Below are 117,243 nucleotides of genomic sequence, written 5' to 3' on the forward strand. Positions count from 1 at the left end.
CCTGCATTGGCAGGCAGGTTCCTTACCACTAGTGCCACCTGGGATGCCCACTGTGTGCCATGTGGGATCTTATTTTCTCAACCAGGGGTGGAATCTGCACCGTCTGCATTGGAATTGCTGAGTCTTAACCACTGGACCACGAGAGAAGTCCCCCAGTCTGTGCTAGCTTTTAATCTTTTCTGCTGCAGCTTCCTCACCTCTCTCAGCCATCATAATTCTCTAAAATTGAAGAGAATTAGGGCACTGCTCTGGATTAGACTTTGGCTGAAGAGAATGTTGTAGTTGATTTAATCTTCTATCCAGACCACTAAAACTTTCTCCATAGCAACAAACAGGCTATTTTACTTTCTTAGCAGTCATGTATTCACTGGAGTAGAACTTTTAATTTCCTTCCAGAACTTTCTTTTGCATTGACAACATGGTTAACTTTTTGGTACAAGAGGCCTAACATTTGGCCTATCTTGACTTTCAACTTGCCTTACTAAGCTTAATCATTTCTAGTTTTTTATTTAAAATGACAGGTGTGCGATGCTTTCTCTTTTTTTGGCTACACTGCATGGCTTGTGGAATCTTAGTTTCCTGGCCAGGGATTGAACTCCTGGCTCTAATTCTAAACACTGGACCACCAGGGAATTCTCATGTAATTCTTTCACTTGAACATTTACAGGCCATTGTGGGATTATCAATTGGCTTAATTTTAGCATTGTTGTGTTTCAGGAAATAAGGAGGCCCTAAGGTCAGGAAGCAACAGAACTGGACATGGAACAACAGACTGGTTCCAAATAGGAAAAGGAGTACGTCAAGGCTGTATATTGTCACCCTGCTTATTTAACTTATATGCAGAGTACATCATGAGAAACGCTGGGCTGGAAGAAGCACAAGCTGGAATCAAGATTGCCGGGAGAAATATCAATAAACTCAGATATGCAGATGACACTACCCTTATGGCAGAAAGTGAAGAGGAACTAAAAAGCCTCCTGATGAAAGTGAAAGTGGAGAGTGAAAAAGTTGGCTTAAAGCTCAACATTCAGAAAACGAAGATCATGGCATCTGGTCCCATCACTTCATGGGGAATAGATGGGGAAACAGTGGAAACAGTGTCAGACTTTATTTTTGGGGGCTCCAAAATCACTGCAGATGGTGACTGCAGCCATGAAATTAAAAGACGCTTACTCCTTGGAAGGAAAGTTATGACCAACCTAGATAGCATATTGAAAAGCAGAGACATTACTTTGCCAACAAAGGTCCATCTAGTCAAGGCTATGGTCTTTCCAGTGGTCATGTATGGATGTGAGAGTTGGACTGTGAAGAAAGCTGAGTGCCGAAGAATTGATGCTTTTGAACTGTGGTGTTGGATAAGACTCTTGAGAGTCCCTTGGACTGCAAGGAGATCCAACCAGTCCATTCTAAAGGAGATCCATCATGGGTGTTCATTGGAAGAACTGATGCTGAAGCTGAAACTCTAATACTTTGGCCACCTCATGCGAAGAGTTGACTCATTGGAAAAGACTCTGATGCTGGGAGGGATTGGGAGCAGGAGGAGAAGGGGACAACAGAGGATGAGATGGCTGGATGGCATCACCGACTCGATGGACATGAGTTTGAGTGAACTCTGGGAGTTGGTGATGGACAGGGAGGCCTGGGGTGCTGCAATTCACAGGGTCGCAAAGAGTCAGACACGACTGAGCGACTGATCTGATCTGATGTGATCTGATAAGTGAAGAAGTTAGACCACACATGACATTTATTAAGTTCGTTGTTTTGTATGGGCCTGGTTTGTGGTGATGGTTGTTGTTCAGTCACTAAGTTGTGTCTGACTCTTTACGACCCTGTGGACTGCAGCACGCCAGACTTCCCTGTCTTTGCCCCCAAACAATTATAATAATAACATCAAATATAACTGGTCACAAATCACCATAAAATATAATAATCGTGAAAAAGTTTGACATATTTCAAGAATTATCTAAAATATGACACAGAAATATGAACAAATGCTATTGGAAAAATGGCACCAATACTTGTTCAACATAGGGTGACTGCAAACGTTCAATTTGTAAAAAACAAAAATACAGTATCTGCAAAGCACAATAAAAATAATAAAACAAAGTATTCCTGTATTGTTAAGTTTATTGATTGGTACTAAAGTTTTTTAAAGCATTTTTCAAAGTATTTTTAAAAATGTGTCATTTAAAAAAAAACATACATTGGAACTTCCCTGGTGGTCCAGTAGTTGAGAATCTGCCTTGCAATGCAGGTGACGTAGGTTCCTTCCCTGGGGAGGGAACTAAAATTCCACATGCCATGGCCCAAGTAAAACTAAGCCTAAGCACCACAACTAGGAAGTTTGTGTGCCCCACTGAAAGATGCCAAATGATGTAACAAAGATCCCGCATGCCGCAACTAAGATCTGATGCAGCCAAGTAAATGATTTTTTAAAGCCATACATTATCTCTAGATAAAACCAAACATGTGTGTGCCTTTTCCCCCTAATAAAGTGGTTTGCGTATTTCCTCTTCTCCAGAGATTTTTGTCCTAATAGCTTTCATTGTTAAGTAGAATGTGTTCAAGGACAAAAACATTTAAAAGACTGAGGGAGTATTGATGAAATAAGAAAGGCAGAAATGGACTTCCCTGGTGGTCCAGTGGTTAGGACTCTGCACTTCCACTGCAGGGGGCTCAGGTTCTATCCTTGGTCATGGAACTAAGATCCCACATGCCATGCAACATGGCCAAAAAAAAAAAAAAAAAAAGCAGAATGTTGATAGCTCTTTCATCTGGGTGATAAGTACATAAAGGTTCATCAAACTATTAGTCTCTGTTAAAAAAAAAAAAAAAAAAGACACTTCCCTCTGTGAGTTTGCATGGCTCTTAAGAGAATGCCAGCACTCCTAAGCATGGATGGTCTGCAAGACCAGGCCCTGACAACTACACGGGCCTCACTCTCCCCAGCTCCCCCTGTGCTTCCTGTCTCTACTCTCTCTACTTCAGAGACACTGGACTTCTGGGCCAGTTTCCTCCCACCCAAGAGCTCTGGAACCTACTTTCCTACTACCTGGAAAACTCTCCTCCTTCCCCCATCTGGTTAGGAGTACGCATCCTTCAGATCTGAAAACAAACATCACTTCCCCTAGGAAGTCTTTCTTGAAAACACTGACCAAGTCAGAATTTTACTTTATCTTGTGGGTTTCCTTCAGAACATTTTAGCAAGTTTTAATTTTACTAGTAATGAATAACAATAGCAAACATTTAATGAGCACTTACTCTGTGTCAGGGGCTGACCTAAGGATTTCAAGGATATCTGCTCATTTGATTCTCTCAAGGCACAGAAAGTGGAAGAAACCTGCTCAAGTCCACATGGTTGGTAAAGAGACAGAGCAGGACCCGGTCAGTTTGATTCCAGATCTGACATCTCAACCGTTCTCCTCGGCTCCCTTTACATGATGTAAATAATATGCATCTCTCCTACCAGACTATTTAATTCCTCAGTTATAGATATTTGGTGGCATAGACTGAATTCTGTCCCTGCCTCAAATTCATGTGTTGAAGCTCCAACCCTCAATGTAACTGTATTTTGAAGATAGGACCTTTACAGAGGGAATTAAGGTAAATGAGGTCCTAAGAGCAAGAACTTAAACCAATAGGACTATTATCCTTCTTTCTGTCTTAGTCTGTTTGGGCTGCTATAACAGAACACCATAGACTGGATAGATTATAAACATTTCTAAAATTTATTGCTCACAGTTCTGGAGGCTGGAAAGTCCAAGATCAAAGCACTGGCATATTGGGTATCTGGTGAGGGCCCACCTTCTGGTTTACAGTTGGTGATCTTCTCACTGTAACTTCACATGGAGGAAGGGGCAAGGGAGCTCTCTCTGAACCCTCTTTTACAAGGGCACTAATCCCGTTCATAAGGGCTCTACCCTTATGATCTAATCATCACAAAGGCCTCCTCTCCAAATATCCTCACATTGGGGATTAGGTTTCACATATGAATGTGGGAGGGAGGGGGTAAACAAACATTCAGTTTATGGCACCTTGTAAGAAAAGGAAGAGACAACAGTGGTGTGCACGAGCAGAGGCAAGGCCGTGTGAAGACACAGGGAGATGGCAGCTGTCTGCAAGTCAATGGAAGGATTGAGGAGAAGTCAACTCAGTTGGCACCTTGATTTTGAATCCAGCCTCCAGAACTGTGAGAAATAAATTTGTATCGTTTAAGCCACCCAGGCTGTGGTATTTTGTTATGGCAGCCTAAGCAGACTAATACATTTGGTCTCTTCTTGTTTGCCATTATATGCTTTGTACTAAACACCATGTCTAGCACACAGTAGGTCCTCCAAAAACATATACTTTGGTGTCATCACCTTCCTTGACCCTTTCCCTCCCCCAGCCCTGGTTTGACTGCCCTTTGGGGGCTTTATTCATTATACTTTCCATTTGGTTCTGGAAAGATATGTTTTAAGGTCTCATTCCTTTCTAGAACCTTAGTCTTTTAAAGATTTTGAAGGGCTAAGTCTTTCTAGGATTTGGCACAGGTGGCATGTGATTTTGAAGTTTCATAAATATTTGATCAAATGCAAGTTTTCTGACCCCTAAACATGAGCCCTGGTTCAAGACAACCTGAGTTCTAAGCTTCATCTCTACCTGTGCTTGCATACTGAGCCTCAAAAATAAACATGGCCTTGAGTTTCCCCAGAGGTCAAAGCTTAGGTAAAGTCCATCATGCTTTGAAAAGTACAAGGTCGTTTTGATGCCTGTTATGAGCACATGTGCAGCTGAGTTGAACTCCTGAGTCTCAGTCATCTGCCTGGCTCCAGCTGGACTTCGTGCTATCCCTCAGAAATACTAAGTTCACTGCTCTCTCAAGGGCTTTATACTTGCCACAGGAGAATACTTCCCCTATATTTTCCCATTGCAAATATCTGGACTTAATTTTCAGTGTCTACACCAGAATTAAGGCAGGTGATGCTGATTACAAGGAAACAACTCAGTTTCAGGGCACTAAGGAAGAGAAGAGATGCTGTTGTTCTATTAGTTCATTTAATCCTCTTGACAGTCCTAAGAGGTATTTATTATCATTAACCCCACTTTACAGATGAGGAAATTGAGGCCAAGACTGGTTAAGTAACCGGCTAAAGGTCTCAGAACTAGCAAGTAGCAAGGCCAGAACATGAATCCAGGCAGACTGGATCCAGTGTCCAGCTTCTTAACCACAAGGTTCTCTGCTTCTCAACATAAATCAAGTGTAGTTAGCATAGGACCTGGCATGGGATCGCTGTTCCATAAGCCATAGGTATTTCTCTACTCATCTCAGCCAGCTGACTCTTCTAATCTTATAATACGACTTCCAGAATGAAGCCAACAACCCTTCCTATTCCATCTTGCCAGAACTCAGGGTCCCTCGCTCCATCTTCTCATGCTTGCACGTGCTGAGTAGCTGGAATTGAGGGCTTGAGTAAGCGCTGGGTTCCAATTCAGGCTCCATGATTCACTAGCTCTGTAAGCATAGAAATGTTTCATCCATCCCAGGGTCTCAGTTTCCTTACCTGTAAAATGGGGACAATAACAATTCCTATACCCTAGAATTAAAAGGATTTAGTGAGGTGATACATGCAGAATGCTTTCCACCTCACCTGGCTCATAAAAAGTGTTCAATAAATTGTCACAATTATGATTACAGGCTTCTCAGTGAGAAGCCACCAAAGATTCCAAGGCTGTGAAATAGTCTCCCAACCACCTTTAGGGCCAAATTTGGGACCAGATGACCTCACTGCTTACAGACAAGGCTGGTTGGCTGAGAAGACTTTTCACCTCATCTAACATAGGATCTGTGCTGTGTGTGGTTAGTCACTTCAGTCATGTCCAAACACAGGATCTACTAGACACCGAATTCTTGGAGGCAATGTGGTATAGGGGGTGCTCTACTGGGTCTCATAGATCTGGATCTGAATTCCAGCTTTGATTTTCCTCAGGGCCTCAGTTTCTCCATCAGTCAAATGGGAAGGAAGCAGTGTGAGGAGAGATTAAGATGTGGATTTGGATTCAGAAGATTAGGTATCATTCACTCTACTCCTTGCTCAACCATGGACCAGCTGTGTGAGCTGAGTGTCTTCACCTCCATGAGCCTCAGTTGTCTGCTTTAATGGGTGCTGTCGTCATTCTTCTTCCTGGGGTGGCTGTGAGGATTCCCCAGGACCATGTGTGCCCTCTCTCTGGACACTAGCTGTTAGCATGAGAGACAGTATATACCAGCTGTTAGGAGCTTAGGCTCTAGAGTCAAATTGCAAGAGGAATTCGATTCCAGCTTTGGCAATTACTCCTGGTGAGATCTTAGGGAAATCAGCCTCGATTTACTTATCTGTGAAGTGAGAAAAATAACAGTAAATATCTGATAGAACTTGTTAGGAGGATTCAATCAGATGATGCATGTAAAACACTTTAAACTGGCCTGGTTTGATGTTAGTGGCCAAAAACCAGCAAAGATATCATGATGCTGAGTTTTAAAATATCCTTTTCTAAAATGCAAATGCATTTGCCCTGAGGAGTTGAAAATATGTTCTGGGCCTTCAGGATGGGAATGGTATTCAAGTCTAAAAACGACAACAAAAACTAATCAAACAAAAAACCCCAAACAAAAACCTCATTTATAGATGAAGTTAAACCAAGGTCAATGTGACCACATCACACCCGATTCCACATCTACAAGATCAATCCTATTTAACTGTAGTGTAGCTCGGATGTTGAATTCTCACCAGAAAAAGGTCCGAGTCCCGGCAATGCCCATGTTCACTGTGGAACCTGAGACAAGTGACCACCTCTAGCTCTCCACGTTCAACCTGGCTAGTAACAGACGCCCTCACAGAGCTATTTACCGACAGACGGATTCAATGAGATAAGAAACAAAGAAAGGGCTTAAAGTCGGAGCTACAGTTAATATTGCTACAGCGCCTGTCTTTCCCCTACTATCTGAAGGATTATTAGCTCCCACGTGCTCAGGCACTCGCCTTCGCAGGTCTCGGTTCCCACTGCTCCAGGATTCTCTGAGTCACGCCCCCCTCAGCACGGCCCCTTCCAGTTCCTCCCCCCATGCCACACCCCACCCCCGTTTCTTCTCTAGCCGCGGGAAAAAGACGCCAAACAACACTCGCCAGAACCCCGAAACTGCAAAGACGCAAAAGAGACAGAATTCTACCCGCCGCCCGAAACCGCTAGGCTTGGCTCCCTCCGGCCCTCTGATCCATCAAAGGCGAAGAAGCGAGCCTCGGGACCAATGAGAAGCGGAAGCGGTGGAGCAATGCCCCGCCTCCTTAAAGCGCCCTCACCCCTGATTGGATGTGTCCAAGCTAAGCCACTTAGGAGTGGGGCCAACCTATCCACCGTGCTATGCTGGCAAGGATAGTGGGAGAAGAGAGGCCGCCGACCAACCTCAGAACGGCATGGTGTGTCAGCACCAAAACGCCGCCTAATCAGAAAGCCCACTGGCCGGGTTCTAACCCGGGGCAAGTTAATGGCAGGGCAGCGTAATGGGTCATTCTCTTTACGGTGTAGCAGCGGTTGGCACGTGAAGTACGCAGTTAAATCCCGACTCAGCTGACTGTTAAGGCGTCAATGGAGCACTGACTGCCGACGCTTGTGTCTTCTGTTTCCCTATACTCCCGGATGGGGCAGGGTGCGTTCTGCAGCCAATTAATCGTTCAGCAGGGCAAAAGGCGGGAAAGGAGAGCTACCCACAAGCATTCAAAGCCTGGCTGCCTTCCCCCCCTCCCCTCCCCCATCCAATCACACTCATTTCTCCACAGATTGTAAGGGGTTGAGAGAAAGGTGAAAGACTTTGCAGTGAGAGTTACTCAGGATGGTAAGACAGAAGCAAGAAAGAAGTGATATCCCTGAGCCTTTACGGAGGGAGCTTCCAAGGTGATGCAGATGAAGGAGGTTCAGTCTCTGAGAGGATGGGACGAGCAATCTCCGCAGCTACAAAGCCTTGAGGACCAGCTAGTGGATGAGATCTCAGCCTTAGAGGCCTGAAGCCTAAGTCCGCAGACCAATCAGACTTAACGCCTCCTCGCCACAGCGCTGGCCAGGTGGGCAAGAGCTTGGGCTCTGCAGCCAATCAGCGGAGGTCGCGAGGCAGAGGCGGGGATTGAAGGGCGAAGGGAGGGCAGGGAGTGGAGCCAAGAAAGAGGGTGTGGCCAGCACTGCAGCCAATCAGCTTCTGCCTCGGATTCCCTGCGAGACCAGCAAGCTATGCACGCGGTCAGGCTTCGAGCCATGAGCCTCGCGCCGCTCCACTTTCTAACGGCCACTCGGGTTTGTGCCGCCGTGAGTGAATGTGAGGCTGAGTGGGGAGAGGAACAGGGCCTGAGTCAGTAAGCATCATGGATTTTCTTACTTTTCTCCGGGCTTAGACCTGGCTCAGGTAAAGCTGAGGTATGGGGGCGTGAGTGGTTTTCATGAGGAGGAAGATTGGGAAGGAAGGGTGAGGGCTTTGGCCTCTAGGGACTCCTTCTTCCCTGGAGAGGCTGGAAATTGGGTCTCTTGGGCACTGTTGGGCCCAGCTGGGCAGAAACCAGGCCAGCATGTCCTATGAATTGGTCCGTGGTCCCTGAGATAGCCTGATTTGGAAATGTGTTGTGGGGCAGTTATAGGCACTTGGAGCTCTGTGTGGGGTCACTGGCCATGAGGTATGGCCTCTGAACCATCACAGGTTGTCTGGGTTCTGGACTGAGCCTGGATCTGGTGACTAGAGAGGTCTGTGACTCTCCAGAGGTTAGTGGGAGTCTTTGACCAAGAAATGAAACTAGTAAGTACTTGAGAGGCCTTCTGGAGTTTCTGGATCCAGCCTGGACTGAGAGTCAGTGTTGATGAAGTCAAAAGCCCAACAGGAAGTTGTCAAGAGTCTTTGCATCCTGGCTGTGCTGGGAACATGTGGCTGCAAGGCTTTGGGGGTGGGGAGGTCTCTGGATTCCAGGTTGGGGTGCTCACAGAAGATTTTCCAGTACTGGGTACAAGTTGGACAACGTGGCCAAGAGGTTAGGCCCGTGGTTTTCTGGAGGTTCCAGGGAGAGGAGGGTGTCTGAATTCCAGCAAGTTGTTTGCCCTCCATGAAGTATTATTGACTTGTGGTGGCTCTAGACAGAATCAGGATTGAGTTGTGTCTGGGACCTTTTAGTTCCTGTCCCCATTTTTTCCCCCAAACTGTTTCTGGTCATTTCCAGAAGATATCAGGTTATAAGCATGGGGTGGGGGCTTGGGGAAGATGGATGTTGTATTGGACACAGGAGGAGGTGTGTGAGATATCCTGCTCTTTAGGAAGTCACCCATGCTGTCTTTACTGAAGATTTTTATACTTATGGTGCAGGAAGTTGATATCTAATTTCACTCAGCTGTTCAAGTTGTACAAAGTATTAAAGCTTTCAGGGTGCTTTCATGTACACCCAGAGTTCTCAAACCAAAAGTGTAGTGCAAGGGGGTAGTTTATGAGTGGATTACAAGGGTCTATGAGCTCCTGGAAATAATCGGAAAAACTGTATGTGTATTGTTGGGGCCAGGGGTGGGGAGGGAAGCAGCCACAAAGAGGAGGAGTGGATCCTGTCCAAGGATGGTTCAGAGCAGTCTGTGACTCTATTGTCATTCATATGCAAAATGGTATGAGAATCTACATTTTTCTGATGTAAAGAGTTGATTTCATAACATACGATTTTAAAAAGGATAGTGACCCCCTGAGAGGTTAACAGCTACTAGATTAAAGCAGGCCCTCCTATTATCTATTCGGAAAAACTAGAAATGGGAGATTTTCCCTCTTCTCCCCACATCTGGTGTTAGCGCACACTTCAAGGTGTCTCACACACTAGCCTGCCTGTCCAAGCTCAGTCTCCATGCCCCTCCCACCCATTCGGGGCCACACCATTCTGAAGAGTATAGATCTAGGGTTGAGGCTCATGTGAGCCTGGGTAGTGGACCATTTGGACCAGGAAGTCAGGGGTTTTGAGTTCCCAGAGTATGGTCTAGAATTGGGAGGTACAAGTGGGTACTTCCTAGATACCCTTGGACTCCTCAGCCCAAGGGGAGGGACACAACTAGAGATCAGAGTGGTGCCCTCTGTCTGGATTTGAGGCAATATGGATATTCAACACTGGTTTGGAAAGTAGTCCCTATGAGGAAGTTGAAGGTCTCAGAAGAGTTAGCCCCAAGTTAAGGCTGAAGAAGAAAGCTGTCTATTGTGAAGAGGCAGTGGAACCTAAATTGTTTTTATTTCTAGTCTGGTTCTTTTGCCACATAATCTACAAAAAGTGTGCTATAATAGGGTCTCTATGACCTAGATTCAGCTCACCTGCCTATTACTATATCCGTATCTTGGGTTATGTAGAACATAGATTTAAGGGAAGAAAGAAACGCATTCACTCTGTGGCATCTCTTCTCTGGTATGTCTTGGATGTACTTAACTAAAGAATGAACACTTCAAGTTTTCTGTAAGGTTTGGGTAATTGGTTTTAAGCTGTATAAAATGTGGGAAGTTTAATCACCTTAATTTGCAGAAAGCGATATGTCTCTGGGAAGAGTGGAAAGTTCATAGAACTTTCCTAAATTGAATCTTGTTTAACTTGACTTTGGAGGTACTCAATATTTAATACATGAGACAAAGGGAGTATTTTTCATAAAACAAATAAGCATCCCTCTAATTGGCATATTCTGATGGTTTAGCTTTTTTTTTTTTTTTTAATTAGTTTATTTGGTTGCACCAGGTCTTAGTTGCATCACACAGGATCTTTCGCTTTTCCTTGTGGCATGCAGGATCTCTAGTTGCATAAGAACTCTTATTTGCAGCTTGTGGGATCTAGATCCCTGACCAGGGATCAAACCCGACCCCTCTGCATTGGGAGCACAGAGTCTTAGCTACTGAGCTACCAGGGAAGTCCTCTGATGGTTTAAGTTTTAATTATAATATTTAGAGAGAATCTGTACTTATGTTGCTATTTTGACATTTTTTACATCAAGCTGAGTTGTGCTTGAATGGGCTTATGGTCAGGTATATCAGTAAGAATAAAAGATATCAGATTTCAAACTTTATTTAGTAATATAAGTATTATAAAGGACTGAGAGGCAAAAATCATACCTCCTTTTCCCACATACTTCTCTTCCAATTATATCCTATGTAAACTTTCCTGCCTACTCCACTCTATCCCAAGATGCAGGCTTGTGTCCACAAAACCTGTGGTTTCCTGGCTCCACCCCAGAGAGACAACTGCAGGAGATTCCTATTGAGTCAGCCTGGCAAGTGGAGGGTGGGCAAGGTTTTTGAGACTTGTGGGGAAAGAGAAGAGAAACACAACATTCTCTGGTGGTCCAGTGATAAAGAGACTGCGCTTCCAGTGCAGGTGGCAAGTCTTCAATCCCTTGTTGGGGAAGTTCCTCATGACTTGTGGCCAAAGAAAAAAAAAGAGAAACAGTCAGCAGTGTGCTTACCCTTCCAAGTCAAAGTGGTACTTGCTTCTGCTTGTCACTGCTCAGTGAAAGATGGTTTGGACTGTGCAGTCAAGAATGTAGGCAAGAAGAAGGGCTGAGGTGTAGAGGGCCCGACCCCTCTAAGGAGGCAGTCTCTAAAGGGATAGCCTTAGATGAGGGTAGACACCAAGTGGGAGGGAAAGATGGGGTTTCCTAACCTCGGGGGCTTTAGTTCACTGAACGGGGAGTCCCCTCACCCCTTACCCTCCCTGTTAGGTTTCCTGAAAGCCCACAGCCCTCCCTGTCAACTGCATTTGGATAAGAAAATGCTACTCTTTGAGCACAGCCTCCATCTCTTCTGAACATCAATGGGCAAACCACCAGTGGAGGAGCTGAGTCATGGGCACATGCTGTAGGCCTGGGAAGTGAGGGGGACCCCACTCCACTGGGTGATGACGTAATCTTCCAGACCCCTATACCTACACTTGGGGTTCCTCCTTTGTGGCTTCCCCAACTTATTCCACATCCTCAGAGAGTGTGTATTTCTGTGTGGGAGGAAGGATGTTTTCCCTCCATATACGTACACGTCAAGGATTGGTATTTTTCTGTGTCCAAGTCAAGGGTCTTTTATATGGGTATTTCATGGGTCCCTGGGTGTGGTGGTGTGAGGAGTTAGAAAGCTTAGAAATGGAAAATATTTAACGACCAGAGTAGCAAATGAATACAACTTCCCCATTTGCATTTTCCCTTTCACTCTGACTCATCTTCCCCTCTCCCCACACTATTATTGCCCCTCCACTGGCCCCACCCATTGGCACACCCTGTCTGATCTAGGAAGGGATAACATCTGCTTGGACCCAAGCTAGAATGAGAGGTAGAATGAAGGTATGTTAGGTCTCAACAGAGTAGAAGGGTGGTCTGAACATTTGAGGGTCCTGAAGCCAAAAGGCGAAACAGGAGTTTTAGAGACATAATCTTTGAGTCTAGGAGGGAATCAGAATCTAGCAGAGAAGCCTTGGGGAAAGCAGACTGGGTCTTGTCATCATACCAGCCTACCAGTGCCGGACTTGTTACTCTTCTAGTTATTTATTAGGCATATATGTCAGGCACATATCGTAAGCTATCTAGCAATACCTGTTCTATGCATGAAAAATCTGCAAGAAATAATAAGAAACAGAAAAAGAAATGTGAGTTTCTCAGACCTCATCTTTTCCCCAGGTTAAGTAGTGCTAAACTGTGAAAAGAGGGCAAATCTCCGAGGACCTTCATCCCCTGGGCAGGAAGTCAAAGTAACTCCGCAAGTCCTGATTTCAGAGAAATGTCATTTGTCATCAGCCCAAGAAAGAGTTTTTCTCTTTGGAGACCACCGCAGGCCCTTCCTGGGGTTGCCCCCTTCAGAGCGTGATGGGAGGATCTGAGTCACTCACATACCCTGTCCCCAGTGATGGCCCAGATGACCTGGGTCATTCCCACAGAGGAGTGGAGGCTTCCCAGTACCAAGTCAGAGAGAGGGAGGAGGAGGCATGCTTTTGGCCCTCTTTCACTCTCTTCTTAGAATCCAGATGTTTCAGTCCTTTTTACTTTTGAGGTAGTATAAAGAGCTTCCAGCTGCTAGAACTCTACTGACACCTCTAAGAAACAGAACTAATACTATTTGAATGATGCTATGTACCGAGAAACCACTTTCACATACATCGTGTCATTTCATCTTCACCCCACCTCATAATGAGGTAGGCAGAGCTTCTCCCTATTTCACGGATGAGGTAACTGAGGCTCAAAGAGGTGACTTGCCCAAGGTGACTCAACTAGTAGGTGGCAGAGATGAGAGTCAAATGCAGGTCTGATTATCCCAAAGTTCTTATTGCTTCAGATATGCTTATTTGACTCCAGAAATTCACAAATGAAATAAGAAGACCAGAGGTCAGGAGGCAGAATGCTTGGGTTCTGGGAGAGGAGTGGTCTCTCCTGGAGGGGTGAAACACAGCGAGGGGTGTAAGACCACACCCCTTGGGGGACTGTGGCAGACTGATACTTGGGACACCCAATGGAAGACTGTGAAGTCAGGGGCGGGGCTAGCTCCAGAGTAGGGGGGCCAGGAGCCCCAGCAGCAGTTCAGAGCATGCGGTGTCCAGGAGGAAGCTACAACCGGTGAGTGGTTACTTCTCCCCAACTGAGACTTTCCTCCCATTACATTCCTCTTTCTGTCCACTTCCTGCCAGCCTGTAGCCCTCCCTGTGAGGTGTCCAAGTAGTAATTCCTCCCTCCTATGGGGTCTGTACTCAGGGTGAGCCTACACTTAGGAATATGCCTGCTGGGCTCCGGGACACTTAGGTCTGTCTCTTTGTATCTGGGTTCCCAGTTCTCTTCTTAAAAGCCAATGTGGTGGTTTTGATGTGTGACAAACTTCTGCCTTATTGGGTTCTGTCTTTCTAATCTTCATTTTTGGCTTATGAAAAACAAAATTGAACCGTCTCCTTATCCTTATCTTGAGAGGAAATAGCCTCTCCCTCCATAGTTTCCATTTCCCTTTTGCCTGCTTCCTCCAGGGTCAAAGCCTTCTCCATCTCTCCATCCCTGGGTGAGGAGCCTTCTCTCCTGTGAGTTCCAACCTGCTCTCTTTATCTCACTGCATGGGAGCTTTTGGTCACTTCCAGTTCCTTCTCTGAGGATGGTTTCTAGAAGTTTCATCCTGAGGGAGATGATCAGTTGATGCCTTGAGCCTGCTTTCTGCAGCTACGACCCCATCTTGCTGCCCTTTTTTCCTCTCAGGACCCTCAGCTCCACATGACAGGCTTGCAGGAGGAGGACACACTAGCTTTCTAAACTCCCATGAAACTGTGTCTGGCTCCACCCCTAACTTACAGGGCTGACTGGGTTTTGTGGTGATCCTGTCTGGAATGAGAGCCGGGGCCTACTCAGGGGTCTTTCCCTGCAGAGGAGCTTGGAGAAGCAGAAATATCAGTGTCTGCTCTCCCTTAAGTCAGACATTGCCAACTGGCAGGACCCATCTATCTACTACTTGAGATAGCTCTTCAATGTCCGGTCCTTGCTCTTTAAGTCCTGAATTTGGTCTAATTTCCACTCTCTCACCACCTCCACCCCTGCTATGATTCTGAACAACCTCGGGTTTTCTCTTGGGTCAGTTTATCTGCTCCATTCAGGACAGAGCTGATTCAAAGCCAGCAACTCACTCTTTCTTCCCTCACCTCCACAGGCTTGAGTATGCGGTTCCTCCCTCCCCTTTTCACCATGGACCCTACACTGTGGCCTTTCTCTCAGAACCTCTGAGATTGGTACCCAGGCAAGGCACAATGCCCCTGTCCCCAACAAGACTGCCTAGTCCCTATGCTTCTGATCGGCTGGTACGGCTAGCAGCCAGGCTCCGGCCAGCACTATGTGATACCCTGATCACAGTGGGCAGCCAGGAGTTCCCTGCCCACAGCCTGGTGCTGGCAGGTGTGAGCCAGCAACTGGGTCGCAGGGGCCGCTGGGCTGTGGTGAAAGGCATCAGCCCTTCCACCTTTGCCCAACTTCTGCACTTTGTTTATGGGGAGAGTCTAGAGCTGCATCCTGGGGAACTGGGGCCCCTTGAGGAGGCAGCCAGAACACTGGGGGTGCAGTCCCTGGAAGAGGCATGCTTTAGGGCTCGAAGGGACATGGCCAGAGAGGAGCTGGGTCCAGGGCTGAAGAAACAACAGGAGGAGCTAGAGAAACCCACAAGGGACTCGATGAGAGGCGTGGGGGCCTTTGGGGAGAAGCAGAGACCAGAGAAGTTTGTTAGGGCTGGTGGGAAAGAGCAGGAGACGTTGCACAGGCCGCGGCCACCAAGAGAGAGCCCTGACACGGCAGAGGCGATTCTGGAGGGTCGAGGGGAGCAGATGAGACCAAAGGAGCAACTCCACCAAGCCCTTGTTGGCCACGGCAGAGTCGGTGGGAAGCAAGAAGTAGTCATGTGGTTGAGGGACAGTGCAAGGGGCTCTGAGGAAAGTCTGCGGGAGTTCCCTGGCCCCCTTCCCCCAGCAGGTTCCTTCCAGACTGGCATCACCCCCAGCCCTTGGTGGGCTGAGGCCCCTTGGTTGGGGGAGGGCCAGTCTGCCCTGTGGAGCATCCTTCTGTTGCCGCCTAGATATGGCACTCCCTTCTCCCATAGCATCCCTATGACTGGAGCCTGGCAAGAGGTCTGGCCTCCGGACCAGAGGTGAGTTGAAGGGCTTATGGAAGACCTCTGGCTGGGAGGGAGTGGCTCAGGAGAGGCAGCAGTGATGGGTGGAAGATTACCACATCTCTTATCTCTACTATACACTTTCTGAGTTGAGGTAGGACAAGAAGCTGTCACCACAGGGCAAGCCAAAGCCCAGGCCCCATAGAGCACTTATGACTCCTCCCTCCCCGGAAAGGGGTCCGCAGGATCCCAGGTGTAACCAAGGCCGTAACTCTTCCCCATCCCAACCCCAGGATCCCACTGTCCCTGAACCTCCACAAAGGCCTTTGGAGCCAGAACCAGTTGGCCTCCTCCAGCCCCACCCCAGGTAAGCCCCTCACTGCCTGGCATGCACCCTGTAACGCGGTCTCGAGCCTGAGACTGAGGCCAGGGCTCCAGGAGTCCAGCCTGAGCAGGGCGCCTGCTTCACTGTTCCCTCCAGGTTCCCTCCCCCAGGTCCCCACACAGCTCAGCCCTGGGGAGACGGAAGAGTCTGATCAGAGGCGCACAGGTGAGTAGGGTGAGGGAGCTTTTGCCTCAGTGCCACTATGGCCCCAGCCTGAGTGTTCCAGTGACCTGGCTCTGGGAATCCCAGCCCTGCCCTCCTCTGCCTTTTGTTCCCACAGGTGAACTAGCAACCTGTGTGGGTCAGGTCGGCACCGCAAGCCATCCATCTCTCCCACACCCTCCCCCACCCACTCCTGCTCGGTCTCGGCCCTATTCTTGCTCTGTCTGTGGGAAGAGGTTTTCACTCAAACATCAGATGGAGACGCACTACCGTGTCCACACAGGTATGGGTGCCCTGCCCTGTACAAACTGCTTCCTTTCAAACTCCAGTGGGCCCGCTCCTTAAGTCCCTTTGTGAATGCTGTGCTCCCGAGCAACAACCTTGCCCAGCTGCCCCTACCTACCCCTAGGCGAGCCTTCATGCCCTTCTTCTTTGCTTTATGAGCCTTCCCCTCCACCTTCCCTAGGAGAGAAGCCCTTCTCCTGTAGCCTCTGTCCCCAGCGCTCCCGGGACTTCTCAGCCATGACCAAGCACCTGCGAACGCACGGGGCCGCACCCTACCGCTGCCCTCTTTGCCAGGCCGGCTGCCCCAGCCTGGCCTCCATGCAGGCGCACATGCGCGGCCACTCGCCCAGTCAGCTCCCGCCGGGATGGACCATTCGCTCCACCTTCCTCTACTCCTCCTCCTCGAGGCCATCTAGGGCCTCGACCTCTCCCAGTAGGCCCTCTTCCTCCACCACCTGACGGGGCGTCAGTAACTTCTTTGGCTTCAGCCAAGCTTACAATTAAAAAGCGAAAGACGGGCCGGCGAGCAGGCTAGGCTTCTGATTCCGTACCGCGGCTGCGGCAGCCTAGCCAAACTCGGCTCCAAGAAGCGCTGCGGTAAGGGCGCCAGGAGCCCTCTCCCAGACAGCCTCCGGCCGCGGACCTGGGCCAGAGAGCCCCTGTGGGGTGAGGGCAGTGAAGTTTGCACGAGTGACGGTTAACTGTGCGAGGACTGGCGATTCATCACCAAAATAAAGAGTTTCCTGTGCTCTCCTCTCGGGACCAGAAAGTAGAGTCCAGATTTTCGTCTGTGCGCGGGGGGCAGCCTTGCCCTTAGTCCTGTAGCGGCCCCTGGTGGTTCAACGTGGCGGCTGCCACCTCCGTCTCCCGGGGCTTCTGATCCTCCCCTCGAGGCAGCGGGCCGCGAGGACAGGGTGGTGTCCAGACCGACTTCGCAGCAAGCCCTGTGTGGAAAGGCTGTGAGAATCCAAGTTACTGGTCCCTTTCACAGCAAGCAACTGCGCGCCAAGTCTGAGTCTGGGTCGTCTAGCCCGGGACTCGAAAGGAACGCATGCTATGCTCTGCTTTCAGCCACCCGACTCCTTTCCGGAGCACAAGAGCCGAAAGGCCGCAGCCCCTCCAGTATCTTCCCTCCACGCCGTACGGAGCGGCCGCCGGGTCAAACTCCAAACTGAGGCGGCCGCCCCTTACCCAGCCCACGCCTCCTGCAGTCGCGAACTTCATCTCCCAGTGTCCCTGAGGGTCCAAGGCCCGCTGCACTCTGGGAGTGGTAGTTCACGCGGGCCGCTGGCCTCGACAAGAACAATAGGAGGAGTCTGGGGCGAGAACCACAACTCCCGGCGGCCCGAGAGATTGCTTTCTGGGCCGGGTCAGGCTCCCATAGTCCCAGTTCTCGCGGCCCTAGCTCGCGGCGGAAGGAGAGAGGTGCTCGAACTACATTTCCCGGAGATCCTTGCGCCTCGCCCTCTCCCGCCGCGACGCGGGGTCTAGGCTCTTTAGGTGCGGTCTAAGGGTGACCAGCCGGCCGGCCTCGGACTCCCGCTCCCGTGGTGCCCCGCGCGGCCGGCCCAGCCCCTGGCTCGTGTCGGCCCCGCGGCGGCGCTGGTTGTTGTCGTGAGCCTAAGCCGCCCCGCCCCTCCTCTGCTCCCCTCCCCCCGGCCCTGCGTACGGGCCGCCCCTCCCCCCGCCTCCCCGGCCCCTCTCACGGTGCCAAGATGGCGGCGGCGGCGGGCGGCGGCAGTTGCCCCGGGCCTGGCTCCGCGCGGGGCCGCTTCCCGGGCCGGCCGCGGGGCTCCGGCGGGGGCGGGGGCCGCGGCGGACGGGGCAACGGGGCCGAAAGAGTGCGGGTAGCTCTGCGGCGCGGCGGCGGCGCGGCGGGGCCGGGCGGAGCCGAGCCCGGGGAGGACACGGCCCTGCTCCGTTTGCTGGGACTCCACCGGGGCCTGCGCCGGCTCCGCCGCCTGTGGGCCGGCCCGCGCATTCAGCGGGGCCGGGGCCGGGGTCGGGGCCGGGGCTGGGGCCCGAGCCGGGGCTGCCTGCTGGAGGAGGAGAGCAGTGACGGGGAGTCCGACGATGAGGTGAGGCAGTCGGAGGCGTCCCCAGCGCTGGGCGGGGCGGAGGCTGGGGGCTTCCAGGGGTCTGGGTGGCCCCGAGGGGTGATGTGGGGAAGCGGAGTCCTCAGGGCTTTTGGGGAGGGAAAGGGCCCTGGAAATAGGCAGGGGAGGAGGTAGGTAGGCTGTGCGGAGCTGTCGGTGGAAGAGGCCTCTGAAAGTGGATAGAGAAGCCTGAGCTGCCGCTGAGCACTTCGGCTCGAGGCAGGTCCTGCAGAAGTGTCCTGGGCTGATCCTTCTTGGTAGTTGGCAAAGCCAGGGCTGGAGAGATTTGGGCTAGGAGGCTATGGGACTGCATGCCCAACCAGTGGTGGTTGACAGCAGAAGCGTGGCTTGAGTGGACGCGGGCTAGCCTGTGGACCTAGGCTGTGGACGTGCAAGCTGCCCCACCCGGCCTCATAAGCTCCGACACATCACATTTCACCAGTGCCCCAATTCTTCTTCCGACTAAAGTGAAGAGAGGGGAGAATGGTGGAGGGCTTCCTCTTGGGGGCAGAGGTGCAAGAGACATGGGACGTAGGTGAGACTGGGTACTCCAGCAGGTATGAGTTCAATTCAGAATTTATCATTAGTCTCTCAGAAAGGGCTCGAAGGTGTGGGTTGTACTGCTTAGGACGGTTTGTAGCCACCTGAGTGCTCACGGCAGGTCATAATACGATGAACTATTTAATACATGTACATGCACACCCCACTTGAGTGCCCCAATTCCCATTTTTCATTCAGAGAGAAACAACAGCTTGAGAGGGTATAGACAGAGGTTCTACTTTTTTCTGAGTTGGAGTATGAGAGAATATGAGGGTAGTGGCTACTGCCTGACTTAGACCCTGTTCTGTTCCCTTTGAGCCAGTGGACCACTGATGGCTTGTGCTGGTGTGGTCTCAAACTGGGGATGCAATTTCAAAATACATTCTATCTCCATCCCTGGGAAGAGATTGTGTATTTTTGCCTTTCACCTTCTAGTCTTTTTAGTTCATTTGTAAATAGGGATACGTTAAGGGGGAAGCTGGGGATATTCCTCAATATCTGAGTCTCAGGCTAAACAAGGGTTTTAGCACTGATGCTGTTTCTCCCCTCCACCCCTGGTCCCCTAAATCAGGAGTTTCAGGGTTTTCACTCAGATGAAGATGCGGCCTCCAGTTCCCTGCGCTCTGCGCTCCGATCCCAGCGAGGTGAGTGACTGGGAAACTCTACCTCTGTAGCTTTATAGGAATGTTACTCTTGCTTTTTGTGTCAGCTCTGCCCTGCTCTAGAGTCTCTATCAGTTACCAAGTGTGTTCTGTGTCAAAGCCCCAGCTAGGCTGGGCTGTTGGGGAAGCAGACAAGTCAGAGTCCCTGCACTCCTGGAGTCTTCCTCTGTCTGCAGGGCCAGCTTGACCCATCTCCCCACACCTATTCTCCTTTTAGGTCGAGCCCCCCGAGGTCGGGGCCGCAAGCATAAGACGACCCCCCTTCCGCCTCCTCGCCTAGCAGATGTGGCTCCTGCACCCCCAAAGACTCCTGCCCGGAAACGGGGTGAGGAGGGCACAGAACGGATGGTGCAGGCACTGACCGAACTTCTCCGGCGGGCCCAGGCACCCCCAGCCCCCCGGAGCCGGGCATGTGAGTCCTCCACCCCGCGTCGGTCTCGGGGACGGCCCCCAGGACGGCCAGCAGGCCCCTGCAGGAAGAAGCAGCAAGCAGTAGTGGTGGCAGAAGCAGCTGTGACAATCCCCAGACCTGAGCCCCCGCCTCCTGTTGTTCCAGTAAAACACCGAACTGGCAGCTGGAAGTGCAAGGAGGGGCCCGGCCCAGGACCTGGGACCCCCAAGCGTGGAGGACAGTCTGGGCGAGGAGGCCGTGGAGGCAGGGGCCGGGGCCGAGGCCGCCTCCCCCTCGTGATCAAGTTTGTTTCAAAGGCCAAAAAAATGAAGATGGGACAGTTGTCCTTGGGACTTGAATCAGGTCAGGGTCAAGATCGGCATGAGGAAAGCTGGCAGGATGCCCCCCAGGGAAGAGTTGGATCTGGACAAGGAGAGGGCCCCTGCTGGAGGAAGGAGCAGAAGCTGGAGGAGGAGGGAGAGGAGGAGAAAGAAGAGGAAGATGAGGAGGAAGAGAGAGCTGTAGCTGAGGAAGCAATGGTGCTAGCCGAGGAAAAGGAAGAGGCAAAGCTGCCATCACCACCCCTGAGTCCTCCAGCCCCTCCACCTCCTCCATCCCTGCCACCCGCTTCAGCGTCTCCTCCATCCCCACTTTGCCCTCCCCCCCCACCTGTCTCTCCTCCACCCCCACCAACCCCTCCACCGCCTCGTGCCCCGGAGGAGCAGGAAGAGTCCCCTCCTCCCGTGGTCCCAGCTACATGCTCGCGAAAGAGGGGCCGGCCTCCCCTAACTCCCAGCCAGCGAGCAGAGCGGGAAGCTGCTCGGGCAGGGCCAGAGGGTACCTCTCCTCCCACTCCAGTCCCCAGCACCGCCACAGGAGGCCCTCTGGAAGACAGCCCTACTGTGGCCCCCAAAAGTACCACCTTTCTGAAGAACATCCGACAGTTTATTATGCCTGTGGTGAGTGCCCGCTCTTCCCGTGTCATCAAGACACCCCGGCGATTTATGGATGAAGACCCCCCCAAGCCCCCAAAGGTGGAGGTCTCACCTACTCTACGGCCTCCCATTGCCACCTCCCCACTGGCCCCCCAGGAACCAGCACCAGCCCCCTCTCCACCCCGTGCCCCAACTCCTCCATCTACCCCAGTCCCACTCCCTGAGAAGAGACGGTCCATCCTAAGGGAACCCACATTTCGCTGGACCTCACTGACCCGGGAACTGCCCCCTCCTCCCCCTGCTCCTCCACCGGCCCCACCCCCACTTCCTGCCCCTGTCACTCCTTCCCGGAGGCCCCTGCTCCTTCGGGCCCCTCAGTTTACCCCAAGTGAAGCCCACCTGAAGATCTACGAATCGGTGCTTACTACTCCTCCTCTTGGGGCCCCTGAAGCCCCTGAGCCAGAGCCTCCTCCTGCCGATGACTCTCCAGCTGAGCCTGAGCCGCGGGCAGTGGGCCGCACGAACCACCTCAGCTTGCCTCGATTTGCCCCTGTGGTCGCCACTCCTATTAAGGCTGAGATGCCCTCCCCTGGGGCTCCAGCTCCAAGCAGTGGGCAACAGCCTCACGCTCAGCTGCAGCAGCCCCTACAGGCCTTGCAAACCCAGCTGCTGCCCCCAGCACTACCACCACAGCAGTCACTACTGCAGCCACAGTTACAGCTGCAGCCACCGCCACAGCAGGCGCCACCACTGGAAAAGGCCCGGATTGCAGGCCTGGGGTCCTTACCACTGTCTGGTGTGGAGGAGAAAATGTTCAGTCTCCTCAAGAGAGCCAAGGTGCAGCTAATCAAGATTGACCAGCAGCAGCAGCAGAAAGTGGCGTCTTTGATGCCGGTGAGCATGGTGCTTTGGCCAGGCCCCTGCATCCAGTCACTCAGACTCAATTCTCTGCAGTCCCTTTGCCTCCTGGCTCTCAGGACACCTTCTAGCATTGCAGGGAACCCTCCAAGCCAGTCTTTCCCTTGTCCCCCAGCTTCTTGGGTTCCTTCCCTGGCCCCATTTGTCCTCACTCTCCAGCCTCTGACCCTATTTATTCCCCCACCAGCCCAGCCCTGGAGGGCAGATGGAGGAGGTTGTGGGGACTGTCAAGCAGATCCCAGATAGAGGTTCTGTCAAGTCGGAAGATGAATCAGTGGAAACTAAGAGGGAGAGACCATCGGTATGGAGTGGGAAGAAGGCCCTCTGGGGAAGACTGGCAGAGGGAGTATGAGGGGCAGCTCTCCACAGGTATTCCTGGTTTCTCCTCCCCCAGGGCCCTGAGTCCCCTGTACAAGGCCCCCGCATCAAACATGTCTGCCGTCATGCTGCTGTGGCCCTGGGTCAGGCCCGGGCCATGGTGCCCGAAGACGTCCCCCGCCTCAGCGCTCTCCCTCTCCGGGATCGGCAGGACCTCAATGCGGAGGGTAGGGGCGGGTGTGTTGTGGGGAAGTTTTGACAGCTGTGTCAAATTTGGGGGTGAGTGAAGGAATCAAGAACCTGGGAGAATGGCAGCTGAGTAGGGTCCTTTGGGCCAGGTGGCAAGTGGGTTGGAGTGCTAGATCTTAGAGCAGACTTGGGAGCACCTGGAGCCTGAGCATGGTGGGAAAGTTGAATGGGATCTTGGGGAGGTCAGGGGACCAAGGTAGAACTGTGCTTTGTGGCTCCATTCCCACCTCTCCACTGCACTAGATACATCATCAGCATCTGAGACTGAGAGCGTCCCATCCCAGTCCCAGCCGGGAAAGGTGGAGTCAACAGGGCCCGGGGGAGACTCAGAGCCTGCAGGGTCTGGAGGGACCCTGGCACATGCACCCCGGCGCTCACTGCCCTCCCATCACGGCAAGAAGATGCGGATGGCACGGTGTGGACACTGTCGGGGCTGCCTGCGTGTGCAGGACTGTGGCTCCTGTGTCAACTGCCTGGACAAGCCCAAGTTTGGGGGCCCCAACACCAAGAAGCAGTGCTGTGTGTGAGTAGCTGGGGCGCAGGCTCCGTTCCCACCCATGGTTGTCAGTCACCCAGGCCTCCTGCCCCAGCAGAGCAGTGGGATTGGCATCCTTGTGGAGAGCTTCCTCTCTTCCCCCAGACCACCAGTCCCCTACCCTGGTGACGTGCTGCTCCCCTCCCCAGATACCGGAAGTGTGACAAGATAGAGGCTCGGAAGATGGAACGGCTGGCCAAAAAAGGTAGCGAAGCTTGAGCAGCATTTCTTTACACAGTCTTACTGAGATGCATGCTATAGAGGAAACCACGTCTTTCTCTGCTCTCCTCCCTTTGTCTTTGCAGTCCACCACCTTTGTCGTTTTCCCATCGTGCACTTCTGTATCTCCCGTGCTTGTTCTCTTCTGCGCTTTTTTCTGGCTTTTCTCCATCCTACTGTCCGAGTCCTTGGCTGAGCTCAGATCTTACTAAGTCCCCTGTTCCCACAGGCCGGACGATAGTGAAGACGCTGTTGCCCTGGGATTCCGATGAATCTCCTGAGGCCTCCCCTGGTCCGCCAGGCCCACGCCGGGGGGCGGGAGCTGGGGGGCCCCGGGAGGAGGTGGTGGCCCCCCCGGGGCCCGAGGAGCAGGACTCCTTCCTACTGCAGCGCAAGTCAGCCCGGCGCTGCGTCAAACAGCGACCCTCCTATGATATATTCGAGGACTCGGATGACTCAGACCCCGGGGGTCCCCCTGCTCCTCGGCGTCGGACCCCCCGGGAGAATGGTATGAATTGTTTGCTGCTTTCGGTATCAGTCCTGTGTGTGGAAGGGTTAGGACTCCCCAACCCAAGGCTCTGTCAGTCTCCAGGAGAGTGACTGAGTGAAGAGAAGGGCAGTTTTAGTGGGCAGGGAGAACGGGTGCGGGAGGTTTTCAGTAGGTTATTGAACAAGGCTCAAGTCGTCATCATGGACTTGGGCTCATTAAAGGCCTGGGGATCTGGAAATCACATGGGGGTGGTCGAGGAGGGGGGATGGGGCAGAGAAGAGGGGGATCCTCACCACTCCTGTGTCCTGCCTAGAGCTGCCAGTGCCAGAACCAGAGGAGCAGAGTCGGCCCCGCAAACCCACCCTGCAGCCTGTGTTGCAGCTCAAGGCCCGAAGGCGCCTGGACAAGGTCAGCATAGCCCCCACACCAAGAACCTGAGCCCTGTGTGAGGTGTGGCTCCATCCCAAGGAGCTTCCTGGCAAGTCAGGGTCACAGGCTCACCTGAGTGCTATAGTGTCTCTGTCAGAGGACAGGCCCTGCGTGGGTGAAGCAGGCATCTCTCTGTGGAAGGCCAAGTAGAGTCTAGGCAAAAGGCAGGGTGGCGTAGGCTGGGGAGAGGGCAGTGAGAAGTTGGTAAATGGTGGGGCTGCAGCCCTCTTAGCACCACTGTCCCTCCCTAGGATGCTTTGGCCCCTGGCCCTTTTGCCTCTTTTCCCAATGGCTGGACTGGAAAACAAAAGTCTCCAGATGGTGTGCACCGGGTTCGTGTGGATTTTAAGGTATGGCATAGGGTGGTGGGCACTGTGCTGGGAAGAAACGTGTTGGTTACGAATGAGAACCTTGGGCTTTAAGTTTGGATCTTGCTGTGTTCCTGGCTGCTCTCTGATTCTGCATCTTCTCTTCCCTCAGGAGGATTGTGACCTGGAGAACGTGTGGCTGATGGGTGGCCTAAGTGTACTCACCTCCGTGCCAGGGGGACCACCCATGGTGTGCTTGCTGTGTGCCAGCAAAGGCCTGCATGAGGTTGGATCCCTTTCCCCTCAAGTCTCCATTAGCCCTGACTGCCTGGTGTTTGGGCCCTTTAAAGAGGGTCACCCTCCCTGGCCTCCTGGCCCCTCACTCTGTCCATTGTTCACTCTCCCCACTCCTAGTTGGTGTTCTGCCAGGTCTGCTGTGACCCTTTCCACCCATTCTGCCTGGAGGAGGCCGAGCGGCCCCTGCCCCAACATCATGACACTTGGTGCTGCCGCCGCTGCAAGTTTTGCCACGTCTGTGGGCGCAAAGGCCGGGGATCCAAGGTTTGGGCACAAGGGCCATGGCAGTGGCCGCATGGAGGAGAGGGGTGTCTCTGAGCCGGTAGGTTTTACCATTACTGTCTTTCTCCGATATCCTGCAGCACCTCCTGGAGTGTGAGCGCTGCCGCCATGCTTACCACCCAGCCTGTCTGGGGCCCAGCTACCCAACCCGAGCCACACGCAAACGGCGCCACTGGGTGAGAGATGAGGCCCCCTCCCCTGGCTTTGGAGCTCTAATTAATGCCGCCACCACCCCAGGATTGCTCTAGGCCAGGGCTCTTGGGGGTGGGAAGGTGGAGGTCCTCTTAAGAGTTTGATAAACATCACATGGCCTCTTCAAGAATTTTGCACAGATAAGATTTCTGTGCAGAATTTATATGTAATGGTTTTACAGGCTCATGGATTCCGTAGTCCCCAGTTCACAGCCCCCTGCTATAGCCTCATCTCTTCTGTCTCTGCGAGTCTCCACACTTCATCTCTCTCCTTCCCTGCTGCTTTCCCTCTCCATCCTCCGCTTCACCTCTCCTGCACACCTGTTCTCCTTACCCATCCTTCTGCATCTGTCTTCTGCCCACTCGTCTTTGCCCCTCCCCACTTCACGCTGCTCCAGCCTGGTGTCTGGTTCTCCCCCTAACATTGCCCTGTCCCCCTAGATCTGCTCAGCCTGCGTGCGATGTAAGAGCTGTGGGGCGACTCCAGGCAAGAACTGGGACGTCGAGTGGTCGGGAGATTACAGCCTCTGCCCCAGGTGCACCCAGCTCTTTGAGAAAGGTGGGGACCTGGCAGGGGACCGGGGCCCCGGGGGCCACCGGGGAGTGGGCCAGGTTTCTAGACAAGCATTTGGAAGAGATTCTCTCTGCTAGTATTTCTCCACTCTGTTCTCCTCTGGAGCCTTTCTTTCCATTCAAAGTACTCTTTTGTAGGAGCCTATCTAGTACTTAAGAGAGGGACACGGCTCCTCTGAGGGCAGTGGGAGTGGAGGGCTTGGACCCCACCCTCATGGTGGTCCCGGAAGTACCTCCTAGAACCTTAAGTCTCCGCTGAGCTCTCTGAAGACCTGGGCTTCCTCGTTGGCTCAAGCAGCAGGTTTAGCAAGGCTCTTTGCGTTGTGAGCCTTTGGGGCTGCAGAGTTAGGAGAGCATCCTTATCTTTAGCCAGCCTTTGGGGCATGGTAGGGACCCAAGTTGGGCAGGACAGGGCAGCTCGTGCAGCAGTCGTGGGCCAGCTGGCCTCCATGCCAGGCTGCTGAGGGCAGCTCATGGCACCAACCCCTCTGACTTGCCTCTTCTTGGTCTAGGAAACTACTGCCCGATCTGCACACGCTGCTATGAAGACAATGACTACGAGAGCAAGATGATGCAGTGTGCACAATGTGACCACTGGGTGCATGCCAAGTGTGAGGGGCTCTCGGGTGAGTGGACGGAAGACTGGGGTGTGGCCTCAGCCCTGTCCTGCCCCTTGCCACAGGCTCTCAGAGGACAGCGAAATGTTCTTAGTGACCTGGGGCGGTTTGAGAACTTCCATGTCACTGAAACCATTTTTCTTTTTCCTGCCCTGGCCATTCTAGATGAAGACTACGAGATCCTTTCAGGGCTGCCAGACTCGGTGCTGTACACCTGTGGGCCATGTGCTGGGGCCACACACCCTCGCTGGCGAGAGGCCCTGAGTGGGGCCCTACAGGGGGGCCTGCGCCAGGTGCTTCAGGGCCTGCTGAGCTCCAAGGTGGCAGGCCCACTGCTGCTGTGCACCCAGGTCTGCGGGCCCGGATGACTGGACGGGAGGGGCCCAGCCCAGCACGAGCCCTGCTGACTTCCCCTCTTTGCAGTGTGGGCAGGAAGGACAGCAGCTACACCCAGGGCCCTGTGATCTGCACGCTGTGAGGCGGCGCTTCGAGGAGGGCCACTACAAGTCTGTGGTGAGTGGGACACTGAGGAGCCGCTGCGTGCCTGGAGGAGAGGATTGGGGTGGGGGCTCGGGTCCTGACAAACCCCCTTACAGCACAGCTTCATGGAGGACGTGGTGGGCATCCTGATGAGGCACTCTGAGGAAGGAGAGATGCTGGAGCGCCGGGCTGGAGGCCAGACCAAGGGGCTCCTACTGAAGGTGAGCTCTTTGGGGGCTGCCCTCAGGGTGGCTTGCATGGTAGCAGGGAGGAGAGAGTGGGTTCCTGCCCCCACCACCTCTCCTGGGGAAGATAGTTCTTCTCATCCTGTTAACCTGCTCCCCAGCTGCTAGAGTCTGCGTTTGGCTGGTTCGACGCCCACGACCCCAAGTACTGGCGACGGAGTACCCGGCTGCCGAAGTGAGCAAGACTGGGTAGCAGGAGGGGAACCAGGGAGTGAGGGCAAAGGCAGGGGCACCTGGGAATCCGGGGTCCAGCTGTACTGAGAATAGACAAGGAGCAGGGTTAGGGTCTTGGAGGGCGTGGGACCAGGATGAGAGTCCCCAGTGGTTCTAGATGAGCAGAGACTCAGATTGTGTGGTTAATTCTTTCTTTGGCTGTACATTATGCAAGCTGGTGCTGGGGACAGCAGTGGGCAAGCCATGTTTGGGGGGTTGGGCAGGCACTGATAACCTGGACAGTTAGGGCTTTGATGGGGAGGCCCAGGGGCTGTGGGAGCTCAGAGGAGGTGCCTGCCTAGGAGCCTCAGGCCTGAGGCTTTCAGAGAAATGACATCTAAGCTGAAAAGTGGAGGAGACATGTTTTGGGCATGAAGAACAGTATTTTATGTGGCAAAGGTGGCACGAGAGGGTCTGGCTTGTTTGGAAGGCTGAGAGAAGTTGCACATAGAGGACAGAGGGGTCATGGCATAATCGGGTTGATATTACGGGTGGGCCCCAGCCCAGCACCCCTCGATAGATGTGTCAGAGGCTGACCCTGCCTGTCCACAGCGGAGTCCTTCCCAATGCGGTGTTGCCCCCGTCCCTGGACCACGTCTATGCTCAGTGGAGGCAGCAGGAACCAGAGACCCCAGAATCAGGGCAGCCTCCAGGCGATCCCTCAACAGGTACTGGGCAGTTGGGGCTAGAAGCTTGATCACTTAGTTGGTGGGCCAGGCTCCAGGTCCTCATTCTTGGACCGTCCTTCCCAAACCCCTACCAGCTTTCCAGGGCAAGGATTCAGCTGCTTTCTCACACCTGGAGGACCCCCGTCAGTGTGCACTCTGCCTCAAATACGGGGATGCGGACTCTAAGGTGAGGGCTACTGCATGAAGACCCAGGTTGTAGGGTCTGGTCTCTGACTCCTCCCCTCACACCACGACTCTGCCCCCAGGAGGCGGGACGTCTCCTGTACATTGGGCAGAATGAGTGGACACACGTCAACTGTGCCATTTGGTCAGCCGAAGTGTTTGAAGAAAACGATGGCTCCCTCAAGAACGTGCATGCTGCTGTGGCTCGAGGGAGGCAGATGGTGAGGGCGCGGGCCTGAAGAGGGGGCAGTTCTCGGGGACTGGGGTGGGGTCCAACTGCAGTAGAGACAGCTCTGGTTTCACAGTCTCTGCCACAGCTTGTCCTTGGTGCCTCTTCTGGCTGTCCAGGACTCTAGTGCTGCAGCGAAAGCAAGTCTTTTCCTATTTGTGCTCTCTGGCTTAATGTGGGCCTGAAGCCTCGGAGACTAAAAGTTAGATGATCTCCTGTTACTAAGCTTGTGTGGCATTTACCTCTTACTGCATCCCTGTGAGGTGAGGTACTGCGTGGGAACCCCCCCTCTGTGTGGTGCCGCCAGCTCACCCTCAGGAAGCAGGATGAGAGAGACCTGCCACAGCGGGCAGATGCGAGGGTTCAGTGAAGTAATACTGGCTCCGCATTAGAACAGTGTGAGGAAACCTTAGCTCCTGTTGTTTTTCTTCCCGCTGCAACTCTGATTCAAGGAGTCTGCGCTTGTTTTGATGTATGCCTGGGCCTGGATGCCACTGGTGGGGAGTAATGTGCTGTTGTTCTGTGAGGTGCTAGGCTCGGCAGGGGCCCAAGAAGTCTTTGAGGACAGCGATGCCGGGTGTCAGGCCCTGGCTTCCTCGCTTAGCAGCCCCTTCTGCCCATAGCGCTGTGAACTCTGCCTGAAGCCTGGTGCCACAGTGGGCTGCTGCCTTTCCTCCTGCCTCAGCAACTTCCACTTCATGTGCGCCCGGGCCAGCTACTGCATCTTCCAGGATGACAAGAAAGTGTTCTGCCAGAAGCACACAGACCTGTTGGATGGCAAGGTGGGCCCTCACTTTGGGGACACAGTGCCCCACTGCTCGCTCTCTCCTTCCTCTCAAGGAGCCCCGTAGCCCCTCGGGCCTCACCCAGCTGCTTCTTAGTATCTCTTCCTTGTTCCCTTACCCTCCGCCCCCAGTGCTTTAGTCAAGCCCCTTGACTGACCAGTCTGTGGAGTGAGCCTTCCCTCACATCCCCCTCACCCCCTCACCAATCCAGCAACCCCATTTGCCACCCACCTCCCAGGAGATCGTGAACCCTGACGGTTTTGATGTTCTCCGCCGAGTCTACGTGGACTTTGAGGGCATCAATTTCAAGCGAAAGTTCTTGACGGGGCTTGAACCTGATGCCATCAATGTACTAATTGGTAAGCAGCTTGCTTTCTCCCCTCATCTTCCTGACCCTGCCTAGGCCCGCTCTCCTGACCTCTCCCACCCACCTGTACCATAGGCTCCATCCGGATCGACTCCTTGGGCACTCTGTCTGACCTCTCAGACTGTGAGGGACGGCTCTTCCCCATTGGCTACCAGTGAGCAACCCAAGGGGCGTTGGTGGGGCTGGGGGCTTCCAGGGCTGGATCTTGTTTCCCAGGTTGTCCTGACCCTTTTGTCCCACACGCCACCTCCCCCCACCTCCCCCCGCCCCAGGTGCTCCCGTCTGTACTGGAGCACAGTGGATGCTCGGCGGCGCTGCTGGTATCGGTGCCGGATCCTGGAGTATCGGCCATGGGGGCCAAGGGAAGAGCCCGTTCACCTGGAGGCAGCAGAAGAGAACCAGACCATTGTGCACAGTCCTGCCCCTTGCTCAGGTACAGCCTTGGAGCGCACGCATTTTCCTCCCTGAGTGCTGCCCTCCGCAAACAGCTACCCATCAAGCATTCTCCTGTGCCCTAATGGAATCCCAGGATGTTTGCCATTGTTCTGTTTGTTGTGGTGGTGGTAGCTTAAGATTAACTTCATGCCTGAAGTGAGGAGAGAGTTAGGTGCGCCCTAACTGCTTGTGAGGGTGGCAGCTTCTGGACAAATGTAAGGAGCATTTATGGCCACCTGACTTGGGGCTCCGTCCTTGTGTTATGCTCCCCACAGCCCCTTGTAAAAGGGAAAAGCTCCTTTGTACATCCTAGAAAGGGCATAGTGGTGGAGCCAGGATTCAACCCTAGATCTGCTCATTTCCCAAACTGACACCTTCCCCTCCATGCTAGCGCTTAGGGCCGGTTGGCAGGAAGCACAGAATGGGCTCAAGGACTGGTAGAGAGAGAGGTCCTGGTGGGCCCAGTGGGAGGAGGGAGAGATGTGGATCGTGCTTGTGGGCAAGGTGTTTGTTCTGGGTTGGAGCACAACATGGAAAGAGGGTATGGCCATCCTGGCTGGAAACACCGGAGTATTGGGAGGAGGCAGCAGAGATCAGCTTGTACAGATTGGGTGGAGCCAGGTAATGGGGCACCACAAGCACCAGGATGGGGTGGATGCGTTTGATGTGGCTGGGATATGCAGCGCAAGTAAGAAAGTGGTAGGGCTGGCCGTGCTGGAGGGAAGGCAGTACCCTGAATGGGTACTGAATCTGGGAGGGAACAGCAGGCATCCAGGAAGTGAGGAAATGGCAAAGGATGGGTCACAAAGGGACTCTGAGCCAGGTGTATGGAGAAGTCAGAGAGGTCTGAGACCTGGGCCATGACTGGGAACGCAAGCACCTTGTGCCCAGGTCAAGGGCCAGACGGAGGTGTGGGTGCCTCAAAAGAATGAAAGGTGTGTGAGCAGAGGCTTTCACAAGGAGCCCCCGCCACCCACGATCCCATTCTCTTGCCTCTCTAGAGCCCCCAGATCATGTGGACCCCCCGCCAGATACAGATGCCCTTATCCCTAGAGCTCCTGAGCACCACCCACCCGTTCAGAACCCGGACCCCCCACCTCGGCTGGATCCAAGCAGCGCCCCTCCTCCAGCCCCCCGCTCCTTCTCGGGGGCTCGAATCAAAGTGCCCAACTACTCACCATCCCGGAGGCCCTTGGGGGGTGTGTCCTTTGGACCCCTGCCCTCGCCTGGTGTGTACCTGGAATTCCTGGGGAGGGGTGGGGCAGGGTGAGGCAGGAACTCCTGGCTGACACCGACCCTTCTCCCTACAGGAAGTCCATCTTCTCTGACCCACCACATCCCTACGGTGGGAGACCCGGACTTCCCAGCTCCCCCGAGACGCTCCCGTCGCCCCAGCCCTCTGGCTTCCAGGCTGCCACCTTCACGGCGGGCCTCTCCCCCTCTCAGAACCTCTCCTCAGCTCAGGGTGCCCCCTCCTACCTCAGTCGTTAGAGCCCTCACACCTACCTCAGGGGAGCTGGCTCCCCCAAGCCGGGCCCCGTCTCCTCCACCACCCCCTGAAGACCTGGGCCCAGACTTTGAGGACATGGAGGTGGTGTCAGGACTGAGTGCTGCTGACCTGGACTTTGCGGCCAGCCTGCTGGGGACTGAGCCCTTCCAGGAAGAGATTGTGGCTGCGGGGGCCGGGGGGAGCAGCCACGGGGGCCTGGGGGACAGCTCAGAGGAGGAGGCCGGCCCCACCCCCCGCTACGTCCACTTCCCCGTGACTGTGGTGTCCGGCCCTGCCCTGGCCCCCGGTGCCCTCCCTGGAGCCCCCCGCATTGAACAGCTGGATGGAGTGGATGATGGCACCGACAGCGAGGCCGAGGCAGTCCAGCAGCCTCGGGGCCAGGGGACTCCTACTTCAGGGCCAGGAGCAGGCCGGGCGGGGGTCATCGGGGCTGCAGGGGACAGGGCCCGACCTCCCGAGGACTTGCCGTCAGAAATTGTGGATTTTGTGTTGAAGAACCTAGGGGGCCCTGGGGAGGGCGGTGCTGGACCCAGAGAGGAGCCCCTTCCCCCAGCACCTCCCCTGGCCAATGGCAGCCAGCCCCCTCAGGGCCTGCCCCCTAACCCAGCTGACCCCACCCGGACGTTTGCCTGGCTCCCTGGACCCCCAGGGGTCCGGGTATTGAGCCTGGGCCCTGCCCCTGAGCCCCCGAAACCTGCCGCATCCAAGATCATCCTCGTCAACAAGCTGGGGCAGGTGTTTGTAAAGATGGCGGGGGAGGGTGAACCTGTCTCACCTCCAGTGAAGCCACCGCCTCTGCCCCCTCCCATGCCCCCCACGGCCCCCACTTCCTGGACTCTGCCCCCAGGACCCCTGCTGGGTGTGTTGCCAGTGGTAGGGGTGGTCCGCCCTGCCCCGCCCCCACCCCCCCCTCCATTGACGCTGGTGTTGAGCAGTGGGCCCCCCAGCCCACCCCGCCAGGCCATCCGTGTCAAAAGGGTGTCCACCTTCTCTGGCCGTTCTCCACCAGCGCCTCCACCCAGCAAGACTCCCCGGCTGGAGGAAGATGGAGAGTCCTTGGAGGACCCCCCCCAGGGTCCAGGGCCTTGTGGCAGTGGGTAAGTGAGTGGCCAGGCTGTGGAGTGGGAGAGAGGTGGGCAGGGGAAGGCAGTTAGCCTTCTTACGGTGCCCCTACCCCAGGTTCAGCCGAGTGAGGATGAAAACGCCCACCGTGCGTGGAGTTCTCGACCTGGATGATCCTGGGGAGCTCACTGCGGAGGAAAGCCCGAGGTGAGTGGCCAGCCTCCTTTCCCTGGAGGCTCTGGTACTGCTGTCCTTTCCTCCTTCTGACAGGTCTCTTCTCACAGGCCCCTTCAGGACCGGTCCCCTCTGTTGCCACTTCCCGAAGGTGGTCCTTCCCGGGCCCCTGATGGTCCCCCTGACCTGCTGCTTGAGTCCCAGTGGCACCACTACTCAGGTAAGGACCAGCCTCTCTCTCTCACTGCCTCCCTCCGCCATTCTTGTCTCAGCTGAGTAACTGACATACACAATTGGTCCACTTTAAACACTCCCTGGGTATTGCACATTGCACACTCAAAGTGGATACAAGCCTGAGGTGGGGTGCTACGGTTGCAGAGATACCCTTAGGAGCTTGTGGCCTGTGGCAGAAACAGACACATGCCTGTCCATTGTCCCCAAGAGGTCAAAGAAGGGCTTCAGAACTTCGTGTGCCAGGGTCAGAGGGTTAGGTAAGGTACCTAGTAAAGCCAAAGATGGGGTTCTGGGGATCATTCAGAAAGGGTTCAGCCCACTTGAGACCCAGAGGAAGGGCAAGAGCAGTAGGGAAGTCAGAGGAGAGTGGTGTCCAGAGGCTCAGGGAAGGCAGTAGTCGGTCATCCCAACTGCTGCAGAGGCCACCATGCACATGGGGTCTGGGAAAGGTGTACTGTCTGTGCAGGTAGCACAGGGTGGGGAAGATGTTGTGTCAGAGTCCAAAACTGAAGACAGTGGGTGATGAGGAAGCCAGAACAAAGCCCAGGCACCTCACCAAAAAGCTCAGCTGAGAGTCTTGGGTTGGGGGAGAGGGTGGGACAGACTTACAGGGGTTTTGTGTGAGGGCTGTGAAAGCAAAGGCAAGAAGGAAGTTGAATGGGACTCATGGATGGAAAAGGAGGTGGGAGGAGGTGTGGCAGTCAGGTTTGAATTGGAGACCCCTGAGACAGAGAGAAGGACACGAGGAAGGTGTACAGGCATATCTCGTTTTATTGCCCTTCAGTTATCAACATTTTTTACAAATTGAAGGTTTGTGGAAACCCTGCATGGAGCAAGTCTTATCAGTGTCATTTTTCCAACAGTATTTGCTCACTTTGTGTCTCTGTGTCACACTTTGGTAATTTTCATAATACTTCAAACTTTTTCATTATCTGTTACGGTGATCTGTGATCAGTGATCTTTGCTGTTACTATTGCAAGAAGATTACAACTTAATGAAAGCTCAGATGATGGTTAGCATATTTTAGTGATGATTAAGGTATGTACATTGTTTTTTTAGCCGTAATTCTGTTGCACTTTTAAGAGACTACAATGTAGTGTAAACATAACTTTTATATGCCCTGGGAAACCCAAAAGATTTGTTGACTTGCTTTATTTCAGTATTTACCCTAATGCGGTGGTCCGGAACCGAACCCGCAATATCTCCGAGTTATGCCTGTACTTGCAGAGATAATGAGACATCAGGATGCAGGATGGGGCACTTGAAGCAGTTCTGGCTGATGGACTCAGTGAAGCTGGAAGGGCAGTGCTCTGCTGGTCATGGAGGGCAGGGGGAGAGGGAGTGGGCTCCAGCCGAGTAAGCTGGTAATTGAGCAGCCCAAGGCTCAGAATTTCTTGTGGCCCCAGTCCTGTTGGGATGTGTGGATTTTCTCCATTATGTAGAGCTCAACTGCTGAGTAAGGAAGTGGAATGAAGTAGACTGAGACTGTTTAGCTGAAAGGCTACTTACAGGGGTCAGAGATGGTGTAAGGAGGTGGTAGTGACCGTGACAGACAGGTCCCTGCCCATAGGGACCAGACACATTTTGCTAGAGGAAACCGACATGTAATTAGCAAGTGTACTTCAGCTTAGAATGAGCGCTGTGAGAAAGAAGCCAGTGAGAGAGTGCCTGGGCGAGGCCTGTGTCTACAGACTGGTCTGTGTAGTTGTGTTCAGGGAACAGAATGGAAGTGAGGGTGGAGAAAGGTGGAAGAAGTCAGAGAAGGACCCTGGGGCACTTGGAGGCTTGGAGATGATGTGGGTCACACAGCAAGAGTTAGGTTTAGTCTTGCTTAGGGCCAGAGGGTGGGCATATGGGCAGGTTGGCCCAAAGAAGTTATGTGGGGAAGAAAGTATGGCCATGTGAGTCCTGCCTCTCCTAAAATGTGCTCCATTCAAAACATTTGCCCCCATCCCACTCATCCTAGGTACAGTGGTCGGGCCTCAGTTCACATCCTGCTTGAGCCAATAGCATCATTTGGTGCACGGATCCCTCCCTTCTTGAAGCACGTCCTTTTCCTGGCTTCCAGCCCTCTCCTCCCCTCTGGTTGTGGCTCATTGTTCTAGTCTGTCAACTTTCGTGTGTCCCAGGACCCTGGCCTTGACTTCTCTATCTCCACTTACCCCTAAGTGCTCTTGTCTATCGTCCTGGCTCTAAATCCTATCTCTAATTCTGATAGCTCCCAAATTGCTAGCCAGGCTCCTATATCCTGCTGCCCGCCTGCCATCTCTGCCACAAGTTGAAAGGGGAGGTTTTCTAAGACGGATCTCTGACTCAGTGTGTCTTAAACTGAGTTCTTGACTTTCACTACAAACTTGTTTCTCCCTTACCTTCACTGCTTCAATCAGTGGCCGTTGTATCCTTCCAGTTGTTTAGACTCCACACCTGGAGTTGTCCTTAACTCTCCTCTTTCTCACATCCACATCACCTATGTTAGCTAGGCCTGTCTGTTGTAGCTTTAAATTCTTTAGCCCTTGAGAAGTCCCTTGTAGTGTACATATGCTTGATTCTGTGAGTATGGGCTTTCTATAATACTATATTGGTAATCTTTGCAGAAATGGGGTGCACATTAAAAAATTGTTGTTTAGTCAATAAGTCATGTCTACCTCTTTTGCGACCCCATGGCCTATACTCCAGCAGGCTCCTGTGTCCATGGGATTTTTCAGACAAGAATACTGGAGTGGGTTGCCGTTTCCTTCTCCAGAGGATCATCCCAACCCAGGGATCGAACATGCATTTCCTGCTTGGCAGGCAGATTCTTTACCACTGAGCTAACCTTAACCCTAACCCTAGCCCACTTAAAAAAACACATGTGCAAAAGTTCTCCAGTATTTTAAATTTTGTGTGAGATTCAGAAGAATGAGGAGTAGATGGGCATTTGTGACAGACTGAATTTGAGTGAGCTGTGAACATGTCCTACAGAAAAGGGACCATAGGCCCTTTAGAAGACGTAATGTCCATTCTGTAGGATTCATTGGGCAGATATTGCAAGAGGAAGGCCATTAAATCTAGTAACTGTGCTTGTACCCGAGGAGGAAGGGAAGGCAGAGGGGAGCCAGGGACGTTTGAGTCAAGGAAGGGTGACCCTCCCCAACTCTGATCTGCTCCCTGGGACCAGGTGAGGCTTCAAGCTCCGAGGAAGAGCCTCCATCCCCAGAGGACAAAGAGAACCAGGCCCCTAAACGGGCTGGCCCACACCTGCGTTTCGAGATCAGCAGTGAGGATGGGTTCAGCGTGGAGGCAGAGAGCTTGGAAGGTGAGTTGGAGATAGTGTTGACAGGGAGGGGAGATGTTCCATAGAACATTATCCTGACAGCTCTGGCCCTGCCCTCTCCCCAGGGGCATGGAGAACTCTGATTGAGAAGGTGCAAGAGGCCCGAGGGCATGCCCGGCTCAGACATCTCTCCTTCAGTGGTAACTGAGGGGGTCCACAGGGATGCTGGGAGCTGGGATGACTCCCAGTTGACAGGATGGGCCTCCGACATGACCAATGTGTCTTCACCGTTGACTCCCCAGGAATGAGTGGGGCAAGGCTCCTGGGCATCCACCACGATGCTGTCATCTTCCTGGCAGAGCAGCTGCCCGGGGCTCAGCGCTGCCAGCACTACAAGTTCCGCTACCACCAGCAGGGAGAGGGCCAGGAGGAGCCACCCCTGAACCCCCATGGGGCAGCCCGCGCTGAGGTCTATCTCCGGTGAGAGGTCTGGGGTGTGGTGCCTGGGTCCGGGTAGCCCTAGAGGAGTTCTCAAGGGTGGAAATTCAGTCTGCACAGATTGGAAACTGAGGTCTGAGGAGAAGACACTAGGCTACTCCAGAAGTTGTTTCTGGAGACCACATCAGAATGAACCCCGTCTCTTCCCTTTTGCTGTGTCTTCAATAGTAGCAGTATTCTTCCTGCCCTACCAGCAGCAGGCCCAGGCCAAAGAATAGATGGGTAGCATCTTCCTGAGAGAATGGCTACGAACCTCCTTCCTTTCCTCCCTCCCACCTGCAGCAAGTGCACCTTTGACATGTTCAACTTCCTGGCCTCCCAGCACCGGGTGCTTCCTGAGGGAGCCACCTGTGACGAGGAAGAGGACGAGGTGCAGCTCAGGTCAACCAGGTATGGGGGGCAGGCCAGGGTGTGCTGGGGGTGGTCTGGAAGGGCCCAAAAGAGGGTAATCAGGGGCAAGAGAAGTCATTTCTGGGTACCAGCCTGTGTGACACTGCCATCCCCCACCAGACGTGCCACCAGTCTGGAGCTGCCCATGGCCATGCGCTTTCGCCACCTCAAGAAGACATCCAAAGAGGCTGTGGGTGTCTACAGGTTTGTGGGGTTGTGGGGAGGATGCCCCTGGGTGGACAGGCAGGTGCCCTGGTCAGGGGCTGCCTTGGTTCTGTCCCCCTGACCTCCCCCTTGCCCATCCTACCCTGCAGATCTGCCATCCACGGGCGGGGCCTGTTCTGTAAGCGCAACATCGATGCCGGCGAAATGGTCATCGAGTACTCTGGTATTGTTATTCGCTCTGTGCTGACTGACAAGCGGGAGAAGTTCTATGATGGGAAGGTAGGCTCTGCCAGGCCATGGGAATGAGGCAGCTAAAACAGGGCGGTCCATGGGAACAGAGCCTCTGACGTCCCCACACTGTCCCTGTAGGGCATTGGGTGCTACATGTTCCGCATGGATGACTTTGACGTGGTGGACGCCACCATGCATGGCAATGCCGCCCGCTTCATCAACCACTCGTGTGAGCCCAATTGCTTCTCTCGAGTCATCCATGTGGAGGGCCAGAAGCACATCGTCATCTTCGCCCTGCGCCGCATCCTGCGTGGTGAGGAGCTCACCTATGACTACAAGTTCCCCATTGAGGATGCCAGCAACAAGCTGCCCTGCAACTGTGGCGCCAAGCGCTGCCGTCGCTTCCTTAACTGAAGCAGTAGCTGCCTGCCACTCCCTCCGCTGCCATCTTGCCCCTAGCCTGGGGGCTCCCTCGTCCCTCCCAGAGCATCTCACCCCCACCCTCATGTTCAGGGTGGATGTGGGCATGCAGGTGGCGAGGGCCCTGCCTCCACCCCTCCAGCCCACCCAGCAATCGCCCCCTTCTTGCCCTGGGGGCCCAGGATGTAGATATTGTACAAAAGTTTCTAAATCCCTTCTTTTCTATGCACTTTTTTATTTAAGGGGGTGGGATCCCAGGTGGGAACCCCCCCACAATAAAGTCTGTCAATGTTTGGAGAGGTCGTCTTCCATTTGTATGGTGCTAGGGACAGGTAGGACCTCCTGTTTCTCTGTGCCCCACACCCATCCTGAGCCAGGGAAACCTGTCAGCCTGAACAGGTAGGTAAGAGGGCATGGTTCAGAACTAGAATTGTGGGGTCTGTGAAGGCTCAGAGCTAAATACAATACCTGTTCTGGGTTAGAATTGAATTAAGTCCTTGTGGATGAACTCTCGCTGGGGAGCAGGGCCTTTTCTTAGAGGGGACCCTGGTTGCCCAGAGGTAACCCACAGCTGGTCTTGTGAGGTGGGATTGGCCCATTCCGTGGGGGTGGGATTAGAAGGGGAATCGGGATGTCTTAGGTTTTGGCCCAATTAAGACTTCAGGGGTGGGGAGCGGCATGCAATATCCTAGTTTCCTGACGGGAAATCAAACCCAGGCCCCTTGTAGTGAAAATGCAGAGTTGGAACTACTGTGCTGCCAGGAATTCCTAATTCATACTGTTTTAAGAGGGCTCTTCATGAGGCCTGGAGACAGCAGCACTTACTTCAATAGAAACTTTATTGAATACTAGGCCAGGCAAGCCCCTGATGAGCCAAGTTTGGACAGCACCTGCAGTGCATCTGCCCTCCCTATCTGGGCCAGGTGTGTGCCAAGCTGGCCCAGAGAGGCAGAGGGCTCCCGTGCCACCACCATCTCAATCAGAGCCCTCAGAGGTGAGCGACTGGGCCGCAGTGAGTAGGCGAAAGTGGACCAGGCAGCAGGCAGTCCGTATCTTGCAGCCAGGTGTCGAGTGGTGCCACAGGCCATCCTCCCACCCGGCCCAGGCTCAGGGTCTAGCAACAGGATCAGCTCCTCCAGCACCTCCAGCTCATCCAGGAGGCGAGACAGGGGCTGCGACTCCAGGCTTGGCATCTCTGGGAGACAAAGTGAGGAATGAGGTAGGGGGAGTTCAAGCTTCCAGTCCACCTCCCCATCCTTGGTGTATCCTCAACTAACCCCTGCCTAGGAGTGGAGACAGAGAGACCTCCTTCCATGAGTCCCTTGCCTCTGAAGTCTCCAGGGAGGCTGGAGAGGACAAGTGCAAGAAGCGGGTGTGGGTGTCAAGGTCGCTGCAAACCAAGCTAGGATATGGGTGTTGGACTGCTTTCCCTTGGTCGAGGCGACGGTGGTGCCTTTGCAGGGCAAGCAGGATTATGGCTGAGGTCACGAGCAGAACTAGCACTAGGAACAGGGCAAAACTCAAACTCGGCCAGGCTTGCTGAGGGGCTTTGTGCTCAGAAGTCCACGAAACACTGGGAATCCCTGGTGAGCTGGGCTCCTGGGAGCTAAGGATGCTCGATTTTCCAGGTGTCAGTGGGCAGGGCTCTTTGTTAGGGACAGGCTTCTGGAAAACAAGGGGTTGGAATAAAGTGCGAGGCATGCCCTATTTCTGAATCCTCAGCACAAACCTCTCATCCTTACGTCCCTCAATGGGTCCACATCCCCGCCTGATCCAGCCCCCGCCCCCCGCAACCCCCGACTCCTTTAACCCAGGCAAGTCCTCTCCAGATACCATGTCCCCATCCCTACCCTCTTCAGTTAAGCTACTCCCCTTCCCTTAATAAGACCCCACCCATCCGATCCCAAGTCACGCCTCCAGTTCTCGCCCTGCTCCTTCAAGCTGCACACCTGCCCAGGCCCTCTGAAACCTAAGCAGTACCTCTCGGCAGGGCCGCCCAGTTCCGCCGCGGCTCCCCGAGGGAATGGGTGCCGTTGCTCCGCCGCCACAAAGGCTACATAGCTCCGCGCTGTTTGGATTGCACTGTCCAGGAGGACACTCTTGGAAGGGGTGCATTACGTGATTGCCAGCATCATCCAGCCCGCAGTTTTCCGAAAACTCTAGGTCTGGTGGGAGAGAGTCTCATGTGCTCTTGTCAAGCCGGCCTTCTCTGCGCTAGCTACGCCCTTTCATCTAAGCCCTATCCTTGCAGGCCCCGCCCCTTGTACGGTACTCACCCAACCTATCAGCGGACGTGTCCACCTCTATCCCCGCCCCATATTATCTCAGGCAGCCTCCCAACCCTCTCTACCCAGGCCCGCCCCTTAAATTGTCCCGCCCACTTTTTCCTCATTGCTCGGTTCCCGCCTAATGGGTCACACACCTTCACCTTCACCTTAACCCACACATCTCCCTTCGTCGCTGGCTTAGCCCCCATCCTCACTTGTCTACGCACAACCCACCGCCCCTACCCCGAAGCAAACCTCACAGGCCGTAGCACACAGACCTCGCCCCTCCCCTCGCCCCCATCACCCTTTAACTCCGCCCGAACATATGCAAACGCCCAGTTCCCCACTCCTCACCCGCGCAAGGGGGCGGCCCGAAGCGCTGCAGGCAGCTGCCGCAGCACCGGTTGTCAGGGTTCCAGTACTCGAGGCGGCCGCAGTGCTGAGAGGCCTCCCAAGGCGCCGCCTGGGCCAGGAGCAGCACAGCAGTCGGGAGGAGGCGTAGGGGCCCCATCCGGGAGGAGCCTGCAATCTGGGGGCCCCTGACCACACGACTTCCTGCACAGCGCTTCTGCCGCACTTGCCAGGAAACCGGGGCAGAAGAAGGAAGCAGTGGATGTGGAGGCATAGGATCCTCAGTCCCCTTCAGAAGCCAGGAATCTATCCCCAAGCCCCTAGTCCAACTCCTGGCCGGTTATCAGAAAGGCCATAAGGCCTTTGAGATCGCTAGAGCGAGGACTCGAGAGCCAGATTGTGTGGATTTACAACCTATCTCTGCCATCTTCCTGCCCTCTTTTCCCATCTGTAAAATGGGATAATAATAGTAACCTGTCTCATAGGGTAACTGGAGAAGTAAAACTATGAGTGAAAGTAAAGCATTTAGAACAGTATCTGGCATAGAATACCTACTTCAATCGCGGGCAGTGGGCATGGAGGACCCAATCCTCACCCACTACACACTCCCACCCAATGCCCAGCAACCCCTTACCTTAGTTCCTAACCATAATCTCCTCCAGATTAGGAGTCCTCCAACCTGCTGCAACCAAGCATCTCCCTCGAGAGTCATCAGCCAGATGTGAAGTTTCCAGCACAAAGGCAGCCCCACCTATCCAGTCCCACTTGGGGATTTCTGGGACCCTGGGTGTTCTGCTTTTGCATCTGTTGTTGGAAGTTCCTTGGCTGAGGTTGTGGCCAGAGCCCGGACCCACTTCCCCTTTTCACCAGATGTGGGGGTGGAAGGAAACCAGCCCACAGCAAGGCTTAAGCTAACAACAAAGCTCTAAACCCTCAGTATAGAATTTTATTAGGGGAGGGGCAATAGAAGTTCCCTGTGTTGAAGGTGTTACATCATGGAGACCCGGAGTCTGGAGAAGATGTCACTGGGAAGTTAAGGGAACTTTGAGGAGGTGTCCTGGCCAGGAACATCTGTGCCTGCCAAGGGTGGAGGGCAATGGGGTCAGGGGCTCAGAAACGGCCATGCCGGTGGTCTGGAGACCGTCGTCGATTTCTTTCTCGGGGACGGTGGCCAGTATGGGACCTTGGGGGTGACCTGGGGACATAGAGAGGAGGGTTAGAGCCATAGGGAATGGTGTGCAGATACTCCAGTTCAGCCTCCCTGCTCAGGGATAAATCATGGCAATTGATGAAGTAAATAGTTCCTGGGGGTGGCCTCAGGATAGGTGCATAGGGGCTAATCTCAGGACTGGAGATCGAGGATGGACTTGGGTTTGGGGTTCAGGCTGGTTTAGGGGTTGAGACTTAGATGCTGACCTTCAGATGGGGCTGAGGGCTAGTCTTAGGGCTCAAAAGGCTTGAGACACTTATTGGGGCATAGGATCAGATTCATCTCAGGGTTCAGGGGGCTTGGGGTATGAGAAGTCTTGGCAGGCTGGTCCTGAAATACCTGCGCCTGGGTCCCCGCCCGTAGAGCTGCCGCCGGAGGTCTCGGGAAATGGGTCGCAGGTGCATGAAGTTGCAGAAACCACCGCGGGTACATTCCCTGGGTAAAGGATAAAAACATGGATGAATGGATGGATTAGGCCACTGTCACTGAAAGCCCCCTCAACACACAACAAAAGCCTGGGAATTCAGGTGCCCATCCCACTGCTGTACTACCATACCCCATCTCATACTGCCGACAGCACGACTCCCGGAAATCGGTGACGGGAGACAGCTCAGCATGCACAGCTTGCCCGTTGAACCAGCGGTTATTGAGCTCAACCACTGCCCGCTCTGCATCTTCCTCACGCCGAAACTGAGGAAAAGTCAGTCAGGGTGAACAATCAAACTCAGAAATCTTCAGAGGATTAGCTAGCAGCTCAAGGGCTGGATGGCTTTTAGTGATGGACCTCAAGCTGCGAGGCTTCAGTGGTGACCTTTAGGCACTGAAATGCCTTCACTTCTGGGCTCTGGGGGGACAGCAGGCACCTTGACATAAACATTGCCCACGAGGTGATCCCCCAGGTTGTCGCACACATTCATCTCTTCAATCTCCCCGTACTTCTCCTGCAGTTCGGTGAACACTTCCTGTGGAAGATTAGGAGGAAATCAGCTGAGCTCCCGGCTCACGGGAAACTCAACCCACCCCCGCCAACCCTCACCTCGAAGAAGTTATCATAGTGTTCTTGCACCTCCACGTCGCTCACGTGACCTGGAGGAGGGGGCAGGGTGGAATCAGGGGGCGGCCTGCTGGGGGCTGTCCGCCCTGCCCCCAACACCGGCCGCTTACTCACAGTGAGATCCGTCTGCGGTTTGGGCGGTGTTCTGTGGATTCCGATACAGGTTGAGCAGCACTATGGTCTGAACAGAATTTAAAAGGGGCAGGGCCTGAGCTCAGAGGGCGGGGTTATGTGCGAAGGGGTGGGATATGAAGGTTGCGGGTGAGACCTCGCAACAGAGAAAAAAGCATAAACATCTTGCGTGCCTCAGCAACGCTTGTCCCTCAGAGAACCAGAAGCGGGGGTATCTAGCAGAGAGGGATAGCCCAGGGGTGTGGTCTGTACGTACGGGGGCGTGGCCAAGTTCCTGGGAGAAGAGCCTGAAGGTTGGGGGAGGAACCTGTAGAGGTCCGACAAGAAAAAAACCGGGCGATAGGGTGGGCCCTAGAAATCCGGAAAAGGCGGGACCTCGTGATGATGGACAACAGAAGGGGAATGGCCAGGAGGCGTTAACCCCCCAGGCTCCGCGCCGCGTCTCACCTGGCTGAAAGTCGGCTTGTTGTGAAGCCGGGAGCACCGGTCCCCGTGCCGGCAGGCCCCGATCTTAAAGTAAAAAGAGCAGTTAACCCTGAAAGAGGTGCAAAGACAGAGGTGAACCGAGGGCCAGGGAGCTGGACACCCCAGAAACACCGATCCATGCCGCCCAGCCACCAGGTTGCCAAGTGCCCCGTCCCCGGCCCCCCGAGGGGCCACTCCCTACACCCATTCTCACTTGTCCTTCTCAGTCCCGAATATCGATGCTAAATATTCAGCCATTTTTACCCAAACCCTCCAACTCTGTCTGCTATTTATGTCATTTCCGTTGTTTAAAAGCATTGGGAAGTGTAGTTCGCTGCCTCCGGACACTCAGAAACTCCCTAGTGCGCTTGCGTGATGGAGGCTCGCACTCTCCGCACAGGCTCACCCAGTGGAGTTGCCTGAAGGCGCATGCGCGCGGCGTTGCCTCACCAAAAAAACTACAATCTCCAGAGAAACTTGGGGCATCTCGCGCAAAAGTCCGTGGTTGAAAGTGGCAAAGGGGCCCAGACCGGAGGAAGTTAAGACTCCACTGGTGAGTCGGGGGTCGTTTCCGCACCCAAATAAACATAAAGAGCGTCTCAACACAGTCAGCTTGCTGGTGGGGCCAGGGGTGCCCCTCTTCCAGAAAATCCACCCTTCAGTTTCTCTCCCTTTTGTCCTAATAGGGGCGTGGTTGTTTGTGATCCTTGGATCTGTCACTTAGGGTCAGGACTTGGGTCTTGCCCCAGACCCTCGGAAGACCGGCCCCAGCGCAACTATGAACTTGGAGCGGGTGTCCAACGAAGAGAAGTTGAACCTCTGCCGGAAGTACTACCTGGGTAAGGGCCGGTATCCTAGGGTACCCGAAGAGAGGGGGCGGGACTAGAGCGCCTGATGGAAGAGGGTGTGGGGGCCTGGGTTCTTGGGTCCAGAGGATGAAGTGGCAGGGGACGCCGATTCTTCGGTCCCAAGAGAGGAAGGGCCTGAGTCTTGCTGAAGGAGGAGACTGGGACCTCAATTTCTGGGTCCCAAAAGAGAAATGTTGCAGGGGCTGGACTCCTGGTTCTGACAAAGAGGTAATTGAGGACTAGGATTCTTGACTCCCAGGGAGGAGCCAGGATTTCTGAGTCCCTGATAGCAGAGAGATCCATTTCACTTAGGTTGTGGGAGAGGATCTTCCTACTGGACCTTTCAACAGGTGGGTGTTGGGAGGATCCTCATTTCTTCGTGTCCCAATCTTTTTTCTTCTCTTTAGGTGGGTTTGCCTTCCTGCCTTTTCTCTGGTTGGTCAACATTTTCTGGTTCTTCCGAGAGGCCTTCATTGTCCCGGCATACACGGAGCAGAGCCAAATCAAAGGCTGTGAGTCCAGGGCACAGATGAAGGGAGGCCATCAGGTGTAAGGAGGGGGACTCAAGAAGCCCTGGTGGGAGGGCATGACAGAGGGTCAAGAATCCTGGAACTTTGTGGAAGAGAAGAGAGGGCCGGTCTCAGGGAGACCACAGAGCAGGTGGAGGCCAACCTTTCCCTTCCTGTTCCCTCTTACAGATGTCTGGCGCTCAGCTGTGGGCTTCTTCTTATGGGTGATTGTACTCTCCACCTGGATCACTATCTTCCAGATCTACCGGCCACGTTGGGGCGCCCTTGGGGACTACCTCTCTTTCACCATACCCCTGGGTACCCCCTGACAGCTTCTGTATAGGCCTGAGGACCAGGATGGGCTCCTCTACTCCAAGCCCACTCTCAAGCCCTTAAGACTTGTTCCTGTCTCCTATGTTCTCTGCTGACATCCCCCAATAAAGGACCCTAATTCTCAATATTGACTTCCTGGGATCTTTTGGAGATTGAAGGATAAGATGATTTGGGGTGTTTGTTTTTTGTTTTTTTTTTTGCCCGCCATGCACACACCTTGTGAGATTTTATTTTCCCAACTAGAGATTGAACCCAGGCCCTCTGGGCACTTGGCAGTGAGAGCATGGAGTCCCAACCACTGGACTGCCAGGGAATTCCCTAAAATAATTATTAATATTCAGGAACATTTATTGGTTGCTTACTTTGTATTAGGCTTAGTGCTTCAAACATGATGTGCATTAGTTTACTGTATACTACTCATAACTCTCAAAAATAGGAAACTTCTTGCTTGGGAACACTCTTTTACAGATTTGGAACCAAAAAAGTAAGAGTACTTCCATTAGTAGGGGCTGTTATCCTGTACTGGTAGTATGTGAATTTGAAAATATTTACTTTTCCACTGGGCTTCATTATTCTCATCAGAAATGTGGATCACAACACTACCCCCTAGAATTTATCTGGGCCAAGGCACATGTGGTAAACGTAAGTTCCCTATTTTCTGAAGGAGACTGTCTGTAGCAATAGGCAAGTATTCAATTGCTTTATTAGAGACGGCTTCTTTGACCATCCTATTTAAAGTTTCAGTCCCCCTCCTGGGTACTCCCCATGTCTCTTTCAGGCTATATTCTTTTTCCTATTACATTGCATTTAAAATGTTCTGCTTGTTTATTGTTTATCTTCCATTCTCTATAAGCTCATTAGGGCAAGGATTTTTATCGTTTTGTTCACTGCGGTGTCCCCAGTACCTAGAGAAGTACCTGGCACGCTAATATTCGCTAAGTGAATGAGGCTAAACTTGAAAAGAGATTAACAGGGAGCTAGCTGGCACCTAGCGAGTGCTCAGTAAGAGGGAGCCCCGCCTAACCCCAGATTTGTTTTCCTCTTAGGGATAAAGAGACTTGCACGGTTAAATAAATCCTGTTCAATAGCTAAACTGATGTTACTCAAAGCTTCTAACTCTCCAAGTTCTAAGCAGCAGCCTCGCGATGCTCTGATCCTTCGTTTCCCACCGTGCGTTACTTTTACCGAGTCTCGGAAGTTAGAACCATGTCCCAGGAAGAGCCCCGGGATGTCGTTGGTTTGTTTCCGGAAACCAGGCTCTAGGAAGGTGGGACTGAGAGCTGGGAGCCGACACCGGCAGCTATTAATTGGCCACGATATGGGATTGACGGTTACACTGACTAATGGGAACAAAGAACTGCCGAGAGGGCCCGCCCACAGAAGGAACAGGAGGAGGTGGCGGCATCCGCGTCCGTCGCGGCCGGACACTGCTCAGGGCGGCGGACTGGCTACACATGAAGCTTACCTTTGACCTCTCCCCGTCTGCCTCCGGCCTTGACTTGTGACATTAGGCTCTTTTGGGCTCCTCTGGCCCAGCTACCCAGATCCCAGACCCCAACCATGTTCCCGGTGAAGGTGAAAGTGGAGAAATCAGGTGAGGATCCCGAGGTTGGGGGCAGGTAAGGGAGCAGCGGACTGATCAGGGTAAGGGAGCCCCATTAAACAGGATTATCGCGGTAAGGTGGACTGCGTGACTTCTCCCTGCAGCCCATATGACTACCGCTGTCAGGCATCGATCGAGCGATTCTGGCCACCTTGATACCCTCCCGAACTGTGTTCAGGATAGGTTTGAGGCTATGGTGGTGGGCTGGCAGTGTGGTGCAGTCCCACATGGGGAACCCGAACCGTGTGACTCCAAGAAGGACTCTTTTCTTGGCTCTGCCTCCATTTCCCCCTTTCTGGCAGTGGTCTTGGGTCAAGCATTATGCTGATCACCTGAAGTACAGGAAAGCTTTTAATCTTTGCACTCACTGTATCCCAATAATCCTAGGGGATTAATAATTCCTATTTCCTAGGAAGTAGGAAATATAGATAGGGAAACTGAAGCTGAGAGAGAGGAAGTCATTCTGGTTTTGGGCCAAGCTGATGGGAACCCAGGGCTAGCATGTTATGGGTGGTGGGAGAGACCTGGAATCCAGACCAAGTAAAATGACCTGAGATAGTAAATGCTATAAGTGGTCAATAAGAAAAAAAAACAAGAGAAGGTAAAGAGATCAGGAGTGAGGCAAGGTGAGGGAGAGAGTGATAAGTGAGGGAACAGCAAATCTGACGAAGGAAATGGCTTTGAAATGGCAGAGAAGTGAAAGATTTCTCTGGCATGTTCAAGGGCCAGCAGGGAGGCTAGAGTGGCTGGAGAAGAGCAAGTAAAGTGAGGTAGAAAGGTGAGGAGATGAGAGCAAAGAGGTGAAGGAGCGGGGCAGATCTTGTGGGCCCAGGTTATGACTTTGGCTTTTGCTCCAAGGGCAATGGGGAGCCAAGGGAGGGTTTTGAACCACAGAGGAAGTCTTTACAAGATGCCCCCTCCAACTGCCAAAAAATGCCCCAAAAATCGTGGGTGGAAGAGTGAAGGGGGTCTGACCACAAATGAGGGTGTTGAGGAAGGAGTAGGCAGGGTTATGGAAGCCTGTGAACACCAGGCTGACCACTAGGACTCTGCCTCAGGGGGCACTGCAGAGTTCTGGAGCATTCTAAGCAGGGAAAGTTCGGGATCAGGTTTGGCTTTAGGAAGATTCCCTTTGGCCACCTTGTGAAGGGTGAATCAGAAGGGGAGACCGAGGCTGGGGACCCAGGGGGAGGAAGGGACACGACAGATAGACTAGGGAGGTGGGAGAGGGGAGAGACCCTCAGGAGACAAGTAGACAGGTTGTGGGGTGGGCGGGGAAGGGAGAGCAGTGACCATGTTGAGACCGAGAAAAGGACTGGGTGACAATAGGGATATCCCTGAGATGGCAGTCCAGGAAAAAAGGATACATTTAAGAGACTGAGGCCAGTGTGGGACCCAGTCCGTGGAAGGAGCCTGGGGGGATGTCCAGGGGGAAGTGTCCGGGAGTCCATGGGATCCCAAGATCTGAGGTTCAGGAGAGAAGCAGGGACTGGGGAAAGACACTGGGCATGATCCATACCTTGGCTCCTACCCAAGGCTCTTTGCTAGAGAATCTCAGCTGCTTCCAGCCCCACATCCCCACCCTGTCTCCTCTGAGTAATGTCTCCTGGCCTCTTCAGGAAGTCTCAGCGCTGGCTAGTCATGTCCCCGAGTGTCCTTCTGGGCTCTGAGCACTGGGTCAGAGCTCCTATTATTTGGAAGAGAAGAATGAACACAAGAAATGTAAGGAAATTTATAACATTATCACCTCCGTAAGTTCTGTGATGAAGAGAGGCAAACACACAGGTTCTTAGGGCCAGGCTGGGCCTGTGGCATGCAGGAAGGTGGGCCCAGATCTCATTTCCTAGGGGGAAGAAAGCCCCAAATGGGTATTTTAGGTGAAATCTTCCAACTATTCAAATGTAGTCATCTCATTCATATTTAACAGATTTGAAATAACCCCACTACCTCAGCAAACGAAGTGCATCTTGGGACTAGATTCTGCACCCAGTTTGAGCCCCTGCCTTATAATATCCACTCTGGAGCCAAATGACCTGGTGTACATCTTCAGCCTTTCAATTTTCTAGCTGTGTAACTTTGGGCAAGTAGCCTATCCTCTCTGTGCCTCAGTTTCATCATCTCTGAAATGGGGATAAAAATCATATCCACCTGCCAGGGTTGTTGTAAAAACTTGATGGGTTGATAAACATGACGTGCCTGGAACAATGCTTGGCACATAATAAGCTTTCATATACAGCATAGGTTTATTTAAACCTCAAAACAGTCCTAGCAATAGATATCATTTGGAGACCCATTTTCAATATGAGGAAACAGGCTCAGTGAGGTAAGGGATTCACCTTAGGTCACACATGAGCATGTGGGTCAGTCCTGGAAGCCAGAGCTCTTGCTCTTTAGTAGGCTCTGCCCACTATACCCTCCCAGCACGCCTGGCCCAGCCAAACGATTGGATATGCATGCCCTTCCCTGGTCCAGCAGCTGCCCACCTGGCTTGGGCCTGGGAAGTGACTCCTGCTTGGTACCCTCCCTCTTCCCCAGAGTTGGAGATGGCCAAGGCCCGGAACCAACTGGATGCTGTTCTGCAGTGTCTGCTAGAGAAGAGTCACATGGACAGGTTGGGATCTGACCCAGGACAGGGTCACGGGAAGTTGGGGGCCCTAGCGGGTTGGGACCCTCTGGTTGTGGGTGGGACCCCAGAGACTGACTTAGGAAGGAAGGGGCCCAATGGATGAGGCCACTGGGTACTTTCCCACCCTGGGCCCTGGGAACCCTGAGCATGCAGTTCTCTTCTGCTACCAGGGAGCGTCTGGATGAGGAACCTGGGAAGACCTCCTTAGACACCCACAACAAGTAAGTTTTATTGATGGGATCTGTGTCTGAGGGTTTGTGGTAGATAACTTCTTTCCTCATCTGAGCCCTGACCCCCGAGCCCCGTGCTTTCTCCATCACAGTCTTAACCATTCTTCATGTACAAAAGCCATTAAGTAGCAGAAACATAGGTCCCCTGATGATGGCACGTCAGCCTGCAAGGGTTGGGACCCAAGGCCTCAGGGTTTGGTGGGATCTCTATGAGCTCATTCACAGTACCCCCAGGGTGCTCTTTGAGGGGTTGTGAGCAGGCATTCATTTAAGGGCAAGCCTGCTGACATGACACCCTGTCTCTCCCCACAGGGATTGCTCCATCACGGCCACCGGCAAACGGTAAGGTGGCAGGGGCCCCACCAGCTGATGAGAGGTCCCTAGTCCCCACCCCGATCCTGATGTACTCCCTCCCCACACAGACCATCTGCCCGATTCCCCCACCAGCGGAGGAAGAAGAGGAGGGAGATGGATGAGGGGCTGGCTGAGGGAGGGCCACAGCGATCCAGTGAGTAGGCGATGGCGTTCGAGGGCGGGAAGTAATTGAGGGGGCTAGGCAAGGATGTTCATACCCCTCCTACTCACCCCACTCTAGACACGTATGTGATCAAGCTGTTTGACCGGAGTGTGGACTTGGCTCAGTTCAGTGAGAACACACCACTGTACCCCATCTGCCGAGCCTGGATGCGCAACAGCCCCACAGTGCGCGAGCGTGAACGTTCACCCAGCTCGCCGCTGCCGCCCCTGCCTGAGGATGAGGAGGTGAGATGGGTCCCGCCCAGCAGCCAGGGAGTGCAATGGGTAGGCAGTCACAAGGCACCCTCCCTGGCAGACAAGAATACCATGACTCCTGAATCTGGTGAGGCACACAGATAGGAACCCTTAGGCCAGGGCAAAAGCTGGAGTGCCCTAGAGCAGACAGACATGGCTTTCTGGTCTGAGAGGCAGAGGAGACAGGGTCCCTGGGTAAATAGATGTGCTCTCCAAGATCAGAAGTCACCAAGAGCTGAGAGACTGGGCAGGGGTCCTTAGGGCAACCAGGTATAGCCACCTGGTCTAGGGGAGCAGATGGCAACCCCCTGGGCTAGGAATGGAGGTCTCCATAGATGGAGGTCTCTGTGCTGGGCAGGAATGATCAGGGGTCCCTGGTTTGGACAGGGGTCCTTGGAGCAGACACATGACTCCTAAGTACAAGTCCCTGGAGAAACCTTCATGTCTTTTGTTGCTGGGGAAGGTGTGAAATGTATGCCCCTGACCCTCTTCTCTGACTCTCTTGGGTCTGGTGTGGGGTCCTTGTATCCCCAGGGTTCCGAGGTCAACAACAGCAAGAGTCGTGACGTGTATAAGCTGCCTCCACCCACAGCTCCCGGGCCACCTGGGGACGCCTGCAGATCCCGAATTCCATCCCCGCTGCAGCCTGAGACCCAGGGTACCCCTGATGATGAGGTGAGTATGCTGGGCTGGCTCAGGGCCATGGGGCAGGTGTTGTGGGGTGTGAGCGTGGTCACCCAGCCTGGCTTCTCTGTCATGCAGCCCTCCGAGCCTGAGCCCTCACCCTCCACGCTTATCTACCGTAACATGCAGCGCTGGAAACGTATCCGCCAGAGGTGAGCATCCCCCCACCAGCTTGTTCTCCATGGTCTCTGCTCCAACTGCTGAGTCCTCCCTCTGCCTTCCCCCAACCCCCACTGCAGGTGGAAGGAGGCATCTCATCGGAACCAGCTACGTTACTCAGAGAGCATGAAGATCCTACGGGAGATGTACGAGCGACAGTGATGTTCCCCTATCCCCACCCCCATCCCAATAAACATTCCCCTCCTCCACACTGGTCTCCATTTGCTACAGCCTATCCTTCCTGGATCAGACATAAAGCAGTTTGCACAGCTCTAGCACATTTATTGGGGGAGTGGGCCTAGGTAGGGGATGGGGCATCAGAGAATTTGAGGAGGGAGAAAGATTGTAGGGAACTGAAGAAAGTGGCTGCTTGGTTGGGTCTTGGAGAATAAGGGGAGGGGTGTTGTGGTTGGAGATTTGGGGGTCAAGACAAAGTGACTGAGGAGTTCTGGATAGCGTGAGATATCTGTGCAGACTCTGGGGAGGAGGGGTGGGTATCTGTACAGTTTGAGGTTGAGGGTTCTGATTGGCTTAGAATAGGAGTACATGGGTAGGGTCAGAAAAGGAGTTCAAGGATCTGGGAGTGGCTGGCCGAGGTTTCAGGTTAGAAGATGGGTTGGAGGGAGAGGGTGAGAAGTGGTGTATCTGGTTGGAATGAGGGGAAGGATCCAGAGTCTTGGGGACCAGGCCAGGATGGTCCAGGGTGAGAGGTCTGTGCAGAGTCTTGGACATTTGAGAAGGGGGGATTATGCTTGACTGGCCTAGGGTGGGGGCAGGGCTGTCTACACCATAATCTTTGGTGGCAGATCGGATTGAAATGGGGTGAGGGGATGTTTTTCTAGAAAAGTCAAAAGGAAATAGGGAGTTTGAAGTGGGGTTATATGCCAAGTGGGGTTGGTGGAGATGAGAGACTAGCTGAGGGATTGTGGTTGTAGGGTCTGGAAGTTAGGTGTCTGGAGATTTGAAAGCACGAGAGAGTGTGAGAGCTGGAGGGTCAGTGGAAAGTTACCAGGGATGAGTAGGTTGGAAGGTTCAAGGCACATCCCAGACTGGGTGGGCGGGTAGTCTCGGCGCGCGCTGGGGACATCTGGTTGGGCGGAGTCAGGTCGGCTTTAAAAGGGCGGGGGCGCTGAGGCGGCTTCCAGGGTTCAGGTGTGCCCTGACCCCTACTTGGCAGCCGCCCCGGGCGGCGACTGCAGTGGGGCCTGGGCCGGCGCAGGTGCGGCCTGGATGGAAAGGACGCCCTCAGGGGACAGCGCGGACGTCACGGCCGCAGGGTCCACGCCAGGCGGCAAGCGGTAGCGGCGGTGGAACTCGCGCGCAATGTATCCGTGCTCATCCTGGAGGGAGAGAGGCTTGAGAGGCTCCGCCAGGTTCCCGTAGGTGCCCCGCCCCTCCCGCCTGCGGATCCAGCCTACTCGTTCTGGCCCCGCCCCCGCCAGCGGGCTCACCGGGCGCTCCTCGTGGCGCGCATGAACTTCCACGTGGTCACCAACCACCTTGACGGCAATTTCCTCGGGTGAGAAGTGTTTCACATCCAGCAACACCGAGAAATGCCCGGGGTCGGTCGATACCTGCACACAACCTGATGGTCATCGGGCGGGGCACGGCTCCCGGGGGCCCAGCAAAGGCCCCTCCCCTCGGCTCCCCTTTGGTTCCGGTGCTGCAGCCTATCCTGGCCTCCGGAACTGGGGCGTCCCCTTTCCTACTCTTAGCCACCCAAGACCTCTTTACCCAGAGTAACTGGCATCATCCCTCCCCCTGTAGCCACCGGGGATTCCCCCTTCATCCAGGGTGATGAGGGTCCGTCCCTCGCCCTCCAAGGTCAGGGACCGCTGCCCTCATAGGGTGAGGCCTGCCGGCTCCCCCGGAGTTAACAACCTCGTAGTCCGTGTATCCTCCTGGGCACTGACTCCTCAGCCTCCTTCCCCTCAGAGCCCCTAGGCCCCTTACTGCTCCACCTCCGCCAGAAATCGCCAAGAAGCCTCCTCCCGGATTCTCCAGAGTCCTCTTTCTACCCTCCCGCTCGAGTTACGAGATTGCTTGAGCCCCCAGCAGTTATTAGTACTCCTCCCCCACTTCTGAGTGTCCACACCCCCCTTTCTCAAGTTGCAGGACCCTCCTTCCCCTCTGCGTGTCTCCATGAGACACACACAGTCACCACCCACAGTCTCCAAACTCTCTTCCTCAAGAATAACAAAAAGTTTCCTCCCCTCCCCCGGAGTCACTGGGAGCCCCACGCCCTTCAGAATGACTGGGCTCCCCCTTTTCCCCAGATACCGTGGGTCCCCAGCCTCCTTCAGAATCACCAAGACACCCCTTCAGAGTGAGCATCCCCACCCATTAGGAACCCAGCCCTTACACTCCTCTGGGACGTGAGACCCTCCTCACACCGACTGGGCCCTCCCACCCGATTCAGGGAAACGACCTCTGAGAATCCATACTCCGGCAACTCCGGAAGCCCCTCTGGCCGGACTCTCCACCCCGCTCAAAGTCAAGGGACTTTCCTTAACCCCCCTCAGGGTGACCGAGGACCCCAGCCTTGGAAGTAGTCGGGTTACCACCCCTCCCCCAGGTCTGCACCTGGGCGGTAGGCAGCGCCACGCTGGGTGCACGCAGGTAGTATGGGGCCAGCGCGGCAGGGCACAGCGCAGCCAGCTCGGCCTCCAGCAGCCCCTCGCCGAAGCGCTGGTCGAAGAGGCGCCCGGGAGCCGACAGCCCAGGCAAAGGGGCCGAGGCGCGGCGCAGCCAAGACGGCTGCACAGGCACCGGGATCTCCATCCTGCTCCGCCGTCGCCCTAGGCTCCGCAGTGCTCCAGCGAGCGCCGCCGCTGCTTTATAGTACGCCCTGTGTCCGCCCCTCGGCGAGCCGCCCGGGGACATTGGGACCGCGGCCAGAGCCGGCCATTAATAGAGCCTTATTTAGACAGCCCAACAATGACTTGGCCATTTATTAAGCGCCTGCTGAATGCCAGCGAGGTATCATTCCCTAATTTCCCGAAAGAAAAACTAAGGCTGAGGAGGAGGAGCCTTGCCAAAGTGGGGTGCAAGCGTGGCGTTAGGGACCTACAGCCTGAGAAACCCACCAAAGAATTCACAGTCCCTTTAATCCACCCCCGCCCCGAAGGTGCTCTGAGGATGACGCAGATGCCGGTCTTGGGAGCAGATTCCTGGTTAGAGGGAATGCAGTAGCTGGGCCAGGCTGTCAGAAGGACACAGAACAGACCCTATTCCCATTTGACCAGGGCCCTGGACCCAACCCCCGGCAAGCCGGGCCTAATTCTGTGCGTCTGACTCAGCCTCGGGTGCGCTGGACAGCGGGGTCTGCCAGGTGAGCAGCAGCCAGGGGGCGCGGGCAAGAACAGTCCAGGCTGGCCCCGCGGGGGCCGCACGCTGGGGCCCGAAATAGCTCGTTATGATCCAGCCACCTCGGCGGGGAGCCCAGGCTTGGCACTTGGAGCAACCAGCTGCTCCTGGAGCAAGACGGAAGTGGTTAGAAGATCGGGAGGGACTGCTGGACTGATGAAGGGACAGCGGCTAGAGAGGGGGTAGGCTCCCTGATGGCCCCTGCAACGGAAAAATCCGTAGTTAGATTGGAATCTGGATGAGATTTAGACAGCAAGACGAGGGGTGGTTAGAATACAAGACTACAGCAAAAAGAGAGTCCATTGGAACCTCCTCCTAACCGCGAGCCCAGCCTCGGATCCTTTCCATTGGTCCATGGGCTTGCCAATTACTGCAGCTCGCTACCGTTCCCCAATCAAACATGCCCTCTCATTCCCGTTACAGCCAATTGTGAGACACCTCCCTTTGGCCATTGTCAATTACTTTTATTTTCCTCTCTATCATTGGTCGCCTTAGAGACCGCTCTCTTCCCGCGCCTGCAGTCTCACAGAGGGGCGGGGTTATAGGGTATTGCTAAGCGACAAAGATGCGCTCCGGGTGAGTCCGGTGACCTAGCAGAGCAGGCGGAATCGGCGAGGTAGCTGCAGGATGGACTTCAGGTGATGGATTACAGGAGGCCTAGGGAGGATCAAGGGTGAGAGTAACACAGCCTAAGATCAGGTTTGCTACGGTCCGGAGTCAACTGTGCTCAACCTTACTGGAACTACAACTCCCAAGATGCTCCACAGCCTTAAGTGGCTCCGACCTTGGACTTTACCACTGCGGGGGTTTCATAGCGTTTTATGTTCCGCTAAGTGGCCCTAAGGGCTTTTTTTTTTTTCCTCTAAAAGTGTCCGGGGGAACCCTGGGAATTAAGATTCGTAATTTTGAATTTTCTCCCATACTACCACGGGTGTCTTGCTTAGGCGGAGCCCAGTGACTATAGGAATTGTAATCCATCTACCCCTCTCCTTAGTGTCCCAAGGACTTATGGGAAATATACAGTGATAGGGTTTAGCCTTGGATCTTCTCCTGACTTCCACTTAAGAATCACCTGAAACACTGCAAAACAGATGTATGAAGATGCCCAGCCCCCTTCCAGGTATTCTGATTCTTTTGATCTTGGGTGAGGACCACGCCTCTGTATTTTTAAAAGACTCCTCTTAGACTGGATCCAGGGTTACGAATCACCAACCAGCAGTTCCCGGGTTCTCTTTTGAGACTGCTCCAAGGACTGGTGGGAATCGTGCCTCCAGTGTCATTATCTTGAATGTACAGTGGTGCTTCATGGAAATTTTAGTTCGTCTCTTCCAGGATTCCGTGGGAACCGTAGTGTGGTTTGAAGCCACACTGGCCATCCTGAAGCCAAACCTGGCATCCCCAGGTGAGGACACCCCACAGAGAGTGCTGTGTGCCAACCAGTAACAAGGGAGTGACGACTAGAGGGAAGGAAGACGTGATGAGAGATGGGGGTGAGAGATTAAAAGGCCTCTCCTCTCTTCCCCATGGCCTTGCCCTTGTCCTCCACCACTTAAATCCCTTGTCACCTCCCCAATCACTCTGAGTTGTTGCCATTGTGGGATGTGTTTCCTCTCCTCTGGACTGAGATTTCATTTGTGTCTTCGTTTCCCTACAGGGATGACTCCTCAGCCTCACTTTTTTTTCTCTTCACCTCCTCTATATTAGACCCTGAGCCCATCCAGATCCCAGAGATCCAGACTTCCAGAAGCTTCCAAGCCTCTGGCCACAGGCCCCAGCTCCCCTGAGCTGTTTGAGGAGTCCTGGCCATCCAGCTCAGGGACCCCTTCCCCACCCAGCACCGCTGAGGGCCAGATAAGAGCCTCCCCGCCACCCATCGTGACTGACAGTGGGGACTCCGTGGTGGCCAAGTAAGTTCCAGTAGCTCTCAGGGAAAAGAAGGGTTTGGATCAGTGCGAGGGGGCAGACATCCATAATAATCATCCTAGCCAGAGCTGCACTTTTAGGACCATGCTTCATTCATGTTACCAAGCGCTCTGGAGCTAGATTCAAATCCAGGCTTTATCACTGTACAATCCTGGCCTCAGTTTCTTCATCTGTAAATTGAGGATATTAATAGCACATATGTTCTGGGTCTCTTTTAAGTTTTCGATGAATTACCATCAGTACTGCATCTGTAACAAATAGTGAGCCACATAGTGAGCACTTGGATTTGTAGGATCCAAGTTCAGCTGCTATAACAAGGAGTCCCAAATGAATCGTGCCTTAAACAAGAGTGTTTATCAATATGTCTCCCTCACGTAACAGTCCAGGCAGAAGCAACCAGAGCTGATATGGCAGCCCCTAAGTGAGGTGTCAGAGACACAGTTTCCTTCTCTCTTGTTGCTCTCCCTTCCCTAGGCTGTTACCCTTTCCTTCATGGCCCATAATGGCTCCCAGCCACATCCACTTTCTAGAATTGCATCTTGTGGTCAGGAATATACATGGCCATAAATCTGCAAGGGTATCTGGCAAATGTATTTATAGAAGAGTGGCTGTGTCCCCAGGGTTATATCATCTTACATAATATTGCATTACTGTATAAGAAAGGAGAACAGATGCTGAGGATCAACTACCAAATGTTGCTATGGTGCGACATATACATTGACTATTATGATTATTATTATTATTATTGGGTGCTCCTCATCCCACCCACCTCCCAATTCTCTGATGCTCACAGGTACATAAACCGGTTCCGACAGGCTCAGCCCACAAGCCGAGAAGAACGCCAGTCTGCAGGCCCAACCCCAGCTGACTTTTGGTGGCTGCGGCCTGAATCTTCAGACCCTGGCAGTCAACTTGCAGCAGGTACCTGCTTCAGTCTCATCTCCTCCTGAGCAATACCCCTAGCAGCTCCTCTATCTGCCCCCCACTAAATCAACTGGGGTATCTCAACAGGAGCCAGTGAACCAGAAGGAAGACCCAACACAGCAGCCCTGACTCATGCTAAGATGGCCAGTGCATCGAAGGCTAAGGCTGTGGCACCCCTTCAGGAAATAAAGCAGGTGAGACTGCCACTCACTTCTGTCCCTCCTTGCCTGGACTGATAGCACCAGCCCTGAGACAGAACTAGAGTCAGAAATTCCCTGGTGATCTAGTGGTTAAGACTCTCCACTTCCAATGCAGGGTGTGCAGATTCAACCCTTGGTCAGGAAATTAGATCCTATATACCACTGCATGGCTCAGCCAAAAAAGAAGAAGGAAAAAAACCAAACAAACATGTAGTTAGCATTAGAGTCAACCCCCAATTCAAGGAAGCCTAAACAAAAAAGGGAGGCTTTGTTAGCTAGTGTAATCAAGAAATCCTAAACTAGATGCTTTTGAGCATAGCTGAATCCTGGTGATTGAACAATATTGGGAGGAACTCAACTCTCATGGCTTTCGGTTCCTCCTTGTTTGGCTCAATCTCAGGTAGGCTTTCCCCTCAAAATAGCTAAGATGTCTCCAATAGCTGTAGGCGTCTGATATATTTGATTACTCCAGTGAAAAGAAAAAGCTTTTCCAATAGCTCCATCCAAAGCCCCAGGACTTATTTTCATTCGCTCATCTTTGTGAGCCAGTCACTGTGAACTGGAGGACAGAGCACTGTGACTAGCCAGGCCTGATCAGGAAGGTAGGGTCAGCCCTTCTACTATAACAGTGATTACACTGAGGGTTATGGATCCACAGAGGGAAACCTGGTCTGTCTTGCCTGAGGAGGAGCAGATTGTCTGCCAGCATGTGAGGGTGCCAGGTGGAATGTAGACTTGCATTCAGGCCCTCTGTCCAGAGCCCCTTTCCCAGAAGCCTTTGCGATGGGGACTGAGCTCTGACCCCCTCTCACCTCACAGAGTCTCAATACATGGAACTCATCCTTGCTGGACTTGGAGACACTGAGCCTGCAAAGCAGAGCTGCCAGGCTGCTCAAACGCAGGTGCCTCCCCCACCCGCATCATCCTCCCCAGTCCATCCTCTCTGGGCCCAGGCTGCTGCCTCTGAGACCCCGGTGGCCTCACTTCTGCCTTCTCCCTCTAGCAAGGCCTCCGTCTCCTCCACCTCCTCCCTCAGCCCCAGCGATGGCGGCAGCTCCTCATTCCCCATCAGCTCTGATGGCCTCTCTCCCTTCTCCATGACCTTCACTCCTGACTCCATCAAGGACCCTGACATCACGGCACAAGGTGAGTGCTGGGAGGCGAGGATGGGGGCAGTCTGGGTGCAAATTCCAACTTTTCGACTTATAGCTCTGTGACCTTGGGCTTCTCTGTGCTTTGTTTACCCAGCTGTAAAACAGGGATAATAACTGTATTCCCCTGCTGTAGGTGTCATGAGGATTGAAAGAGTTGGTGAATACATGGAGCACGCAGCATGGCTCTGTTAACAGTACCTATCGTGGGAGGACTTCCCTGGTGGTCCAGTGGTTAAGACTCTACACTGCCAGTGCAGGGGGTATAGTTTCAATCCTTGATCAGGGAACTGAGATCCTGCATACTATGAGCCGTGGCCAAAAAAATTAAGAAAGCATACGCAGTAGCTCCCATGAGTATGCAATTTCTCTCTCTGCATCCTGTCTGCAGTTCTGAACATGAAGCTCCAAAATCAGAAGGCTTGTTACAAATTTGGCACCACAGCTGATTTGGCAGCAAAATTTGACCTAAACAATATGAAGAGTATTTATATATCTATCTCATTTAGGATGAAGTCATCCTTTTTTATTGAGGCATAGTTGATTGACAATATTCTATTAGTTTAAGGTAGACGACATAGTAATCCAAATGTTTATAGATTATACTCCATTTGAAGTTATTTGTGGAGATGGTGATTTATTGTCCAACTATAGCCCACCAGGCTCCTCTGCCCATGGGATTTCCCAGGCAAGAATACTGGAGTGGGTTGCCATTTCCTTCTCCAGGGGATCTTCCCGACTCAGGAATAGAATCCATGTCTCCTGCATTGCAGGCAGATTCTTTGTCACTTGGCCACCAGAGAAGCTCTTAACATTATTAGGTTAGCCAAAAAGTCCATTTGGTTAGTGAATACATTATTCAGTAAAGTTCTTGGTGAGAATGAAGAGTATGTCTTTTATTTTCACTTAAAACCAAACAAATTTTTTGGCCAACCCTATATTCTAAACTATTGGCTATCTTCCCTGTGCTCCACAATATATCTTTGTAGCCTATTTATTTTATTTTTTTCTTTAGCCATGGACTTTATTGTTTGAATATTTGCAATTATTATTCTATACACAAATGTTAATTTCTTACAAAACTCTGTATTCCATATTGCTAGGTCACTTCACTCTTCATTTTATGTCACATTTCCATCAAGAACTATTTCCCCAAATCACAATCTGCCTGATTGTGTGTTGTTGTTCAGTTGCTAAGTTGTGTACGACTCTGTGATGCCAGACACTAGCCCACCAGGCTCATCTGTCCATGAGATTTTCCAGGCAAGAATACTGGAGTGGGTTGCCATTTCCTTCTCTGCCTATTTATTTTATACACAGTAGTTTTTACCTCTTATCCCCTGTCCCTGTCCCACCCTTCCCCTGCTTCCCTCTACCCTAACCACTAGTTTGTTCCTTATATCTGAGTCAATTTCTGTTTTGTTATATTCATTTGTTTTATTCTTTCAGTTCTACATATAAGTGATAAAATACAGTATTCATCTTTCTCTGTCTGACTTATTTCACTAAGCATAATATCTTCCCCCCACCCCCAGAAAAGAACCATTTGTGTTGTTGCAAATGGTAGAATTTCATTCTTTTTTAATGGATGAGTAATATTCCATTGTATATATACACCACATCTTCTTTATCCATTCATCTGTTGATGAATACCAAAGTTGCTTCTGTATTTTGGCTATTGTAAATAATGCTGCTGTTGGGGTGCATGTATCTTTTCAAATTACTGTTTTTATTTTCTTTAGATATATACACAGGAGTGGAATTGCTGGAATGTTTGATAGTTCTATTTTTAGTTTTTTGAGGAATCTCCATGCTGTTTTCCATTGTAGCTGTACCAATTTAAACACATTCCCATAAACACTGTACTACAAGGGTTCCCTTTTCTCCTCATCTTTTCCAACGTTTGTTATTTGTGGTCTTTTTGATGATAACCATTTTGAAAGATATGAGGTGATTATCTCATTGTGGTTTTGATTTGCATTTCTCTGATGAATAGTAATGTTGGGCATCTTTTAATGTGCCTGTTGGCCATCTGTCTTATTTGGAAAAGTGTCTGTTCAGGTCTTCTGCCCATTTTTTTTTTAAAAAAAACAAAACATTTTTATTTCGTTTGTCAGAGCCTGAGTCTGGAAACACTCATGGAGTCATCCTATGGGGATGGCACTGACATTGATAAAATAGTCTCTGCATCAGAAGAGCTACCATATGCACAGGGTTAAAATTACTCACAGCTCAGAGTAAGAGGAGGAATAATACAAAGTGGGGCGGGGGTGGGGGTTGTCTAGTGCTTTTCCAGATGTGAACCTGCTTCCACCTGCGCCCGCCCCCTTCCTCTGCCACAAGGGCCGCTCGCCACTTGGGGCTGCTGGGCAGCGAGGCCAGGCACCCAGGAAATGGCCTCAGTTGTCCTCAGGCAGATTCTACCCATCTTTTAATTAAGTTTTTTTTTTTTTTATGTTAAGTTGTATGAGCTGTTAATCCCTTGTTGGTCGTATCACTTGGAAATGTTTTCTCCCATTCAATAAGTTGTCTTTTTGTTTTGTTGATTGTTTCCTTTGCTGTACAAAAACTTTTAAGTTTAATTGGGTCCCATTCATTCATTTTTGTTTTTGTTTCCTTTGCCTTAGGAGACATATCTACAAAAATATTGCTATGCCATGCCTATGTTTTCTTCTAGGAGTTTTATGGCTCAGATCTTACATTTAGGTCTTTAATCCATCTTGAGTTTATTTTTGTATATGGTGGGAGAAAACGTTCTACATGTAGTTGTCCAGTTTTCCTGAAGAAGGCAATGGCACCCCACTCTAGTACTCTTGCCTGGAAAATCCCACAGACGGAGGAACCTGGTAGGCTGTAGTCCATGGGGTTGCGAAACTTCCCTTTCACTTTTCACTTTGATGTGTTAGAGAAGGAAATGGCAACCCACTCCAGTGTTCTTGCCCGGAGAATCCCAGGGATGGGGGAATCTGGTGGGCTTCTGTCTATGCAGTTGCACAGAGTCGGACACGACTGAAGTGACTTAGCAGCAGCAGCAGTCTAGTTTTCCTAGCAGCACTTATTGAAGAAACTGTCTTTTCCCCATTGTATATTTTTGCCTCCTTTGTTGTAGATTAATTGACCATAAGTGTGTGGGTTCATTTCTGGGTGCTTTGATCTATTCTATTCATCTGTGCCTGTTTTTGTGCCAGTACCATACTGTTTTGATTACTATGGCTTTGTAATATAGTCTGAAGTCAGGGAGTAAATATTCATACTATGAATCTTATGAAATTTTTGTAAGTAAAAAATGGTTGAATAATGGCAATTTCACACGTTCAGCTATATACTAGTGTGTTTGAATCTGATGTTCTGACCCAGACCCCTGTCAATCCTATACATACCTAGCAACTTGACTAAAACATGCTAAGTGTTGAACTCTCAAATTTCTGCCCCTGAGATTTCAGAGGTTGGGTTAAAGATGTGGGTTACTGTTTTGTCATCACTGTTGTTACTATTACTCTGTGCCCCAGTTCCTGGGATGCAGTGGTAGCCAGGAAAGATTCTCTCCATATCTCATGGGACTCCCATGAGTGGGGACAGGCAAGCAGAGAGAACAGAGTGCTATTTGTGCATTTGAGTGATCTTGCCCAAGCTGTCCCCTGATTCTTTGATCCATCCAAGCTTCTCTTTTTATTCACTTCTCCTTCCTGATCCTCAGTTTCCTCATCTGTAAAATAGGGATAAACCTACTACATACTTCATAAGTTTTTTGCAGAGTAAATGTATGTATTCTTTTATGCAACACACATTGAATACATGTTGCGTGTGAAGCCTTTGCTCGAGATTGGGGATTCCTTAATGAACCAACCATACATGGTCTCACCTTCACGGTCCTCACAGAATAGTGAATGTGGGGCACAGAATAGCTGCATAACTCCACAAACAAATATAAGTAGAAATGAGGGTCATGCAGGGGAGACTTGTGATACTGAGATGTCAGAGAAGGCCTTCCTGGAAGAGGTGCTATCTAAGTGGAAACCTGAATGATGAAGGTGAGGACTATAGCCCTGTAGCCTGTACTGAGGTGGGAGGGAGCACAATGCAGATAATGAACAAGAAAAGGCAAGAACCAGGGGTAAGGGTAGTGTGAGATAAGGTGGAAGATATTGGCAGGGGTCAGATTACATGGGGCTGCATAGCCATGTGAGGCATTTGGTTACGATCTACTGGGGAGCCACAGGAGGGTTGTGAGCAAGGCAGGGATAAGATCTTTACCAGGTGTTAGCAAACTCCCTGTTGGTGAGAGACAGACTCTGGTAGTTTGGCATGGGCCAAAGCCTGAGGAACAGAGTAAAGGGAAGTGGCCAGGTCTGGAAATAGAATCACAGGATATAGAGGGGAGGGGAGGAGAGGTCCCGGATGCTGCCTACTACCCTGCTTCCCCTTCTCTGTGCAGCATTAATAGGTAGGGCTTCTGAGAGATAATGATAGCCATACTAATCATGACTCATGAAATGATAACCTGGGTGATGGGAAATGATGTCCCTTTGTCCCACAGGCCTGAGGATAGGTGGTGACCCTGCCCTTAGTCACTGCTGTATCCCCAGCACAGTGCTGGGCACTGGGATGGAGCACAATTTTGCATATATTTATTTTCTTTTATGCCACATATACTGACACCAGGCCCTATTCTTGACACTGGGGATCTGGCAACAGCCTGGCAGATAAAAACTGCTGTCCTTGTATAGCCGGCATTGTGAGGGAGAGATGAACAATGAATAAGCAAAGAAGTGTGATCTTTAGTAGTTAGAAGGTGATAGGTGCTAAGGAGAAAAATGGAACAGGAAAGAGGATGGAGGGTGGTAGGGCTGGGCTATTGCAATTTTGAATAGGGCAGCCAGGGATGGCCTCATGAAGAAGGTGGTACTTGGGGAAATACCTGAAGGACTTGGAGTTAACCCCGTGGATGCATAAGTGAAGAGCCTTCCAGGCAAAGGGAACCACAAGTACAAAGATGTGCTTTTTACCAGGAGAGAGGTACAGCCCAGGGAAGATTCTAAGTCAGGAGGGCCCTGACTTGACTTAGGTGTTCACAGGCTCCCTGGACTGTGGATGGAGGCAGTTTCAGAGGATGGGAGAGAAGGGAAGCCAAGGAGGAAGTTGTTATGGGGTTGGCAGGTGAGGGTGGTAAAGTGGGGAGATGTAGGCAGATTCTGGAAGATCTGCCCTGGTCCCTGCTGTGACCACTGTGTCCAGAACAGTGCCTGGCACTGTGCCTTACAATGTGCCTGGCACATAGTAGGGACTCAGTAATATTTGTTGATGATGAAGAGTCAAATGATGACAGGTTGAAGCCCATGAGGGCTCTCTTCTCCGATTCTGTCCCTTCCCCCATTTCCCAATCTGCAGGGGACTTGGGACAACATCTGGAGAGCCTGTCTGAATAACCTGGTACTCAAAGGGTGTGTGCTAGGCTATCCTTGCTCATCACCCCAGCCCCTACCTTACCTCTCTTCCCTCTATTTCCTCCACAGCAACCCCAGCACCTGCCCCCATCCCTACTCCTGCCCCGTCCTCCTCCCAGGCACCCCTGCGGCCAGAGGATGACATTCTGTACCAGTGGCGGCAGCGGCGGAAACTTGAACAGGCTCGAAGAAGCCAGGGTGACGGAACCTGGGTGCTGCCGCAGACCCCTGCCCTCACCACCTCGGTGAGATGGAGGAGGGAGGAGCCTGAGTGGGGTGTGGAGGGAGGATCCTAAGGGAAGTTGAAGGAAGGAGTAGGCTGAGAGAGACTGAGGACTCTCTACCTTTTCTCTCCCTCTCAGGTCCCTTCCCCCATCTGTCCACAGCCATCTCCTCCCGCTGCGGAGACCCTTGGTTCCCTGGGAACCCAGTCTAACTCCATCCCACTTTGGGGCAGTATGGTTCCGCCTGGACTCCAGGAAGCTTTCCCCATGGAGAGGCCTCCTATTCCCCCAGGGTTCTCTCCACACATCTTTTGGGGTCCCAGTCCCCATGGATTCTTCTGGGCCCCACAGCCCAGTCCCTGGATACCTCTTGGGATCATTCCTCCAACACTCCCGGCCTCCACCCCAGGGCCCCCGGCCTCCACCCCAGGGCCCCCGGCCTCCGTCCCAGCGCCCCTGGCCTCCACTCCTGCCCCTCCAGCCTCAACCCCCGCACCCCCTGCCTCCACACCCACGACCCCTGCAGCCCCCCAGGGCCCCCCAACCCCTGCACCAAGCAGCCCAGAGGAGCTCGAGAAGCAGAGCTCCAAGCCTCGGAGAAGCAGAGCCCAACGCCGGGAGTCTTCAGGGCGAGTCATGGCCGCGGATGAGCACGAGGGCCCCGGACCGCAGCTCAGAGGCGCACTGGGCCAGGTGGTGAAGGCTCGGCTGTTTCCGGACTGCCTGGAGGACACGCCCCCCCGGCTTGAGGGCCCGCCTCCACACGAGGCTGAACCTCGAAAAGCCAAGGCCACACACCCTCTGACCCCTCACTCAGAAGTCACGGCTCATCTATCTGAATCGCAGGATAGGTCTAAGGCGGTGTCTCGGAATGCCAAGACCATGCTCCCCCTAGCGGGATCGGTGCCTAGGAAAGACAAAGACACTCCCTTGGCTGAAGTCAAGTCTCTGCAGCCCAAGATCCTGCCTCCTCCAGCTGAGGTGGTCGCCACTTGTGTTACGGCCCCGCGCTCTCCGTTCGAGGCGGGGTCTCTTGAGGTGGTAGCCACGCCCTCACCCGCTGCTGGCGACGCCCCCTCAGAAGACCTGCTCTCCCAGGCTGCCAGACTTCTGCAGGCTGCGGAAGGTGAGCAGGCGCACATGCTGTGCGTGGCTGCCATGTTCTGAATGGCAGTCCATTACGCTATGAGTCCGACCCCTTGAATCTTGCTCCTTTCCACCTTAGACTCCGATGGGAGCGAGTTCCAGGACGACCCTATACTGCAGGTGCTAAGGATTCAAAGGACGGCGCTGCGGCAGCAGAAAAGGTGACCATCGCCAGGATTTAACACACCTGGTCCCTGAATTCTGAGATTGCCATGTGGTGCCCACCTCTCCTGAACCCCTTTCCCAGAACATACATAGCCCCAGACCCTAATCCTGAACAAATACCTCAACCTCTACCCCACTGTCCTTTTTCCAGAAAAGTGGATGCCCAAATAGCCCACCTGCTGGGCCACCCTGAAGACCCAGAGTCTTGGTCTTCTCCAGCCAGGTCGCCCCCCCCCCCGGATCCCCAAGGCTGCGGCTGAGGAGGGAAGGAGCTTCTCTTGAGGCCAGACGACTTTGAATTGTATAGATTCTATTTTTCTTAATAAAAAAATTTTTTTTCAGATTACTGGTTGTCTCCGAAAAAGAAGTTGTTTGAAAAGGCCAAGGGTCTTGCTAATTTAGGGAAATAGCTCCCTGTGCCCCCTTCCTCTCCCCCATACTAGCTCTGCCCTGCACCACTTAACTCTTGTTTCTGACCACTGAAGCCAGGTCTCTTCTGGTTTCATCTTTGAGGGCAGGAAAGGGGTTCTGGGCAAGTGGGTCCTCCTGTCTCAGATGAGACCAAAGGAACTGTTCTCTGGGTGTGAAGCTTGTAGTCATTAGAGTGTTAGACAATGGTCAGGCCTCCACATCCTGCTTGACCCAGCAGCAGCATTAGGTGTGCTGATCCCCACTCACTCTTTGAAGCACTTCCTTGCCTAGCTTCCAGAACCCCAGCCTTCTCCTCACCAATCTGGTTGTGCCTCATTGTTCCTCATTGTGCCTCACACCTGTCACTTTGGTGTCCCAGGCCTTGACTTTTCTATCTACAACCAGTCCCAGGTGTTCTCATCTGGCTTCATGGTTCTGAACCTCATCTCTCTTCTGATAGACGATTTTGAACTGTACAAAGTCATACAAATTGTGAAGCCCGAGTACTACAACAAATTCCTATCTTCAGCCTAGAACCTCAGGTCCCTATATCCCATGACTTGCTCATCATCCACACAAAAAGTTCTAAGAAATATCTCAAACTCCGTAGGTCTTAATCCTTGCCCGAAACCTGCTCCTCCCTGGCTCTCAGCTCCATCCTTCCACCTGCTCAAGTCAGAAGCCTCATAGCTGTCATTGATTCTCCTCACAATCAGTTGACCAGCAAGTCATATTATCTCTACCTTTAAAATCTCTCCAGGAACTTCCCTGATGGTACAGTGGATAGGAATCCACCTGCAGATGCAGGGGACTTGGGTTCGATTCCTGGTTGGGGAAGATTCCACAGGCAGCAGAGCAACTAAGCCTTTGTGCCACAACTACTGAGCCTGCCTGCTGCAACTACTGCAGCCTGTGTGCTTACAGCCTGTGCTCTGCAACAAGAGAAGTCACCGCAATAAGAAGCCTGAGTACTACAACAAAAACTAGCCCCCGCTTGCCATAACTAGAGAAAGCCAGAGTGCAGCAAAGTAAACCCAGCACAACCAAAAAAATTAAATAAAAGCTGTGAAGAGAAACTGTAAGAGTTACCATCACTTAAAAAAAAATTCCAGAATTCAACCCCTCCCTTGACCCTAGTCTAGACTATCATCATCTCTCTGGACTACTGAAAAACCTATTGTTTTGTCTTCGAATTCTTTGGCATATTTCCTATCAAAAAAATAGGGTCCATGTTCCTTCTTGACATTGGGTATAAGGAAGCAATTTTACTTTAACTTTCTAAATTGAATTAGAAAAGATGATATAATTTCCACCTGTTTTTAAATAATTAAAAATTATTTATTTGCTTATTTATGGCTGTGCTGGGTCTTCATTGCTGTGCAGGCTTTCCTCTACTTGTGTCGAGTAGGGGCCACTCTCTAATTGTGGTGTGCACTCTTCTCATTGTGGTGGCTTCTCTTATTGCTGAGAGCAAGCTCTAGGGCACAGGGGCTTCTGTAGTTGCAGCATGTGGGCTCAGTAGTTGTGGTTCCCCTGCTCTAGAACACAGGCTCAATAGTTTTGGTACACAGGTTTAGTTGCTGTGCAGTATGTGGGATCTTCCTGGACCAGGGGTCAAACTCATGTTTCCTGCATTGACAGGTGGATTCTTTACCACAGAGCACCAGGGAAGCCCTCCACCTGGTTTTCTCCTAATCTCTCCCCCCACCTCCTTTGGGAGTCCTGGGATGCTGTATAAAAATGTTCAGCTGCCATCCTGGGTAAGGATTTGGATTATGAAGGTATATGCACTTGCTAGGGGCTTCCCAGGTGGTGCTAGTGATAAAGAACTCACCTGCCAATGCAGGAGACACAAGAAATGCCAGTTTGATCCCTGGGTTGGGATGATCCCCTGGAGGAGGGTGTGGGAACCCATTCCAGTATTCTTGCCTGGAGAATCTCATGGACAGAGGAGCCTGGCGGGCTACTGTCCATGGGATTGCAAAAAGTCGACACGATTGAAGCGACTTAGAACAAATGCACATATGCACCTGTTAAAATTCAGTGAAATTGTGAATTACACTGGGTACATATTACCTGAAAAGAAAGATAAATATTGAACTCTAGTGAGAGATGCATGCTGAAGTATTTATGGGACAGTATACAATGTCTTTAATTTATTTTGCTGCTGCTGCTGCTAAGTCACTTCAGTCATGTCCGACTCTGTGCAACCCCATAGACGGCAGCCCACCAGGCTCCCCTGTCCCTGGGATTCTCCAGGCAAGAGCACTGGAGTGGGTTGCCATTTCCTTCTCCAAGGCATGAAAGTGAAAAGTGAAAGTGAAGTCGCTCAGTCGTGTCAGACTCTTAGCGACCCCATGGACTGCAGCCCACCAGGCTCCTACGTCCATGGGATTTTCCAGGCAAGAGTGTTGGAGTGGGTTGCCATTGCCTTCTCCAATTTATTTTGAAATGTATCCAAAGTCAAATTAACAGATGAATAGAGTAATAGATGTGAGATAAAACAAATATAGTAAAATGTTAATGGTAGGATCTGGGGTGGTTGTATGGGTGTAAAATTGTTCAGCTTTGCTGTATGTTAGACAATTTTTATGACAAGGTGTTAAATATGCAATCAGGATTATGTTGATATTTGTATTTACAAAAAAAGAGGATAGGATAGATTTCTGTAAAAAGTAGCTTTTGTATGTTATAGACATGGTAAATATTTGTTTTCAGTCTTTATGAACAAGCCATACATTTAAATAAAATAAAAACAAGGAAATAGCTGTTTAGGCATAAGGAGAAAAAAAAGATGTTTATAGCAGCAGAATCTGATTTAGTTGGTGTGTGTGTGGGGTGAGTGGGGCCTAGAAGTATTCCTGAGGAATTGAGATAGGTAGGAATTAATAATTAACAAAGGGCCATCCTAATGACTATTTCTAGGTAACAAGCTATCCCCAAAACTTAGTGGCACAAAACAATTATTCTATTATGCTCATATATTCTGTGAGTCAAAAATTTGGACAGGGCAGAGTTGGGAATAGATCATTTCTGCTCCATGATGTCTAGGGGTTCGGCTGGAAAGACAAAGGTGGCTTGACAGCTGGGAGTGGAATCTCTGGAGCCTCTTAAACTCCTAAGTTCAGCATCAGGGCTCAGACAATGCCAAGCTGGACTGTAGTGTCTATACAAGGTCTCTCTATGTGGCTTTTTTTGGTTTGTTTGTGTTCATGTGCTCAATTGTGTTCCAACTCTTTGCAACCGCATGGACTGTAGCCCGCCAGACTCCTCTGGCCATGAGATTTCCCAGGCAAGAGTATTGGGGTGGGTTGCTGTTTCCTACTCCAGGGGATCTTCCCAACTCAGGGATCAAACCCATGTCTCCTGTGGCTCTTGCATTGCAGGCAGATTCTTCACCTGTGGAGTCTGTGGCTTCAGTTCAGTTCAGTTCAGTCACGTAGTCGTCTCCGACTCTTTGCAACCCCATCAACTGCAGCACAGCAGGCCTCCCTGTCCATCACCAACTCCTGGAATCCACCCAAACCCATGTCCATCGAGTCCATGATGCCATCCAACCATTTCATCCTCTGCCGTCCCCTTCTCCTGCCCTCAATCTTTCCCAGCATCAGGGGCTTTTCAAATGAGTCAGCTCTTCCCATCAGGTGGCCAAAGTATTGGAGTTTCAGCTTCAGCATCAGTCCTTACAATGAATACCCAGGACTGATCTCCTTTAGGATGGACTGGTTGGATCTCCTTGGAGTCCAAGGGACTCTCAAGAGTCTTCTCCAACACCACAATTCAAAAGCATCAATTCTCTGGCGCTCAGCTTTCTTTATAGTCCAACTCTCACATCCATACATGACCACTGGAAAAATAGCCTTGACTAGACGGACTTTTGTTGGCAAAGTAACGTCTCTGCTTTTTAATGTGCTGTCTAGGTTGGTCATAACTTTCCTTCCAAAGAGTAAGCGTCTTTTAATTTCATGGCTGCAATCACCATCTGCAGTGATTTTGGAGCCCAGAAAAATAAAGTCAGCCACTGTTTCCACTGTTTCCCCGTTTATTTGCCATGAAGTGATGGGACCGGATGCCCATCTTAGTTTTCTGAATTTTTTTTTTTGAATGTTGAGTTTTAATCCAACTTTTTCACTCTCCTCTTTCACTTTCATCAAGAGGCTCTTTAGTTCCTCTTCACTTTCTGCCATAAGGGTAGTGTCATCTGCATATCTGAGGTTATTGATATTTCTCCCAGCAATCTTGATTCCAGCTTGTACTTCCTCCATCCCAGCGTTTCTCATGATGTACTCTGCATAGAAGTTAAATAAGCAGGGTGACAATATACAGCCTTGGCGTACTCCTTTTCCTATTTGGGACCAGTCTGTTGTTCCATGCCCAGTTCTAACTGTTGCTTCCTGACCTGCATACAGGTTTCTCAAGAGGCAGGTCAGGTGGCCTGGTATGCCCATCTCTTGAAGAGTTTTCCACAGTTTATTGTGATCAGGGCTTCCTCAAAGCATGAACTGCCTCAGCAGAACTGCACTTCTACATTGTGCTTCAAGGCTCCAGAGCTAGCCATTCCAGCAGACAAAGAGGAAACTGCATTACCTTTTACTACCTCGCCTTGGAAATCACAGAGTGTCAATTCCTGCTACTGCTACTGCTAAGTCACTTCAGTCATGTCCGACTCTGTGCGACCCCATAGACGGCAGCCCACCAGGCTCCCCCGTCCCTGGGATTCTCCAGGCAAGAACACTGGAGTGGGTTGCCATTTCCTTCTCCAATGCATGAAAGTGAAAAGTGAAAGTGAAGTCGCTCAGTCGTGTCCGACCCTCAGCGACCCCATGGACTGCAGCCTTCCAGGCTCCTCCATCCATGGGATTTTCCAGGCAAGAGTACTGGTGCCATTGCCTTCTCCAATCATTCCTATTGTCTATTGGTTGAAGTTGTCACAGTCTTGCCCAGATTCAAGAGGGAGGAAAGGCAGACTGTACTTTCTCACAAGAAGAGTGTGGAAGGATTTGCAGTTGTGTTTCAATGAGGTGGGGGGGGGGCACAAAGAATATTCCAGGCAGAGGGTACTTCATGTGGGAAATACCTGTTGTGGAAGTGAGGTCAACATGTTCAATAAATTGAAGTAAGTAGCTGTAAATTGACTCCTCCATCACACTCCCTTTCCCCAATCTCTGCTTAATTTTTATCCATATTTTAAAATATCTATTTTGCAAATTCTTTTCCCACTAGCTTTTGAGCTCCATGTGGGCAGGGTATATATCCCCCGTTTTGGTTACTGATAGATCCACAAATTAAGTGATCAGAGTTTTTGAATAAATGAATGGATTGATCAAGGATGTACCTTCGAGGACCTTGTTGAGGGCATGACCAATGGCAAGTTCTCTTGGAAAGGGTATTGTTACAGAGTGTTTTCTGAGCTTCAGTCAACAACAGGAAAAATTGGAATTGAGTTTGTGCGAGGCATCTGAGCCAGTGAAAAACATCCATGGCCCAATGTTCCTAAAATTCCAAGAGCAGGGGTAGGGGCTGAGTCGGGACTGACAAAGTGGGGTTCGGAACTTTGAAGAGCTGCTTAGGGAGTGGAGAAAAGCTTGCGCTCATGAGAGAAGCCAGCTAAATGTCAGAAGAGCCATCACTGACAGTGGACTAAGGGAAGGGTCCACTGCTTACTGTTGGAAATGTTAAAAGCAAAGCATAAAGAACCTGGGGGTGTGTCTCAGGAGGGGAATGACGGCCAATGAAACGCAGGCATGGGCGTGGTGCTGTCAAACTTCGCGGGGCGGGACCGAAGAGATCTAGCCAGAAATAGGACCCAAGCTGAAGCCAATGATTAGCCGCCAGGTGGGCGGGGCGTCGTCCTAAGGCCAAGGGTAGAGCCAATGAGATTCTTCGCCGCGTCCCTCATTGCCCCCGCCCCCGTGGAGCGCGCGCGCCAGAGGCACGGGCAGCCGTTAGAGGCGGGGCCTGCAGCCGCCCGCGCGCGGCTCGCGCCCTCCCCTTTGTGTCGCCATGGCGGCGGCATCGGCGACGAGGACGACGAGCGAGGGGTCCAGCGCGGCTGGCGCCTGAGGAGGCTACGCGGCTATGGTGGTGAGGCGCCCACGCGGCCGTCCGTCCATCGGCGAAGTCAGTCTGTCCGCGCGCGGCCACGCCCCACGCGCCCCGCCCCTGGCCCCGCCCGAGTCCGCGGCCCGCGCCGCCCCTCACCCCTCATCGCGGTCCCTCTCGTACCCCGGCCTGGTCTTGGGCTCGAGCCCTTACCCCGGCCCCGCCCCCTCAACGCGCATCCCCGTTCCACGCCCTGTATGGGAGTGACAGTGGCCGAAGACCCAGACTTGGGAGGAAAAAGGGCTGGTCCAGGGAAGGACCCCGCATCCTCTAAGTGGCCTTCGCGGAGGCCTTCTGAGGGTCTCCGAGTCCTCCACCAGCCCCTGTCCCAGATCCATCCCCAGCATCGTCATCCCATCCTCCTCCTCTCCCTGGCTTAGACCCCTCCTCCTCCTACCATCAGCCCCTTTCTCATTCTTGAGCCCCACCCCCACCCGGCTCCATCCTCAGCCTGACCCTTTTCTTCTCCTTTCTCATCCCATCCCAGTCCTTCTCAACCAACCCTCCCTTACCCCCTCCCCGCATCAGCCTGAACCTTTACTTCAGCCTCTCCAACTGCTCCCCTCTTCCTTACTCCACCTCAATCCCCAGCGTGCATTGTACCCCGCGATGTGATCGTTGGGTCCTCTCCATCTTCTTGTCCTCATCCGCCCTCCCCCACCGTCTCCCTCTCCCACCATGCTGCTCCTGCTCATTCATCCATTCATTCCCTCATTCCCTCACTTAGCATTCACTGAGACCTCTGTGTAGCCCCTTTGCTCCAGGCACGGAGAAAGTCAGAACCCATCCTGCCTTGGGGAACTTCATGGGCTGGAGGGGGACCGACCCAAGGGTGAGACCCAAAGGATGAAGTCGGGGTTGTGGGAGAATGAAGGAGGGAGAGGCTAGGGCCCATTCTGGGAAATCCTCATCTGGCAGATGGTTAATTTATTCATCAGATTTCACCCAGCCCCTGCTGGGTGACTGAGCTGGCACTGGGCATTGGGACCCAGAGAGGAATCAGGCACAACCCTACTTGTGAGGAGCTTCAATTCTCTGCCCAGCTCTGTGCAGGGCAATGCTGGGGGAGTAGGGACTGAGCCTCAGTCCAGTGGGGGAGCTGGACTTGTCACCAGATGGGGACATCTCAGAGTGCACAGGGCTGTAATGAGGGAAGTTAAGGCAACATCATCAAGCCTGGGATGGGGGAGGCTACCATGAGAGTCAGATCTGAGGGCTAAGTGAAAGCACGGGGAAAAGATGGGGATGAATGTTCCATGCAGCGGGAACAGCCTTTGCAAAGGCCTAGAAGGAAATGAGAAGATGATTCTTTTGTTGGACTCTTAGAAGTCTGAGAGCTCTGAGAGTAGAGGCAGTGGGAAGAAATGAGGCTGGAGAGGTAAGCAGAGACCACAGTATCTAGACTTTATCTTAAAGACAACAGGGAGCCATTGAAGATCCCTGACCTGGGGAGAGACAGAGGCAGATTTGTGTTTTGTGAAAGTGATACTGACTCTTGCTGTGAAGAAGCTGGCAGGAAGGGAGAGGTGGAAGCAGGGAGACTGATAAGATGGGAGCTGTGATTGTCCAGATGTTGATGAAAAGCGTGGAAAGGCACAACCCCTTCTCTCCTGGGGCTAGAGGAGGCTTTTAAACAGGGAGAGATAGTACCAGCATGCTCTTGCCCTGACGCACCCATGGCCCCTGCTCTTTCAGTCCCCCACTCCAGACTACACATAAAGAAGCAGACCTACCCTGAGCCCGGCCTTCACCTCCCCCTGACCTACCCCTCTACTCCATGCTCAGGACAGTGTGTGGAGCAATTCGGGCCTGCAGGCCCAGGCTGCCAGATAACAATGCTCCCGTTGTCTCTCTGCTCCCATCTCTGGGGGCCTCTGATTCTTCTTTCTGCTGTACAGGCTCGCAGCACTGACAGCCTGGATGGCCCAGGGGAGGGCTCGGTGCAGCCCCTGCCCCCTACTGGGGGACCCAGTGTGAAGGGGAAGCCTGGGAAGAGGTGAGAGGTGAGGGAGAGCCTCAACCTAGGAGGGGAGCCAAGCATAGGGCTGCTAGTGATCTGTCGTCTGTCCCCCAGGCTCTCGGCTCCTCGAGGCCCCTTTCCCCGGCTGGCAGACTGTGCCCATTTCCACTACGAGAATGTTGACTTCGGCCACATTCAGGTATGGGGGTTGCACCCAGGTGGGTAGGTGGGATCCCACCCAACCCTGAAGCAGCATCAGCCACTTTACCCCTGAAACCTCCCCGCCGGGAGTGACTGCTCAGTGGCAGGAGCTGTAGGGCAGAGGGGAGACTTGTTCCTTCCTTCATTTGTTCCTTTATTCATTCAGCAATGACTTTGTTAGGTGTGAATTTTGTGCCAGGACCTTGGATTCTGACTGAGCCATCACCAGGCCTTGACTGTGGGGAGACTCAGGAGGTGGACACGGTCCCATCCCTTGATAGTGCCGACCTGGAGAGGTCAGGACAGAGACAAAAGTGAGACCCTCACCAGGGCCTTTTGTTTCCCTCTGCAGCTCCTGCTGTCTCCAGAGCGTGACGGTCCGAACGTCTCTGGAGAGAATGAACTGGTGTTCGGGGTGCAGGTGACCTGTCAGGTGCGGCAGCCGCCCCGCCTCTCCTCTGGCCCGGTGAACTGACTGCCGTGGTCCTCAGCTCAGTATAATGAAGCTGCTGTATCCCCCTGTCCTTCCCACTCCCACAGGGCCGTTCCTGGCCAGTTCTCCGCAGTTACGATGACTTCCGTTCCTTGGATGCCCACCTCCACCGATGCATATTTGACCGGAGGTTTTCCTGCCTCCCAGAGCTTCCTCCACCCCCAGAGGGCGCCAGGGCTGCCCAGGTAAACTACCTGTCCCAGCCCCTGCTTCAGTCAAGGTGTGTCCTCACCAGTGATGGGTGAAACCATCAAGGCAGGGGAAATAGATAAATATTAAACACTGCTATGTCCTGAGTTCCAACCAGTTGGGGGCCTCAGAACTGCAGCAGGGTGACTCCCTTTAGTTTTTAGGATCATGGGGAGTTTAGGGGGCTCCAGGGGAGAGTCAGAATGGCCAGACCGCTGGGGGCACACAGGGCCTTGGCCCAGACTGTTTATAACTGATAACGACAGTATTTCAGTACTTCACAGCGGAGCAGCACCCATGTGTTTACGTTGAATTTCAGCCCTGCCAGAGGCGAGCCAGGGCAGTACAGGAGGGCGGTGGGCTCTCTTGGGTGGGGTCTTCTCACAAATCCCACTCTGACAACCTGCCCCAGATGCTGGTGCCGCTGCTGCTGCAGTACCTGGAAACCCTGTCAGGGCTGGTGGACAGTAACCTCAACTGTGGGCCGGTGCTTACCTGGATGGAGGTGGGCCCCGGGCAGGGGGCTTGGAGCTGGGAGTGAGGGAGGGATGTCTGAGGAGCAAGAAGCAGCCTGGGAGGGTGTGTGGGCACAGGAAAGAAAAGAGCCAGAGTGGAGGAGGCACTGGTATTTCAGTGTCTGTGTGGGCGCTTGCCTGTGAGAGAGAACGCAAGTGGGTGCGTGCATGTGTGTGTGTGTGTGCAGGTGTTGGGCTGTGGGGATGTGAGAATTTCAAGGAATATTGGTATACTGGCTAGAAATAGTTTTGGCTATAGCTAGCAGAATGCCGGAGAAGGCAACAGCACCCCACTCCAGTACTTTTGCCTGGAAAATCCCATGGACGGAGGAGCCTGGTAGGCTGCAGTCCATGGGGTTGCTAAAGTCGGACACGACTGAAGCGACTTAGCAGCAGCAGCAGCAGAACGCCAGGCTAAGAGTGCAGGTTTTCAGATAGCAGATATGCAGCGTTTGCTGTGGAGGATGTGGGTGCAGGAGTGAATCAGCATGGTTTCGGGCAGGGGCATCCTGGGACATGGAAGGGAATTTGCTTTGGAAGGGGCAAGAGTGTAGGTGTTTTACCAATAGCTCTGAGTGACAGGGGCACCCAGGTGGGGGACAGGGGGTGGCCTCCAGTGGGGGAACCTTCTCGGTCTTTACTATTGCCTTCTTCTGGCCTCTCCTTGCCACATCCCCTCCATCTCAGCTGGACAACCACGGCCGGCGACTGCTCCTCAGTGAGGAGGCCTCACTCAATATCCCCGCAGTGGCCGCTGCCCATGTGGTAAAGCGGTACACGGCCCAGGCACCTGACGAGCTGTCCTTCGAGGTAAGGCTGTAGGGGAGCAGACTCTGGCTGGGCTCCCACTTCATCTGCACCTTCTGACCCTGCCTCCTCATGCCCACCCACTCCCAGGTGGGGGACATTGTCTCCGTGATCGACATGCCGCCCACGGAGGATCGGAGCTGGTGGCGGGGCAAGCGGGGCTTCCAGGTAAGCCTGGTTAGAGCTGGACAGGTGGGGCTGGGGCACTGCGCCAGCTCAGGTGGCCCCGCCACTGACCCCAAACCCTCCTCAGGTCGGTTTCTTCCCCAGTGAGTGTGTGGAACTATTCACGGAGCGGCCGGGTCCAGGACTAAAGGGGGGTGAGTGTCCTGGGCAGAGTGGGGAGGCCCTCCTGCATCCCTTCCCTGCCCTCCATCCTTTCCACCACTGTTCACCCTGCAGATGCCGACGGTCCCCCGTGTGGTGTCCTGGCTTCCCAGGGTGCTTCCTCTCTGACCTCAGGTAATGTGAACATTACCCGTTTGTAATTACCAGGGGCCAGACCCTGCCCCATCTCCCCATGCGACCCTGTGTGACCAGCCTTTATCTCCACAGCGGTGCCCCGGCCGCGGGGGAAGCTGGCTGGCCTCCTCCGTACCTTCATGCGCTCCCGCCCTTCCCGGCAGCGTCTGCGGCAGCGGGGCATTCTGCGGCAGAGGGTATTTGGCTGTGACCTGGGAGAACACCTCAGCAACTCAGGCCAGGACGGTGAGGCCCAGTCCGCCTCCCCTGCCCTTTCTCCCCCCTAGGCTGTGACCCACAGCAGCAGATCGAACCCTTGCTTTCTCCCAGTGCCCCAGGTGCTGCGCTGCTGTTCTGAGTTTATTGAGGCCCACGGGGTGGTGGATGGAATCTATCGACTCTCGGGTGTGTCATCCAACATCCAGAGGCTACGGTGAGGACCCTCCACCAACCTTCATGAGCACCTGCCACATGCCAAGCATTAAGCTCTAGGGACACCATGGTGAACGAGACAGCCGGAGACTCCTGCCCTCATGGGGTCCATGTGCTGGAAGGAGAGGCAGACAGGAAAGGAGAGAGTTGACGATAGGTGACAGGTGGCCTGGAGAAAAAAAAGACGGGGTGAGGGAGATCATAATAAGAAATCATGGTGGGTGGAGAAGGCCTCCTGGGAGAGAGCTCGCTGTGGAGGAGGTGGGGGAGCGAGCACTGTGGTTGTCCACCATGGAGAGAACAGCCAGTGAGAGGGGAAAGTGGCAGGAGATGATGTCTGAGAAGTGATTAGGGGCGAGTAGGCTCACGGGCTCTTTTTGATGACTGTTAGGCTCTTGGCTTTTACTGGGAGTAAGGGAGGAACCACAGGAAGGATTGTAGGCCAAAGAGGGGCAATAGGCATAACAGTTTAAGAAGTGGGAAGCGCTGAGGCCCGGGCTTCCAGGCGAGAGCAGAGAGCCTGAGGCCAAGGTCCCGTGTATAGAGCTTTCTCACCTGAGAGGCTGCCAGGTTGTGAGCAGAAGCCGCTGGGATTCCAGCTGCAGTTTCCAGTGCCTCTTGGAGCCAGGGAAATGGCACAACTTTGTGGATGGAGCCCAGTCACACTCTGGAGGCAGATGGGCTTGGGTAGCTACAAGCAGGGTGTCTCCCACCAGAGCCTCAGTGTGCTCCTGTGTAAATGGGGCGCCCTTGTCTTTGGCATGCAGGGTTGTTGGGGGGAAGGGAGCTCAGTAAGTACTGCCTCTGAAAAGCCAGCACAGGAAGAGGGTTGCATCTACCTGTGGACACTTTAGGTGTGGGGGCAGGACCCAGCCTGGTGGGCCAGCTCTGACCTGCATCTTCTTCTTGACGTGGTGGCCTCAGGCATGAGTTCGACAGTGAGAGGATCCCTGAACTGTCTGGCCCCGCCTTCCTGCAGGACATCCACAGCGTGTCCTCCCTCTGCAAGCTCTACTTCCGAGAGCTGCCCAACCCCTTACTCACTTACCAGCTCTACGGGAAGTTCAGTGTGAGTAAGGGTGACCGCGAGGTAGGAGGGGCTGGGAGGCGGCAGCCCAGCCCCGCTCACACTGTGCACTGTCTTAGGAGGCCATGTCGGTGCCAGGCGAGGAGGAGCGCCTGGTGAGGGTTCACGATGTCATCCAGCAGTTGCCCCCGCCGCACTACCGGTAAACCAGGAGGGGAAGGGAAGGGTGGTGGTGGACTCCCGAGGGAGGTGAGGCTCAGGCGTCCCTCTCCACTCCCATCCCCAGGACCCTGGAGTACCTTCTGAGGCACTTGGCCCGCATGGCGAGGCACAGTGCCAACACCAGCATGCACGCCCGCAACCTGGCCATCGTTTGGGCACCTAACCTGCTACGGTAAGCTGGCAGCTCACCAGCCTGCTCCCCCAGCTCCCTACCAACTCCCAGGCTGGGCCTGGAGTCTCCCCGCCCCCGCCCCCAACCTCACCCCAGGAACCCATCCAACTTTTGATCATTTCACCCAACACATTATTTCTTTTCTTGTAATTTATTTATGGTTGTGGGGGTCTTCGTTGCTGCGTTCGGGATTTTCTCTAGTTGCAGTGAGCAGGAGCTACTCCTTGTGGTGCACAGGCTTCCCATCGTGGTGTCTCTTGTTGCAGAACACAGGCTCTAGGTGCATGGGCTTCAGTAGTTGCCGCATGTGAGCTCCAGGGCACCCAGGATTCAGTAGTTGCGGCACAGGGTCTCATTAGCTGTGGCTCACCAGTCCTAGAGCTCATGGGCTCAGTAGTTGTGGCACACGGGCTTTAGTTGCCCCAAGTCATGTGGGATCCTCCCAGACCAGGGATTGAACCCACATCCCCTGCATTGGCAGGCAGACTCCTGCCACTACCACCAGGGAAGTCCCTCAACACATATTTCTTAAGTGTTGGGTGCCCGTATGCCCGCCCTTGTTCTCAGCACTGGGGACACAGTGGTGAGCAGGAACTTACACTCTGAGCTCACAATCCTATGCGGGAGATGACAGTGGACATTACCAAAAAAAAAGAGAGCACAGTGTGACAGTGATGAGGGCTGAGGAGAAAGATTACAAAGTAGGGAAGGGAGATCTGGTCAGTCATGGCACTTGACATTTTTAGATAGAGTGGCAGGAAAGGCTTCAGGAAGAAGTCCTTCTTGGCCAGCAGCAAGGTAAGCCCGAAAGGATTTGATGGTGACCGAGACAGGCAAGTTCTCTGTCCTGGAGGAGTTCAGGTCTTCTTGGGAATCAGCTAAATAAATAAACAAATAAATAAAATAGCTAGTACGTGGTAGGTATAAGAACTATGAGCAAAAATGAAGACAGACCTGGGATATATAGGTTTACAATTTTAAATAAAATAGGTGGGGAAGACTCTGTTGGGAAGGTAACATTTGAATTAACAGCTGCAGAAGGTAAGAGAAGGACCTGGGTGGCTGAGAAGGAGCAAACCAAGCAGAGGGAATAGCAAGTGCAAAGGTCCTGGGGCTGGGTTAGGGCCCAGTGTTTGGAGGCCAGTGTCACTGGAGCTGAGTGAGAGAGTGCAGGTTGAAGGGGAGGAGATGGTAAGGTCAGAGAGGTGATGCAGGAACAGACAGGGGAGTGACTTACAAGTTATGGGTCATAGTGAGGATCTGGCTTTTACCAGGAATGACATGCAGCCAGAGGAGGGCTCTGAGCCAGGAGGGCCCTGATCTGTGACTTAGGGGTTCACAGGCTCCTTCTGGCTGAGTGTAGGGAGCAGACTGTAGGGATTTGGCGGGGAGCAGGGAGAACAGGGAGGAGGCGGTGTGTTGGTCCAGGAGGGAGAGGATGGAGGCGGGGCCAGAGCAGGGGCATGGGGAGTTCAGATTCTGCATAGAGTTCGTGGGTGGAGCCCACAGGGTCTCCTGCAGTTGGATGTGGGTGTTAGGGAAAGAGGGGCCAAGGGCAATACCAAGGTATTGACTGAGATGGGATAGGCAGGGAGGGAGCAGGTTCTGGGGAAAGGCTGAGAATCTAGTTCTAGATGTGATCAGTTTGATAAGGTCAGAGACGTTGAATGACAGTCACTGCTTCCACGGCGCCCCACCCTCCCCTGGCCAGAACCCACCAGCTGGAGCTCCAGGCACCCGGCCACCCTCACTCTTCTCCCATCCAGGTCCATGGAGCTGGAGTCAGTGGGGCTAGGGGGTGCAGCAGCCTTCCGGGAGGTGCGGGTACAGTCGGTGGTGGTGGAATTCCTGCTCACCCATGTGGACGTCCTGTTCAGCGACACCTTCACATCTGCTGGCCTTGACCCTGCAGGTATGCCAATCCTATCCCATGTTCTGACTACCGCCCCCCATCGTCAGGGCTGCAGTGGGAGGGTAGGTGGGCTCCCAGCCCCATCCCTATCCCACTGAAGCTGGACCTCCCTTCTGGTTCCTTGAGGACCCCGCCCCGGCCTCTCCCTCCCCTTCCCCCGCCTTCTCATTTCAGCTCCTACGCTCAGGATCCCCACTTCTTGGCCCGGACATCGTTCTTCCTTCACCCCTTGTAGCTCCTGGGGGCACTTGGGGCCATGGGTCCACCTGGGAGGAGGTGGGAGGTCCCCAGACTTGACCCTGCCCCGGCCCCACCCAGACTCCCTGCCCTGCCCCGGACCCCAGCCCAGTCAGGACTCAGCACGTCGGAGGGCCCTCTGGCCCGAGGTAACTGAAGCCAGAGCCGCTGTTCTCGCTGGCTGCTGGGAGCTGCCTCCTCATCAGCTCGTTCTGCCTCACTCCTCCTCCTCACCTGCCTGCTGCCCACCCATTCCCGCCTGATCTGTCCTGGCCCCCTGCCTTGCCAGCCCGGGTGGGCACGCTGCGGGGCCGGGGCTTGGGCTGTAGCGCTTGGCTTTGCCTGTGGCCTTCAACAGCCCCAGGGCTGATGGCTGCCCCCTCTCCCGACTCCTCAGGCCGCTGCCTCCTTCCCAGGCCCAAGTCCCTTGCGGGCAGCGGCCCCTCCACTCGCCTGCTAACACTAGAGGAAGCCCAGGCTCGGACCCAGGGTCGGCTGGGGACACCCACCGAGCCCACAACTTCCAAGGCCCCAACTTCACCTGTGGAAAGGTGAGTAGGATGTCCAGAAGGGAGGGACTGGCCTTGGGGACCCAGCTCCTCAGCCAGCCTCCTATGTCTTGACCCAAACTCCAGGAGGAAAGGGGAGAGAGGCGAGAAACAGCGGAAGCCTGGAGGTAGCAGCTGGAAGACCTTCTTTGCACTGGGCCGAGGCCCCAGCATCCCCCGAAAGAAGCCTCTGCCCTGGCTAGGGGGCACCCGGGCCCGACCACAGCCTTCAGGTCAGAGGCGGGGCAGTGGGCGTGGTGGCTGGAGAGGCACCCTGGAGTGCCCCCATGACCCTTCGTCCTCTCCCTGCAGGCTGCCGACCTGACACTGTCACACTGAGGTCTGCCAAGAGTGAGGAGTCTCTGTCATCGCAGGCCAGTGGGACTGGTGAGCATGGGGTGACCCTTGCCTGTGCCCAGGTGGAGCTGGGAGGGACTGGGGCTCTGAGCTGGCCTCCACGTGGTGTTCTGAGATTTGGGGGTCTTGGGGTTTTTTGTTTTAATCTGGACCTTACGTACAATAAGTTTGATAAAGCTTCACTCTTGGTTCACGATGCACTCTGGTCATTGGCCCATGCAGGGTCCTTCTAGTCTTTTGTTCATCCGTTTCGAAAAAAATTAAATAGTATCATGAACACCCATGAACCTGCTGGCCAGAAGTAAAGGCCTCCCACCACAGTACGTGCGAACTCCTCCCCTCCCACCTGCTGCCTCCCCACCTCAGGGGTCCTCTGATGGTCTTCGTCCCTTTGCTTTTACAGTTTTGTCACCTACAGGTGTAGGGGTCAACAACACACTGCTAGTTGTTCTGAATCTTTGATTAAAGGGTATCATTAAACAGGGGTATCGTGCTGCGTGTGTACTCACTCACCACTGCGTCACAGGCTGCCGTCCGCACAGCTGGCGTAGCTCAGGCTCCTTCCTCTCCATCACTGTCCATTGGCGAGTGTGGGTGTCCCCTCAGGGGAGGGGATGCTTGTCCATGCCCCTCCTGATGGATCTGCGGGCTCCGACAAGCGCCCCAGGAGTGAAGGCGCACACTGTATGATACGCCCACATCCAGCTGTACAAGACGAGCCCCAAGTATTTCCCAGATGTGGTCACCTCAGGCTGTCCTCCCAGCTACCGGGTATGAGATCCTGTCGGTCTCAAGCTTGTAGCCAGTGGGGTTGTCAGACTTTGTTCTTGCTTCTGGAACAGTTCTCTTCATGGACTTGCCACTGATGTCTTCTATCACCCATGAGTCTGCACAGCTCTCCCTGGATCCCCAGCCATTGTGACCCTAGGCAGAGACGTGTCTCTGTGTGTTATTTTCCCAACTTACTGGGGGTGTGTGTCCTGTTCTCACTGATGTATCTGGGTAGGTAGTTCTGATCCCTGACTTCCCCTCCCCTGCACTGCCCTTCCAGGCCTCCAGCGTCTGCACAGGCTACGGCGACCCCACTCCAGCAGTGACGCTTTTCCCGTGGGCCCCGCACCCGCTGGCTCCTGCGAGAGCCTGTCATCATCCGAGTCCACCGAGTCCTCCTCCGAGTCATCCTCCTCCTCTTCCTCTGAGTCCTCCGCAGCTGGGCTGGGAGTACTCTCTGGCTCCCCTTCACACCGAACCTCGGCCTGGCTAGACGACGGTGACGAGCTGGACTTTAGCCCACCCCGCTGCCTGGAGGGGCTCCGGGGGCTTGACTTTGATCCCCTTACTTTTCGATGCAGCAGCCCCACCCCTGGGGACCCGGCACCTCCCGCCAGCCCGGCCCCCCCAGCCCCCGCCTCTGCCTTTCCACCCAGGGCAACCCCTCAGGCCCTCTCGCCCCGGGGCCCCACCAGCCCTGCCTCACCCGCTGCCCTGGACATCTCGGAGCCCCTGTCTGTGTCAGTGCCACCTGCTGTCCTGGAGCTGCTGGGGGCTGGAGGAACACCCGCCTCAGCCACCCCAACACCAGCCCTCAGCCCCAGCCCGGGCCTGCGCCCCCACCTCATCCCCTTGCTGCTGCGTGGAGCTGAGGCCCAGCTGAGTGACACCTGCCAACAAGAGATCTGCAGCAAGTTGGCATTGCCTGGTCCCCGGGGAGCCCAAGGCCAGCATGGTGTGTCCTGTCCAGCCCAGCCCAGCCCAGCCCACTCCCTCAACCCCGAGGCTGTGCCCAAGACCTGGCTGACTCCTCTTCCCGTTCCTCTCCTAGGTGCTGGTATGGATTCACCGCTGCTGCCCCCTCCCCTGTCCCTCCTGCGCCCGGGGGGGGCCCCACCCCCGCCTCCCAAAAATCCAGCACGCCTCATGGCCCTGGCCCTGGCTGAGCGGGCTCAGCAGGTGGCCCAGAGACAGAGCCAGCAGGAGCAGGGGAACACCCCTTCTGCTCCTCAGTCCCCTTTCCGCCGTTCACTGTCCCTGGAGGTGGGCGGTGAGCCCCCAGGGACCTCAGGGAGTGGGCCACCCCCCCACCCCCTAGCCCACCCAGGTGGCTGGGCTCCAGGACCCCCACCCTCCTTACCAAGGCAACAAAGTGATGGGAGCCTGGTGAGGAGCCAGCGGCCCACAGGGACCTCAAGGAGGGCACCCCGAGGCCCTGCCCAGGTCAGTGCCCAGCTCAGGATGGGTGGGGGGTGTGGGGCTGCACCAGAGATGGCAGCCCAGTTCCTGTGTTCTGTCCCCCAGCAGGTTCCCACCCCTGGCTTCTTCTCAGCCCCCCGGGAGTGCCTGCCACCCTTCCTCGGGGTCCCCAAACCAGGCTTGTACCCCCTCGGCTCCCCATCCTTCCAGCCCAGCTCCCCGGCCCCAGTCTGGAGGAGCCCCCTGGTTCCCCCTGCACCACTGGACAGAGGAGAGAACCTGTACTATGAGATCGAGGCGGGTGAGGGGTCCCCCTACTCTGGCCCCACTCGCTCCTGGAGTCCCTTGCGCTCCATGCCCCCAGACAGGCTGAATGCCTCATACGGCATGCTTGGCCAATCCCCACCACTCCATAGGTCCCCCGACTTCCTGCTCAGTTACCCACCACCCTCCTGTTTTCCCCATGACCACCTTGGCTACTCAGCCCCCCAGCACTCGGCCCGGCGCCCCACCCGACCTGAACCCCTCTATGTCAACCTAGCCCTGGGGCCCAGGGGCCCCTCACCCGCTTCTTCCAGCTCCTCCTCTCCTCCTGCCCACCCTCGCAGTCGCTCTGATCCTGGCCCCCCAGCCCCCCGCCTCCCCCAAAAGCAGCGGGCCCCCTGGGGCCACCACACCCCTCACAGGGTGCCTGGGCCCTGGGGCCCTCCAGACCCTCTCCCCTACAGGGCAGCCCCACCAGCCTACGGGAGGGGGGGCGAGCACCACCGAGGGTCCCTGTACAGGAATGGGGGGCAAGGGAGGGAAGGGGCTGGTCCCCCACCCCCCTACCCTACTCCCAGCTGGTCCTTCCACCCTGAGAGCCAGACCCAAAGCTACTGCTGAGCCAGAGCTGGGAGGGACCCTCCTTCTTTCTCTTCGCCTCTCACTGATCTTGGTCCAACCTGATCCCTTGTTTTGTATTTTCCTGAGCTTCTGACCCCTACCCCAGGTTTCTAACTTTGTAACTTGCCTTTGATGTGGGTCCCTAACCCGTTATCATAGCCTACCTACCCTGGGCTGACGGGCATGCCCGCCCCCCACCATCCTCCATCCTGGGGCCTCTCGCACAAATCTGAGAGGGTTAGGCTGACTCCTTACCCTCCCTTTCCCTCCAGGGGTCCCCAGCATGTCCTGTCCTGTGCACGGGGGTGGGGGACTGCTCCTGCTATCTCCCCCCACACACCCCACTAAACCATCTGACAAAATTAATGAATAAAAATGGTGAAAATGTGGCTGCTGCTGTCATGCTGGGGCCAGGCTCAATGAATAAAGAGGCAGTGACAGGTGGGCTGCTTTCTCATTTTATCATTTCAGCAGGTGCTAAGTGGGGAGTCACTCCTGGGAGGCTCTAAGGGGTGACATCTGCACAGAGGGGGCCACAGGTGCCCTAACAATTGTGTCAGGAGTGGGATTGAGCCTGGGCCCGTCTTCAAGTTGGCATCCACCTTGCAGCTCTGCTATGATCTCCTCCAGCAGGTCCATCCTGGGAGAGGGTGGGGTAGGGTGGGCTGAAGTTGACCTCGAGGAGGAGGAAGGGGCCCGGGGCCCTCCCACCAGCACCCCACTTCTCACTTCTGCAGGCTGGAGAAGCGACTTCCTCTGATCAGCTCAGGGCTGGGTACCTGCAGGAGTAAAGACTACAGCTGCCACCAGTGGCCACGGAGCTCAGGAGGGCCCTGGGAGGGCGGGCTGGGGCAGGGCCTGGGCTTAGGGCCCTCTGCTTCACCTGCCCTCGTGGCCTTCCCTGCCAGCAGCCTCCAGGGCATGGGAAGCCTCCCTGTGGGTCAGCAGGCAGGGGTTGGGCTCACAGGGCTGGGGGTCCAGCAGGGCAGCCCTGTGTGTGTGCCGCTGCAGCCCCTGCAGGGCTTGGATCTTAGCTGAGAACCTCCTCTCAAACCGTTCCTCAGAGCTCTGAGTCCCCAGCAGGGAGGCTGAGTCCTGAAGGCTGGTGTGCAGGGCAGGGCCCTGGGGGAAGCAGGGTTGGGCGGGGGCGGGGTGGGGGTTAACCAGTCAGCGAGGGGAACAGTGCGGGTCCCAGGGGTCCCTGGTCAGAGGACAGGCAGCCAGGGAAATTGGGGTTGGTGACAACTTGGGGGAAGGGTCATGGGTGAGCAAATGGACAATGGCGCAGGACTTGGGGTATCCATACTGTTGATCTGGGCTCCAGGCTGTGGTCCAGGCTGACCCTGGCTGTGGGGCTGTGCCCTGGGCAGAGGCCAGGGCGGGGACTCGGGCTGCTGCCTAGAGTCAAGCTGCTGCCCGAGTCCCAGGTGGCACCCCTCTGGACTCTGCTGTGGCCCATGACCTGCAGAGAGCGATGGCAGAGGGCTGGCGTGGGTGGCCCACAGCTCCCTTGGTCCTCCAAGTGCCTGTCCTCGCTCCTGCCTAGGATGGGGAGGGGCCTAGGGACATCACAGCGGGCCACAGGCCCGGGTGCAGTCTTGGCTCTGGGAACCACCTCACAGTACAGTGTCTCTGGGCTTGCAGACCAGCCAGTTGGAAATGGGGCAGGGGCACAGCCGAGCTCTGCTCAGCGCCTGGCCCCATCCCGTCTGGGCCCTCTAACCTGGTAGAGAACCCTGCGGTGGAGGGCACTGTATGGCCCAGTCCCTTGGGGAGCTCACCTCAGAGGCCGAGTCCTGTGGAGAGGAGGCTGGGTGTGGGACACAGGCCCTGCCTGAGGTTCCATGGCTGCCACCCTCCCCTGCCCGCCTGTCCTGTACCTGAGCCATGGCCTCCCGCAGCAGGTATCGTGTACTCTGCAGGCTGCCGCAGCGGTCAGCAGGCCCTAGGCCCAGCCCAGCCCGAACCAGGGCCTGGTAGGGGGCTGGCACCAGGGGGTCCAGGGCCGGGCTCTCACCCGCCTCCAGTTTAGCCTTCACCTCAGGCCCTTTTCTTCCAGCCCAGGGCAGCTCTCCTGTGAGGAAGTATGATTGGGGGACCCAACTGAGGGGGGGGGCTTCAGTGGGGCTGGGAGCGGGGTTACTCACTGACCCGTGAAGACCTCCTGGGCCAAAATGCAGAAGCTGTAGAGGTCTGAGGTGGCCGCAGGCGTGTCACCGCGGATGAGCTCCAGCGGCAGCCATGGGTACAGTTCGGGAGGTGGGGGCAGCCCTGGGCCTGGGCCTCCCCAGGGGTAACCCTGCCGCGGCCTGTGGAGGCCAAGGGACCTGGTGAGTCAGTGGCTGCTGGACGGGGCCACAGGCAGGACAGGGAGGAAGGCACTCACCTGGGCTGCAGCCAGCGTTGGTGCAGCGGGCGCCCATGCTCCAGGCCGCCCACCTTGGCCAGGCCTGGCCGCACCAGCTGCACAGCATGGGAGCTGAGGCCGCCGTGAGCACGCCAGCGGGCCTGAAGGAACAGCAGGGCCTCCAGCACCTGCAGCAGCAGGTGGCTGGGCAGCAGGCCTGGCACGAGGTGGGGGGGTCCCCCTTCTCGCGGGCCCTGGGGGTGTAGCACCACATGCAGGGAGCCCAGCCACACGGGTTCGAAGAGAAGACACAGCCCCGATAGGTCCTCCGAGGGGCTCAGTGCCATCAGCAGCAGCAGGCTGGGGTGGTGCAGGGCGCTGGACAGGAGGAGAGCAGGCCACTCGTGAGGAGGCCCCAGCCCGCCCGGCCGGGAGCTGACCATCTGCCTCAGCCACCGGACAGAGGAGAAATGGTGACCCTGGGTCATACAGCCTGGCAGTGGTGGGGCCAGCACCACTGTCCGTGGTACCCTCCCAACACCCACTCCTCTCCGAGGCCTACAGAACTGGGCGCCCACTTTCCCGTTGTGAGGTGGGTCACTCCAGTAGGAGGGCTCCATGCCAAGTGCTGGCCCAGGGGTGAAGGCTGCAACCGCGGCCACCACCACATTCCCTGGTCATCTATTTCCAGAACATTCAAGTTGGGCAGGGCGGGTAGAAGACGGCGGGCCTGGGGGGCCAGCTGGAGGGACCCACCTGCAGTGTTGAAGGTCAGCCAACAGCACATCAGCCTGGGCTCCTGGCACCTTCAGCTGCCGCACGGTCACAGGGTGGCCCCTCCACAGAAGGCTGGAGGAAGGCAGAGGGGAGAGAGCGTGGATCTGAGACAAGGGGTTTCCCGGTGAGGGGGGCAGGAGGGTCGGACTCTTCCCAGCTCTGCTGGACACCAGGCAGGGTGTCGGAGGGGCTCTCTCACTTGGCCATGAGGGTGTGGGAGCTGCTCCTGTAGGTGCGGTCGGGCTCGCCCTGCGCTGGCAGCAGCTCCTTGGGGTCCGCGAAGGGTACACCTGTTACCAGGCCCAGTGGCCACAGGCTGCTCAGCTGGGGGTGGGGAGCAGGACCATGAGGCAGGAAGAGGACAGACACTGTGGTCCCCACTCCCTCCGACATCTGCTTACCTGGCCAAACCCTAAGGCAGGGACATGGGGGGGTCTCCTGGTCTGCTCCAGCCTCCATGCCCTGAGGTAAAGGGCCATCTGAGAGCAAGTCCAGGGTAACCAGGCGTGGTGGGTAGGCAGGCCTCAGGACGTGCATCGTTACCTGTTCGCCTGCACCAGACGCAGACCACCACATAGGCTGTGTCCAGAGCTAGCCTGCCACTGGCCCAGGGAGACAGCGGGCGCCAACTCACTGCCATGCACCAGGGCTGACATGTGGGCCCGGCACAGCTGTAACAGTTCCAGCGTCTGGACGGGGCGGGGAGCATGTGGGGTAAGGCAGGGTGGGGGGCCCGGCCCTGAGGCCCTCGGCCCACCCTGGCCACAGCTCACCTCCCAGCTCTGTTTGGCACCACCTTGTTCTGCCCAGTCCTGAGGGCTGTGCCCCTGCTGGTCACGCAGACGCAGGTCGCCGCCTGCCTGCAGCAGGTGTAGGAGCACCAGGCTACGGCCCGAGAAGGCGCCCGCGTGCACGGGCGTGCTGCCATCCAGGCAGCGGCTGCAGCAGAACAGCGAGCACAGGAATGGGTTAGGAAAGGGACGGAACAGGGACAGGAGGTGGCAGGAGGGGAGCATGGAGAGATACGGGGGTCACTATGTTCGTGGGAAGACGACATCAGGATGGGGGGCTCACTTGGGGACACAGCAGAGTCCTTGAAAAGAGTGAGTGGATGGCGGTAAGCATGGAGGCACCAGGAAGATGGGAATAGTTTCTGGAGGACAAGAAGGGGTTAACTGAGAGAGCAAGATGGGTCACCGGGGATGGGAGGGGGTCTGAGGGAGAGAGGTCTCTGGGGAAGACAGCCCTGGCTCTCTGGGGATCAGACTCAGGGCGCTGGGAGTGTGGGGCATCACCACGTGTCCACGTACTGGTTGGGGTTGGCACCAGAGGCCAGCAGGAGCTCCACGGCCGAGCTGTGACCCAGCAGCGCCGAGAGGTAGAGTGCCGTCTGCCCAGCCGAGTTCTCGCCGTCTACCTGGACGACTGAGGGGCAGCGAGGCTTAGGACTATCCCTGCCCCTTACTCCAGGGGCAGAGGTCCTGGCAACACCTTTCCCAATTCCCAGCCCCCACAATCCCTCCCTGACTGGGTGACCCTCGGCTTCAGATTCCACCTCTATGTCCTGGAACCGCCACCTTCCAGCCGCTGGGGACTCTGCCTCAGAATCCATCTCAACACACTCCTCACCACTAAGTCCACAGAACTAGAACAAGGTGACGTCTACTTGCCCTGCCAACATCCACCCCACCCCCATCCCAGAGGTGTCAAAATCACACAAAGGGGGGTTTCCCTGGTAGCTCAGTAAAGAATCCACCTGCCAATGCAGGAGACACATGTTCAATCCCTGGTCTGGGAAGATCCCATATGCCATGGAGCAACTAAGCCTGTGCACCACAACTACTGAGCCTGTGCTCTAGAACCTGGGAGCCTCAACTACTGAGCCCCACTGCCTAGAGTCCGCGCTCCACAATAAGAGAAGCCACCGCAATGAGAAGCCTGTGGAGCACAACTAGAGAAAAAGCCTGCACATCAGTGAAGACCCAGCGCAGTCACAAATAAATAAATTTTTAAAACGCACAAAGGTACCCAGGGCAAGAGGGCAAGGCTAATTTTTATGAGGCAAAAAATGACCTTAACTCCAAAACCAGATGAGAATTCCAGAACCAGAAATGAAGTCATACATCAATTCAATTTATGATCATACATGCAAAGCCCCTAAATAAAGTAAAAGGGGTAACCCAATTGATTTATTCCCAGAAAGCAAGGATGAATCAACAAAAGAAAATCTATGAATGTAAAAAAAACACATTCACAAATTAAAAAATAAAAATCACATTTAACTGTATCAGTAGATGCAGAAAAAGCACTTGGTAAAATTCAATGCCAAAAAACAAAAAAAATTCAATGCCTACTTATGATTAGAAAAAAAAAATCTACCTCAGAAAACTAAGAATAGGTGGAAAGTTTCTTACTTGATAAAAATTACAAACCAAAACCCAAGAGCAAGCAAAGTACCTAATGCAGAAACATAAGACTCTTCTCTTTAATATCAAGAATAAAAAAAAAGATGTCCAATGATAACAAGGTTTAGGAGTTCTGGCCAACACCTTATGACAGAAAACAGAGACTGTGGTTTAAAGACTGAATAGCTGAGACCACACTGTTACTGTCTGCAGATAACAATAAAGTAAAAGAATCAACACACACAACTATTAAGCAAGCTCAGACAGTGGCTGGATACACAATCAACTTACAAAAATCAGTGAACAACAGAAACTGTAAGTTTGATCATGTTAATTTCCTGCCTACAACTCCAGGGGTTTCCAATTACACACAGAACAAAATCCAACAAAATTCACACCACTCTTAAGGCCTGTTCCTGTCTGTAATTGCTGCCTCCCTGAGTCCTTTTGCTCCCTGCTGCTACTTACATATCCCCAGTTTTGGGGTTTGTGGGGGGTTTTTTGCTTTTAAAATTTACTTTTAACTGGAGAATTATTGCTTTACGATACTGTGTACCCAGTTTGTTTTGATTTTAGGGCTTTGCACTAGCTACTCCCTCTGAAGTGCTTGTTCCCCAGCTGTTTCCATGTCTGGCTCTTCTGCTGTGGGACCCAAGTATCAACCCATTAGAAAGGCCATCCTTCCAGGGTGTCTCACTCATTCTCATCACTCTCTTAAATTCTCATTATAGATTTAATTCATAATGATCTGGAGGGTCATTCTCGCCCTTAAGTCTCCATCACAGACAACAGCGCCTTGGCACATGACAGGTGCCTGATACACAATTGTTAACAGGTCAACTGAAGTTGCATCCTCCTTTCTGCTCCTTGATCTCGTTCCCCGAGGCAGTTTCAGCAGCCAAACTCACCTCTCCGCAGGAGTCGGGTGAGGCCCCACCTTGGGCCCCCAGCCACAGCCAGGCGATGCAGACGGCCCACCTGACTTTCTGGATCCGGAACAGAGCCCAGCTCCACAGGGAATCGAGAACGCAGTGAGGGCATCTGTGGACTCCGTCAGCTCCTGGCCAGGGATCAGTGAGCAGGTCTCATGAGGGCAGGAGGACATGAAGGACTAGATCTCTGGGAGCAATAAAGACAGAGCTGGCTGTGAGTCTTGGGGGGCAGTCTGAGAAATAAAGGTGATTTGGGAGGGGTGTGATTTGGAGAGAGGCATCTGAATGAGACCTGGGAGAGCTTCAGACCAGAAGGTCAGGAGTTCAAGGGAGTCTGGGAGTGAAAAGAAGCTAAGGAAATCTGCTCTCTGTGGCAGAGGAGTAGTAAGGGCTATGAGGATAGAAGTCAGGGGCTTGGGAAGAGAGTCTGAAGACTACATAGGGGCTGGAGGAAGAAGGCTCTGAGGGTTAGGACCTGAGAGGGAGGTGCAGTCTACAGGCTGTGAGACAGGAGTGTCCAAGGAAGGAGGACAGCCTGAGGGCAGGGCCTGCAGGCTGGGAAGGGCCTTGAGGAGGGGTAGGGGGCGGTGGCTGGGGTCCACGGGCTGGGAAAGGGTCTGAGGGCTGGGGGCATGGACTGAGCTTTAGGGAAGTGTCTGTGTACTAGGATGGGGTCTATGGATTAGAAGGGACAGAAGAAAGAAGGAGTCTGAAGATGGTATCTGTGGGCTGGGAGAAAGATGTGCAGAACTGAGACCAAGGCTGAGAAAGGGGTGGGGTCTGTGGGCACAAGATGGGTGGGAAGGGAGAATGGGGGCGGGGTTCTGTGGGCTGGGGGAGGGGCATGGTGGCCAGCTGGGGGCCCAGTCCCCTCAGCTTTGCACCTACCGTTGGGCTCGGACAGTGATCACCATGTGACTGCCACGTGACCCCACGCTGAAGTTCCGGGGGTCTAAGGCGGCAATTCCAGGCGCATGCGCATCAGTGCTCGCCAGCCATCTTTGCGCTTGCGTGCAGTAGCGTCTCTTATGGCCCTGAGGCGACCCGGTAGAAAAGATTGCAGTGTCCACCCCAGAGCTGTGCTGCTCCCTAATGTTACTGCCTTGTTGTTTGGAATGCCCAGCCTTTCACCATCCCTGTCTTTCGCTGTCTTCCCATGCTTCTCATGTCAACCCCACGGGCAGTTTCCTGTTCGTCTCTGCCCCAGTCTCTCTTCTTTGCCCCACACGTAGGCTCCTCAGTGTGCTGGACACCTCTCCCTGGATGTCCCCTGGGACCTTCACACCCACCCGGTCCCACATTGGCTTCAGTATCTCCTCCAAACTGCATTTTCTGCCAGATCCCCATCTTAAGAGTTGGTCCCACTGTCCCCTCTCACCCAGAGCCCTGGGTCTCACCCTGAATGTCTCCCTTATATTCTGGCTATCAGCTCCATGGCCCTTCCACTCAGTCTTCTGGTGGTTCTTTCCACTAGTCCACCCATCATGTGACAGCCAGGGGACTCTTAACTAAAGTCTTACCTGACTCTGTCCCTTCCCTATTTCAAACCCTCCTGACTCCCTAGTGACCTTGGACAGAGTTGAAGCCCTGCCGTGTGGCACCTAAGACTGCATCATCTGCCCCCGCCCATCCTTGTCTCCCCATTCCCCAGTCTGTTTGTGCACATGCCCTTGGCTTTGAATGCTCTTCTCAATATTTACTTGGTTATTCTTGGGAATTCTCTGGGAAGCCCTCTTGATCACCAGGTGTCTCCTCTGGCCTCCTTCAGCCTCTGGGCTTTCTCCAAGGCTGCCCAGATACTCCCCCGAGCTCACCCATCACAGCCCTGATTACCCTGGGCTGTCACTGCCTGAAGGTGGTCTGTTTACCCCTACTGGACTGAAAACCCAGTGAGGCCAGGCCTGGGGTTGTGTTGGTCTCTATTGTGTCCCCAGTGTTATTTACCTGAGAGCCTAGCTCAGAAGGAGACTCAGTAAATGCTTATTAAGTGAGAGAGTGGTTTGCTCTTCTCTCTGTCTCTCCCTGGACGTGTGGCCTTAGCCTAGCCTCTAGATTTCAGTGTTTCAGTATCTGCGCTTCATCTGTGCTGTTTACCCGGGTGTCCACAGGAGTGAAGAAAATTCCCATGTCAGCCACTGACTGGTTGAGTAGAGCTGACCCCAGGCCCTTTGCAGGATAGACTGCCTCAGGGTTGGGGGGGACCTCCTTAGTCTTTGATCAATGCCCTCGCTGTGCTCTAGGGTCATCTAAAGATCATTCTTGAGCCACAGAGCCCCCGAACTTGGGCTGGCTGAGGTCAAGATGAGCCCTTCCCCAAAGAGATGGCTTTGGTGCAAGGCAGCTGCCTGGGCAACAGCTCAAGAACTTTATTGACCACATGACTCCTGGGGGTGCTAATGGGGGGATACCCTCAGGCTCCGCCCCAGCAGCCTCCGTCGAAGTTCTTGGCTGAGCAGCTCCTGTTCCCTGCGGGCACCCCGTAGTACACTTCGGTTCTCCTGGGCCCTCCGGATCAGGTAAGGGATCACCTCCTCCAGGGAGCCATAGGGGATGGACTTGTACACAGCATAGCCAGCCTGCCCTGGAGGGAGAGTATTGGCAGCATGTGGGCTCAAGTTTGGCAAGAGGCTCCCATAGGCTCCATCTAGAACAGAGACTTCCATTTCTGAGAGCATGACAGATTAGGTGAGTTGGACAAAATCTCCCGCTGAAAAACTAAAACTCCTGGAGTAAACATTAAAATAAAAAATTCTCAAAGTTATAAAAATGCTGCAAAGAGAATAAAGTGAAAGTGAAAGTCACTCAGTCGTGTCCAGCTCTTTGCAACCCCATGGACTATACAGTCCATGGAATTCTCCAGGCCAGAATACTGGAGTAGGTAGCCCTTCCCTTCTCCAGGGGATCTTCCCAACCCAGTGATCGAACCCAGGTTTCCTGATTGCAGGTGGATTCTCTACCAGCTGAGTCACTAGGGAAGCCCAAGAATACTGGAGTGGGTAGCATACCCCTTCTCCAGGGAAGTCTTCCTGACCCAGGAATCGAACCGCGGTCTCCTGCACTACAGACGAATTCTTTACCAACTGAGCTATTAGGGAAGCAAAGAGAATAAGGAATTTACTAATTCAAGAATTAAGAGAAAATGAGGGGCTTCTCTTGTGGCTCAGTGGTAGAGAATCTGCCTGCCAATGCAGGAGAGACGGGTTCAATCCCTGATCCGGGAAGATCCCACATGCCACTGGACAGCTAAGCCCACGTGCCACAAGTACTGACCCCACATGCTGTGACTACTGAAGCCCCCATGCCTAGAGCCCGTGCTCTGCAACAAGAGAAACTGCAATGAGAAGCCCGTGCACTGCAACTAGAAAGTAACCCTCTGCTCACCACAGCTAGAGAAGAGACCACGCAGCAATGAAGACTTAGCACGGCCAAAAATAAATTAAAAAAATTTTTTTCTTAAAAAAGAGAGAGAACCCAGAGCAGAAGGATTACCCGAGAAGCGTTTCTTTCCTGAGGGCAAAACTGAGTTTCTGTCTAATGACTTCAAAGTTAAGGGGGTACAGAAATGGAGGCCTAAAACCTGACCAGGATTAAGAGTTATAAAAGAGAGTTTCCCCAGATTAAGTGTGAACCCCAAAATCTAGACCCTCAAAGTAAGAGTTAACAAGAAGTCAACTCTCCCATAAGGAAGGTTGGCCTTGACCATAAACAGAGCAAGGAAGGAAACAGAAGTCCATCTCTGAGAAGTTGTGGCCATGGGTTGCATGCGTGTGTGCTCAGTCACTTCAGTCGTTGTCAGACTTTGCCCACAAGGCTATGGACTGTTAGCCCACAAGGCTCCTCTGTTCATGAGATTCTTCAGGCAAGAATACTGGAGTGAGTTGCCATGCCCTCCTCCAGGGGATCTTCCTGACCCAGGGATTGAACCTGCATCTCCTGCATTGCAGGCAGAGTCTTTACTACTGAGCCATTCTGGAAGCCCGTTACTGTAGGTTAGTCTCCTAAAATATTTGCAGCCCCAGTGTGGATCCTTGAGATATCTCAAGAAACCTCAAGCTGTGAATTTAGGGTACAGTGATTTTGTACCCCTCAGTGCCTGGCAGAAGAAAACATAAATCTTCTGGTCTCAGGCCCTGGGGAACAACACAGTAAAGATAACAAAGCAGACAGGAAACAAGATACCAAGATCAAAAACCAAGATACCAAGATCAAGACAAAAACAACAGCGCACAGACGCAGAGACATAGGCCCGCGAGGCCTTCAGATATGGGACAGACCTCTCTGAGGGCCTGCCACTGGGCTGGCTGCAGGCTGTTGATGGGAGCCTGGCCAGGCATCATCTGGGAATGGGAGAAGGGATCTGTTTGGGAGGGAATGAGGCTGGGGCAGGTTAGGTGGGAGGTGGGAGTAGGGGCTGGGAGGGACAGATCACTCACATACCCAGTGCCAAGGAGACATGGTCACACATCCCCAGAAGTTGTCCAAAGCAGACAGGCCCATCTGGAGGAATGCCCAGCTCCCACATGCTACAGAAAAGGTCACATCATCAATCCAGACAGTGGCTGGATCCCCCATGACACACTCATATGGCTCTTCTAGTTATTCGAATATTGAAGTATTTCCAAACTCACTGATAAATAACCATGGCTCTGGGACCTCTGAAAGCTCGCCGGTAAGTCTCAGCTCCTTTCCTGAAATATTTGGACTTCCCTGCTGCTGCTGCCAAGTCACTTCAGTCATGTCTGATTCTGTTCGACCCCATAGACGGCAGCCCACCAGGCTCCCCCATCCCTGGGATTCTCCAGGCAAGAACACTGGAGTGGGTTGCCATTTCCTTCTCCAGTGCATGAAAGTGAAAAGTGAAAGTGATGTCGCTCAGTCGTGTCCGACCCTCAGCGACCCCATGGACTGCAGCCTTCCAGGCTCCTCCGTCCATGGGATTTTCCAGGCAAGAGTACTGGAGTGGGTTGCCATTGCCTTCTCCGTTGGACTTCCCTATTCCCCAGCAAATAAGGGGCAGTTCCTTGTTCAGCGGGAGCCTACAGGTGTAGCAGGAGTTAAATATTTTGAATATTCTCCCCAGACCCTCTTTGAACCTACTGGCCCCCACAGTCCCTCCCCTTGTCAACCACCCTTTGGGCGCTTATTTCCATTCCCCTACTTCATACCGCTTGGTCGCCTGGCGGACAGAGTCCTCATTGTGGGAAGCCACCATGAGGTGGCACATGGGGCCACGATGGGACACCTGGGTCAGCATCAGCTCCAGACAGCGGCTGTAACTGAAGGGAGATGAAGGATCAGCTTATGGCACCTGGTGAGTTAGGGTCAGGCCCCAGAGACCGGGGATTTATATCACCGAGGGGTAGGGTGCCTAAGGGCAAGGACCCTGAAGTCAGGAAGTACCTACATCCCACCTGCCTCAGCTGTGAGGGACATCTTCTTTCGGAGCCTTTTTTTTCCCTTTAACAACACACGTTCATCTGTTAGCATTGTTGTGGGGATGGAGTGAGATGAGGGTAGACCTAAAGTCTTTGGCACAATGGCAGTCTCACAGCAAAGGGCCATGTCACAGGAGATGACATTTACCCACTGACATTCACTTCAGCAACGTCTGCAGAGCAGGGTTAGCAACACCCCAAATGTCTGTAAGTGGGAGACTGGCTAAATGAACACCCAGAGGATAGTGGAGGGCCCCTGTAGGGGCAGGAACTGCCCCCCCATGATTGGATGGGGATGTGGGTGGAAGTGAGCTGTGTCAGCCTGTTTATTTTTGTGTCATTTTGATTTTTTTTTTTTTTTTGGCTGTGCAGAGAGTGGCAGGTGGGATCTTAGTTCTTCAACCAGAGATCAAACCCAGGCCCCTCAAAGTGGAAGCATGGAGTCCTAACCTCTGGACCATCAGGTAAGTCCCCATTTTGATTTTTGAATCATGGGAATGTATTATTTATTTAAAATCTCTATTAAAACATTAATGGTACTATGCTGGAGAAGATGTGGAGAAATTGGAATTCTCCCACCGTGCTAGTGTGAGTCTAAAAGGCTGCAGCCACTTTGGGAAACCATCTGGCACTTCCTCAAAAAGTTAAACATGGAGTGACCATAGGACCCAGCAATTCCAGTCCTAGAGAGTTGGACTTTTAAGAGAATTTAAAATGTGCATTTACCAAAAAATATGTACATGAATGTTCATAGCAGCACTATCCACAATTGACAAAAAGTGTAAACAATGCAAATATCCATCAATTGATGAATGGATAAATCAAATGCGGCCTCTCCATACAATGGAATATTATTCAACCGTAACAAGGAATGAAGCACTGACACACACTACAGCATGGTTGAACCTTAAATACATTATGCTGAGTGAAAGAAGCCAGGTACGGAAGGTCGTGTATTATGCGACTCCACTAACATGAGATGTCCAGAATAGACAAATCCATAGTGACAAAAACTAGATTAGTGGCTTCCAGGGCCTAAGGGGATGGGAATTATGAGTGACTGCTAATGGATATTTGCATTAGCAAATTAGCAAATAGAAAGGGGAAAGGTGGAAGCAGTGACAGATTTTCTCTTCTTGGGCTCCAAAATCACTGCGTGATGATTGCAGCCATGAAATTAGAAGATGGTTGCTTCTTGGCAGGAAAGCTATGACAGCCCTAGACAGTGTTTAAAAAAGCAAAGACATCACTTTGCTGACAAAGGTCTATGTAGTCAAGGATATGGTCTTTCCAGTAGTCGTGTACAGATGTGAGAGCTGGACTATAAAGAAGGCTGAGTGCCAAAGAAATGATGCTTTCAAACTGCGGTGCTACAGATGACTCTTGAGAGTCCCTTGGAAAGCAAAGAGATCCAACCAGTCAATCCTAAAGGAAATCAACCCTGAATACTCTTTGGAAGGACTGATGCTGAAGCTGAAACTCCAGTACTTTGCAAACAGCTGACTCACTGGAAAAGACCCTGATGCTGGGAAAGATTGAAGGCAGAAGGAGAAGAGGGTGACAGAGGATGAGATGGTTGGATGGCATCACTGATTTGCCCAAGTTCACTGGTCATGAACTTGGGCAAACTCTTGGAGATAGTGAGGGACAGGGAAGCCTGGCGTGCTGAAGTCCATGGTGTCTTGAAGAGTCGGACACAACTCGGCTGCTGTACAAAAACAGCTGATGGATATGGTTTGTTTTTGGCTGTGCCTTGTCTGTCTGTCTGTCTGTCTGTTTGTTTGTTTGTTTTGCTTAAGGGAGTGGGACTTTAGTTCCCAGACCAGGGATCAAGCCCATTTCCCCTGCAGTGGATCCTCAGAGTCTTAACCACTGGACCACTCGGGAAGTCCTGGAGTTTCTTTTTGAGATGATGAAAATGTTCTGGAATTGGTGATGATGGCTGCAAAATTTAATGAATATACTAAAAGCCACTGAATTGTAGTTTAAAATAGCGAATTGTATGGTATGTGAATTATATCTCAGTAAAAAAAAATGATTCCAAATGATTAAGCCCATAGGATACAAATGTGCCTAGGAGGCTTCATGGGCTTTGGATGCAAGCTTAGCCTTCATGGCTTGGCCACTTTCTGTGGGAGCTTGGTAAGTCCCTGTGGCTCTACAGACCCCTCCTTGTCTGCTGGGAAATGGAATCAGGCTTTGAAAACTCCATGAGAACAGAGCCTGGGGTCCAGCTGGATTGCTACCGCAACCAGAATCCAACACTGATCTGAAACAAGTGATCAGCAAGTGTGTATTGAAAGAACAAATCTTTTCTTCTCAGGGCCATGAGATAGTGGCCCCAGGAGCTCAGCCATGTCTTGCCTGTGATTTGAGGTGTATCAGAATCAGGGTTCTAGAGTCAGTCTGCATGTGCTAAGTCACTTCAGTCATGTCCAACTCTGTGACCCGAAGGACTGCAGCCCGCCAGGCTTCTTTGTCCGTGGGATTCTCCAGACAAGAACAAAGGAGTGGGTTGCCATGCCCTCCTCCAGGGGATCTTCATGACCCAGGGATCGAACCTGCATCTCTTGCATTGGGAGGAGGGTTCTTTACTGCTACTTCCACCAGGGAACCCAGGCTGCCAAGGCTCAAATCTTGGCACTGCCACTCACTAGCTTTGCAACCTTCGGTAAGAGATGTCACGTCTCTGAGCCTGTTTCATCCTCTGTGAAATAGAGAGAGAGCAATAGTATCTACTGCTTGGGGTCGTTTACTCCTTCATTCACCAGACCTGTACCGAGCACCTCCCATGGAGCAGCAGTGTTAAGCACTGAGGACTCAGCAGTGAACAAGTTAGAAAACCCTGCCCTCCTGGGCCCACGCTCTCATGGGAGAGAAAGACAATGAGCAACTGAATGCCAAAGCTCTGCTGCCAGTAAGTGCTGGGAGAAAAATCAATCCAAGAAGAGAGGGTGTGGTCTGTGTCAGTTTTTGGTAGGGAGGGCAAGAAGGTCCCCTGAGAAGGTCCCAAAAAGTAAAGACCTAGGAAGGTGAGTGACTGAGCCCTGCCACACGGCCATCTGGAGGGAGAAGGTTCTGGGCAGTGGGAACAAGAAGTGCAAAGTCCCTGGGGTCATCAAGGAGGCCAGTGTGGCTGGAGTGAAGTGAGTGAGGGGACAACACTGCAGGCCACTGCAAGGATCTGGGGTTTATCGAGGGTGTGCTGGGAGCTATGGGAGGATTTGAACTGAGGAGGGATATTTGACACAGGTATTAACAGGCTCCCCACTGGCGACAGGTTGGAGAGGGGTGACAGAGAAGGGAGCAGGCTGCTGTTCAGGTGGGAAGCGACAGTCTCCTGGTCGGGGAGAGAGAGTGACCTGTAGACGCACATAGGTTGCTGGACACTGTGGGGAATGAGCTCTAATGGAAGGTTAGATGCTAATGCTCTTCCTCTCGAGGCCGGCAGAGGATGAGATGGCTAGATAGCATCACTGACTCAATGGATGTGAATTTGAGCAAACTCCAGGAGATAGTGAAGGACAGGGAAGTCTGGCGTGCTGCCAAGCCATGGGGTCACAGAGTCAGACACGACTTAGCTACTGAACAACCACAGCAACAATTATTCATCTCAGAGGCCGGCCTGCCCCTGTCCCACCTCTGACTGGTAGCCTCATAGTCAGGCTGAGTGGGATCTTCGGTTCCCTGGAGCCGGGCCGTCTCTCTCTCCTTGTCCAGATACGCCCCTCGTACCAACTTCACCCCAAAGGCCAGGCCAGCCCTGTCTGCGGCCTCAGCGTCCCACCTCAGCCGCTCATAGGTGTCCTGGTGGAGCACATGGGCGGCTTCAGATCAAGGCGCTGGGACCCCGGCCTGCAGCCCCTTGTCCCCAACCACACCCCCTATCCCCGGAGTGCACTACACACCTTCAGATAGGCCTGGTAAGTGTTCCACACCCAGGGCCCGCCTTCCCCAGAGCTGTTCCAGCGCGTGGCCAGGGCAGCCACCAGCAGAGAGAGTGCCGGGTTCAGAGAGGTGTACTCGGCATCCACCAGGAGCCTCACGCGCTGGGCCCGGGCGTGCTGAGGGTGAGAGGGACTGCGGTCGGGCCCCAGGGGTGACCAGCAAGCAGGCGTGGTGGAGGCAGGCCTCGGCCGAAGCTGTTACCTGTACCACCCGGTGCAAACGACTCAGGGAGGCCTGGAGGTGTCGTGTTTGCTCGGTGTTGAAGCAGGAGACCTGGAGGTCCTGGGGGGCAGCGGGGAGGCAAGGCGGCTCAGGCCTTCTGGATCCTTCCAGAGCCCAAGCCTCCTCTCCCCCACCAGCAGGCAGGGAAAAAAGTTTAGAAATTACTAGAAATCTGGAAAGCAGCTGTATCATATAGATACTATTTATTGAGGTATAATACATGGATGGACGGGCTTCCCAAGTGGTGCTAGTGGTAAAGAACTTGCCTGCCAATGCAGGTAAAGAGACGCCAGTTCTATCCCTGGGTCGGGAAGATCCCCTGGAGGAGGGGACGGCAACCCACTGCAGTATTCTTGCCTGGGAAATCCCATGGACAGAGGAGCCTGGCCAGTTACAGTCCCGTGGGGTCACACAGAGTCGGACATGACTGAAGAGACTTAGCACGCACACTCACACACACACACACACACATGGGTTGAGAGCCCAGAATTTGAGTTTGAGTTTGAGTTTTGGCTCCACCATTCACTGTGTGGACTTGAACAAATGTAACCTCTCTGGGCCTCAATGTTCTCTGTAAAACGGGGATGATTATAGGATCTACCTCATTCAGTTGCTGTGTGGATAAAAATGGCCTGGCCATAAACAGGACAGGACAGGGCCAACATATGATAAGCACTCAGTGTTTTTGTTGTTTTGTGTGTGCCCAGTCGTGTCTGACTGTTTGAGACCCCATGGACCATAGCCCGCCAGGCTCCTCTGTCCATGGGATTTCCCAGGCAAGAATACTGGGGTGGGTTGCCATTTCCTACTCCAGGGGATCTTCCTGATCCAGGGATCAAACCCACGTCTCTTGCAACTCCTGCTTTGGCAGGCAGATTCTTTACCAGTGTGCCACCTAGGAAGCCCTAAGCACTCAATATATGTTGTTATTGTTATAATAATAGGTGACTTCAAATGCCGTCTTATAATCTTCACAATGATCCTAGTAGGCAGATATTATTCCAAGCTCCGTTTTCCAGTGAGAAAACCAAAGCTGGGAAAGTGAAGTGACTTGGAGTTAGCATCTAGGAACAGTAACCAGCTCCTAATAAGAGCCGTGAGTGTTACTTTGCATTAGTTTCTCAGGATGTCTCACTGCAACTCACAAGGCTCCCCTGGTCTGACCCGTTTATTCTACCTCCTCCCACCCTTCGCCTCGCTCACTGCTCTCCGGCTTCGCTGGCCTCCTGGCTACTCTTGGAACGTGCCAGGTACCTTCCCACCTCAGAGCCTTTGCTCTGGCTGTTCCTTCCACCTGGAACACTGTTCCCCTAGATGTCCATCCACCCGACTCCAACCTCTCAGCAGGGTCTTTATTTTCTCTGGTTTGAATTTGCAACTCCCTAGCTGGGGCTTTCCCTTCCCCTTCCTTAGCCTTATTTTCCCCTACAATACTCGTTTTTTAAAAATTAATTTATTTATCTGGCTGCGCAGGGTCTTAGTTGCAGCATGCAGGATCTTTTAGTTGTAGCACTTAGCTGTGAGATTTGGGATCTAGTTTCCTGACAGGGATCTGATCTGCGCCCCCTGCATTAGGAGCATGGAGTCTTAGCCACTGGACCACCAGAGAAGTCCTTGTTGTTCGGTCGCTGTCATGTCTGACTCTTTGCAAGCCCATGGACTGCAGCACACTAGGCTTACTTGTCCTTCACTATCTCTCAGAGTGTGCCCAAACTCATGTCCATTGAGTTGGTGATGCCATCCAACCATCTCATTCTACAATGCTTATTTATACTTGTTACATATCCGCTTTGAGGTTTTTTTTAATAATTAAACATTTTTCACACACTTATGAATAGAGTGAAGAGAGGGAAGTGTGTTTCTGTGTCTGTCTCTGCACCAGCCTCCACATCTGAATCCAAGATCACTTCTAATAAACAGGAACCTTTCAGAAGAGCTCAAGTGAAAAGGCAGTTTACTAATACAGGAAGACTCTCGGAACCCAATTTCTAATGTATGTACTTCATCTGCATTAATTTCTGTGATTCCCTAAAACAATTAAGGAAACATAATTTCCAATTTACAAATAAGGAAACTGAGACCCAGAGGGTAACTTAAAACCTTTAAAAAGATCGAATTTCCTGGCTGGGTGCACTTGCGCCCCCTCCCCACCACGTGACCGGCAGCCGAGCAAGTCTGCACTCAGCTTTGGGTTTTTGTCTTAACTTTTTATTGGACTTCTTTTGGCTTTTATTGTTGCTTTTTGGGGCTTTCTCGATGGCTCAGTGGTAAAGAATCCACCTGCCAATGCAAGAGACTTGGAGACACAGGTTCAGTCCCTGGGTTGGGAAGCTCCTCTGGAGGAGGAAGCGGCAACTCACTCCAGTATTCTTGCCTGGAGAATCTCATGGACAGAGAAACCTGGTGAGTTACAGTCCATGGGGTCTCAAAAGAGTCAGGCAAGACTGAGCACAGCACAGCACACATAGCTGCCTTACAATGATGTGTTAATTTCTGCTATACATCTAAGTGAATCAGCCGTACATATACATACTGTCCTTTTTTGGATTTCTTTCCCATGTGAGTCACCATAAAGCATTGAGTAGAGTTCTCTGTGCTATACAGTAGGTTCTCGTTAGTTATCTACATTACATATAATACTGTATATGATTGCCAGAAGAAATATCAATAACCTCAGATATGCAGATAACACCACCCTTATGGCAGAAAGCAAAGAAGAACTAAAGAGCCTCTTGATGAAAGTGAAAGAGGAGAGTGAAAAAGTTGGCTTAAAACTCAACATTCAGAAAACTAAGATCATGGCATCCAGTCCCACCACTTCATAGCAAATAGATGGGGAAACAATGGAAACAGTGAGATACTTTATTTTCTTGGGCTCCAAAATCACTGCAGATGGTGGCTGCAGCCATGAAATTAAAAGACACTTGCTCCTTGGAAGAAATGTTATGACCAACTTAGATAGCATATTAAAAAGCAGAGACATTACTTTGCCAACAAGGGTCCGTCTAGTCACAGCTATGGTTTTTCCAGTGGTCATGTATGGATATGAGAGTTGGACTATAAAGAAAGCTGAGCGCCGAAGAATTGATGCTTTTGAACTGTGGTGTTGAAGACCCTTGAGAGTCCCTTGGACTGCAAGGAGACCTAACCAGTCCATTCTAAAGGAGATCAGTCCTGAATATTCATTGGAAGGACTGATGCTAAAGCTGAAACTCCAGTACTTTGGCCACCTGATACAAAGAACTGACTCATTTGAAAAGACCCTGATGCTGGGAAAGATTGAAGGCAGGAGGAGAAAGGGATGACAGAGGATGAGATTATTGGATGGCATCACCAACTCTATGGACATGAGTTTGAGTAAACTCTGGGAGTTGGTGATGGGCAGGGAAGCCTGGCATGCTGCAGTCCATGGGGTCGCAAAGAGTCAGACACAACTGAGCAACTGAACTGAACTGATATATGTCAATCCCAATCTCCCAGTTCATCCTACCCCCCGCCTTTGGTATCCATACATTTGTTCTGTATATCTTTGTCTCTATTTCTGCTTTGCAGTAGGTTCATCTGTACCATTTTTCTAGATTCCACATATATGCGTTAATGTACAATATTTGTTTTTCTCTTTGGCTTTGATTTGAATGATTGTCTCTTGCAAGTAAGTGCCTCAAGGACATGTATTTTGTTTATCTTGATCAGCATCCCCACCCCACAATGGACATGAGTTTGAGCAAGCTCTGGGAGATGGTGAAGGACAGGGAAGCCTGGTGTGCTGCAGTTCATGGGGTTGCAAAGAGTGAGATATGACTGAGTGACTGAACAACAGTCTCCACCCCTGGCATAACACCTGGAACATAGTACATGTTCAACAGACATTTAAGGAATTGTTAGACATTTGTAACAGGGATCTTCCCTGGTGGCTCAGACGGTAAAGAATCTGCCTGCAGTGCTGGAGACCTGGGTTCAGTCCCTGGGTCGGGAAGATTCCCCTGGAGAAAGGAATGGCAACCCACTCCAGTAATTCTTGCCTGGAGAATTCCATGGACAGAGGAGCCTGGTGGGCTACAGTCCATGGGGTCGCAAAGAGTTGGACATAACTGGCTAATGCACACAGTTCTTGGTCTTCTTATGGGGATTCCACATGAATGTGAGCTTCTGGTGACTCAGGGAGTCCAGTTGGGTTCAGAGAAATGGGAAAGTTAAAAAAGAGGAACAGGTGGAATTCTGTTATGGCCAACAGGACTCCTTCCCAGGCAGCACTAGTGGTAAAGGATCTGCCTGCCAATGCAGGAGATACAAGAGATATGGGTTCAACCCCCGGGTTGGGAAGATCCCCTGGAGGAGGGCATGACAACCCACTCCAATATTCTTGCCTGGAGAATCCCATGCATAGAGGAGCCTGGAGGGCTACAGTCCATAGGGTCACAAAGAGTTGGACACAACTGAAGTGACTTAGCACACATACACACACTCATGGCCGACAGGATGGATATGGACCGCATCTTGGGGAAGAAGACTCTCTCCAGCAGGAGGGAGGAGCAAGGGGCACCTACCTGCCCAGTGCGTCTCCCCAGTCAGGGAATCGTCCCCCGCTGTGGGGCAGCGTCCGGGGGAGTTCTGGGGTGTGCGCAGCTGGTGGAGCCGTCACCCTCACAGGGGGCCGACCCGGCCCTCATTTACCCTTCACCACCGTCGGAGGTGGCGACTACTGTCACCCCCGTTTTACGGGGGGAAGCAGAGGTCAAGACACAGAGAGGTGAAGTTACTCATCTACTCATCTAAAGTCACACAGCTTGACCTAGGACTTAAACCTCAGCTTCTCCAGAGCCTGAGTACTTAACCGTCACCATGTACACCCACCCACAGGCAGAGAGGAAATGCTTCCCTCAAATATATGTAAAGCCGTCAGGACAGTGTGCGGCACGTTGTGAGTGGTCGGTAAGTTCTCCACCGTTAATACGTTGTTCCAAACTCACCTGCTTCATTTATTTATTCATTCATTTGACATGTTTTTCACATCCTGTCTAGGTGCTAGGGCCTGGGACATGACCGTGAACAGGACAGTCATAAATCGTGCTGGGGAACTGGTGACTGTGAAGACCAAGGATGGGTGGGGGCTGGGATCTGGGGTGGGGATGGCAGGGCAGCTCTGACATGGGGACAGGAAGAAGGGACAGCTCTAGGGAGACACAGGCCAGTGTGGGACCCAGTGGGTGTGAGAAGTCTGGGGGACGCCCAAGGGGAAGTTTGGTGCAGGGGGAGGGTCAGGGGAAAGCCTGGGCCTGGAGACAGTTGGGCATCATTAGTGCAAACCGGGGAAACTGAGGCTGAAGGGGTGGGTGAGAAGGCCCTTTCGAGGGGAGTGAGGAGCAAGCCTGGGCCTCACCCTGGGGAACCTCCATATTTGAGTATCAGGCAGAGTAAACTTAACGAAGACTGAGGATGAGCCAGGAGCGATGGAAAATGAGGAACACCAGGTCTGATGGTGTTGGGGAAGACAAGGGAAGTGAGGGACACAGAAGCAGCAGGGCCCCTTTGTCATCGTGAAGATGCCAGCCTGGCAAGGGTTTTCGTCCTGAAAACTGCCCTGGGAAGACATTACTACCATTGCCACATGTGAGTGAAAAGCTCATGAAGGGGTGAAGCTTGTTACGCTCCAAAGCTGATCCTTTAAGCACGGCTTCGATGTGTTCTGTGATGCATTAAAAAAAAATTACAAATTAAAAAATAAACATCAGCAGGTCCCAGGTAGTATTATTTGGCAGTGATGGAGACTCAGAGGCTACCTGGGTGCCCATCCTAGGAGAGGTAAACCCGGCGGCCAGAAGCCCAAATTAGAAACAACGGATTAGGACTTCCCCTGTGGTTCAGGAGTTAAGAATCCGCCTGCTGATACAGCGGATGTGGGTTTGATTCCTGGTCTGGAAAGACTCCACATGACTTGGAGCAACTAAGCCCGTGCACCACAATTACTGAAGCCCAGGCACCCTAGAACCTATGCTCCGCACCAAGAGAAGCCACCACAGTGAGGAATCCCACGCACCACAGTTAGAGTATCCTGTACTCTCCCCAACTAGAGAATGTCCAAGAGCAGCAATGGAGACCCAGGACAGCCAAAAAGAATAAAACAAGTAATTAAAAAAAAACACAATGGATTAGATGTATACAGAGATGATTGGAGGGATCTAAAAATCAGAGTGCTCAGTGGAAAAACGTAAGAAACAGGATGCAACAGATAACATAATGTTGTTTAGTCGCAAAGTCGTGTCTGACTCTTTATGACCCCATAGACTGTGGTGTGCCAGGCTTCTCTGTCCTTCACTGTCTCCAGGAGTTTCCTCAAACTCATGTTCATTGAGTTGGTGATGCTGTCTAACCACCTCATCCTCTGCCGCCTCCTTCTCCTCCTGCTCTCAATCTTTCCCAGAATCAGTCTTTTTCAACATAATGATGAATGTTACTTGTAGATGTTTAAAACTATACCCAACCCCAGACTGATGGAGAAGGGCACAAGGGGACTTTCTGCAGGGATGGAAATGTTCTGTACGTTGATAGGGATTATAGTAGCTCCAGTGCGTATTTGTCAAAGCTCATCAAAAGGTACATTTACAATGTATGCATCTCACTGTGTATAAATTTTACCTGAAAAGAAATGACTGCTGAGCTCTAGTTGGTGATATGCATTCTGAAGCATTTGAGGGGAGAAGCGTGCTGATGTCTGCAAATTACTTTGAAATGCATCAGAAAATAAGATGGGTGGATGGATGGATAGAGGAATGGATATGATTTTAAAGGAACAATAGCAGGTGTTCACCATAAAATTCTTTTGATTTTTCTGTATGTTTGAAAATTTTCATAATAAAATGTTGGAAAAATATGCCCCCAAATAGCATATATTTGTCAAAACCACATCATGGTAACAAAGAGATGTATATTATACAAGGTGAAGTGATTACTGATGGCGGGGAAGGTAGAAATAAGATACAGAAATAAAGAATAAATGAAAGAACAAACGAGTAAATGAATGAACCAAAACCCCACTGGTCTAATCATAGCTCCTAGCTAGTTAGCATACACTAGCGTAGCTAAGTTGATTGAAAAAATATTGGTTACTTTTTTATTGGTAAAGAGCTACTGTCTTAATTGATCCTACTAGAGCTCCCAGCTCCCAGGCCCCTAGCCTAGAATCCCCAGGTGACCCATATTCCAGTTACTCTCCAGCCATGCCCCAGGGCAGTAACCCCATTTATTCTGATAGTTCTAAGCCTGGGAAGTAGAGATAGTTAAATATTTAGAACATTCCGCTGGCTGGTGTCTGCTGCCTCTGCACTCCCCACCAACCATTCCTCTCCCCCAACCTGTGGTCCTTACCTGTCCAGAGTCCATGGCTTCTGCCAGCCTCTTGGGGCTCAGCTCCAAAGAATCCCCTGGCCTTAGGACCCATGAGGTGAGCTGCTTCTGGAATGGGATGGAGGGTGGGGCGGTGAGGGGGACCTGGTGGGCAGCCGCCCCTCCCCTCCCACCCGGCCCACCCCTTACACAGAGCCGAGTGCTCATCAGCGCCGTCATTTTCAGCTGCATCAGGGCATTTCCCGTTGGGTCAGGGGTCTCCAGGAGGCCTCGTGACAGGTCCACGCATCGCAGCATCGCACTCAGGTTCCCTTCATACCAGGCCTCGCTGCCCAGCCGGCAGGCATCAGGGCTGGGAGCCCACTAGCCCCCTTCCCACCAGCCTCCCGGCCTCCCTGGTTCCGGGCCCCCCTACTCACCCCGTCTTGACAGCCGAGTCTGGCTCCTCCTCAGTGGGCACTGCCAGCAGAGGCCGCAGGCCTAGGTTCTGGAGCTGTAGGACACAGCTCCTCACCTCCTCGGCGGTCTCACCAGCCACAAACTGCCCGTAGATGGATGCTCGGAGAAGCGCACCGGAGAGCCGGGAGCCCAGGAGTCGCTGAGACCAGGCTTGGAGCTGGGGTGACAGGGAGCAGGGGCTCAGAACCAGGCCCCAGGAACTTCCTAGGCTAGTCCCCCCAGGATTGCTGCTCACCGCCAGGCCATGGGTGACCAGAGGCGGCCAGGCACACAGCCGTAGCACCAGCAAAGCTCGGGTCAGTTCTCCCGTGCTCTTGAGGTGGAAGGCCCCACCATCAAAGCTGAGGGGCTGCCAGCTCCCTGGGGAGGGGCCAGCTCGGGAGCGGAGCACACGACAGGTCTGAAGCATCAGGAACCCTTCACCACTTCCACACTGGAGCAGGGGGCTTTGGAGGCAGCTGGTCTACCCAGTGCCCCTTGCCCGGCCAGGGACAGTGACTGATTAACCAGACAGTAGCCAGGGAAAGGCAAATCTTTAGGATCACAGACTCCTTGAGGGGCAGTTAATTATTAACTTATAGGGACATAGTTCAGAATAATGGGGACAGGAGAGGAAAGCCCCCCTCAAAACCTCAATGACCCTCAGCATAACAGCTCACAATTATTAGTCACCCATCATATGCCAATGGGTATTAAGTCAGAGCGCTCTGGGAGCCAGGCCGTGTGGCTTTGTGATCTTGGGAAAGTTATTAAACATCTCTTATTGCAATTGCTTCATCTTAAAGTGGGAGAGAGTGTAGTTTGCAAATACACCTAATCTTTATCTGTTCTATATTAAGCATATATCCTAGAGAACTTGAACATGGACATCAGGAAACATGTACAGGAAGAAATGTTCACAACAGTAGTTTTTTTCAATAGCCCTAAATGGAAGCTCCCCGCATTTCCATCAGCTCAAGAATGGAGAAACACACCGTGGTAGATTCATATGACAGACTACTATACAGCAATGAAAAGGGGTAAACTACTGATGCCTGCAACCACACAGATGAATCTCACACACATGTTGCGTGAAAGAAACCAGACACCAAACAGGACATGCTGTCTTATTCTAGTCAATAAACTTGAAAGCAGGGGTAATGAAATGGCCATATCGTGTGTGGGGGCATGGGTGCATACCTGGATGGTAAAACTATGAAGAAAAGACAAGCAAGGAAATCATTATCACAAAGACCAGAAAGGGATCAGAGGAGCTGTAACCTGGTGGGGTCTCATGGGGGCTTCTGTGCCCTTTTTTCATAACCTGATAATGATTCACAGTTGTTCATATTGTAAGGGTTTTAAAATATATTCTTATTTTCCCTCCCACCCACTATCAAGATTGAAGTGGGGAAGTTTGCTTAGTATTTATTTGGCTGTGTCGGGTCTTAGTTGCAGCACTTGGGACCTTTAGTTGTGGCATGTGGGATCCAGTTCCCTGACCGAGGGTGGAACCCGGGCCTCCTGCATTGGGAGGGCGAAGTCTTAGCCACTGGACCACCAGGGAAGTCCCTAAACTTTTCTTTTAGTTACATGTACAGTTTTAAAAATTATTTAAAAATTAAAATAGCCCAAAAGGAAATGAAGTGAAGCTTTCTCCAACTTCTCAATCTCAGTCCCTCAATTTCATGCCTCCAAGGCAATGAGGTATCCTTGGAGAGGATCAGTTCAGTTCAGTTCAGTCGCTCAGTCATGTCTGACTCTTTGCGACCCCATGAATCGCAGCACGCCAGGCCTCCCTGTCCATCACCAACTCCCGGAGTTCACTCAGACTCACGTCCACCGAGTCAGTGATGCCATCCAGCCATCTCATCCTCTGTCGTCCCCTTCTCCTCCTGCCCCCAATCCCTCCCAGCATCAGAGTCTTTTCCAATGAGTCAACTCTTCGCATGAGGTGGCCAAAGTACTGGAGTTTCAGCTTTAGCATCATTCCTTCCCAGGGCTGATCTCCTTCAGAATGGACTGGTTGGATCTCCTTGCAATCCAAGGGACTCTCAAGAGTCTTCTCCAACACCACAGTTCAAAAGCATCAATTCTTCGGCGCTCAGCTTTCTTCACAGTCCAACTCTCACATCCATACATGACCACAGGAAAAACTGTAGCCTTGACTAGACGGACCTTTGTTGGCAAAGTAATGTCTCTGCTTTTCAATATGCTATCTAGGTTGGTCATAACTTTTCTTCCAAGGAGTAAGCATCTTTTAATTTCATGGCTGCAGTCACCATCTGCAGTGATTTTGGAGCCCCCAAAAATAAAGTCTGACACTGTTTCCCCATCTATTTCCCATGAAGTGAGGGGACCAGATGCCATGATCTTAGTTTTCTGAATGTTGAGCTTTAAGCCAACTTTTTCATTCTCTACTTTCACTTTCATCAAGAGGCTTTTTATTTCCTCTTCACTTTCTGCCATAAGGGTGGTGTCATCTGCATATCTGAGGTTATTGATATTTCTCCTGGCAATCTTGATTCTAGCTTGTGCTTCTTCCAGCCCAGCGTTTCTCATGATGTACTCTGCATATAAGTTAAATAACATTTGGAGAGGATAGTTTGTGCATAAAAATGCACCTATATAACTCCTTTTTATATATAAATGAGAAAATATTATTTGTCCCTTTGCACATTGACTTTTTTTTACTTAATGTATTTTGAAGAATTGTGCTCATCTCAGCACATATAACTATATCTCAAGTTTGAAAGCTTTTATGTTATTTCTTCCTTTAATCTTTTGTAGATTTCACCAGTGAAGCCATCTGGTCCTGGAGCTTTCTTTGTGGGAAGGATTTTAATAATAAGTTCAATTTCTTTAATAAAGATAGGGCTCTTCATATTTTCTGTTGCATCTTGGGTTAGCTCTCATATGTTGTATTTTTCAAGGAATTGGCATTTCATCTAACTTGTCAAAGCCCTTGGCACAAAGTTGTCATAATATTCTCTTTATACCCTTTTAAGGGTAACAGAATTTTTTAAATATCATTTTATTTATTTATTTTTGGCTATGCTGGGTCTTTAGTGCTGCACAGGCTTTTCTCTAGTTTCAGCGAGCAGGGGCTACTCTTTATTGTGGTGCCTGGGCTTCTATTGTTGTAGAACACGGGCTCTAGGGTGTGTGGGCTTCAGTAGTTGTGGCTCAGAAGTCCTGGAGCACAGGCTCAGTAGCTGTGGTGCACGGGTTTAGCTGCTCCAGGGCAAGTGGGATCTTAACCAGACCAGGGACCGAACTCGTGTCCCCTGCATAGGCAGAAGGATTCTGAACCACTGGCTCACAGGGAAGTCCCAAGAGAAGATATTTTATTTCTCAGCTCGCAGGTCTTACTTTTTTCCCCTTTGCTTATTCTTAAGGAGATAGGACCAAACAGCAGATGAGTTGTTTTCATTTGTGGATCTCAAAGGTTAATGGTGATAGAAGGAGATTATTGAACAGAGAAATAATTTGCTCCTTTCTCAAATTAGGCATAGGTGAGCCACACTTAAGTTGAACCAGTGATGTGTGTGGTTGTCTTCTATTTTCTATTTTGGAAATAGGAGGAATTTCCTGTTAGCAGGAGGAATAAAACCCACTCTCTGACTTCTGGCATTGTGTTAACCAGTCAGGAGAATTTAGTTCTTCTCCCAGGGTAGAGATGTCGGGGGTGCACTGGGGTGTGGTGATGAGATTATCAGTCTGATGTTGATATTTACATGTGTGAAAAGTACAGAGTGTCCCAAGATGGGGCAATCCAGAACTAGGGGTGAATTCTTTAGGGTTATTGAGCAAGAGGGATGAGAAATGGAAAGTCTCATCTGTAGTTAACCTTGAGGTCTGTCCTAAGAGAGAAGCTTCCAGTAGCCTTGGAGGAGCTTAAGTGAAGCTCCCAGATGGTCCTTCTGTGGGTGATGGTCCTTCAGGGTGAGAGTGAAAGAAGCTTTAATACTAGCTCAGAGGCGGGGCAAGAGTTCTAAGTGGGAGGCCCGTCCTCAGAGTCCTCTCATTGGCTCTGACTGGACCACCTGGTGAACCCTAAGCCAATCACTGGGCTTGGAAAATTACACACTCTGGTTGGCCAGTTCTGAGAGCTATGCCTATTGGTGGAGATCCAGGTAGAGCGGGAGCTTGGTACAAAATATATCCGAAGTAGGGGATCTAGGCACTGATGCTTCCCAAGAGAAGACTGCATATCACCAGGAAAAGGGTGAATAAACTCTGGATGACAGAACAACTGAGCTCATGAGTGATTCTGATGGTTCTGGGAGAGAATACATAAACTTAGAAAAGAGATTGGCGTGTGGAAACAGCTCATAAATGCTGTTCATCTGTTGTTGTTTCAACTGTTCAGTGGCTTCCTATCACCCAGAGGATAAACTACAATCCTTCATAATATATCTTTGCCCATCTCACCAACCTCAACTCCTACCACTCCCTGTTATTCTCCAGCCTCAATTTTAGGAAAATCCCTTCCCACACTGTTCCTGCGGTCCTCTACGTCTGGATGCCCTACACAGCTACTTCGCCTTTAATATTGGGACTCAGTGACCACAACATGCAGAAGACACTCTCTACCACGACACAGACAGTCTGAGCTCCAGATCCCAATACACAACCAATCTGGTGTATGGAGTCTTCTCAAACGGGCCGGTACTGCCCCCTGGTGGGAGTTTCGGGAAATTGCCTGGACGTTCTTGGTTGCCGCACGAGCGCGGAATTAATGCTTTCAAATTGTGGTGTTGGAGAAGACTCTTGAGAGTACCTTGGACAGCAAGGAGATCAGTCCGTCCTAAAGGAAATCAACCCTGAATATTCATTGGAAAGACTGATGCTGAAGCTGAAGCTGAAATAATTTGGCCACCTGATGTGAAGAACTAACTCATTGGAAAAGACCCTGATGCTGAGAAAGATTGAGGGCAGGAGGAGAAGGGAGCGACAGAGGATGAGATAGTTGGATGGCATCACTGACGCAATGGACATGAGTTCGAGCAAGTTCCAGGAGATGATGAAGGACAGGGAAACCTGGCATTCTGCAGTTCATGGGGTTGCAAGGAGTTGGACATGACTTATCCACTGAATAACCACAGACATTCAGAGGCCAGGGTCAAGGCAGGCTGAACACTGCGTCTGCAGCCTCAACAACTTGAAAACATCTTTAAAAGCATTCATATGGGTACAAAGAAAAGTTTATAATTATCTAAAATTAATATAACACAAATACACATGCATGCATATTTGGGGGATGGTTTAAAGTATACTTTTTTCTGAAATGAAACTGTATCATAAATAGAATGACAAATATAATTTAGTATTTGTTCAGAATGGTACCAAGGGTTGTTCGCCATATCAGAAAAATCATAATACCATCTATGAGATATACTGTAAAAAATTTAAAGTATAATACAGAGAAAGAAATATGCATATAATCCCAAGTATTCAGTGTGATAAATTTCAGAAAGTGACAACACCTGTGTGACTAGCAACCAGGTCAAGAAACATTATCAGTCCCCTAGAAACCCTCCTGGGGTCCCTTTCAAGTCACTGTTTCCCTCTCCCCCAAAGGAAACCAGCTTTGCCATAAATCAGTTTTGACTTTTTAACTTTAGAGTTGAAATCATACAGTATATTCTCTTTTGAGTCTTTTGGATTCAATATTGTGTTTGTGAGATTCAACCATGTTGTCAGTCAGTAGTTCATTTATCTTCATTGTCGTAGTATCTGTTGGATGAATATACAATTTAATTGGGCTTCCCTGATAGCTCAACAGTAAAGAATCTGCCTGCCGAAGACGGAGACGTGGGTCAGGATCTTCCTGGGTCAGGAAGATCGCCTGGAAAAGGAGATGGCAACCCACTCCAGTATTCTTGCCTGGAGAATCCCATGGACAGAGGAGCGTGATGAGCTACAGTCCATGGGGTCACAGTCAGACATGACTTAGAGACTGAGCATGCACGCATGCGTGTGTGTGTGTTCAGAATTAGTAGATACAGCCAGTTTGGCAAAATGGTTGTATTGATTTACACTCCCATAAGCACATGCTTTTTCCTGACCATTTTTGTTTAGTTTTGTTTTTCTTTTTTCTTTCTGTCCTCGGGCACACGGAATGAATTAACCACTATCCTTGGTTCATGATGCAATCTGATCCATGCAAGGTCCCTTCTCTGATAATGAGAACTCGGCTGTCATTAATATATTGATTTTCTTTTATGAATCCCTCTGTATTTAACTGATTTCCCACTGTTACTACCTCCCTTGTCCCAGGTACTAGCCATTTGCACTACCTCAGGGCTCTAAGAGCCTGCACTAGGCAGCCCTCTCATTGTGCTTTGTTCTGACACCTTACCTCGGGGGGTGTCATGGCTCTCCACCTGGCACACACGTGTGCATGCACACACACTCACACACACTCAGGCAGTCTTTGAGATTGCTTTAGCCTAAAAAATACCATTAAGATTGAAAGCTCTTATTTTTTTTTCTCTTAGTTTATTTTTTTTAATACATATTTATTTATTTGGCTGCCCCGGCTATTAGTTGTGGCACCTGGGATCCCCAGTTTTCCTTATGTCACACAAGATTTTTTTTTTTTTTTCCAGTAAGGCATGTGGGATCTAGTTCCCTGACCAGGGATTCAACCCAGGCCCCCTGTCTTGGGAGCACAGAGTCTTAACCACTGGACCACCAAGGAAATCCTTTTTTTTCTTTACCTTTAATCCTTCCTTTTCATAGTTTTATCGCCTTTTTTATTCATAATCCTAATGACTTTCTTTACTATGTAGTCGGATTTGTATATTTTGTTAGTTTCAAAGACCATACTTCTGGGTTTTTAAACAAGAATCTGCATTTTTCCTTTAATTTATTTGATTTAATTTTCTTGTTTCTTCTTCCTCTGGGTTTATTCTATGGTTCATTTATTAGTTTCTTAAGATAGTCACCTCGTGACTTTGGAGCTCTCTCCTTTTCTAGTATAAGTATTTAAGGGTTAAATATTTTCCCAAAATTCTGCTTTTGATGCCTCTCACAAGTTCTGATAGGTAGTATTTCCATTTTCTTCCAGTACTAGATAGTCTTCATTTCCCCATGATTTCCTTTTCTTAACCTAACTTGAGCCCATCCAACTTGGTCTGTCTGGAATGTGGAATAAAGGCACCATATTTCAGTCAGACAAGCATGTGGTGCTCTAGAACTGGGGCAGCCAGTCTCTGGACAAGCAGTAATTTGGGACAAAGAGGGAAGCTAGGTATCTATAAGGAGAGGATGAGAGGAATTTGCTGAGGGATGCAGACAAGAGATGATGAGATCTAGGGAAAATCAAAAGAACTGGTCAGATCTGCACAACCCATGAGACGCGGTGGTACTTCCTATTCTTTGCCTCTATGACTTTATCATAAACCTTTACAATGTACTTTTAAACATCTTTTTAAAAAGATTTTCTTATGTGCACTTTTACATTTTAAAAGTCCTTATTGAATTCATTGCAATATTGTTTCTGTTTTCTGTTTTGGTTTTTTGGCCACACTGCATGTGGGGTCTTAGTTCCCTGACTAGGGATAGAATCCGCAAAACCTGAATTGGAAGGTGAAGTCTTAACCATTGGACCACCAGGGAAATCCCTGCAAAGTGCTTTTTAATCCTAACTTAAAAAAAAATAAAATAAAATCCTAACTTTCATTTTGATGTAATATTAGGGCTACAGAAAAGTTCTAAGATGGATACAAAGAATTTCAATACATTTCACTCTCATTCCCCAAACGTCAACATCAAACCGCATACCCCGCTCAGAGGGCTCAAACATAGCTTGTGCACACCAGGACTCAGAAAAACTACAGAGACTGAGACAGAACTGTGTTTGAGTGTCTCTCTGTGGAGGTACGGGTCAGCAGTGGACTGCCACAGAGGCAGGGGCTCTGGGTGCAGCAGACTTGAGTATGGCATAAGCCCTCCTGGAGGAGGTCGCCATTAACCCTACCATAGAGCTGCCAGAACTTACACAGGACTGGGGAAATAAAACTCTTCAAGGGCACAGACAGAACCTTATGTGCACTAGGACCCAGGAGAAGGGAGCAGTGACCCCACAAGAGACTGACCCAGACTTGCCTATGAGTGTCCAGGAGTCTCCTGCGGAGGCGGGGGTCGGCGGTGGCCTGCTGCAGGGTTTGGGGCACTGAGTGTAGCAGTGCCTGCATGGGACCTTGTGAAGGAGGTTGCCATTATCTTCATTATCTGCATCATAGTTTGAGTGAGTGAGTGAGTGAAAGTCTCTCAGTCTGACTCTTTGTGAACCCATGGACTATACGGGATTCTCCAGGCTAGAATACTGGAGTGGGTAGCCTTTCCCTTCTCCAGGGGATCTTCCCAACCCAGGGATCGAACCCAGGTCTCCCACATTGCAGGTGGATTCTTTACCAACTGAGCCATAAGGGAAGCCCATCATAGTTTGGCCCC

At 52.6% G+C, this 117,243-nt stretch overlaps 11 protein-coding genes across 43 annotated transcripts; 6 read left to right on the top strand and 5 right to left on the bottom strand.

The window, feature by feature from the left end:
* Positions 1-8,226: 8,226 nt before the first annotated feature.
* On the top strand, positions 8,227-17,202 carry ZBTB32 (zinc finger and BTB domain containing 32). Of its 5 annotated transcripts, none has more exons than XM_061388052.1 (7): positions 8,299-8,413; positions 13,310-13,587; positions 14,654-15,637; positions 15,895-15,968; positions 16,083-16,151; positions 16,267-16,431; positions 16,615-17,202. In XM_061388052.1, exons 2-7 carry the CDS (start codon positions 13,484-13,486, stop codon positions 16,890-16,892), a joined length of 1,674 nt encoding a protein of 557 aa, XP_061244036.1. In that variant the 5' UTR covers positions 8,299-8,413; positions 13,310-13,483; the 3' UTR covers positions 16,893-17,202. The 5 variants fall into 5 exon arrangements, with proteins under 5 accessions (XP_061244038.1, XP_061244036.1, XP_061244037.1 ...); XM_061388053.1 differs by having other exon boundaries at positions 8,300-8,363; XM_061388054.1 differs by lacking the exon at positions 13,310-13,587 and having other exon boundaries at positions 8,227-8,363; positions 15,590-15,637.
* A 931-nt stretch (positions 17,203-18,133) lies between these two features.
* Positions 18,134-38,322, top strand: KMT2B (lysine methyltransferase 2B). Of its 7 annotated transcripts, XM_061388029.1 has the most exons (38): positions 18,134-18,511; positions 19,641-19,713; positions 19,949-20,143; positions 20,288-21,951; positions 22,163-22,276; positions 22,370-22,520; positions 22,786-23,065; positions 23,227-23,282; positions 23,526-23,804; positions 24,100-24,194; positions 24,467-24,565; positions 24,696-24,809; positions 24,938-25,084; positions 25,183-25,278; positions 25,735-25,852; positions 26,379-26,492; positions 26,649-26,833; positions 26,907-26,996; positions 27,080-27,184; positions 27,310-27,383; positions 27,974-28,089; positions 28,185-28,276; positions 28,356-28,493; positions 29,125-29,283; positions 29,498-29,645; positions 29,729-29,807; positions 29,926-30,086; positions 31,090-31,317; positions 31,399-32,695; positions 32,778-32,867; positions 32,945-33,054; positions 36,226-36,363; positions 36,447-36,521; positions 36,624-36,801; positions 37,102-37,209; positions 37,330-37,413; positions 37,524-37,653; positions 37,744-38,322. In XM_061388029.1, exons 1-38 carry the CDS (start codon positions 18,149-18,151, stop codon positions 38,017-38,019), a joined length of 8,019 nt encoding a protein of 2,672 aa, XP_061244013.1. In that variant the 5' UTR covers positions 18,134-18,148; the 3' UTR covers positions 38,020-38,322. The 7 variants fall into 7 exon arrangements, with proteins under 7 accessions (XP_061244013.1, XP_061244011.1, XP_061244012.1 ...); XM_061388027.1 differs by having other exon boundaries at positions 19,949-21,951; XM_061388028.1 differs by having other exon boundaries at positions 19,949-21,951; positions 29,525-29,645.
* Positions 38,323-38,846: 524 nt separating this feature from the next.
* On the bottom strand, positions 38,847-41,477 carry IGFLR1 (IGF like family receptor 1). Of its 2 annotated transcripts, XM_061388060.1 has the most exons (5): positions 41,278-41,477; positions 40,647-40,868; positions 40,006-40,190; positions 39,303-39,690; positions 38,847-39,220 (listed from the first exon to the last, which is right to left on the bottom strand). In XM_061388060.1, the coding sequence occupies exons 2-5, from the start codon at positions 40,801-40,803 to the stop codon at positions 38,874-38,876; spliced, it is 1,077 nt and encodes a 358-aa protein (XP_061244044.1). In that variant the 5' UTR covers positions 40,804-40,868; positions 41,278-41,477; the 3' UTR covers positions 38,847-38,873. The 2 variants fall into 2 exon arrangements, with proteins under 2 accessions (XP_061244044.1, XP_061244043.1); XM_061388059.1 differs by having other exon boundaries at positions 40,647-41,477.
* A 92-nt stretch (positions 41,478-41,569) lies between these two features.
* U2AF1L4 (U2 small nuclear RNA auxiliary factor 1 like 4) lies at positions 41,570-44,191 on the bottom strand. 8 transcript variants are annotated; one of them, XM_061388061.1, is made up of 9 exons: positions 43,911-44,191; positions 43,487-43,549; positions 43,296-43,346; positions 43,022-43,088; positions 42,890-42,939; positions 42,717-42,815; positions 42,410-42,543; positions 42,193-42,288; positions 41,570-41,838 (listed from the first exon to the last, which is right to left on the bottom strand). In XM_061388061.1, the coding sequence occupies exons 1-9, from the start codon at positions 44,091-44,093 to the stop codon at positions 41,754-41,756; spliced, it is 828 nt and encodes a 275-aa protein (XP_061244045.1). In that variant the 5' UTR covers positions 44,094-44,191; the 3' UTR covers positions 41,570-41,753. The 8 variants fall into 8 exon arrangements, with proteins under 8 accessions (XP_061244045.1, XP_061244050.1, XP_061244048.1 ...); XM_061388066.1 differs by having other exon boundaries at positions 43,296-43,390; positions 43,911-43,996; XM_061388064.1 differs by having other exon boundaries at positions 43,487-43,574; positions 43,911-43,991.
* A 69-nt stretch (positions 44,192-44,260) lies between these two features.
* PSENEN (presenilin enhancer, gamma-secretase subunit) lies at positions 44,261-45,319 on the top strand. Its single transcript, XM_061388073.1, has 3 exons — positions 44,261-44,343; positions 44,760-44,864; positions 45,051-45,319. The coding sequence occupies exons 1-3, from the start codon at positions 44,283-44,285 to the stop codon at positions 45,188-45,190; spliced, it is 306 nt and encodes a 101-aa protein (XP_061244057.1). The 5' UTR covers positions 44,261-44,282; the 3' UTR covers positions 45,191-45,319.
* Positions 45,320-46,548: 1,229 nt separating this feature from the next.
* LIN37 (lin-37 DREAM MuvB core complex component) lies at positions 46,549-51,476 on the top strand. Its single transcript, XM_061388070.1, has 9 exons — positions 46,549-46,788; positions 49,333-49,408; positions 49,594-49,644; positions 49,966-49,995; positions 50,076-50,161; positions 50,249-50,415; positions 50,959-51,099; positions 51,187-51,260; positions 51,348-51,476. The coding sequence occupies exons 1-9, from the start codon at positions 46,755-46,757 to the stop codon at positions 51,427-51,429; spliced, it is 741 nt and encodes a 246-aa protein (XP_061244054.1). The 5' UTR covers positions 46,549-46,754; the 3' UTR covers positions 51,430-51,476.
* A 52-nt stretch (positions 51,477-51,528) lies between these two features.
* Positions 51,529-54,232, bottom strand: HSPB6 (heat shock protein family B (small) member 6). 2 transcript variants are annotated; one of them, XM_061388072.1, is made up of 3 exons: positions 53,851-54,232; positions 52,719-52,841; positions 51,529-52,607 (listed from the first exon to the last, which is right to left on the bottom strand). In XM_061388072.1, the coding sequence occupies exons 1-3, from the start codon at positions 54,148-54,150 to the stop codon at positions 52,434-52,436; spliced, it is 597 nt and encodes a 198-aa protein (XP_061244056.1). In that variant the 5' UTR covers positions 54,151-54,232; the 3' UTR covers positions 51,529-52,433. The 2 variants fall into 2 exon arrangements, with proteins under 2 accessions (XP_061244056.1, XP_061244055.1); XM_061388071.1 differs by having other exon boundaries at positions 52,686-52,841; positions 53,851-54,096.
* A 100-nt stretch (positions 54,233-54,332) lies between these two features.
* On the top strand, positions 54,333-66,156 carry PROSER3 (proline and serine rich 3). Its single transcript, XM_061388041.1, is given in 11 exon segments — positions 54,333-56,123; positions 56,338-56,540; positions 57,350-57,477; positions 57,568-57,674; positions 58,500-58,582; positions 58,684-58,826; positions 64,345-64,520; positions 64,638-65,625; positions 65,725-65,806; positions 65,962-66,037; positions 66,040-66,156. Coding segments are annotated over 11 exon segments (2,061 nt in total). The 5' UTR covers positions 54,333-56,117; the 3' UTR covers positions 66,109-66,156.
* Positions 66,157-72,159: 6,003 nt separating this feature from the next.
* ARHGAP33 (Rho GTPase activating protein 33) lies at positions 72,160-85,321 on the top strand. Of its 6 annotated transcripts, none has more exons than XM_061388038.1 (22): positions 72,322-72,341; positions 74,222-74,319; positions 74,398-74,482; positions 74,837-74,917; positions 75,025-75,162; positions 75,579-75,671; positions 76,369-76,491; positions 76,579-76,656; positions 76,742-76,808; positions 76,891-76,950; positions 77,044-77,196; positions 77,281-77,383; positions 78,307-78,451; positions 78,529-78,611; positions 78,696-78,803; positions 80,570-80,715; positions 81,350-81,503; positions 81,588-81,733; positions 81,813-81,887; positions 82,909-83,583; positions 83,680-84,071; positions 84,153-85,321. In XM_061388038.1, exons 6-22 carry the CDS (start codon positions 75,579-75,581, stop codon positions 84,930-84,932), a joined length of 3,381 nt encoding a protein of 1,126 aa, XP_061244022.1. In that variant the 5' UTR covers positions 72,322-72,341; positions 74,222-74,319; positions 74,398-74,482; positions 74,837-74,917; positions 75,025-75,162; the 3' UTR covers positions 84,933-85,321. The 6 variants fall into 6 exon arrangements, with proteins under 6 accessions (XP_061244024.1, XP_061244021.1, XP_061244018.1 ...); XM_061388039.1 differs by having other exon boundaries at positions 84,156-85,321; XM_061388037.1 differs by lacking the exon at positions 72,322-72,341 and adding an exon at positions 72,217-72,305 and having other exon boundaries at positions 83,680-85,321.
* Positions 85,322-85,379: 58 nt separating this feature from the next.
* On the bottom strand, positions 85,380-93,656 carry LOC133230505 (inactive serine/threonine-protein kinase TEX14-like). 9 transcript variants are annotated; one of them, XM_061388046.1, is made up of 14 exons: positions 92,282-93,656; positions 91,440-91,580; positions 89,367-89,481; positions 88,600-88,995; positions 88,458-88,518; positions 88,256-88,380; positions 88,036-88,128; positions 87,319-87,657; positions 87,084-87,241; positions 86,813-87,006; positions 86,714-86,728; positions 86,239-86,394; positions 85,662-85,711; positions 85,380-85,572 (listed from the first exon to the last, which is right to left on the bottom strand). In XM_061388046.1, exons 2-14 carry the CDS (start codon positions 91,564-91,566, stop codon positions 85,422-85,424), a joined length of 1,980 nt encoding a protein of 659 aa, XP_061244030.1. In that variant the 5' UTR covers positions 91,567-91,580; positions 92,282-93,656; the 3' UTR covers positions 85,380-85,421. The 9 variants fall into 9 exon arrangements, with proteins under 9 accessions (XP_061244030.1, XP_061244028.1, XP_061244032.1 ...); XM_061388044.1 differs by lacking the exon at positions 92,282-93,656 and adding an exon at positions 91,869-92,258; XM_061388048.1 differs by lacking the exon at positions 92,282-93,656 and having other exon boundaries at positions 88,600-88,745; positions 88,830-88,995; positions 91,370-92,258.
* An 88-nt stretch (positions 93,657-93,744) lies between these two features.
* On the bottom strand, positions 93,745-109,439 carry PRODH2 (proline dehydrogenase 2). Its single transcript, XM_061388058.1, has 10 exons — positions 109,037-109,439; positions 108,762-108,958; positions 108,532-108,670; positions 108,364-108,450; positions 100,978-101,058; positions 100,737-100,892; positions 100,469-100,635; positions 96,559-96,669; positions 95,831-95,916; positions 93,745-93,974 (listed from the first exon to the last, which is right to left on the bottom strand). The coding sequence occupies exons 1-10, from the start codon at positions 109,208-109,210 to the stop codon at positions 93,787-93,789; spliced, it is 1,386 nt and encodes a 461-aa protein (XP_061244042.1). The 5' UTR covers positions 109,211-109,439; the 3' UTR covers positions 93,745-93,786.
* Between the last annotated feature and the right edge of the window lie 7,804 nt (positions 109,440-117,243).

Source organism: Bos javanicus, chromosome 18 (genome assembly GCF_032452875.1).
Source record: "Bos javanicus breed banteng chromosome 18, ARS-OSU_banteng_1.0, whole genome shotgun sequence".
NCBI lineage: Eukaryota > Metazoa > Chordata > Mammalia > Artiodactyla > Bovidae > Bos > Bos javanicus.

What these genes read in the sequence shown, in the direction of transcription:
- ZBTB32 (XM_061388052.1), top strand. Translation starts at nt 13,484, where the DNA reads ATGGAAGACTGTGAAGTCAGGGGCGGGGCTAGCTCCAGAGTAGGGGGG. An exon ending in CTCCTCCAGCCCCACCCCAG is followed by an intron (nt 15,969 to 16,082) that starts GTAAGCCCCTCA and finishes TGTTCCCTCCAG; the next exon opens with GTTCCCTCCCCCAGGTCCCC. An exon ending in GTCTGATCAGAGGCGCACAG is followed by an intron (nt 16,152 to 16,266) that starts GTGAGTAGGGTG and finishes TTGTTCCCACAG; the next exon opens with GTGAACTAGCAACCTGTGTG.
- KMT2B (XM_061388027.1), top strand. Translation starts at nt 18,149, where the DNA reads ATGGCGGCGGCGGCGGGCGGCGGCAGTTGCCCCGGGCCTGGCTCCGCG. An exon ending in GGGTTCGTGTGGATTTTAAG is followed by an intron (nt 24,566 to 24,695) that starts GTATGGCATAGG and finishes CTCTTCCCTCAG; the next exon opens with GAGGATTGTGACCTGGAGAA. An exon ending in CACTGCTGCTGTGCACCCAG is followed by an intron (nt 26,834 to 26,906) that starts GTCTGCGGGCCC and finishes CCCTCTTTGCAG; the next exon opens with TGTGGGCAGGAAGGACAGCA.
- IGFLR1 (XM_061388059.1), bottom strand. Translation starts at nt 40,917, where the DNA reads ATGCCTCCACATCCACTGCTTCCTTCTTCTGCCCCGGTTTCCTGGCAA. An exon ending in CGGGCCGCCCCCTTGCGCGG is followed by an intron (nt 40,191 to 40,646) that starts GTGAGGAGTGGG and finishes CTCTCCCACCAG; the next exon opens with ACCTAGAGTTTTCGGAAAAC. An exon ending in CTGGGCGGCCCTGCCGAGAG is followed by an intron (nt 39,691 to 40,005) that starts GTACTGCTTAGG and finishes CTTGTTTTCCAG; the next exon opens with AAGCCTGTCCCTAACAAAGA.
- U2AF1L4 (XM_061388061.1), bottom strand. Translation starts at nt 44,093, where the DNA reads ATGTTTATTTGGGTGCGGAAACGACCCCCGACTCACCAGTGGAGTCTT. An exon ending in CCTTCAGGCAACTCCACTGG is followed by an intron (nt 43,550 to 43,910) that starts GTGAGCCTGTGC and finishes TTTTACTTTAAG; the next exon opens with ATCGGGGCCTGCCGGCACGG. An exon ending in GGGCGGGGACCCAGGCGCAG is followed by an intron (nt 41,839 to 42,192) that starts GTATTTCAGGAC and finishes CTATGTCCCCAG; the next exon opens with GTCACCCCCAAGGTCCCATA.
- PSENEN (XM_061388073.1), top strand. Translation starts at nt 44,283, where the DNA reads ATGAACTTGGAGCGGGTGTCCAACGAAGAGAAGTTGAACCTCTGCCGG. An exon ending in CTGCCGGAAGTACTACCTGG is followed by an intron (nt 44,344 to 44,759) that starts GTAAGGGCCGGT and finishes TCTTCTCTTTAG; the next exon opens with GTGGGTTTGCCTTCCTGCCT. An exon ending in GCAGAGCCAAATCAAAGGCT is followed by an intron (nt 44,865 to 45,050) that starts GTGAGTCCAGGG and finishes TCCCTCTTACAG; the next exon opens with ATGTCTGGCGCTCAGCTGTG.
- LIN37 (XM_061388070.1), top strand. Translation starts at nt 46,755, where the DNA reads ATGTTCCCGGTGAAGGTGAAAGTGGAGAAATCAG. An exon ending in ATCACGGCCACCGGCAAACG is followed by an intron (nt 49,996 to 50,075) that starts GTAAGGTGGCAG and finishes CTCCCCACACAG; the next exon opens with ACCATCTGCCCGATTCCCCC. An exon ending in CCCTGCCTGAGGATGAGGAG is followed by an intron (nt 50,416 to 50,958) that starts GTGAGATGGGTC and finishes TTGTATCCCCAG; the next exon opens with GGTTCCGAGGTCAACAACAG.
- HSPB6 (XM_061388072.1), bottom strand. Translation starts at nt 54,150, where the DNA reads ATGTCCCCGGGCGGCTCGCCGAGGGGCGGACACAGGGCGTACTATAAA. An exon ending in TGGCGCTGCCTACCGCCCAG is followed by an intron (nt 52,842 to 53,850) that starts GTGCAGACCTGG and finishes GGTTGTGTGCAG; the next exon opens with GTATCGACCGACCCCGGGCA. An exon ending in CGCGCCACGAGGAGCGCCCG is followed by an intron (nt 52,608 to 52,718) that starts GTGAGCCCGCTG and finishes CTCTCCCTCCAG; the next exon opens with GATGAGCACGGATACATTGC.
- ARHGAP33 (XM_061388036.1), top strand. Translation starts at nt 73,129, where the DNA reads ATGGGCTGGAGGGGGACCGACCCAAGG. An exon ending in AAGGGGAAGCCTGGGAAGAG is followed by an intron (nt 74,320 to 74,397) that starts GTGAGAGGTGAG and finishes TCTGTCCCCCAG; the next exon opens with GCTCTCGGCTCCTCGAGGCC. An exon ending in CCAACTTCACCTGTGGAAAG is followed by an intron (nt 81,504 to 81,587) that starts GTGAGTAGGATG and finishes CCCAAACTCCAG; the next exon opens with GAGGAAAGGGGAGAGAGGCG.
- LOC133230505 (XM_061388042.1), bottom strand. Translation starts at nt 91,502, where the DNA reads ATGCCCTCACTGCGTTCTCGATTCCCTGTGGAGCTGGGCTCTGTTCCG. An exon ending in CGTCTGGTGCAGGCGAACAG is followed by an intron (nt 88,519 to 88,599) that starts GTAACGATGCAC and finishes CCTTTACCTCAG; the next exon opens with GGCATGGAGGCTGGAGCAGA. An exon ending in TCCCACACCCTCATGGCCAA is followed by an intron (nt 88,129 to 88,255) that starts GTGAGAGAGCCC and finishes GCCTTCCTCCAG; the next exon opens with CCTTCTGTGGAGGGGCCACC.
- PRODH2 (XM_061388058.1), bottom strand. Translation starts at nt 109,210, where the DNA reads ATGCTTCAGACCTGTCGTGTGCTCCGCTCCCGAGCTGGCCCCTCCCCA. An exon ending in TGGTCACCCATGGCCTGGCG is followed by an intron (nt 108,959 to 109,036) that starts GTGAGCAGCAAT and finishes CTGTCACCCCAG; the next exon opens with CTCCAAGCCTGGTCTCAGCG. An exon ending in GTCCGCCAGGCGACCAAGCG is followed by an intron (nt 95,917 to 96,558) that starts GTATGAAGTAGG and finishes CCTTTTCTGTAG; the next exon opens with CATGTGGGAGCTGGGCATTC.